General features: G+C 37.5%; 10 protein-coding genes and 1 non-coding gene across 12 annotated transcripts in view; 5 read left to right on the top strand and 6 right to left on the bottom strand.

The window, feature by feature from the left end:
* Window positions 1–6,765: 6,765 nt before the first annotated feature.
* LOC126790119 (chitinase-like protein 1) lies at window positions 6,766–8,879 on the bottom strand. Its single transcript, XM_050516260.1, has 3 exons — window positions 8,399–8,879; window positions 7,715–7,874; window positions 6,766–7,418 (listed from the first exon to the last, which is right to left on the bottom strand). Exons 1-3 carry the CDS (start codon window positions 8,802–8,804, stop codon window positions 7,010–7,012), a joined length of 975 nt encoding a protein of 324 aa, XP_050372217.1. The 5' UTR covers window positions 8,805–8,879; the 3' UTR covers window positions 6,766–7,009.
* A 5,233-nt stretch (window positions 8,880–14,112) lies between these two features.
* Window positions 14,113–14,661, bottom strand: LOC126792169 (uncharacterized). Its single transcript, XM_050518648.1, has one exon. The coding sequence runs from the start codon at window positions 14,659–14,661 to the stop codon at window positions 14,113–14,115; it is 549 nt and encodes a 182-aa protein (XP_050374605.1).
* Window positions 14,662–30,726: 16,065 nt separating this feature from the next.
* LOC126793018 (small nucleolar RNA R71) lies at window positions 30,727–30,833 on the top strand. The gene has a single exon (XR_007672004.1). It is a non-coding gene; the product is annotated as a small nucleolar RNA R71 (small nucleolar RNA).
* Window positions 30,834–49,750: 18,917 nt separating this feature from the next.
* Window positions 49,751–50,256, top strand: LOC126791643 (putative lipid-transfer protein DIR1). The gene has a single exon (XM_050518118.1). It carries the CDS (start codon window positions 49,811–49,813, stop codon window positions 50,123–50,125), a length of 315 nt encoding a protein of 104 aa, XP_050374075.1. The 5' UTR covers window positions 49,751–49,810; the 3' UTR covers window positions 50,126–50,256.
* Window positions 50,257–62,636: 12,380 nt separating this feature from the next.
* On the top strand, window positions 62,637–63,164 carry LOC126791398 (putative lipid-transfer protein DIR1). The gene has a single exon (XM_050517847.1). It carries the CDS (start codon window positions 62,673–62,675, stop codon window positions 62,985–62,987), a length of 315 nt encoding a protein of 104 aa, XP_050373804.1. The 5' UTR covers window positions 62,637–62,672; the 3' UTR covers window positions 62,988–63,164.
* A 925-nt stretch (window positions 63,165–64,089) lies between these two features.
* Window positions 64,090–73,640, bottom strand: LOC126792168 (signal peptide peptidase-like 5). The gene is made up of 15 exons (XM_050518647.1): window positions 73,593–73,640; window positions 72,700–72,981; window positions 72,431–72,589; window positions 72,129–72,240; window positions 71,016–71,132; window positions 70,116–70,273; window positions 67,936–68,112; window positions 67,362–67,396; window positions 67,089–67,245; window positions 66,278–66,331; window positions 66,115–66,207; window positions 65,901–66,043; window positions 65,345–65,415; window positions 64,521–64,604; window positions 64,090–64,408 (listed from the first exon to the last, which is right to left on the bottom strand). Exons 1-15 carry the CDS (start codon window positions 73,638–73,640, stop codon window positions 64,290–64,292), a joined length of 1,809 nt encoding a protein of 602 aa, XP_050374604.1. The 3' UTR covers window positions 64,090–64,289.
* LOC126790647 (mitochondrial import receptor subunit TOM40-1-like) lies at window positions 73,580–78,765 on the bottom strand. Its single transcript, XM_050516970.1, has 11 exons — window positions 78,582–78,765; window positions 78,303–78,384; window positions 78,104–78,203; window positions 77,923–78,018; window positions 77,774–77,824; window positions 76,702–76,767; window positions 75,934–76,035; window positions 74,846–74,914; window positions 74,639–74,722; window positions 74,162–74,257; window positions 73,580–73,871 (listed from the first exon to the last, which is right to left on the bottom strand). The coding sequence occupies exons 1-11, from the start codon at window positions 78,700–78,702 to the stop codon at window positions 73,815–73,817; spliced, it is 924 nt and encodes a 307-aa protein (XP_050372927.1). The 5' UTR covers window positions 78,703–78,765; the 3' UTR covers window positions 73,580–73,814.
* A 7,664-nt stretch (window positions 78,766–86,429) lies between these two features.
* On the top strand, window positions 86,430–94,812 carry LOC126790509 (prolyl 4-hydroxylase 1). Its single transcript, XM_050516768.1, has 12 exons — window positions 86,430–86,567; window positions 87,021–87,068; window positions 87,347–87,415; window positions 88,754–88,806; window positions 89,708–89,773; window positions 90,609–90,683; window positions 91,429–91,503; window positions 92,597–92,667; window positions 92,767–92,818; window positions 92,932–93,021; window positions 93,902–93,994; window positions 94,171–94,812. The coding sequence occupies exons 1-12, from the start codon at window positions 86,504–86,506 to the stop codon at window positions 94,276–94,278; spliced, it is 864 nt and encodes a 287-aa protein (XP_050372725.1). The 5' UTR covers window positions 86,430–86,503; the 3' UTR covers window positions 94,279–94,812.
* An 11,712-nt stretch (window positions 94,813–106,524) lies between these two features.
* On the bottom strand, window positions 106,525–108,356 carry LOC126792167 (uncharacterized). Its single transcript, XM_050518646.1, has 5 exons — window positions 108,247–108,356; window positions 107,843–107,914; window positions 107,365–107,531; window positions 107,023–107,134; window positions 106,525–106,908 (listed from the first exon to the last, which is right to left on the bottom strand). Exons 1-5 carry the CDS (start codon window positions 108,286–108,288, stop codon window positions 106,525–106,527), a joined length of 777 nt encoding a protein of 258 aa, XP_050374603.1. The 5' UTR covers window positions 108,289–108,356.
* A 4,840-nt stretch (window positions 108,357–113,196) lies between these two features.
* On the bottom strand, window positions 113,197–114,751 carry LOC126790560 (mitogen-activated protein kinase kinase kinase 17-like). The gene has a single exon (XM_050516851.1). It carries the CDS (start codon window positions 114,602–114,604, stop codon window positions 113,552–113,554), a length of 1,053 nt encoding a protein of 350 aa, XP_050372808.1. The 5' UTR covers window positions 114,605–114,751; the 3' UTR covers window positions 113,197–113,551.
* Window positions 114,752–122,035: 7,284 nt separating this feature from the next.
* LOC126792927 (uncharacterized) overlaps window positions 122,036–122,934 on the top strand; it is a 9,183-nt gene continuing 8,284 nt past the window's right edge. Inside the window, exons 1-2 of one of the 2 annotated variants that reach the window (XM_050519443.1) lie at window positions 122,036–122,757; window positions 122,842–122,934. The exon at window positions 122,842–122,934 is cut by the window's right edge and continues 32 nt beyond it. In XM_050519443.1, the coding sequence (XP_050375400.1) occupies window positions 122,306–122,757; window positions 122,842–122,934 (545 nt within the window). In that variant the 5' untranslated portion in view covers window positions 122,036–122,305. The remainder of the gene's footprint in view (window positions 122,758–122,841) is intronic. The other variant, XM_050519444.1, reaches the window with a different exon arrangement.

Below are 122,934 nucleotides of genomic sequence, written 5' to 3'. Positions count from 1 at the left end.
CAACATGATGATATTTGGCCCTTGTTTTATGGAGTATGGCGACATAAGGTGGATGTTTTGCTCTGCTAAGTCTTAAGGATGACCTTTGTGATTCCTTTACCTTGAAAATAATATCCATGCCGAGCCTAAGCCTACCCTTTTCTAAAGATCCGCATGATTCTTAAAATGAGTAGCTCTTGATCTGTGGAGTTTGTTTCATGAGTAAGCATATGGTTTGGGTTCATTTGTGCATATGATTGATCGATTTCACTATGTTTATAACTCTTGGGTGTGAAACGCTTTTAAGCATATGTCATGTTCTTGAGAGAAAAGATTTGGAGTGCATATCCTTTGTGAGATGAATTTTGAACTTGTTTTGAACATGTCGAGCTTAATTTCACCTTTGTTTCTGCCATGTCTTACTTGTTAAACGAAATCTCATGTTTATTAACCATTGAATTCATCTATCTATTTCGATTGAATGTCATTCTTGATGCTATGAGTTTGAAGATCTCTGAGACAAAATGTTGAAGGCATTAGAATGTTGTGTCGTTAGTTTTGTTGCTTTGATTTTGTTTGGTGTTTTGTTTTCCCTTTTTAGTGTTTGCTAAGGGACTAGCAAAGTCTAATTATGGAGTTGTTGATAGGAGCACAAAGTGTGACGTTCTTAATGTTTATATGCCCTATTCTTATGCTTTGTTACTTCTTATTTAGTTGGTTTAGTATCATATTTGTCATTTCTATATTTTAAGGAGAGCTATTTCCAATTTTGAATGAATTGATGATGAAATTGTGCTAAGTGTTAGAACTCCTTATTGAGCTAGGATTCCTTACTCGACTATGATTCTACTTTCCTATTTTCATTCTTTCCTATGCCTTAATCGACGATTTCTTTTCAGGAAAGACAAATCATATTTGGAAAGGAAGAAGAGTTGCCGAGATGCATTCCTAGTTGAACAAGGAAATGATGTTTGAGTTGAAGAAGGAGAAGAGGAGGCCAGCCTAGCTACTCCTAGTTGGACCAAGAGATGATGCCGTGCAGCCCTTAAGTGATCTCCCTATTGGACTTGGTTTCCTACATCAAGTTGGATATGGAGTACATGAATCAAAATCCATAACAAAGAGGATTTCAGTTTCCCAATTGGTTTCTATCTCCTTATGGGACGGCAAGATGGCTTCCTAGACTCCTATATATAAAGGCTCGGCCTCCCCATATTTTTATCATCAACCTTGCACACAAAGCACAAGCCTAGAGCTGCCGAATCCATCCCTCACCCTTCCAAGAAATCCTAAAACCGATTCCATCATTCCCCACCAATCAATAGCCTTCAAACACGCTTGTGAAAAAGGTTTCATCCATAGAAGTCACGGCTATACACTTGTGGATTGCTTGATTTATAAAGTGTAACCATGATTCACTCTTTGTTTCAATTCGGTTTTTAGGTTTTTCTTGTTCTTGGATGAGCTTGCGATTTGTGTAATGTAATCTTGTTTCAATTTTGTCTATGAAATAGCTACTTGATTCAATTTATATAAAGGATTCGAAATTATGTTTTGGTTTTATGAAGTTTCTTTTTTGGTTTCTGCCGAGTTTCATTGATCAATTTTGATTTCTAAGTGTTATGACTATGCTTGTAGCATGATATTTAGGTTGTTGGATTAAAGACTTATGCTAAGAACATGTTTATCTTTTCTATATGATTTTCGAATTGCATGGTTGTTGGTTAAGTAAGTGACATACTTGATGAATTCAATGTGCATGGCTTTGGAATTACATGATAAAGATGAACATGTTAGATTTCGATTATGGCTGCTTGGTAGTGATTGAATGTGTTAAGTGTCTATGTGTTTAGGTTACTGCTTAGGACCCTAATTGCATGATTCATCCTTAGTTGTTCAATATATGGTCTCGACATGATTCAAAAAGAAGTCATAGAGCTTGTTTCGATTCTCTTGTATGAATTGTTTTGGTGATTGCTTATGTGTTGGTTGGTTGATCACATGTATATATTAGTTTAGGTTTTATTTACTGTTTTTATAACTCAATCCGAATCTATAACAAACTTTTTATATCTTTATGAATTCGTGTTAAATGTTTGTGATTCTAAGCCATGGCTGGATCCCCGGTTTGTGAACGATACTCTCTTGCTTTATACTACTAACGATGCTTACAGGGTTAAATATTGATGTCGAGTAATTGAGCATTCATTAGGTGCTTGATAAATGAAATTGGCTAACAAGTGAGGATAATGCTATAGGCACTTGATAAACTAGAGACCATGCCAGTTGAAGCCCTAGACTCCTTTTCCATATCACATTGTTTAAGATTTTCTATACAACACAAATTTTACGGTATCATGTGGACAAAAGATGCTGGACACTCTAAATTGTACAATGAGGGAGATCAAAAAAGCTTATCCCAACTTTGGTGTGTTTTCGCTTAATTTGATGCAACACTGGTTCGTACGCTGGTTGGCGCTGCAGGATGTATAGATTGTTTACGCACTGGTATTGTTCAATGCTCATATCAGGAGCAACATATATGCGCAAGATGAGAGTAGCTCCAGCTGACACTCGATCTGTAAAACTAAAATGTAATTGTGATGCATGTCTAATAAGTGAACTTAGTATACTCAACAGTGTAAGATCAACTTGAAGACACAGGTCTGTTAATGCCGCATAGGGGACTTCGACATGGGGATCCAATATCTCCATATTTGTTTTTGTTATGTGCTGAAGGGCTTTCCGCCTTGATAGCTGTAACAGTTTAGTCCAGCCTTTGGCATGGTCTTCAGGTATGCACGGGTTGCCCAAGTATCAGTCATTTGTTGTTTGCTGATGATAGCATGCTTTATAGCCGAGCTACTACAGCCGATTGTGAGGTAGTTAAACAAATCCTAACAGTATATGAGGAAGCTTCGAGACAACATGTGGTTTTTAGCTCTAATGTGTTACCTTCGGTTAAGGAGGAGTTAACCTCTGTTCTGGGAGTCTATATGGTTGACAAGCATGAGAAATATTTGGGCATACCTACTTTGGTGGGTCGGTTCAGGATGGATGCTTTTGCTTACCTGAAAGACCGTCTCTCTAAGTAGCTTACTAGCTGGAGATCTAAGATGCTCAGTGCTACTGAGAGGGAGGTTCCGATTAAAGTGGTTGCACAAGCCATGCCGATTTATACTATGAACAATTATTTGTTACCTACTAATCTTATTCAGGAGTTACATCAATTGTGTGCCAAGTTTTGGTGGGGAGGGACAGATGAGAAGAGGGGAATGCATTGGAGAGCTTGAGATTCTTTGTGTAAACCGGAATTAGAAGGAGGAATGGGTTTTCGCCATTTGTTTGCCTTTAACCTTGTGATGCTTGCTAAGTAAGGTTAGAGGCTAATTCAACACCCGAATTCTTTGCCTGGTCAGCTGTTGAAGGCTATTTATTTCCTGAACTGTAGCTTCTGGGAAGCTCAATTGGGAGATCATCCTTCTTATGCGTGGCAGAGTATCTTAGATGGCCGTGATATTTTACGAGCTGGTATTCGGAGATTAGTTGGCGATGGGGTCTCAACTAATATATGAGATGATCTTGTTGGAAAAATGGTTAATAAACCATTTAAAATCAAATTTTAATTGATTAATTAAATTAAGTTAAACTTATAATTAATCAAAGATGAACATAGATTTGAGTTCTCCGTAATGAGGGCTACAAGATCATATGTTTGTTTGTGAAATTTGGTTTGTGGATGAATAAGAAATTGTCACTCAAAGATGGCTATTTAGAATGAGAGAAAAGTGTTTGTCCCACATTGGAAAAGAGAAGTGTTGAAAATACTTTATATAAAATCCATTGTGTATGGATTGTAAAGTGTGTACACCCCCTTATACTCTCTCGCACACGTGTAGGGGGGTGCAAATCTCAGGCTAAAAGAGAAACTCGTGTATGCCCGTGCGACATGCGGACACGAATGCAACACCGAATTGAGGGTCGGAACGCAGATTCGTTTAGCTGTTCTTTGGTGATAGAAAGAGGTATGTTGAGGGTTCTAGTTAGTAGTGCAACTTTCTAGAATTGTTTAGTCATTATATCCTGGGAGACAAGCGCCGAGCATCCTTGCACCGGTAGAGGAGGCGTAAACGTTTTAAGGACAGTGTGGTATCACACACGTCTCGACTAGTTCTTCCATTATCAAGCGTTCGGTATTTTGGTTGAATTTCTTTTTCGTATTCTTCGTTAACATGTTTGGTTTTTACTTTATAATAATTTATAATTCAGTTTATTAAATTATATGTGCAATATATCACTGTAATTATAACAGATCCTTGGGTAGAGAAGACTTGAGTAGCTGGAGAACTTCACAGGTCACTATAGTTAACCAACTATTTATTAGCCCAGGTGTGTGGAATGTTCTTTTGCTACAACAGTTATTTCCTGCTAATGTTGTTCAGAAAATTATTGCATTACCAATTAGCTCTTGGAGACATCATGATAGATGGAGTTGGAGTGAGGATAAGAAAGGTCGGTTTACAGTTAAATCGACCTATCATCTAGCCCAGAGGAGGGTGTTGGATGAGGATCCCATGCATCCAAATCCGAGTTCTGCTCTTTGAAATCATATTTAGAAGGCAAAGGTGCCCGAGAAAGTGAAGATCTGTGTATGGAAGGCTGCTTCTAACATCCTACCATCTCGGAATAGACTTAGCAATGTGGTATCGATATTGACACACAATGTCTGTTATGTGATGAGGAGGTGGAAACTATTATTCATGCACTTAGAGATTGCCCTCATGCTACAGCTATGTATCAGTTGGCACAGATTCCAACTCCTCGGACTGATACTACGGTGGCGGACTGGGTCATATTGTGCCAAGCTCAGTTTCCAGTTTGTTTTCATGCTCAAATGATCTTCATATATTCTATTTGGAGAAACATGAATGCAAAAGTGTGGGTTAAGGAGGTGAAGACCGGGGAAGAACTGGTTCCTACAACTTTAGGTTGGTGGGCTGATTTTAAAAGCCAACGAAAGAGTCCTAAGACATCAGTTGTTATCCGAGCTCCTAGTTGGCAGAAACCTCATGTTGGCTTTGTAAAATTAAATGTAGATGTTGCTTTTAATTTACAAACAGGGGCTACATGTTTGGGAGGGGTCTTTCGTGATCATACTGACGGACGTATAGGAGTATTTTCCTACTTTGTTGAGCAGTCTAGTTCGGCTAGGCATGGAGACCTATTAGCATTGATAGCAGGTGTATTGCTAACTCTACTGCGTTATATCCTCTTATTATGGAGTCGGATTGTCAGATTCTGGTCAATGCTATTCATAGTGGAGCTTTTGACAATTCAAAGCTAGGTTTTCTAATTTCAGATTTTAAAGAGTTACTGTATCCCCTCTATTGTGGTTAAGTTTGTGAAGAGAGCGGCTAATAGGGAAGCTCATGAGATGACTCAGATAGCGTACAGCTTCAGGCTTTACTGGTGCTATACCTCCGCCTGTGGAGGTCCATATTTCGAATAAATTTAATGATTCTTAATCAATGAAGTCATTCATTTTCCTCAAAAAAAAAAAAAGAAAAAAAACTTGAAGACACATTTTCTCACTTTCGCTGCTAGCTAAGCAACTTCTGGTTCTATTATCGTCTTGGCATGACAGTCCTTGCTGGTGTTCTGACTTCTATCATCCAATGTTTCTGTTGCCTAGTGAACCGCCCTCAAAGATAGATACAGTTATTTATGTGCGATGAACTTCTAATTAAAGGAGACTTGTATTTCATTGCATTCACAAATCACTTTGATCTACAATAAGCCCAGCAGCTTTAAATTCACTGTATTACGGCTACTACGGCTCTAGTCACTCATTTTTCTTTTCTTTTTTTGTGAGAAGCAACTCCTTCAAATATTTATTACTCAAAAACTCAAACTTGGCTTCAACCTAGGAAGCACGGAAGCGCCGGGAACCTCACGTTTCCCGCTTCCAAAGCGGAAGTGTGTCGGAAGCGGCGAGCTTCCGGATCGGAAGTGTAACAATTGACATCGGAAGCGCACCTGAGTATTTAAAAATGAAAGAGAAGAAAAGCGCACCTGAGTATTTAAAAATGAAAGAGAAGAAAAGTTGGAGATGGAATTTGAAGACAATATGATTATACCATTTATACCAACCAGTAACCACACTTTCTCAAATCAAATCGTAAATAACTCAATCTAGTTTAATCACCCTAACAGATTTCCTCTTGCAAACGATTCACCATCCCACTATGTCGATGGTTCAGACAAGCTATATAATGAAGCAATGAAACTTGATTTGGGTTGAAGTTGAAATTCTTGATCTGGGTTGAACTCGATCTAATGAAGCAAATGAATTCTTTCTTTTTCCTTACAAGGTATAATATAGGAACTGGCGTTGATGGTTTGATGTTGAGGAGGACGGTAGCAGATATGGGTAAAAAAGTCTCATTTGGATGAATAGAAGGGCAAAAGAGGAAGTGCAGCGAGAAAATAAAATATAATAAATTTTGATAAAAGCAAGGACGCTTGCTGAATTGAGAATGCCGTTATTTAGCTTAGGACATTTATTTATTTATTTATTTATTTATAATATATATATATATATATATATTTTTTATTTCAACCTTTTCAATACCCTTTCCGCTTCTAAAAATTTCGAAAAAAACACTTCTATGTTTCTAAACACTTCGCTTCCACGTCTCCACACTCAATTTCATGCATCTTAAGCTTCAACACACTAATCTAAGAGAACATAATCATCTGAGAAAAATAAAGACGAACTTACAAAGCTGGCAAGAATATAGTTCATATATTACATTTTACAAATTACATGATCACGCATTTCAATTGTAAAAGAATAAAAATAAAATTCCATGAAAGCAACATATAAATACCACGTCATGTGTTTTCACAATTTACACTCGATATAATCCTATGAACAGCTAGCTTGGACATCTTCATTTATTGATAATTCATCTCGGGGAGTAACAGTCCTGGCAACGGGATAATTCATCTCACGCACCACTGAAAGAGTTCAAGAAGATGCTTTGGTAATCGGATTAAATGCAAGCTGCTCGGCACAAGTTAGCACTTCATGGGGACCTGCTTGCTCACGACCGACACCCAAAAGGTCAAGGTAGTACTGGTAATGGGAAACGATGGTATTCATGGCGTCAATGTCTCCCTGGCCACAAACACTCTCCCCATATAGAAGATTCATTGTTGCGCCAAATCCAGGAAGCCGCTTGGACAATGTATCATTCTTGGTGGGCTCCCAAGTGCCAACAAATGCTTCGTGAGCTGAGGGTTGTGATTTCTTGATAGGAGTCATCCACCTCCATATTGCAGCCTGGAAGGCAAGAGTAGCATTCTGCTCAATGTATTCTGGATGGTTCAGCAGATCAACCTTCAATGCTTCCCCAGCTGCACCGTAATTGTAATTCCTACGATGTGATCACAGAAGAAGTTCATAAGCATTGGCTATTCAAAATGATACTGTACAAATTCAAATGCTACTAGAATAAGTAAACTATGGAACTAATGAAATGTAAGTTAAGAACATTTCCGTTAGACCTAGAAAACAGTCTTACTGATATATATAGCATTCAGCTTGTGAGGTTAGAACTTAAAAAGGCTAATCTAAAGGTCTAAGAGCCCTTGGTGAATCAATACATCTTTAATATGCTAATATCTCTACTTCCACGAACAAAAAATGAAAAACAAACGAAAGAGCACAAACCAGTAAATAGGCAAAGCTCCCCGACCATAGTATTCAGCTCCAGGAGAGCAAGGATATGTGTATTTGTAGAAGTCATCACAGTATGACTGCATCGGACTCATTTCCCTGTTGTAGCAAAGTCCCCAGGCCAATGGTCCTCCAGTGGCCACACCATACCCACCTACCATGATCACAATCACATATGCACATAATGAGATCCCACAAGAGCATAGAGTTGTTTACAGTCTAAAACCTTTGGCTTTCATTATATCAAAATACCATCCGCTATGCTTAACAAATCAAATTTGCAGTTATATAAACTAGTCTTCCCACTCGCAGCAGACAAAAAGTAACAAGTTTGTATAGTTGGGTCTGTGAATTTCGCTTCCAATCTAGCTTTTATGACCTAAGCAAGCACTGTCCACCTCCTTAGATTGTGACTGTCGTAGATCAGAATTATCATTTTTTTATCAACCATTTATTATTAAGATTTTACCTCATTTTTTCAAACAAAACATATGAGAAACAACAAAAAGAACACAGCAAACTCCAGCAGCTTTGTTCTTCTTCATACCACATATGCATCTTTCTACGAAATCTATGTTGCAAGTAAAACACCAACCACATTCACTTCAAACACAACAAAATCGAACAGAATAAAACCCGGGCAGGCATTATCATAAGTGAAGTGAGTCGTAGACTTACAAGAGGTCTTGCTGCCGACGTGTCCGAGAAACGCGGCGAGCTCCTTCATCTGCATGAGCTTCCCGCCGGTGGTGCAGAACCCTTGAGGCTGGAAAAGCGAGGCGGCGAGAATAAACGACTGGAAGTCCCAGAACCCAACGGCGTGAGCCACCGGGGCGTTGCGGTTGGAGAAGAGCTCCTCGAATTGGTAAGTCTGGAAGAAATCAGTGATGGTGAGATTGCAGCAGTACTGCGACCACCCTTTACACTCCCACCCTTTGTCGCACACCTTCTTTCCCTTCACCTTCTTCACCAGCGCCGGCGTCGCCGACACCTGGTCGTCGTAGGCATTGACAGATACCAGGCTGAGGAGGAGCACCGCCGCCACCGCCAGCGCCGCCGTGGAGACTGACGAAGTGGGCTTCATTGCGTGGAGGAGGAGATTCAGATCTGATGGCTTTTGGTGAGGAGGGGAATATTTGGTGGTGTTGTGCGTGTTGGGTTTTGTCTGCAAGGCAAGTGTTTGTGTTTGATGGTGTCATTTTCGGGGTTAAAGATCGAGCAGGTTTGGGGGGAATGGACGATGGATGATGGATGGGGTTGTGGGGTTGGGGGATACGTGTTCGAGGTTTAACGTGGGGAACAGGCTGGAACTATTTGGGAAGGGCTGACCCAAGGAAGCTCCACCGACAGCGGCAAATGCATTGTGAGTTTGTGACATGTCATGTTACGGTTCTTCCCATGGCATGTTGGGAAAATAATCCCAAAATTTTGAAACATCTTTTTGGTCGATTTTTACTCATAACCAAGGTTTAAAATATAGGTATTATTAAAGTGAAAACTGAATTGGTATACTCGTATTATTACGAACCCTTTTATATAGGGGAAATATTACATAGAAAGATATCAATCACTTTAATGGCAATGAATAAGAATTGTCCGTTACATAATTCATATCCGTAATTAACTACATATTAATACTGATTGCTCAATTGTCTCCGTCAGTTACTTTGACGAAGGCACACTAATAAGGAAATAATGTTTTTCCTTTAACACTCCCCCTTGTGCCAAGTCAAAGACACAGTAGTGCGTGAACTGTTGCCTCATCAAAAACCTTGTCAGATGATAAAACCCAATGGGACAAAATGAATCTTGGTCGAATGAAAAAAAAGTACAACACACTAATAACATGTGTGGGTCTAGACTCCCCCTAAAGTCTACCCCTCCCCATGACTCTTACTTTAATCAGGAGAGTTCGGAAAGCTTTCGCATTCCTATATCTTTTACATGTTTCTCAAACGTAACTTTAGGCAATGACTTGGTGAATAGATCTGTCACATTCTCCTCATATTTAACTTGGTTCACTTGAATCTTGAGGAGAGCTTATTGTTGCTGATTGTAGAACAACTTTGGAGATATATGTTTCGTATTGTCACCCTTGATATAACCTAGCTTCATTTGTTCGATGCAAGCTGCATTATTTTCATAAATGCACGTAGGCTCTTCAGTGGTAGAACTTAAACCACTAGTTCCTCGAATATGAGTAATAATGGACCTTAGCCATATGCACTCACGAACCGCCTCATATAGAGCAATAATCTCTGAGTGGTTCGAAGAGGTAGTCACAAGGGTTTGCTTGGTTGATCTCCAAAATATCGTCGTTTTTCCAATAGTGAATACATAACCAGTTTGAGAACGGCCTTTATGTGGATCAGAAAGATACCCAGCATCAGCGAAACCAACCAAAACATTATTTGGGTTTCAGAGTAGGGGATAGTAATTTTGTCATCGACCTTTTCTTTAGGAACTGCAATTCCATTCGCGGATCCTCCTGTCTTACTATAAGGAAATAATAAACCCAAGTCAATGGTTCCTTTTAGGTATCGAAATATGTTCTTGACACCACTCCAATGACGCTGCGTAGGCGCTGAGCTAAATCTAGCTAATAAGTTCACTGAGAATGCAATATCTGGTCGAGTACATTGGGCCAAGTACAATAATGTGCCTATTACACTTAGGTAGGGAGTTTCAGCTCCTAATATATCTTCGCCCTCTTCTTGTGGGCGAAATGGATCTTTCTTTACATCCAAACTTCGACCGGTCATGGGAGTGCTAACAGGGTGCACTTTGTCCATGTTAAATCGCCTGAGCATCTTTTGGACATATGCAGACTGGTGGATTAAAATTCCACAAGCTCGGTGCTCTAGTTCAAGGCCTAGACAAAACCGAGTTCTCCCAAGATCTTTCATCTCAAATTCGGATTTCAAATAGCTCGTGGTTTCTCTTATTTCATCAAGAGTTCCTATTATGTTCATGTCATCAACATATACAGCTACAATAGCAAATCCGGAACTTGTTTTCTTTATAAATACGCAGGGGCACAATTCATTATTCTTATATCATTTCCCAATCAAGTAGTCACTTAGACGGGTATACCACATCCGTCCAGATTGCTTTAGTCCGTAAAATGAGCGTTTCAACCTAATTGCAAACGCACTCCGTGATTTAGAGTCACTTGACTTGGGTAATTGAAGGCCATCAGGAACTTTCATATATATCTCTGAATCTAGATCCCCATAGAGATATGTTGTAACCACATCCATAAGCTGCATGTCCAGTCCTTCGGAAACTACCAAACTAACAAGGTAGCGAAACGTTATGACGTCCATTACGGGGGAGTATGACTCCTCATAGTCAATTCCAGGGCATTGTGAGAAACCTTGCGCCACAAGGCGAGCCTTGTACCTTAGGACTTCATTCTTCTCATTACGCTTTCTGACAAAAACCCATTTATGTCCTACAGGCTTTACACTTGGTGGGGTTAGCACTACCGCACCAAATACCTGTCTTCTTGCCAGTGAATCTAATTCTACCTGGATTGCGTCTTTCCATTTAGGCCAATCTGCTCTTTGTTGACATTCTACAACAGAGCGTGGTTCGATATCATCATGCTCTATTATTTCATGAGCAACGTTATATGCAAACGCATCATCAATGTGTATGGAAGATCTTTCCATCAACTCATGTGCACTCTCATAATTCATTAAGATTTCTTTGTTCTCTGGAATCATACCAAACATCGGAGCATCCTCCAGTAATGATTCATGGACATAACTATAATCAGAGATAATCTCATGAGAGGGATTCTCCACATCGATGATTAATGGATCTGGTTGTGCCTTAGTTGCCCTTTTTTTCCTTGGACAAGTATCAGTCGAACCAAGTGCCCTCCCCTTCTTCCTTTGAGGAGCCACGGCCTCAACCACACCTCCACTAAGTGTGGTTGCAGTGCCTCCTACTACGGCACCATGCCCCTTTTTAGGGACTTCTAACCTTGCAGGCACATTTGCAGCTGGTATATGTGATCTTGTCACTTTAGCGATATCAGAAAACGCATCAGGCATCGAATCTGCTACGTTCTGAAGATCGATTATTCTTTTCACTTCACTTTCACATTGTGGAGTGCGGGGATGAAAATGAGATTGAGTGGGGACAAACCATGACAATTCCTGTCGTTCCCTTTGAAAATCCTTTTTCTTATCTCCCCCTAACGACGGGAAGCCTGTCTCATCAAAGTTACAATCCGCAAATCTAGCGGTAAAACGATTGCCTGTCAAAGGTTCCAAATAAAAAATAATTGTTGGGGATTCATATCCAACATAAATACCTAGTCGTCTCTGAGGGCCCATTTTTGTGCGCTGTGGGGGCGCAATAGGCTCATATACAGCACAACCAAATATGCGTAAGTGTGAAATGTCAGGCTCATATCCAGTAACCAACTGGTACGCAGAAAATGGTTGGCTAGCAGTAGGTTTGAAACGAATAAGCAAGGTTGCGTGCAATATTGCATAACCCCATGGACGGATAGGTAAGTTGGTGCGCATAACAAGTGCCCTAGCCACCATCTGTAATCTTTTGATGGTGGCTTCAGCAAGACCATTTTGTGTATGCACATGGGGAACATGATGCTCTACATCGATCCCAATAGACATGCAATAATCATCAAATGCTTTTGATGTAAACTCTCCAGCGTTATCAAGCCTTATAGACTTAATAGGGTGATCAAGGTGGTGAGCCCTTAAACGAATAATATGTGCTAGGAGTTTTGCAAATTCAGCATTTCGTGTGGACAATAATGCAACATGTGACCAGCGAGTTGAAACATCTACCAGAACCATAAAATACTTAAATGGCCCGCATTCTGGATAGATAGGTCCATAAATATCACCTTGTATCATTTGTAAGAATGGAATGTTTTGTTTAGTATCTTTAGCATAGGAATGTCTCGATCCTATTTTTGCCAAAGAACAGGCTTTGCAAAATGACTGATGTGCCTTGGAAATAGTCATTGAGGCAGAGGGAGGGAACACTTCTATTACTTTAGAAGGTAATGACTGCATTGGAGCAGTGTAACGAGCACTGTGCATCATATTGGGTTGTTGTCCCCTTTTATTTTTCCCTCGAAAGAAGGGATGTCCGTATGAATTCTTTAAAATACGGACCATCATGTCCCGACCAGGATGTCCTAATCGGTCATGCCAAAGCTTGTATAAGTTAGTGTCCCAAATTTCATCATTGGTGACAGCATAGGATTCAATAATCCGAATGGTAGTAAGATATAGTCCATTGTCTTGACTCTTCATCTTCTCTAAAACGCGTGTCCGTCCACATTCAAGAGAAGTAAGACACAAATATTCACTTCCATTCTCACAATAAGTGTTCAGATGATAACCGTTGGTGCGAATATCTTTGAAGCTTAACAAGGTTCGAGGGGCTCTAGGTGCATATAGAGCATTGGTGATTTTTAACAACGTGCCATTTGGCAAGAAAAATTGGGCAGTTCCTCGCCCTTTTACTATTTGGTCGGATCCAGTCATAGTAGACAAACATGAATTATAAGGAATTAATTCAACAAATAATTGCCGATTCCTTAATATAGTGTGGGTAGTCGCACAATCGGCTAAGCACTTTATTTCTCCTCGATTCATTCCTACAATTAAATTTTGATATGATCATTAAAAATATATATCTCATATGCAGTAGAGTATTCTATTGTAGGTCAAATGATATACTTTTCATGCCAACATTTTTTTTATGGAAGTATTGCTTTACATCATTAATAGTGCTATTTCCGAACCATATATAATAATTTTAAAAACTTGAGCAATCTCAAATACTTCAGAATAAAATCTGAAAATTTATTAATAATCCAACGGTAATCAAAATAAGTCTCATACATAGAAATCTAATTTCAACAAACCATTATTGAAAAATAAACTTTAAGACCAAACCAATAGTCTAATTAAAATATGGCATTACGCCTTCACACTCAACTTGGAAATAAATGAAAAAGTTTAATCAAAATCTGGAGTATCGCTTGACTTGGCATGGTCCATCTTGCCATTAAAGTCTGAGATTGTGAGGTTGACATTAGGTTCAGGACCTTCTTCCTCTATATAGTGAGCCTCTTGTTCTCTAGACTCTCTATACCTCTTGTAATTGGCTGCTACTCTGTTGCTTGCCTGGCAGTTCTTATACCAATGAGCAGTGTCTCCACACCTATAGCAAGGTTCATTGCCAACTCTTTCCCTTTTAGCTTGGGGGTTTTTCGGTGCCTTTTGCACTTTGTGACCACTAGGTCCAGTGCCACCATGGCCACTAGGACCTGCACCACCATCTCTGCGCCATACATTGGGAAGATGTCCACGGCCCATTCCACAGCCCATACTACGGCCTCAATATCCTTTTCCACGTGGGGTATTGCCCCCACGTGTGTAAGGGTCAGCACGTCCAATCCCCTTTACTTTAGGGTTTTTTCCATCCTTCACCTTGCCATAGTTAGCTTTGGGAATTTTCTTTGTCCTCATAGGTCTGACATTATTGTTCAAAAGAACTTGATCATGATGCTCAGATACTTGCAACATGGTGATCAATTTATGGAAGGTAGTGATTCTTTTGTTGTCATACTCCAACCTATACTGGTTCGCTAGTATAAGGGCCGAAGTAGGGAAAGTGGATAGAGTTTTCTGGATCATATCATCTTTCGTGAGTTCATTGCCACAGAAATTGAGACGTGCTTTCAGGCGCAACATATCACTGTTAAAGTCATTAACCCTTTTGTAGTCAAGTAAGCGGATTTCATTCCACTGGATAGTTAATTCTGGGAGCAAAGTGTCATGAATATTCCCAAAACGTCCCTTTAGGGCATCCCATAGTTCTTTGGGTGTTTTCAACTGAAGGTACTCCCATACCAAGCTTTGATCAATATGCCGCCTCAAGAACATTAGGGCATTGGCTTTGTTTTTGCCGACGGTTCATCTTTTTTGTCGGTGGGAGGATAAATGGTGGTTGTGTAGTCCTTTCCCACAAATGTGGTTTCACCATCAGAAACCCAACGATGGTACTCAATTCCTTCTGAGTCCAAAATGGCGAATTCGGGTTGAGTTTGGTCAGCCATCTACAAAAACAAGAGTAAATGTTTATTAATTTCCAAGAGTGTGCATTGGATTTCGAGACCAAATTTCATGGTGGTCACATATTTTCTTTCGATGCTTTTTGTGAAAATGCTTTATCACATAGTTACTTTATAAAACTTTGTAAAGCGTATGATTTTCATCATCAAAATAATATATAAGTCGTGTTAAAATAATAATATTGATGTTAAGAACCTATGAAACATGCATATATTCACTTCTTAAGCACGTTATAAAGTATAACACATTGATCAAATATGCCATAATCGTAAAAAATAAAATAAAAATAATGTCTTAAATTTACCATGCATAAATTAAAACATTACAACATAGCATATCCGCGTGTAATAAACCCGACAAACAAATCATCTTGTAGACATGCATATTTACTTTAAAATAAATAACACATATGGTAAAAAAAAACAGTAACCAACTTTCACATTTACTAATTAAATTTCTAAAATAGTAAAAGGAAATTATTACGATAAATTACCAAAAAAAAAATTGTAAAAAAAAACTAACTTTGATTTACCCGAATGGTAAATATTCAGTTTTTTTTTAACGGGTCGCGGGTTGCAGGTCGGAGTTCGCTGGTCGGAGTTCGTGGGTCGTGGGGCACGGGTTGTAGGTCACGGGTCGTGGGCGGAGATCGCGGATCGCGAATCGGAGATCGCGGATCGGAGCATCGCCGATCTTGCTTCCGGCGTGTGTCCTGTCGCGTCGGAGATCGGGGGTCGGCGATCTGGGTGGCGTCGGAGATCTGGTCCGCGTCGGGAGGAGAGACGAGCGCGCGGCCGGGAGGAGAGACGAGCGGAGCAGGGGCGATGTCGCCGCCGGGAGGAGAGACGAGCGCGCGGCGGGAGCGGGGTGCGAGCACACGGCGGGAGCGGCGACAGGGAAAAAAACTAGGGTTTTTCAATCTCTTTTTCTTTTCTTTTTTTGTGTGTTTTGGCCAGAATACTCAGAGAAAAGCTATCGTGCTGATAACGTATTAAAGTGAAAACTGAATTGGTATACTCGTATTATTACGAACCCCTTTATATAGGGGAAATATTATATGGAAAGATATCAATCACTTTAATGGCAATGAATAAGAATTGTCCGTTACATAATTCGTATCCATAATTAACTACATATTAATACTGATTGCCTTGACGAAGGCACACTAATAAGGAAATAATGTTTTTCCTTTAACATGTATCAGTATTTATATCGTTTATTTTTTATTTTTGAAAAATAGAGATATCAGATATATCAGAGATATTGGAAAAAAAATATCGCTCATGTGCCGAAATTATTTATTTATTTATTATTAAATTACATACAAACATATACAATTATTAACTTTATCTAGTACTAGAAAAATGCTCTAGGTACTTGAAAAGACGCACGTTAGTCAACAAAATTATAGTACTTTACCCTAGACATACAAGCCATATAATATGAATTGTAATCGTTAACATGATATTCATATATCTCTTTCGATCTGCCCACAGTTTCTCCGAGAAAAATATAGTAAGAATCAATCTAACTTGATGAATTATATATTTCTCCAAACTGACTATAATCGTAAATAGGATAACCAGATTGATAGTTTGACTTCATGTGATCCATTTGATGTCCCACTATACTATGTGTTCTATCAATATAGAATCAAAACTTAAGGCAATTGAAGTAACATCAGATGAAATACTTTGATCATCAATGATTCTTCTTGTCTTCCTCCCGCACATATTATGTTGTTGCGCATCTTGACCACTTGCTCTAAATCCATGGTCATTATCTTGGGTAGCATGATCAAAATTACTTTCATAAGTAAACTGCTCAAATCATCCACCTACATAAGATTGTCCATATTTAAACCTTGTAACTCCACCACTATCATCACCACCACCACCACCATCATCTGAACTATCTGGAGTTTAGCACACCGCCTCACACACTAGCATTATCAGAACCATCCCCCGGGTCTCCAACTTCATCAGATAATACCTTGTTTACATCAATTCCAAAATCAGTTGCCTTTTCTACGACATGTGGAGCAGGGTTGCCATTTTTATCATAGAGGACAAGGAGAGCACCTGTCACTGATATGACTTGACTCTTAAGAGTTAAGACTTGAACCTTCACTCATCCATATATCTCTTACGAAAAATTAAAAATTCGCCGATTGAGGGATTACTTTTCTAGTTTACTTTTTTAGTCTTAACTCATAAAACGACGTCGTTTTATATATGTATATATCAGACTGGAAAAAACCCTCGCCTCACTCGAGTCAGTCTCACTCAACCTCAAACTGAAAGCGAAAGGATTCGATCAGCCTCACTCGATATCTGCTCAGCTGCTCTCTCATCTCAAGACTCGACGCCTCTCTGAGTCTCTTTGCTCGCAGCCGTTAACCACGGTTCACTAGTCCACTGCGCCACGACCGACATCACGCGGTTCTCTTCTCTACCATCTTAACTCCTAAGGTGATTTGCTTCTCCGATTTTAAACTCTAAATATTCCTGAATTATTTCCTTCTAAACTAATAGCTCTCAATTTCTTGATTTCAGTCCCATTTTAATTCAATTTCTATTTTCTAAGTTTCTCGATTTATGGATGGAATCAAATATGCAGTATTTACAGACAAAAGTATTCAGTTATTGGGGAAAAATCAATATACTTCTAATGTCGAATCAGGATCAACTAATCATTAGCCGAGTCCATGGCTTCATCTGGACTACTCACTACTCTGTAGAAGATCCACTCTTTCTCCTCTATTGGTCTGGGTAAGTAGTTTTCTTCGCAATTCATTCTTGGAGATTTTCGCATTTTTCTTGATAAGCAAAATGTGAATCCCTGTAATTATTCTATTGTATTGACTATATTATTATATTATGCATCTGCAATTAGACGTAGTTTAATCTCAGGCATTATCATATCTCTCGGATTCAAATTGTTACAGAACCTCTTTATGAGACTTATTGTAATCGCTTGTACTTAGGATCTAAATTGATATCACTACTATATAAATTTGAACTCTGTGAATGAGAAATGCAAGATATTTTTGCATTATTGTAAGATTCCAATATCACCACGGTCACCACCATATGTGGTGGTGGTTCTGAATTCTTGATCCAAGCTTCTATTTTGGGTTAACTTATTTGATAGGGAATTAAAGAGTCTTTATAATTTCAGATTCTAGGCCTTGAAGAGCAGAGGAGCGGGAGAGAAAGGTTTCAGCTTGGAGTAGTTTTGGGTGCAGACATGTGATTGAGGCCTTTGCCTCAATTGGATTTAATTATAGGGTGAGTTGAGGTCTGTCACGGTCTCAAATCCGAGACCACTATTATATGGAAATATTGTTCCCGAATTAGAAGTGTGACCTTAAAACTAGTAAAATTTCCTTAATACAACTGATAGAAATATATGTCTAAATGATACTTTTATTAAGAAACAAAATCAGAGTTGTTTTACAATACAACAGATTTAGAAATACTGAAATTTAGCGAAGATACATGAGTCTCGCATTTATTGTCTTGAATTAATAATTGAAGAAAATCCATCATTTTATTTAGTAGATTCATCCCATTCCCCAAGCATCTACCCATTACCTGAAAATAAGATTGTGTAGCATCATGAGTAAGACAGACCCAGTAAGTACATAATACATTCTTATAATAATTTGACTAATGAGAAATTTAAATATGAACAACCAAGTAAAAGGTACAAAGAACCAAGTGTATTTGGTCACACGAATTCTTACTTATGCATATAGATATATATATATATATCAGGATCAATATATTCATTCAATTGTGTGAATTTTCAAGAAAACTGATAATTAATCACAAAGTCACATGTTAGGGTTCACGTTTACCCAAAACACGGATAAGCCTCAACATACCGAGGCTAACACTAAAGTATGTATACTAAAGGTCAATTCTCTTATGAGTATAATAGTGCACTATCTATACGGACTAGGGCCCAAGGCTAACTCACAAAGCACAAAACAATTTTACCAGCAATTCACTTAAGCATGGGGTAGTACTAATCATCTGGCTTCATACCTCCAACTCAATAACATCAATAGAATATCACAACATTTAGTAATTAAGTCAATATTTAAATTAAAAATATATATATAATCTTACACCAAGATATAAATACTTAACAATAACTCAATGTATGCATGAAATAAACAAGTTAATAAACTTGAAAGTAAATGTGTAAATAAAGTAAATGTACTTTAAATTAAAAGTAATTAGATAATATTAGTTAATAGTAAAAAGATTAGTAGTCATTTCTCCCATAATAAGGAAAGTCTTTGTCCAAAGTAGCAATTTTCATTCAAATAATAGTGTGAAAGTCCGTCAACTTTCCGTATCGATAACTCAATCAATAAAATTCCAAATTAGACAAGTGAGGAGTCTATGTTCAAGGAATTTTTGTAAGGAATCCGATAGGATAATCATATAGTCCAGTTCAAAGTAATTGAGTCCAAAAAAGTTCAAACACAGTAGCAGTGCAGAAACCGATCATCAAGTTATCATCTTAGATGTCTACATATTCTACTTGTAACAAAATTTTATCATTTCTTCTGAAACTTTTCAGATTAAAAGTAGAGGTCTTATACTTTAATTTGATATAAAGTTTGTGAAAAATGGTTAAGATATGAGTGAGATATGAGTTTTTAAAGTTGTGAGTGCTACAAAAGATTTTCAGTGAGTTTATTAACTCTAACTTTGATTGACCATAATTTCTTCATTTCTAAACATTTTTGAGTGATTCAAAAGCCTAAATTGAAAAATTTTTCATGAGGAATTTAATATTATTGTTGCCTTGGACAAACTCAGATGGCATAAAATACGAAATATAGCTCTTACCAAAACATGTTATTTTCCATTTTATCCTTAGCTATGCAGTTTGATAAATCTAAAGAGATAAAATATTATAAGAATGTTAGATGTACTTACCTTGTAGTTTTAGGGGTGAAATGAAGGTTTTGATGTGGATCTAAAGTTGGATTACTTTAGTAAAGAAGAAACTTGTTTAAGAGAGAAAGAGTGAAGGCTAGAATTTTATCTTGAGATACATTGGATGGTTGAGTTTTCTATCAACTAAGAGAACTCTACACTTGCATGATTTTTGATTTTGAAGTGTGAAGAAAACTTGAGGCAACTCACAACTATAAATAGGCCAAGAAGGAACACAAAAGTTCAATTCTCACCTACCATTCTCAAAAATTAATATTGCGTGATAGCCTAGCTAGTTAGTGTGGTTGTTGGCAAAGAAAAAAAATAGTGTGATGGGGTAAAACATAAAAATAAAGCAGCTAGGTTCAAAATATATTAGCATAAGGATTATATATATATGTATATATATGTAGATATAACAAACACATTTATATGTGTTATTCTAAAAAGTAAAGAAATTTAGTATATTCCTTTCATAAGGTTTTCAATATATTTGCACTATTTAATACTAATATAATGCATACAAAATTAATACTATTAGTATTAGTTTTAAACTTGATTACAAAGTATCGAGTATACGCAAGAATGTGAGCTAACGTATTCAAATCGTGGTCTAATACTTAAAAAAAAAGAAATTATCTATCTTTGAAAGTATGTACCTTAGCATCATTGGTTTCTAAAGAGAAATATTAGAAGAAAAATTAAATTAATTCTAAGTTAATATAACCTTAGAGTATTAAATAGTAAATACTAAATTTCGGGGTATTACAAGGTCAGTCTTAATTAACTTCAGTTGTTTGAGAGTAAAATCCTGGTGTTAATTTTGGTGGGTTGTTGGTGAAGAGCTGCAATTGATGTTAAAAGAGAAGAAAAGAAATGGTTGAAGTACATTGTTATTGATTTTGCACTATGAGGTTTATAGCTATAGTGAGAATATTAATACAACTCATATACAACCTATTACTACACATAAGAAAGCTTTACAAATTGATAGTTGCTCGATTACTCGACATCAATATTTAACCATGTAAGCATCATTAGTAGTATAAAGCAAGAGGGCATCGTTCACAAACCGAGGATCCAGCCAGGGCTTAGGATCACAACACTTAACACCGAATTCATAAAGATGTAAAAGAGTTTGATATATAGGATCGGATTGAAAGATAAAAACAGAAAATAAAACATAAACTAATATATACATGTGATCAACCAACCAACACATAAGCAATATGATTGATCGATTACTCGACATCAATATTTAACCATGTAAGCATCATTAGTAGTATAAAGCAAGAGGGTATCGTTCACAAACCGGGGATCCAGCCAGGGCTTAGGATCACAAACACTTAACACAAATTCATAAAGATATAAAAGAGTTTGAGATATAAGTTTGGATTGAAAAAAAAAAAAGAAAAAAAAAACCTAAACAAATATATACATGTGATCAACCAATCAACACACAATACATCACCAAAACAATTCATACAAAACTAACGAAAACAAGTTCTAGTTCTCCTTTTTAGAATCATGCTGAGACTTCCTCATGAACAACTAAGGTTGGATCATGCAATCTAAGTTCCAAATCAGTAACCTACATGCATAGACACTTAACACATTCAAGTCTTGCCACTCGGCTTCATCGAAATTTAACATGTTCATCTTACCATACAACTCCAAAGCCATGCATATCGAATTCATTAAGTATATCACCTACTTAACCCCCAATCATGCAATTTCCAAAATCATATAGAAAAGAATAAACATGTTCATAGCATAAGTCTTTAATCCAACAACCTAAATATCATGCTACAATCGCTTACATAACATAAAGATATCGAAATCACTCAAGAACAAGGCACGGCAGAAACCAAAATTCATAAAACCAAAACATGAAATCGCAACTTTATATAAATTGAATCAAGTAGCTATTTTATAGACAAAATCGAAACAAGATTACTCTATACAAATCGCATACTCATCCAAGAACAAGAAAACCAAAACCGAATTTAAACATAGAGAGAATCATGGTTACACTTATCAATCAAGCGATTCTACAAGGTGTAGCCGTGACTTCTAAGGGGATGGAACCTCTTCACAAGCGTGCTTGAAGGCTAAGGATGATGGTGAAAGGTGGAATCGGTTTTAGGATTTCTTGGAAGGGTGAGGGATTGATTCGGCAGAGCTAGGCTTGTGCTTGTGTGCAAGATTGATGATGAATGAATGGGGAGGCCGAGCCTCTATATATAGGAGAAAATAAACCCTCTTGTCGTCCCTTGTAGGAGATAGAATCCAATTGGGAAGCTGAAATCTTCTTTGTTATGGATTTTGATTCATGTACTCTAAATCCAACTTGATGTAGGAAACCAAATCCAATAAGGAGAACACATATGGGCTGCACGGCATCTCTCCTTGTCCAACTAGGAATAGCTAGGCCGGCGTCTTCTTCTCCTTCTTCAATTCAGACATGATTTTCTTGTCTCACTAGGAATATTTCCTTGTCTCACTAGGAATGCATCACGGCATCACTACTCCTTGTCCTAGTATGATTTGTCTTTCTTGAAAAGAAATCAACGATTAAGGAATATGAAAGAATGAAAATAGGAAAGTAGAGTCCTAATCGAGTAAGGAATCCTAGCTCAATAAGGATTTCTAGCACTTAGCATAATTTCATCATCAAATCATTCAATTTTGGCATAGCTCTACTTAGAACATACATATGACAAATATGAACCTAAAACAACTAAATAAGAAGTAACAAAGTATAAGAATATGACATATATACATTAAGAACGTCACACTTTGTGCTCCTATCAGCTGCACGGCATCTCTCCATGTTCAACTAGGAATAGCTAGGCCTGCCTCTTCTTCTCTTTCTTCAACTCGGACATGATTTCCTTGTCTCACTAGTAATGCATAACGACATCTCTACTCCTTGTTCAAGTATGATTTGTCTTTCCTGAAAAGAAATCGACGATTAAGGAATAGGAAATGATGAAAATAGGAAAGTAGAGTCCTAGTCGAGTAAGGAACCCTAGCTCAATAAGGATTTTTAACACCTAGCACAATTTCATCATCAAATTCTTCAAGTTCGGCATAGCTCTACTTAGAACATATAAATGACAAATATGAAACTAAAACAACTAAATAAGAAGTAACAAAGCATAAGAATATGGCATATATACATTAAGAACGTCACACTTTGTGCTTATATCAACAACCCCACACTTAGACTTTGCTAGTCCCTTAGCAAACACTAAAAAGGAAAATCAAAACATAAAACAAAAATCAAAACAACTAAAACTAACGACACTAAACATTCTAATGCCTTCAACATTTTGTCTCAGAGATCTTCAAACTCATAGCATCAAGAATAACAATCAATCGAAATAGATAAGATGAATTCAATGGTTAATAAATATGAGATTTCGTTTAACAAGTAAGACATGGCAGAAACAAAAGTGATATTAAGCTCGACATGTTCAAAACAAGTTCAAATTCAACTCACAAAGGATATGCACTCCAAATATTTTCTCTCAAGAACATGACATATGCTTAAAAGCTTATCACACACAAGAGTTATAAACATAGTGAAATCGAAAAAATCATGAAAGATACCAATCATATGCACAAATGAACCCAAACCATATGCTTACTCATGAAACAAACTCCATCGATCAAGAACTACTCATTTTAAGAATCATGCGGATCTTTAGAAAAAAGTAGGCTTAGTGTCACGGACCTAGCCATTCGGCTACCACACTTGGTCCATGCGGCGCTCCATCCCCATGGAGCCAGCCTTATCCAACGAGGCAATACACTGGTTTCGCCCTGCCTTGGGCTCATCAGGGGATCGGCTCCAGACCCCTACCTGTGTGTAGGGCGGCCAACTCGCCTCTTTGACGTTAAGTCCTCGACTAGCAACAAGCTCTCCGAATTTAACCGGGTCGGCATGCTTGAACCCCTCGGAAGGAGCAGCCATATATCTCCCACACATTGAATCTTGGAGCAAATCTCATATATGCATGAAGTTCTTTCAACCAGCAGCCCACGATCGACACTCCCAAAATAGGGACGTGACATCCTCCCCCACCAAACTTGGTGTACGTCCTCATACACAACATCCTCACTTGCGGCCCGCGCATCCCTTGTGCGCCCGCGATGCCTAGAGCAACGAAAAGGAGTTCCCAAAGATCTTCCACCCAACAATGACTTCGCGTCGGATCTCTCTTGTCTTGGACATTGCCACGGATCTTCTCGTCCGGTCCTCCCCCCTGGAGGCGACCCTGCCTACTCGACTCCCCTGCGGAGCCCCCCGTATCTTGGGGACACGGCGACACATGTGAGCGCTTGGCGAACACAACGACAGCGATGTTGAGGTGGCTCTGATACCACTTGTCACGGACCTAGCCATTCGGCTACCACACTTGGTCCATGCGGCGCTCCATCCCCATGGAGCCAGCCTTATCCAACGAGGCAATACACTGGTTTCGCCCTGCCTTGGGCTCATCAGGGGATCGGCTCCAGACCCCTACCTGTGTGTAGGGCGGCCAACTCGCCTCTTTGACGTTAAGTCCTCGACTAGCAACAAGCTCTCTGAATTTAACCGGGTCGGCATGCTTGAACCCCTCGGAAGGAGCAGCCATATATGTCCCACACATTGAATCTTGGAGCAAATCCCATATATGCATGAAGTTCTTTCAACCAGCAGCCCACGATCGACACTCCCAAAATAGGGACGTGACATTAGGCTCGGCATGGATATCATTTTTCAGGGTAAAGGAATCACAAAGGTCATCCTCAAGACTTAGCAGAGCAAAACATCCACCTTATGTCGCCATACTCCATAAAACAAGGGCCAAATAACATCATGTTGGACCCCTTCTTCACTTTAAACATTGTGAAAACGAACAAAGACTAAAGTATAACATAATTGAGCCTTCAACAAATACATCACAACTCCAAATTCACATACAGTAGTGCCATGCCGTGACATCTCTTCATTCAATCTATTCTTTTCTTTTTCTCAAGCCGTGTATATATCTTTTTCTTGTCTTCTTGTTCCACACGGCATCATTCGTTTCATTTTTCTTTTCATACTCTTTTCACGACATACTTATATACAATAGCATAACCCCACACTTGAATCAAATCATCACTCCATATTAACTCCAAGAAACGGCTCTGCCAAGCCTCAAACACAAGGTAGAGATATCACTATACTAAGCAAGGATATAACATGTTGGTAATGAAAGAAAATGCTTAACGTAGCCTCAAAGGGGTTAACACTAAGGTGTCCCAAGCAGGGCTCAACTAGGGAATACGACTTTTTGGCTTTAGTGGTGGAAATCCTAAAAAGATCCAACAATGATTTTCAAAATCAGAGTATATTATGACATAAAGCTTCGAAAGTTTCACAAAGTAAGTTCTAGCATTCTCTAGTTCATTGCAATTCTATGGAATATGAATTGATCAAAATAAATGTAATGAGGTTATAAAGCCAAGAAACGATAGATTAAACTCTCCAAAGAAAGGCACATATATGGCTCGAATCTCACTTAGGTTACATGAATTCAAACAAGTAAGGAACATGCTCATTCTGTACCTAAGTTTCAAAATCCTCATCTACTAAATGTTCGTACAAAATCTACACATCGATTAACCATAAAATAACAATTAAGTTCATTTCATTATCGTGATCATCTATCAACCAATCATTCAAAGATCAACTCATCCTAGACAGTTAAAGGCATACCTAGGACTCAAAACAAAAACAAAAACAACTTAAAATCGAAAAACAAAACCAAAAATGACACTAAAAATCAAAAATCAAAACAACAAAATTGAACACTAAAAATCGAAAATCAAAGCAACAAAATTGAAACACATAAGCATCAAACAATAGAATACAACGATTGATGAAACACATAAGCATCAAACAATAGAATACAACAAATGATGTATACCCCACCCCACACTTAAAACTTACATTGCCCTCAATGTACAATATGATAAGCAACGAAAATTAAAAAGAGATAAGGGATAAGAAAATGCAAACACTCGTTGATGGCTCATTCATTGGCTTAAGATTAGAGTCTATAGCCTAGACTATCTACAAAATATTACTTGCTTGCCGTAGGATCAAGGAGAGACGTCTCCTCAATCACATGATTCTCTATATTCTCCAAATAAGGCTTCAAGCGATTTCCATTGACCTGAAACTCGGTGCCTTTCACCATACTCTTTATCATGATAGCACCAAAATAAGAAACGTTAGTAATAATGAAAGGACCTATCCATCTAGAACGTAATTTACCAGGAAACAACTTAAGTCGAGAATTAAACAAAAGAACTTTTTGCCCAACGACAAAGTGTTTCTTCCTAATCATCCGGTCATGGAACGTTTTAGTCTTCTCCTTGTAAACCATTGCCGAATCATAGGCCTCATTCATAATCTCTTCAAGCTCATACAATTGCAACTTCCTATGTAATCCGGCCTCATCAATGTCCATGTTAAAATTCTTCACAGCCTACTATGCACGTTGTGCAAGCTCCACAGGAAGATGGCACGCATTGCCATAGACTAATCGAAATGGTGACATGCCAAGAGGAGTCTTGTATGCCGTCCTATAGGCCCAAAGAGCATCATCCAATCGTTGAGACCAATCCTTGCGTGATGGTCCAACAGACTTTTCCAAAATTCTCTTGATCTCACGATTAGATAGCTCCACTTGTCCACTTGTTTGAGGGTGATAAGGCGTCGCAACCTTATATTTGATTCCATACTTCTTCAATAACGCATCAATGGTCCGGTTGCAAAAGTGAGATCCTTCATCACTAATGATAACTCTTGGCATACCAAACCTAGAGAAAATGTTAGAACGAAGGAAATCTACAACAACTCGAGAATCATTAGTACGGATGGCTTTTGCTTCCACCCATTTCGAAACATAGTCAACACAAACGAGTATGTACAAGAAACCATTAGAGTTAGGAAAAGGTCCCATGAAATCAATACCCCAACAATCAAATAATTCAACATGTATAATCGGTGTCATAGGCATTTGATCACTAGATCCTAAATTTCCCATGCGTTGGCATCTATCACAAGTCATGCAAAAATGATATGCATCTTTGAAAATCGTAGGCCAAAAGAAACCACATTCTAACACCTTAAGAGCAGTCCTACGTGAACCAAAATGTCCTCCACAAGATTCAGAATGGCAAAAAGTAAGTATAGAATGATGTTCAGATTCAGAGACACACCTCCTAATGATTTGATCAACACAATGTTTCCACAAGTATGGTTCATCCCAAACATAATACTTAGCTAATGTCTTGAGTCTATTCTTTTGAGCATGTAATAAAGTATCCATAAATTGTTTAGAAACAAGATAATTCACAATATCTACATACCATGGCTCACTTACCTCAACTCGAAAGAGTTGCTCATCCGGAAAGCTCTCTTGGATAGCCAAGGGCTCGACATCTCTCACCAAATGACTCAAGTGATCTGCCACAACATTGTCACTTCCCTTCTTGTCCTTGATCTCGAGATCGAACTCTTGGAGTAAGAGAATCCATCGAATCAATCTCGGTTTGGCATCCTTCTTCATCATTAAATACTTCAAAGCTGCATGGTCAGTGTAAATAATAACTTTGGATTGAAGTAAGTAAGAACGAAACTTATCTAGTGCAAAGAACACGGCAAGACTCTTTTTCAGTTATGGTGTAGTTCTGTTGAGCATCATTGAGCGTTCATGAGGCATAATAGATGGCGTAGGGCTACTTATCCTTCCTCTTCCCTAGCACGGCTCCAACTGCATAGTCGGAGGCATCACACATCAATTCAAATGGCAAAGACCAATCCGGCGGTGCCATGATTGGTGCCGAAGTTAAGAGACTCTTCAAGGTCTCAAATGCATCCTTGCAATCATCATCAAAGTGAAAGGGAACGTCCTTTTAATGCAATGAACTCATTGGTCTCGCAATCTTGGAAAAGTCCTTGATAAACCTACGATAGAAACTTGCATGTCCAAGAAATGGTCGAACATCCCTCACACTTGTGGGGAGGGGTAAGTGACGCACAATATCTATTTTAGACTAATGAACCTCAATTCCTCTAGATGAAACAATATGGCCTAAGACAATGCCTTGCGTAACCATGAAATGACATTTTCCCCAATTCAAAACCAAGTTAGTTTTTTCACAACGTTTAAGCACAAATTCAACATTCTCTAGACATGTTTCGAAATTTTCACCATAAACAGAAAAATCATCCATGAAAACTTCAATTTTAGAACCAATATACTCAGAGAAAATGTGATACATGCAATGTTTAAACGTACCTGGAACGTTGCATAAACCAAAAGGCATGCGACGATAAGCAAACGTACCAAAAGGGCATGTGAACGTAGTCTTCTCTTGATCTTCCTCCCCAACACTAATTTGATTGTATCCACTATATCCATCAAGGAAACAATAAAGAGAATGACCAGCTAACCTCTCAAGCATTTGATCAATGAATGTCAATGGCATATGGTCCTTCCTTGTCGTAGCATTGAGCTTCCTATAGTCGATACACACACGATGACCAGTCACTGTCTTTTGAGGCATCAACTCGTTATCTTTGTTCTTCACCACCGTGATTCCTGACTTCTTTGGCACAACTTGAATGGGAGAGATCCACCTACTATCCGAGATGGGGTAGATCACGCCACAATCGTGCAACTTAGTGATCTCATCCTTGACAACTTGCATCATTGGTGGGTGAAGACGTCTCTGACCTTCCTTGGTTGGTTTGGCACCATCTTCATGCAAAATTAGGTGCACACACATGGTAGGGCTGATTCCCTTGATGTCGGTGAGGGTCCATCCTATTACCGTCTTGTGTCTCTTTAACACTTCAATCAATCTCTCCTCTTGTTCTTCATTGAGTGCAGATGAAATGATCACTGGAAATGTATACTCATCTCCCAAAAATGCATACTTCAAATGGTCCGGAAGAACCTTAAGATCAAGGTTTGGAGCTTGCACCATAGAAGGAAGATTCTTGTTAGTAGTTAAGAGAATTGGACTAGGAGAGACATAGCTTACCTCATGTGCAACCTCAAGAGAGGTCACGTTCTCTAGAATGAAGGATGGCACAACATTATTAGCTTCTAACTTAGAAACGTTAGAACCATCACTTGTAAATCCGGCCCCTTGGGTAATAGTGAGTGCCAACTCGTCATGTGCCAAGGTAACTAAATAGTTATCTGCAAGGGAATCAAGAATGTCAACTGAAAAACAATCACTTAATTCCGAAAGAGGATACCTCATAGCTTCAAAGATGTTAAAGCTAATCACTTCACCATCGAACTCAAAGGTAGGGACCTCCTTGTCATCTGCTTCAGTTGGCTCCATGTCAATGATATAGAAGTCTACATGGAAAATTAAGCTCGAAACCTGCACAAGAACATCTTCAACATAGCCCAAAGGGACTTTGTTGGAACAATCAGCCAATTGAATCACAACATTATCACGTTTCAAATCACCTAGACCTAGGTCCTCATATATGTAGTAAGGCATTACATTGATTGATGCACCTAAGTCTAGCATTATCTTTTCAAATGTCATGTTTCCGATTGTACAAGGGATAGAGAAACTCCCTGGATCCTTAAGCTTTGGTGGTAGCTTCCTTTGGAGCACGACAGAAAACGTCTCACTCATTGTGACAACCTCCTTCTCTCGAGTCATCCTCTTATTGGTTCACAATTCCTTCAAAAACTTAGCATACCTAGGATTCTGTTGTATGCATTCAATAAGAGGCATGTTCACTTACACCTTCTTGAAAATGTCGAGCATGGCTTCATCAGAGTCATCCTTCTTTTGCTTTGCAAATCTACTAGGGAAGGGTACACGAGGAAGATCATTGGTTGAAACCAAACCACTAGAGTTAGGATCCTTACCTTTGTCATGCACGGCATGACCTCTTTGGCATAGAGGCACGGCCTCATTAGCCTTAGAGGAGGCAGGGTCCTTCTCTAAGTCATTGACATTGAAACTCTCGGCCTTTTGTCCTTTAGAAGGCACGGCCTTCTTGTTTTGCTGCAATGGAGCATCCAAGATCCTCCAACTTCTTGTAATCATGGCCTTCACGTTAGGATTTAGCTCAGTTTCGCTTGGCAACTTACCTCCTTCATGGATCTTGCCCATGAAGTCGATCACTTGTCTCATCTGCTTCTTAATCTCGGTTATGTCCTTAGAATGAGCTTGTTGACCTGTAACCAAAGCTTGAGTAGCAGAGTTCAAATTTTGTTTCCCTTGAGAAAGGGACTTCAAAAGTTCATCATAGTTAGGTGCAGATGCATTATTCGAACCATGAACATTAGAGTTAAAGGGAATAGAACCTTAAGGTACCTGAGGCCTCACAAACAAACCTGAAGGACGAGGTCCTCGACCTTGAGCATTGGACGGTTGAGCATTGTTGTTCCAATGAAAATTTGGATGATCTCTAAGTCCAGGATTATATGTGTTCGAGTAGGGGTAGTAGCTAGGCCTTTGTTGCCCCATGAAGTTCAACTCTTCTTCAGTCATTACACCATTTGGACAATTCTCCGTTGTGTGGTCTTTGAAAGAACAAATGCCACATGCTTGAGTGTTGATGCTCGAACCATTGAATGCCTTGACTAGAACGTCAAGCTTCCTTTCTCAAGTAGCCATCTGATTTCTTGCATCAACATCATACACCCCATGGCTCTTGCTTCCTCTCTTCTCCTTGGAACTAAATTGGCGATTGTTGTCGACCAAGTCATCAATCAAGGTGTAAGCTTTTTGACCGGTCTTGTTCATGAATGTGCAGCCACATGCCGAATCCACCATGCTCTTATTGGTGGTGTCGAGTCCTTCATAGAAGAATTGCACCAAGTCATCCAACAAAATACCATGGTGAGAGCACTTCCTTTGTAGTTCCTGAAATTCCTCCCATGCCTCATAGAGTGAATCACCATCCTTTTGAGTGAAGTTCTGAATCTCCCTCCTAAGTCTTTTCGTGAGTTGAGCAGGGAAGAATTGCTTCAAGAACCTCTTTGTCATTTCGTCCCATGTAGTGATGATTCCCGCAGGCAGAGAGTACAACCAACGCTTAGCATCATCCTTAAGGGTAAATGGAAACAAAAACAACCTCAAGCCTTCTTGAGAAAGATGATGAATTGATTGGAGCTTGCAAATGTCCAAGAACACCCTAAGGTGAACATTAGGGTCTTCCATTGAGTAACCAGAGTACTTAGGCAGCTGCCCAAGCAATTGAACTGGAATGGAGAAGTTGGCTTCATCAGGTGGAGTGAAAGCAATGCATGAAGGTGATTCGGGGGTGGTGGGGATGAACGCATTCTTGAGTGCCATTGGAGCACCAACATGAATTATATCACGGTCCGAAATTGTGTCTAATTCTGAATTGAAGATGAAGGGGAAGGAAAGGTCCTCTTCTTCTTCTGATCTAGGTGAAGAGTTTAAGATTGAATTGCTTGGAGATCCTTCAAAATCTAAGGGTCCACTCGTGAAAGAGTTGTTAAAATCTCTAAGTGCTTGAATTCGATCCTTGAGCTCTTGTGTTCTCTTAGATATTTCAGACATGCATAGTTCCTGTGACACGAAAGTTAAAGAGTTAGCATCGCAGAATACACAACGACGACATAAAATTGTGCCCTTCCTTAGTCATATACACGCACACTTATGGAAGAGGCATGGCAACTATGTTGCCAAGTTTACAAAGAGTTAGTTCTTTATGTTTTAAAAAAGTTCATACAATTCACATGTTCTTTTTGCCGTTTCAATGATTGAACGATCGATTGATTCCAAGTTGTAAACCGAGGTGGACGTGCAGCCTAAGTATGCATGTCTAGACACAAGATCAAGTCCTTATTTCAAAAGGCCGTGTAGCTCAATTAGAGATAGTGACCATGGTAGGACTCATTTGTTGAACTACAGAGAGCGAATTCCCTATCGACTCCATCACCGAGATGTATGTCTGTCAGTAGTTCTCTGAGATCCAATTTTGGTCCCATGAACCAAAGTAATAAGAGAGTGTGCCCCTTACTCAGCTAGACTTAACCTTGGGTGTTAGACAAATCTCCAAGTGTTAATAAAAGCCGCCCTCGACCTCATGCAAACTCGAGAGCTAGCATGAAGGGTTAAAGCTAATAATACAAAAGGGACTTTACATATTCCGTTCGATTTACAACTTACAATAATCATTCACTCAAGCACCAAAACAACAACCTAAAATATATTTACTATATGTACAACGAAATAAGATTAGAATATACAAATATACAATATAGACAATGAATTCGACATTAAAAGTTAGAGATCCATCTCTATAGATCCCCAGCAACGGCGCCATTTGATAGTTGCTCGATTACTCGACATCTATATTTAACACTGTAAGCATCATTAGTAGTATAAAGCAAGAGGGTATCGTTCACAAACCGGGGATCCAGCCAGAGCTTAGGATCACAACACTTAACACCGAATTCATAAAGATGTAAAAGAGTTTGATATATAAGATCGGATTGAAAGATAAAAATAAAACCTAAACTAATATATACATCTGATCAACCAACCAACACATAAGCAATCACCAAACAAATCATGTAAGAACAAAGCCATCGAAATCTATTCTCAATCATGTTCATGCCGTAGGTATCAAGGTTCAACTTAAGTTCGATCATGCATCAAGTTCCTACTTGGTTCCTAATACATGGATACATTCGAGCTCAACTACTTGTCTTGCTCCAAAATATAACATACCAATTCATCATGCAATTACGTATCATAGAGAGAAATCAACATGTTTAAGCACCTATCCAATTCCAAAATTAAGAAAATAATCGGTGAGATAACAAAGAACAATTAATCCACTACTTGTATCATAATCGTTACTAGCTTTGAATGATTAACATAAGCAACATCAACTACTCGTCTTAATCACACATGCAATATAAGAACACACCGAAAATTAATCAAGAACATGAACATGAACTCACGGCATCAAAACAGAAATCATTGAATAGAAATCGAAATCTTCATATCATTACATAATTTGAAACTCACAACTATCTCATAGACAAGATTGAATTAAACTTTAACAAAACAAAAACAGAAATCATCCAAGAACAAGAACATAGAAAACCGAAATAAAAAATGAAGATCATAGAGTTACACTTTGAAATAATCCTACGGGGTTTATTCTAAGCAAACGAAGATCCTAGGCTACTTGCTTCGAATCCAAAGGATGAAAAATGATGAATTTCGGTTTTAGGATTTCTTGGTGGATAAGGGACTGTTTCGGCAGAGCTATGGCTTGTGCTTGTGTGCAAGGTTGATGATGATTAAATGGGGAGGCCGAGCCTCTATATATAGGAGTCACAAAGCCCTCTTGCCATCTCTTAAGAGGTAAAATCCAATTGGGAAGCTGAAATCTTCTTTGTTATGGATTTTGATTCATGTACTCCAAATCCAACTTGATGTAGGAAACCAAATCCAATAGGGAGAACACATATCGGATGCACGGCATCTCTCCATGTCCAACTAGGAATAGCTAGGCCGGCCTCTTCTTCTCTTTCTTGAACTCAGACATGATTTCCTTGTCTCACTAGGAATGCATCATGCATCACTACTCCTTGTTCAAGTATGATTTGTCTTTCCTGAAAAGAAATCGACGATTAAGGAATAGGAAAGAATGAAAATAGGAAAGTAGAATCCTAGTCGAGTAAGGAATCCTAGCTCAATAAGGATTTCTAACACTTATCACAATTTCATCATCAAATTCTCCAAATTCAGCATAGCTCTACTTAGAATATATAAATGAAAAATATGAACCTAAAACAACTAAATAAAAAGTAACAAAGCATAAGAATAAGGCATATATACGTTAAGAACGTCACACTTTGTGCTCCTATCACAAGTCATACACAACCTATTACTACACATAAGGAAACTTTACAACTCATACACAACCTATTACAATCAATGACATATTTGTTTTTCAACACTCCCCCTCAAGTTGGAGAGTGGATGTCTTGCACTCCTAACTTGCGAATCATAGGAATAAAAATGTCTTTCCCCAATGGTTTAGTGATAACATCAACTAGTTGATAGGCAGAACTTACATGTCTTGTGACCACTGAACCATCTAGGATTTTGATAGAACGTTCTAAGACGTCTATAATAAACCCTGTAAAACATCATCATTCGTATAGAATAAGGAGGGATCATTCAGTACGGGAAATTGAAGGAAACTCTAAACTTTTCATGTTATTGGGGATTTGAGTTGGATTATAAAACTACTACTAAAAATAAATCCTAAATTACTATTTACATGATCGACTTCTCTTTAACAAACTTAAACGAAATTTACCATTACACCACATAATTACAAGTTCGAACTTATCATGCATTCTAATTCGACCAATTATATACTTTTTAGACACCAATAAAATTAGAGCCTTAGACGATCATCTAATCATGCAAGATTTCAATTAACATTTTAGATTGACTTAAGGCCTAATCTAAATTTGCATGCAATCAAATTCAATAACACTTAGAGAGTAGAAATCAAACAAGATTACATTTAAGCACCAAATCTTTGTTGGAGACATGTCTCATGTATGGTGTCACCCACCATGGTTTCACATGTAAATTTTCAGAATTGTTACCAATTTAATCAACACAAACCGAACCTACTTAGGGCATGATTCGATTTATGTCAATATGATTGATGAATCTACCACTCAAACACAATCTTAGGGACTGCATCCAAGCACTAAATTCATATGCACATATCTGAAAATTATCTAAAAGTATGAGAAAGATGATTAGAACACAACAATAGAAATACAAACTCAATAATTATAGGAAACTATCAATTCGGCAAAGAACCAAAAATCCAATAGATTAATCCGAAAATTTCGATTCTTAATACAAAACAATAATCCCACACAAACATCATACTACAATCTTCATAGACAAAGTATTGTAAAATATCAAAAACTAACAAAAAGTCATGGAGATGAGTTGCGAGAATCACACGTTGTAGGAACCTTAGAGGTGTGTCTTCAATGGTGATTTCGGTGGAGATGGAATTCGTATATGGGGGAGAACAGTTGCTGTTTTTGTGAAGGATGTTTGAGGTAGTATTTTGACAAAGGTTTGGCTCTTGAATGCAAATGAGAGGTGATATGGAGATGAGTTGAAGCCATGTATATATAGAGGAAACAGGGAGGGTATGATGCACGTTTGAACTTGCATATTTCTTCCTATAATCATGCTATGCTTTATTCCTTAAATCATGTCATGATTTATTCTCTAAATCATGCCATGATTTATTCCCTATATCATGTCATGTTTTATTTCCTAAATCATGACATGTTTTATTCCCTAAATCATGCCATGTTTTATTCCTTTAATAATTATCTTCTAGCTTTTAGGTTGCATATGGCTCATTTCTTTCTTCTTTTCACTTATTTAATTTTCACATTTATTTCTTCCTTTTTCTTTAAGCTTCTCCCCATTCTGTGCATCTCTCTTCCTCTAATTTGTTTGTTGCACAACTCTCTCCTTTATTCTCTTACTTCTTTCTTGGTAAATCAAATTTTATCCCTCTAGTCAACTCCTTCTTTTCAGCCGTGCTCACACTCCTTTCTTTTGGCCGCAAGGTCTCCACTTTTCTCTCCTTAATTTCCAAGTCTTTATCTCTCCATTAATTCTGAAAATAAGAAAAGAAAAGAATAAAGTCAAGATAATCCACAAAATAAATTTGTCCTAATATAGACAAATGTTGTCTTAAATAGACACACATGTGATAGATAAACTTAACTAGATTAGGAAAGTTTCTATTTCATAACAGAGAACTTGCTCTATTAAGTAAGTTAGTAGAATATGAAATTTCAATTAGGAACAATACGGAATAAGAATTTCAGTTCAAGTAGGACTTTCCCAAATTGTACGTTTCCTAGTCTAAAAAAGATTCCTAATGCAAATAGGATTCTCGACAAATCACAAATGTTACAGAAACGTCAAATAATGAAGACTCCTAATTCAACTAGGTTTCTTAATTCAATGGGGAATCCTACTTTAAATAGGACTCTTGACAATTTCTGCGTTTTTAACTCATGTAAGTACAAAAATGCATCTAATACCGCCAAGACTCTTACTACAACTCAATTACTCAATAGTACAACAATAAGGGCTAAACAAAGTACAAATGGAGGTAAAAACATGTTAAGAACGTCGCACAAAGTGCTCTTATCAGATTTTGTCTTGAATATAATGGCAGTCCATCTCAATGTGCCTTGTTCGCTCATGAAAAATGGGGTTGGCTGCAATGTGGAGTGCAGTCTTGTTGTCACAGAATAACAAAGCTGGCTCATGAAGCAACATGCCCAAATCCTTGAGTAAGCAACGTAACCAAGTCAACTCACAATATGTGTCTGTCATAGCTCGATATTCAGCGTTTGCTAAAGATAAAGACACTGTGTTTTGGCGATTAGACTTCCAAGAGACCAAGGAAGATCCAAGAAAGACAAAGTATCCGGTTGTAGATCTTCTTATGACCGGACATCTTGCCCAATTGGAATCACAATAGGCTCTCAACCTTAAATCACTGATGGAAGAAAAGAATAAACCTTGTCCTAGAGCACCCTTAATGCGTCTTCCTAGGTTGATTCATGAACCTACAAAGGACATGGACGACATAGGTAATATCAGGACGGGATACAGTGAGATAAATGAGCCGCCCAATCAACCTCATGTGTTTCTCAGGGTGTTTGAGCAGATCACTACGCTCCGACAATTTCAAGCCTTTTTTCATGGGAGTATCTGTCAGAGCGGCCCCTAATAATCATGCATCTTCAATAATCTCCAAGGCATATTTACGTTGACTGATAAAGATACCACGTTTTGAAGTTGAAACCTTGATGCCAAGAAAATACTTTAAGTCTCCAAGATCCTTGAGATGAAATTGACTATGCAAAAAGTCTTAAGTGCAATAATTGTCTCCAAGTCATTCCCAGTAATCAATATATCATCAATGCAAATTAAAAGTGCAGTAAATAAATTCCCTTTCTTCTTAGTGAACAATGAATAATCAGCTTTAGATTGAACATACCCGGCTCACTTTACTACATCAGGAAACTTCTGAAACCACTGCCTTGAAGCCTGTTTCAAACCATACAGAGACTTGTGCAATTGACATACCAGATTCTCCTCCCCTGTCGCCGAAGACCTGGCCGAGGAGACATATATTTCCTCTGATAATTCACCGTGAAGGAAAGCATTATTCACATCCAGTTGGTGTAATTTCCAGTGACGAGCAGCTGCTAAAGCTAAGAGACAACGAACAATAGTAATTTTAGCAGTAGGGGAAAAAGTCTCTTGATAATCCGCACCTTATAACTGAGTGAAACCCTTGGCAACCAATCGGGCTTTATAACGTTCAACAGAGCCGTCTGCTTTGTGTTTGATCTTATATACCCAATGACAACCAATGGAAACTTTGCCATCTGGAAGTGTGGTAAGAATCCATGTATCATTAGCCTCGAGGGCTTGCAATTCAAAAAACATGGCTTGCTACCATTCCGGATGAATAACTACCTTAGAATAGGTGTGTGGCTTAATGACATGACTGATCTGAGCCAAGAAAGCCTGATGATGGGGCACACACCGATGGTAAGAGAGATGGCTAGCCAACGAGTAACGAGATCCTTTAGTTGGACCAAGCAACAAGAAGGACGACAAATCTGAGTGAATGGAGTGAACATTGTAAGTGAGGCGGTCTGGTGGGTGTGACTAGCAGCTGGAGCAACGGAAAGGGATGGGTTCAAAAAATGTGGAGTAAATTGTTATTGATGTTGCACTATGAGTTTTATAGTTGCAGTGGTAATATTAAGACAACTCATATACAACCTATTACTACACATAAGAAAGCTTTACAAGTCATACACAATATATTACTACACATAAGGAAACTTTACAACTCATACACAACCTATTATATTCAATGACAGATTTGTTTCTCAACAGTTGAAGAACTAGAAGACAAAGGTTGAAGTTTGACGTGGTTTATATTTGGGTATAGATATTAGCTTATGCTTAGTTAATCTGAAAATTGATAAATCAAGATGGTAGCCCAGATGAATTCCCAGAAGAACAAAAGTTCAATTATGGAGTGCAACTGCAAGTGGATAATCACATTCCATTTCTGTTTAATCTTGTTGGATTAATATAAGTTACAACCTTATAATTCTTATTTGTAATTGCTATGTTCACAGGTTTTTTTCATTAGTGCCATCTTGTTCCAATAAGCATACCTTTAATTGGAACCAGTTTCATGATTAATAATGAAGTTGGTTTCATGTGCAGACCCTATCTCCACCACTCCAAAAACATGGAATCATAGTAGATTAAGGTATGTAAAACCCATTTAAGTCTTTAACATTCTTATGATATGCCTCACTGTTTGGTTTGTTAATGATGAGACAGAACCATAACACTGTCAGTGTATTTGCTAATTTGCTATGAAACAGAAACTTTGTAATTAACAAGAACTTTATAGCTTGGTTCTTGTTAACTTTGTTCAATTTATTAAGAATGGTCATTGTTGCAGGACAAGCTTAATTTCTTATAATGAAGAGGAAAGGAACAACCCCTTAATTTCTTATTGGACTATGAATTTGTTTGTTTTATAATGTATGAAACTATGAATTGTGTAATTTAATTGATATTTCACTTTGGGACTTTGAAATTATGATGTTTCAATATTGTATAGAACCTCAAATCCTACAATCAGTCTGATTCAATTCAATTCAGTTCAGTTTTTTTTAAACCGAAAAAATGAACAGAATCGGTCGGTTCAGTTTTCAGTTTTGTTTGTCCGAGAACCGTAAACCGAACCAAAATGAACCCATTTGGACCGAATTCCACCCCTATCTCCAAGAGTCCGAACCATTTTTAAGTTGAGATAAAAAAAATTAAATACAATGTTTCGGATATTTCACTAAAATATCAAAGATACATCGGATATATCGTAAATATTGGAGATATTTTATGTTATTAGAGAAATATCGCATATACGAGAAAAACATATATTTACCCCTAAGATATATCGTTTTTTTAGGGAGATATTGGATGATATATCGGAAATATCAAGGAGATTTTGAACCTCTCTTATAACTACAACTACAATTGTGTGCTCTAATTACCAATAGCACCACCTAAAAATATTAGCTCATTACCAATGTCATTGTATCCCAACTTGTTCTGGATCTTTTGTCACCTATTACAAAAACAATCCAACAACTATCATTGTGTACTGTTATGTGAGCTTGTGTGTTTGTACGCATAAAGTGCAATTGAGCACTTACCAATTAGATTATGGGTGCTCATGCATCCATGCATGAGTTCATCACCCCCCATTTCTACGGTTCTAATTCTTGGTTACAATTTTCGGTCCTCTCTCGATAGCCACAGCCCACAGCTCTTACATGGCTTAGGTTGCGATGGTGGATTGTATGGTATTCTTTTGAGGGAGTTGTTCCTCTCGGTAGTGGATTATCACATGATCTGTGTTTTTGGATTAGTTTCGCATAAGGTTAATGTTGGCAACGACAATGTTAGCTGACTTTGGGGATGTGTGTGGTAGCTTTGTTGCTTTTATGCTTTCAATTGTAGGGTCTTCGACCCATAGTTTAGCGAGTCGTTAGTCTCCTCTTACTCTTTCTAGTTTGACCGAGTTGGAGACTGGTACTCTTTATATTTGTATCTTATTGGCTATATTGAGGGTCACTACAATATTGAGGATCAATAACATACTACTAAGTTAGTACTATAAGGTGTTTTAAAAGTTTTACTACTTTATTATATTTATTTCTAGCAGATGTTGATTTCAAACTCTCTATCTTACCTTACTAAACATTGTATCATCCGTTGAATCATATTTGAATTGTAAGATGAGTGAAAATGACAATGTTGTTGAGGCGCAGCAACAAGCGTAAAAAAATTTAAGATCAAGAGGAAGTGATAGCTGGGGAAGCAAGCCATCAGGTAATCATATTGGGGAGATCTGTAATTTGAACTGTTTTGAAGTAAAAAAAAGGAACATTCCTACAAGTAGGGCTCGTTAACGGGCTGAGCCTTGGTATATTTAAATAAGTGACGGGCCGGGCCGGGCCGGATATTTTCACAAATATGAAGATCCAAGCCCGCCCACCTAGAATGGGCCTTGCGGGCTTTTGCGGACCGGGCCTTGCGGGCTTATATTAGAAAAAAAAACATAATACTATAATTTAAGGGTTTGAAACAATAAAAAAATTATTAGAAAACATTGTAACAAAAAAGTTACAAATAAATTCTAGTTTCGAAATATTGTCGATCGACACCAATAGATGTGATCGATATATATATTTAGGGACCCTGTAAAAATTTCATCCGTTTTGAACATGGTTTAACCGTCCGTAATAATAAAACCTCATTGACCGGGGCTTTGCCAAATGAGTTTCCTCGTTGCGACCACGCATGATCGGTGACAAAAATTATATGATTTCAAATATGTAAACAGATTTCCGCATTCATGTTGACGGCAAAAAAAAAAAAATTCATATCTCATTGGTCTATGTTTGACTTGCCTTGTGATCAACTTTTATGATGAGTATGAGTCCTTGTAGTTTGACGTCTTTACTGGAAGAATGATCAATTAGGGCTCTTATCTACATCCAAATTTTAATCATCAATTATGGAAGATTATGGAACGTGTATGCACGATTTGAATTTCGAATTCATTGAAGTTGGTTGCAGAGATACTTCGCGTCCAATTCAAAGGAAGACCAAGTCTAAAATCAAAGCCTCAGAAGCTTTCAACATGGGAGATAGAACCAGTTGGTTGCAATTATCAGTTCAAATTCAAATAGGAGATATATTCGACAAAGAAAGAGTGAGCTAGAGTGAAAAGAGTAGTGTAACCAAGCCACTCCAACCTATCGTCACTCCACTATATGTACAAGCCACTCCAACCTATCCCAAGTCATGCTTCTAATGACCAGCATACATAGAACAGAATCACCACAATCAAACTCTTTAATCCAATTCAATTAGCTGGACATGAACAATGACCAAGGAATTCCACTTTACATATCAATCCTGAGTACAGGTTTACTGCCAGCAACCAAAACAACAAAACTATCTTTGAATTCAATGCTACCATTCTACAAACATAGAATTAACCAATCTTACAAACTCTCTGACAACTACATAATTCCATTCCAAACAGAAATCACAGCAGCCATACAATTCAATTCACTGGAATTCAAGGCTGCAATAATTCACAGAAGCCTTCTCAACGAGCACCATGATCAAATTCGACCAAATTGGAGTCTGGTCATCAATTCAATCCAGAAAACTTCCTACTCGACTTGAAGCTTCACTAAGCTGCACCCGAAGCCTTCTCCAAGGCTAGAATTGACGGAATATATTTGCATCCTCGAAGAACGATGAAGAACAAGAAAATTCCAAAAATTGGATTTTGTCAAAACTTGATCAACTCCAACAACTAGTTATACAAACTTGAAGAAATCGGAGAGGAGATGAATTTCGATACCTCATGCAGCTCAAACAGTCGCCAGAAAAGGGGCTGCGAAGTCGTCGATGGAACCCGGAACTGTTAAGGCTTGATTCTCTCTCCACGGCTGGAGCTAGGACGAGCTGCTTCCATGGGAAGGGGCACGGCGGCGCGACGTCGCTGGTTCGCGGAGGAAGGAGCGTCGGATGCGCACGAAGGAGCAGAGTCAAGGACTGTATTTGGGGAAAAATGCTGAAGCCTTATCATGATCACTCCATATATGTATATAAAAGAAATCCAAGCGCTGTGATAAATCGACCTTAATTCTACGGTCTACATCTCACCATAAACATTTTCAGGTTTTCCAAATAATTCTTTATATCCCAAATTTTGGAAAATCAAATAAAATAACTCGGGAACCCTTAAATTCCAAAATATTTCGAAGTACTCGTCGTAACGCATACGACTCTTAATCCAGAAGATTCACTTATTTTAAAACTCTGAAAAACATTCTCTACCTATTACTTTAATAATTATCGAGATTATAAAATAATTACAAAACGATCTCACTTTTAGCTCGTTAATATTTCCAGGACTCACAAGTAGTAAGAGTGAGAAGTTTTATATCTAACAAGCTTCAAAACCAGGTATCTTCCATGGTCTTATACTCTTGCATCTTCGTCTTCACTTGTCATTACTAACTTCTCTATGAGTGCAAGTTATATTTCAAGAGTCAAAAGTGTGGCTCTGCATCTCTTTCTTCATAATCACCATAAGTATTCCATCACCGCCATCAATATGAAAATCCCCTCGAGCACCAGAAATATTTCCTCACCACTAAAAATATGAAAATCCCCTCAAACCCAAATATACCAACACTCACTAAATTTCTGCCTTTTCCCACAAATACAGAAAAGAAACCACCAAACACTTCCCACAATATCATGACCCAAAACGTTCCAGACATGATAAAGATGCAAGTGTTCAAGTTCGTGTATCGGCCAAGTTCTATGACAAATGAGGAAAAGGAAAGACAAGGGACGGTGAAGAGAAAAGTAGAGAGAGTTAGAAGGAGAGAGCAAAGAGAAAATACGTAGAAGCTATGCGGATGCAAGGTGACCAGAACCAAGACAGAGGAGCATTGAACTTTGCCTCGGTTTGTTTAAATGAAGCGGTGGAGGAGGTGTCTCTAATGCCTACGAGCTCGGAAATTTGTGTGGCTTGGCCTTAATCAAATCAAGACAGAGCTGCATGCAAGACAAGTGAAGGAACCAAAGCTTAATTGGAGTTGAAATTGGTGGCTAATTAAACAAAGTTATGAGCGGTGAAGTTTCGATCATATGGCGCCATTTCACATTTGAGGAAGACGTCAAGCTAATGGTGTACTCCATGCACAAAAGACAAATTTCTTGATTACATGATTAATGACAGTGGGTGGCCATAAAATTAACCACCATGGTCTTTATGCGCACCAACTTCTCAGAAGCACAAAACTCCGCCGAGCTCGATATGATGGGTGCCGAAATATTAAAGTGAATCGAGTCATTGGGCCTCCGACAAATAAATGGAAGCAAGCCCACTCAAATCAGTCCACCAAATTCTAAGGCCCATTGCAAAGCCCAGTACAACTCCAGTCATGTCACTAAATTCCAAGGCCCGTTGCAAAGCCCGGCAGACACTACCAAATTGGGTATCTAAATGAAATACGCTTAACACATTCAAGTTACCATATATCCGTCAAGCTCAAATGTCGGTACAAAACCGAAAACACCTATGAACTTCGATCGGTTTGATCCCGCAAAGGGTACATAGGCAATCTAGCGACCCACTAGATGCAACCACATGTCCAAACAGAATCTCTGACCACCAGTCAAATTCGCCCTCAAATCCAAACAGAATCTCAATGAACTACGGTCGGTTTGATCCCACAAAGGGTACGTAGGCAATTTAACAACCCACTAGATGCAACCACATGTCCAAATAGAATCCATGATCACTAGTCAAATTCGCCCAAACAGAATCTCTGACACCACAAGTTAAATTCGGCTCGTCCCAAATGAATCACTAAATGTAGTCACATTCTCCAAACACAAGAAAATTATATCCACTCTCAAATCACAAACAAATCCAAAATCATATACATGGGCTCTAAACCCACATCCCAAACACAAAATCCAATCTATGGTTCACTTACACCAAATTGGTCCCAAACACAAATCTCATTCCAAAATCATAGCCTTTCAACGTGTCATTCACGCATTGGAACTCTTGAACTACGAGTGGCTTGATCCCTCTCCCAGGGTATGTAAGCAACCCATTCAAATTTCCGGGTGCAGCCGCAAAAACAAACAAACACATATCCCACGTATTTGGTTTCTTCATAAATGGTATTTCCCTACAAACAAGGGATTGTAATTAAGAGACACATTTTGTCTTGAATGGGTCGAACCCGAAATAATTAAAACTCTATTCACTATATGAATATGAGTGAAATTATGTTGGGTGACATTTTGGTTCACTACGTGCACAATTTTACTCAACAATTCGCATCTTGGTAATGGGTCCCCCCTTAGGGCATATTAGTGTTGTTTTTGGTTTACCGGAAATTTTGACGATCAAACAAGGTCTGAATTGTATGAAGTTTTAAAATGGTCACTAAATATATATACCGATCACATCGGATGGTGTCGATCGATTCCGAGAAGTTTCCTTCATATAGTCCCTTCATAATGCGATAGTTTTATTATAAACCTAATATAAAGGTTATGATACATTAGTGGACATTTTGGCGATCGACAAATCCAGTTGGAAATATGGTCGATCGACACCAGTAGATGTGATCGGTATATATATTTAGGGAACCCATAAAAATTTCGTCCGTTTTGGACATGGTTTAACTATTCGTACCAACGGTCAACTAAAAAAGAGGCGTTTTAACATATTGAAACCCCATTGACCGGGGCTTTACCAAATGATTTCTTCAGTGCGACCGCGCACGATAGGTAACAAAAATTAAGTGATTTCAGATATGCAAACAGCTTTTGGTGTTCGCATATTTGTAATAGGTCCTCCCTTATGGCATATTAGTAGTGTTTTCGATTGACCGAAAATTCCGACGGTCAAACGAGGTCCAAATTGGATGAATTTTATAGGTTCACTAAATATATATACCGATCACATCGGCTGGTGTTGATCGATCCCGAGAAGCTTCCTTCATATAGTCGTTTCATAATGCGATAGTTTTATTCTAAACCTAATAAAGGTTATGATACATTAGTGGACACTTAGGCGATCGCCAACTCCAGTTTGAAATATGGTCGATCGACACCAGCAAATGTGATCGGTATATATATTTAGGAACTCCGTAAAAATTTCATCCATTTTGGACATGGTTTGACCATTCGTACCTACGGTCAACAAAAAAGGCGTTTTGACATATTGAAACCCCATTGACCGGGAATTTGCTAAATGAGTTTCCTCAGTGTGACCAATTAGATCAGCTAGTGTCGATCGATCCAAAGAATTTACCTTCATATAGTCGCTTCATAATGCGATAGTTTTATTATAAACCTAATATAAAATGTTATAATACATTAGTGTACACTTCGGCGATCGATAACTCCAGTTCGAAATATGGTCGATTGACACCAGTAGATGTGATCAGTATATATATTTAGGGAACCCATAAAAATTTCATCTGTTTTGGACATTGTTTGACCGTCTGTACCTACGGTCAACCAAAAAAAGGCGTTTTAACATATTAAAATCCTCATTGACCGGGGCTTTGCAAATGGGTTTCCTTGGTACCACTACACACAATCGGTGACAAAAATTAGGTGATTTCAAATATGAAAACGGCTTTCGGTGTTCGCATTTTGGTAATGGGTCTTCTTTATGACATATTAGTGTTGTTTTCGTTTTACTGGAAATTCCGACGGTCAAACGAGGTCCGAATTAGATGAAATTTTTACAGGGTCACTAAATATATATACAGATCATGTCGGCTGGTGTCGATCGATCCCGAAAAATTTCTTTCATATAGTTGCTTCATAATGCGATAGTTTTATTCTAAATCTAATAAAATATGTATGTATAATATTTATTTATTTGGCGGGCTTTTAGGGGCCGGGCCCACGGGCCGGTCCGGGTTTCACATCTCTAATCTAAGCCCGACCCTGTACCCATGGAAGCGGGCTTTAGTGGGTTTTCTCACGAGCCGGGCCGGTTAAAAGCCCATTAAGCTTTTCGGATCCGCGGGCTAAATAATGAGGCCTACTTACAAGACATTTGAAGAAAAGCTATGGAGGCTACTTTAGTCATTACATCACAATTGCACAATCAATTTAGAGAAAACAGGAAGAGAATCCCCTAGTGATAAAAAATATATAGAAAGCCTGCTAATGGTAATTACTGAATTAATAATGTATCTATTGGTAATTATGTAAAAATATTATAGAAGAAATATGGACTTATGGAGCTATATCTAGTCATGTTACTCATATACATGCATAATGCATTTATCATGTTCAATTTTTTTATTGTTGATAAAACTAATATGGCTTCCCTTCAGTGCAGGTAAAGTAACCACACATAGAAGATAAACGAGATAGAAAACCTCGTCTTATCCCCACATCTCTCTCTCTCTCTCTCTCTCTCTCTCTCTCTCTCTCTCTCTCTCTCTCTCTCTCTCTCTCTCTCTCTCTCTCTCTCTCTCTCTCTCTCTCTCTCTCTCTCTCTCTCTCTCTCTCTCTCTCTCTCTCATCCCTTTCAAACTTCCCGTATATAACTCATCCATATCTTTATCTTAAAAATCCTAAATTTAATCCAAGTCCAAGATGCCGAGAAATAACAATAAAATGGCAAGTTCTTCTTCGAACACAGAGGGCGGGATGCCGAAGTATGAGGGCCTGTTAAAGCGAGCTCTTCCAACACCGAGTTAACCATATATGGCTGTAAAACCGTCAATCCACTCATTAAGCTCCAAATTGTTGTCTATATTTCTTCATTTCATTCAACCAACTCTACTCCTTTCGAGCAAGGATGCTCATCAAGTCACAATTTTGAAATTAATCCACTGTAATCACAAAATTCATTGTACATATCTTTAGTCAAACCCATTGTAAACCCACATTTCTAATTAGTTAATTAATTCAAATCCAACCAACCCCAATACAAAAATTCATATATATTGGCTTCCTAAAACATAGTTCAAATGAAAATCTTCTACTAAACCAACATAATATAACTTGTTAATAAGAAAATTTTTTCCAGTTTGAGCCACCTTTTCGGTAACCCTTGAAGGTTGAGTCATCAACATGTTTGGTGATGAGTTGAGCTTGACTCTAGAGCGTTTTTATCACCTGAACAATCATTATGATTTTGAGATACATTGAAACTTAAAAATCAGAAAATCGAGAGCACATATTTACAAAGAGGCGAATCAGATCCATCGGAAATCTCAAAATTGAGCTTAAAATTCAACAACGAGCAATGTCTGACAGGTGAAGTGAAAGAATAACGTCACTTTGGTATACTAAGAAACCATAAGGCCATCTTCAACCCATGAGCTATTATCCCACAAATCATACATTGTGGCACACTTAGTCTCCAACCCATGTGATAGTGTACTAGTATGCAGCAAATAGCTCTAAAAGACTACTTGTGGCACACGTGGGTCCCGCATTGTAAAATATTTTTTATTGTTATTTTGGTGAATAATTTTATAAATATATAACAACATTATTGAGTGAATATATAATTTTCATTATTTAAAAAAAAGTATTTTTATTTTAGTGAAATAATATACTACAACACTAATAATATGCAAAACTTTAGCCAACAGGAGTTATTCCCGCTATTCTCAAATGACTATTACTTGGATACGCCATACACTAAGTAATCATGAGTACTAGTATTTTTTAACCATTTAATTATAATTTATGCAACTTAAATCAATTTTTCATGTCATTTTAATTTTTATGAAATAAGATTTCAATTTTTTTAATGTAAATTTATAATTTTCTTTTAGTGTATAAGTAAAGTTGTAATTAAATGTATAACAATTAAAAGGTACATCATTAACATATATTAAAGAGATACATTGTATTACACTTGGGTTGAAGACGGTTGATTATACAGTAAAAGAGGATTCTATCTGCACCTCTATAATCGCGAAGTACACCTCCAATATTTTTTTATGAGAAAAATTCACGATAAAGACAGTTCCTCCATTTCACCCTTGGATTCGACGATCTTCTGGTTATCTTGGTGCCTTGCTCTACGAGGTCACCAATAGAAGGATGCGGATTTGGTGGTTTTCAGTATTTGGTTCTCAAATTTTGGTCTTGCCGATCTAGGTAAGAGGCGATGTTTGGTGCAGAAGTGCGGTTGGGGACTTGAGAGCGGCGTGTCGAGGTTGTTGGATTTTATCGGAGTGTGAGGGCGACGACAAGCCAATAATGGAAATCTATTTCAAGTGGAAATCGAGTGAGGGTGCAAGGAGGCAACTTAACCGACTTAACGGATCTCGGTGCTGATGATTAGGGGTGGACTTTTAGACACCGAAAAACTGAAAACTGACCAAAACTGTACCGAAAAACCGAAACTGAATAAAACCAATCTATCGGTTTCGGTTTTAACATCAAATTGAATAGTTCGGTTTCGGTTTGCGGTTTTATCCGTGTAAAAAACTTATCAAACCGAACCGAAGCAAATCGACATATATGTATATAATTATTAATATTTAATATAGTAATAGGTGTATTTCATGTTTTTATTGACTAAGAGTTACATACGATATACATGATTATGGCCTCAAAATGTCTAACTTAATTTCTCACAATCTTTAAATCATTAAATATTACGTTTTGGTTAATACTCTATCGTAATTTTGTTGATTTTATTAGTTGTTTCTAACTTATTGCAATCTAATTTACTTATTTACTAATTTGAAGTACTAAAATTGTAGCTTACTACTTTATTTTTGTTTTAAGTCAAGTGTGAAAAGTTATTACAAATGATAGGTTTTTGTAACTGAAACTGAACCGAACCGAATTATAGGTTAACCAAAACCGTGGTTAATATGTTTTTTTCCGGTTTCGATTTTAAGAAATACAAAACCGAGACCTCGGTTTCGGTTTTCGGTTAATGCTTTTAAACCGAACCGATGGAACCGAGTCCACCCCTGCTGATGATACTGGTGTGAACAATCGGGCACCTAACGTGGCAGTAACGGCGGCTAGGGCTCTAGCAAAGTGGTTTTAAAATTTAAGCCTAAATTCAATCTTGGGTTGAGCTATGTGATTATGAGTCAAGATATGGTTTAGGCTCTGGCTCAGGCTCAGGCTCAGGCCCAGGCTGACCTTGGTGGTATTTGATAGTCCACAAACTGGGAAAACTCTGATGTGGGTATTCAATCTCTGTAGGTATGATTTGAGGAGGTTTGGACGTGCTTGTACCATAATTGCGTGCTAAGCAAGTAGATGATTTAGATCCATTAATATAGATTTGTTTAATTGTATAAGGGTTTGCTTGGAGGGATAGATAATCGTTGTAAGCTATTAAATTTATGAAATGAAATCCTCGTTAAAAAAATGATTTCACTATGGAAAAAGAAAAGAAGACGTGGCAACAAGTTACAAGATAGACATAGGGTGGGCAAACCATACCAGCCATTCAGGCGGGCGACACATTTGCTTCACGTATACATATTTCGTATTGTACAAATCGATCACTCTATTAAAATGTATTGCATCTTAATTTGTCAGCAGGATGGACAGAGGAAATATCTATTGCACCGACAAAACGAGGGACTTCTTTTAGGTGTATCCGTGCAGGATCCCATCCGTGCATGCATAAGGCTCTATGGAAATTGGATTGCATGGTTAGGTTAACGAATGAAATTGAGCTTTTATACTAGCTACCACTCAACTTAGAGCAGCAAAATCACACAATCATCTTCCCAAATTTACAATAGATTTATCAATTCTTCACGCCGACCAAGAAAATAATGCATGGCAGACACCTCAGAAAAGTTGGATTACCTTCTCCCCAAGAAAGTGAAAATCCAAAACCCTATCTTAACCAACAGAAGAAGAAAGAGAGTAGGGAGAAGAAAACAACTCAAGTAGGTTAAAAGGCTAATAGTATAGAGATTGTTATCCAAGACAAGACATCGTGTTGTAACTTAAATTGCACGATTATTATTGGACCTATCAATGTTCAAAATCTGCACTACCACAAGAGAATGGTAGCCCATGACACCACAGTGCGATAAGCATGGGGCTCATATGATTGTGTTGCTCACGGGACTCCACCCTCCAATCTGCTATATAAACTACCATCTCCAAAACTTTATCCTCCAAAGAAGTCCAAACAGCTCAATCATTCAAAGAACTCGTTCATTCATATATCGATGGAGGCTACTCGGAAGCTACTGTTGGCTGTGGCGGCGATGCTTGTGGTGGTTGCTTGCATTAACGTGGAGGTCTCCGATGCGCAGACCATCTGCAATGTGTCTTTGAATAACTTAATGTCCTGCCAGCCGGCCGTAAGAAATCCTAACCCTGCAAAGCCGACCCAGGCGTGCTGCTCGGCGCTGAAGTACGCGGACTTGGGGTGCCTCTGCTCGTACAAGAACTCGAACCTGTTGCCTTCTCTTGGAATAGACCCTAAACTCGCCATGCAGCTCCCTGCCAAGTGCAAGCTCCCTGGCCCTGCCAAATGCTAGAGATCCGAGACCCTTGGCTTCAGCTACACAGATGTAGCTAGCTAGCTTATGTTAAATAAAAGCTTTATATTTATGCATGTTTAAGATCATGGGATTAATCTTGGAATGAAATGCTTAATCTACCTCCCGAATATTTGAGCGTTACTTGTTGTAGTACTATAAGTATACCTGCTGAAGTGCTGATGATGGGTCTTAATTTGAACTTGGTTTTATTGTATTAGTGCTTTTATATTTCCAATTCTATTGGATCCATGATGCACGGGAGCTATGTTCGCTATAATGCTTGATATTTGAATGTAGGCCATGTAATGCAATAAACTTTACAAAAAACGCAGTTCGTGTCATTGATTTCAACTAGCTATATTTCTCACGTACGCTTAATTGAGGTTTGATAATTAAGCCACCAACTAGTACTGTTATTTAAGTAAACAAAAGACTAAAGGTATGAGTCGGATCGAGAATGAAATACCATAATGTTTCCTTCAATTTGTCCATGCCAGTAATGTTTGTTAAACAATTCCCTTTTGGTTATAGATATTAGCGTTTGTCTACTGTACGTTGTTGTACCTCATACAACAGCTATAGTACCTTTGCTGCATACTATTCACATGTGTATTTTTACCCTAGTACTGTTTAAGTAAAAAAAATTCTGACAAAGTATGGTAGGTCTTGATTGTTGAATTTGTTTATCTAGCATAGTATAAATATTTAACTTCATCATTTACTCGAAGGTAAACAGTTTTTTTTCCTATCATTATTGTAAAATTAATAGCCTCTATACTTAAACCTTTAGCTTTTGCAAAAATTTATTTAAAAGAACTCCAAGAAGAAAGAGAAAAAAAAGTGAAATATAGAGATCACCTTCCTAGAAAAACCATAAATTATTGGGATATTATCTATAGAAAACGTAAAATTTACGAGAGTGGAGAAAATAGTCCTCGAGGAAATTTTCGAAAAAGATCAAAGACCCCTAAACATTTTAAGCATCGGTTAAATTCGCCCTAGTTGGTATCAGAGCCTGCTTAGCTCAAAATCAGGTAGGCAAAAAGCCATACGCCACAAAGTTGGCTTCTCAGCTAACAAGAGAGAATCCAAACCAAACAATTATCAGTCTTTTTGTATTACAAAAGATTATGATAGGTGGCAAAAATGTTTTCATTCAAGACATATCCAGGAGGATCAATAGTCGATAGAGTATGCTTGTAGAGTACTGAATACACTCTACAACGAATTCTCTCATCTTCAGTGAGAGATAGGAGTTGAAGAACTTGACCCAACTCGGCCAATTTTGATAGAATTCCTAAATCACTTATCCAGTAACAAGGCTGCAGAAAAGCTGCTTGTACAAATTGAGAGATTTCATCTCAAGATAAATCAACTTGAATAAGTAAACACAAAAATCAGAAGGCTTGAAAAAAAGCTTGACTACCTCAAAGAAAAGCAATATCTGCTAGACATAGAAAATAAGTTAGTTCGAACAGAAACTCTTGCTAATAACATCCAAGAGAAAGCGTTTGAACTAAGAAAAGCTTAAGAAACTCTGAAAGAGCATTTAAAAGCCCTTATCGTCTGAATAGGATGAACCAAAGGGTTGAGGTAAAAGTCAAGGAAAGAGACAAAGAAGCAAAAAGCTTATATCTTCCTACTACAAAAGCTCTTGCTGAAAACCTGAAAACTATAATTTCTCAGCAAAACTATAATATTACTTATTTTCAAGAGATAGATATGGAGTTAGAAGAGCAATTCAGAGAGTTAAACCTTAAACTCTCCCATCATGTCGCCCATGCCGGATTAATTGTATTCTGGGCCGGAGCAATGAACCTATTTGAAGTGGCTCATTTCGTACCAGAGAAGCCTATGTATGAACAAGGATTAATTTTACTTCCCCACCTAGCTACTCTAGGTTTCGGGGGGTAGACATTTTCTAATGAAAATGTTTTTGACATTTTTATTTCGCTTATTGTAGGACAGTTAAAACTCTTGCTGAAAGCTCAATGAAAAGGCAAAATAAATGGTGTTGGTAAATAATATCACACCTATACCTCCTAGTATAAGACCTGATCCCATAAAGACTAGAAGAAAGTCATGTATTGGTTCAGGAACCCATATTGAATTAAGCGAGAGAGCTCAATCAATGGAAGGGAACCGTAAGCTCATTTTTTTAAGAACTACTCTGCTTCTTGCTAGCAGCCTTATTCGCTTAGCTAATTGACTCGGGTATTCCCATTGCTTCCGGTTACTGATAGGAGCACAAAGTGTGACATTGTTAATGTGATTATGTTATATTCTTATGCTTTGTTACATCATATTTAGTTGTTTTAGGTTCATATTTGTTATTTGTATGTTTTAGTAGAGCTATGCCGAATTTAAATGTTTTGATGACGAAATTGTGCTAAGTGTTAGAAATCCTTATTGAGATATGATTCCTTACTCGATTAGGATTCTACTTTCCTATTTTCATTCTTTCCTAGTCCTTAATTGTCGATTTCTTTTCAAGAAAGACAAATCATAGATGGACAAGGAGTAGTGGAGCCGTGATGCATTCCTAGTAGGACAAGGAGATCACATCCGAGCCATTTCCTAGTTGAAAAAGGAGAGTTGTCGTGCAGCCCTTAATTGTCTCCCAATTGGATTTGGTTTCCTACATCAAGTTGGATTTGGAGTACAAGAATCAAAGTCCATATCAAAGAAGATTTCAGCTTCCCAATCCAATTCTATCTCCTTATTGGGACGACAAGGCTATGTTATTGACTCATATATATAGAGGCACGACCTCATTGTTCAATCATCATCAACCTTGCGCAAATACTAGCCAAAGCTCTACCGACTTTCATACCTACCTTCCAAGAAATCCTAAATCTGATTCCATCATCCTCCACCATTCCCTTGCCTTCAAGTACGATTATGAAGAGGCACCATTCCCTTAGGAGTCATGGCTACACCTTGTAGAATCGATTGATTGATAAAGTGTAACCATGATTCTCTCTCTGTTAATTTCGGTTTTTGGTTTTTCTTGTTCTTAGTTGTGTATGTGATTTGTGCATTGTAAACTTGTTTCTATTTTGTCTATGAAATATCTATTTGTTTCAAATTATATAAAGTTGTGATTTTTGGTTTTTAGTTCTATGATTTTGGTTTCTGTCGTGTACCATTATTGAATGATTTTGATATCTAAGTATTATGTATGCGATTGTAGCATGATATTTAGGTTGTTGGATTAAAGACTTGTGTTATGAACATGTTTATATCTTCTATGTGATTTTTGAAATTGCATGATTGTTGGTTAAGTAGGTGACATGTTTAATGAATTAATATGCGTGGCTTTGAAGTTGCATAGTAGGATAAGCATGTTAGATTTTGATGAAGCCGATTGGCAAGACTTAAATGTGTTAAGTATCTATGTATGTAGGTTACTAATTTAGAACTTAGATTGCATGATCCAACCTTAGTTGTTCATGATGGTATCTCGACATGGTTCTTAGAGGAGGACTAGATCCTGATTTTCGTTGCTTTATATGATTTTTTTTGGTGATGTATTGTGTGTTGGTTGGTTGATCACATGTAAAGTTGTGATTTTTGGTTTTTAGTTCTATGATTTGCGTTCTATACATATGACCAGCAATCAGAAAAATAAATGCAATAGCTAAATGATGATGAGCCATATCAGTCAGCCATAAACTTTGCGTTTGTGGGTGGAATCCTCCGTTTTTAGGGTTCCATACTTTGGGCCTTTATGTTCATAATGATGTCATGCTTATAGGTTTAATTTCTGTTTAGTAACCTATCTGAAACTTATAACCTCTAAACTCTTATGAATTTGTTGTTAAATGTTTTTGATTCTATGCCATGGTGGATCTCCGGTTTGTGAACGATACCCTCTTGATTTATACTACTAATGATACTTACAGGGTTAATATTGATGTCGAGTAATTGAACCGATCAGTTACCAAAAAAGGTAGAAAAAATGAAGGCTGAAGCTGGAGCAGAGAAAATCAATAAAGAACAACTAGCTCAAAATGTAGCTAGCAAGGTGATCTTACCTTCCTACCCAAGAGAAGAAAGTAAGCTTAAGTTTAGTGAACCTAACCTTCTTACATTTAAATCCTACAATTCCATTGAGAGAAGGAACATGAAGATGTTGAGCAGAGTATTCAGCAAAAAGAGCACAATTCTTGTTCATCAATGCTCAAGAATTTGAGTACAATGAGATAGAGACAAGTGTACGTGAGACATCAGTTCTTAAATTCAGACTCAACGAGATCTATAAAAGAGGTTATTTCCTGTAAATTTCACTGGTTCAAAATTCTTGAACTAACTGTTCCAGCAACAGGTGAAGAAATAGATATCATGCTAATAACTTAGAAGGAAGTAGGTGAAGCAGTTCGAAAAGGCTATTCATATATGCACATTGGAGCAATACATGTAGGAATAAAACTCATAGCTAGAGATAGGATAGACTACTATGTCTTATGCATCCTGCAAGATGACATGATAATAGAATTCAAGAAAAGACTGTTAGGAATGGTAGAAGCTTTCTTATGCAATCAGGTCGCATCTTCAATGTTTTTCTAAACTTCACCACTCACCTCAGAGACGCAGCACACTGTCTCAGATTGAGAATTAAGACATATGGAATTTCTATGAAAAAAGGAATGATAGAGCTTGTCATAGATTACTGAATCTATTATAAGCTCATGAGCTCGAATGTAGCACCAAATACTAAACTCCTTAACAGTCCAAGAGTCACTACATCCATCCTCACCAATCCAAGAAATCATACTGAGCAGAAGCATGTTACAAAATGGCATGAGATGACATTTCCGCAAGAATGAAATCTGACTCCTCCAGTCAAGCAAATTGAGAATACTAAGGCATTAATTTATGAAGACATTGGAGGAAAGATAATCTTACAATTCCATAGACATTCATTTGCCAATTATGAAGAAGGAAGCACTTCGGGGACCAGGCCATCTGTATTTCTTGAAGAATCATTCAAGGAAGAGGATGTAAAGAGACCAATAAAGATGCTTGGAGCTAAAAGACTCAAGAGTCTATATGCACAATCGAAAACTTGTGATTCAACAGAGGGAATTAAAGAAAATCATACAACAAATCTCGCAAGAAGAAAACAGAGAAGGAAGATTCTTTCATATCAAGAGGCCAAGCTAGAGTCTAATGAATCCTCTAACATGGATACAGAAAATGTAAATACATCAAGTCCTCCTCAAGGAAGTACAGTAGTTCAGAATATCACGAACTACCTTACTAAGATCATTAGAGAAATAAAGTCAAACTTCCTAAAGGGTGTAGCTTCGACAGGAAAACCTGGAGAAAGAAGTTCTCAAAAGTTAATTCCTACTGAACCAAAATAGAGACAGTCGGTGTCTGAAAGAGGAGTAGATCTTGACCTAGACCAAGTCGGAGATAAGAGAAAACATTATTTATTGGGCGGCTAGCTTCATGTTAACCCAGCTTTAGTGTTGTCGAAATACGAGTATTCTGAAGCTCATGCATATTATGAGTCAACTCTGACTGGAATAGTCCAGAAGTGGTATCAATCTTTCAAGAGGAGCACTCAGTGGCCTGATTGGGCTACCAAATTAGCTCAAACCAAAAATCCCCTAGACTTTGCATGCCAGATATATGCACAATTTTGCGGAGATATAACAGGACACAGCGAGAAATCGAAGGAGAGATCCAAGGCAAATGTCCAAAAGCTGAGTATATACATTATGAGGTATTTTGAAAAATACACCAATGAATTCCAGAATTACTACTGCACCATTGAAGACATCGATAACGAAGATCTGGTAAGAACCTATTACATGAAGCTACCAGAATCTTGGAACGATGCAGTATCGCAACCTTTAGAAGAAAATCCTTTAACATTTTTTACAATAGGAGGGATTGCAGTAAGAGTCAGGAATCTTTTGAGAAAGCAATGCGTAGAGAACATGAAGTCCAAAAACTGCAAAGAAACAACTCAAAGGAGTTGAAAATGTGTGTCCTAAGATATTGGAGACTCCTACACAAGGGGGATGTCACACCGAAAGAAAATACAAGAAGAAGTTCTCTAGCAAGAAAGCCGGAAAGAAGAATTTCTCTTCTAAAAGGAAGTACAACTTCTTGAAAAGCTTTAAAAGAAAACCTGAAGGCGAAAAGGGAAAATCTATTCCTAGGAAAAGATTTTTCAAGAAAAAAAAAACAATCCTAGTTCTACAAGAGAAGTAAAGACATGCAGATGTTGGTTGTGCAAAGCAGAATGACATTATGCGAATGAGTGTCCAAAAAGGATAAAAGATCATCAAGAGCCCTAATCATAGAGTATGAAGAAGCAATTGAGTATGCAAAAGGATTCGAAATAGCATATACTGATGAAGAGAATGATTCAGTCTATTCTCTTGAGTAACCATCAGAAGATGACTCCGAGAAAGCCTCTTCAGAAAGTCCAGCAGAAGAAGAAAGTGATGAAGGTTATATAATCCTATCTTTGTGTTGCAGTTTCTCAATTGGAAACAAGATACTCCTGATATTATCAGCAATTTCTACCATAATCCTAGAAAATACACTGTGATTTCTGTAAATATGCTATAAAATGAGTTAATCCCAATGTACTGTGAAAGTACAGACGAAACTTATCATCGAGAATGTTTCATAGCAGAATTAAGGCGTAGAACATGAGAAATGATGTCCATATAAAGAGTTCCATGATTCAATGGAACAAAAAGAGGAGTTGAAAAAGGTCATGTTATAAGAAGACTTAAAAATGATGAAGTGGGTGACATCATTAAGTCTAAAAAAGGATTAACAGAGTCTGTTAATACTATCGGAGGAAAATCAAATCTCATCAAGAATCCTATCATTGAAAGGGTTAATCTTTTCATGGAACAACAAGTTGCACGAATCAAACAAGTTAAGCAAGTTCAAACCAGCAGATTCAACAACTATATCACCATAGGATTGAAGTTCCCAAATAAAAGAAATACCACATGCATGCGTTTGTGGATAGTGACTTAGGGTACACACTTGTAAAAGATATGCCATCCTAGACGAATATTGGGAAAAATCTCCAAGATCAGTCACTGGAGTTGTTATGGGAGAGCATGAAATAGTCATGAACACTATGGCTCGCAATGTTAACATTTCTTTAGGCGGAGGAATCTTTATATGCAAGGTCATCTGGAAATGCAAAAGCCAAGGAGCTGATGTGTTGATCAGAAATGATTTTCTTCTTCAACAAACGGTGATTCAAAATTCACAAATGATTGGCTTTGAGAAGAACAATAAGTTCTTATGGGAATCTTGCCTTACATAAAAAGTAAGTGTCACTGGGAAATGATTTACATATAAATATCAGAGATCGTCAGTGAAGAGCAGTGATTACAAGCCATTTTAAAGCCTGTTTTGCTGCTAAGAGACCATTTGAAAGATCACAGTGAGATAGTGTCGAACATGGAATCAAAAAATTATGAGTCCTGAGAAGAGTTTGATTTTCCTAAAAAATGATCTAATTCAGACTCATTAGAAGAAAGCTCAGATGGAGAAGAAGAATATATAAGAGAGCATAATTTGAAGGCATATGCGAACAAAGTAGAGCAAAAAAGGGTGTCAACCATTGTAGAAATAGAAAGGTTGCTAAAAATGGTAATCAGTGAAGATCCTTAATTATACTGGGATAGAGACCCGGTATATTGTCAGCTCAAAATGCATGATGCCAATGTCATTTGCCATGTCAAGGTCATCCCTCATTGTAGGGAATAAGACAAGAAAGAAATTGAAAGCGAGATTCAAGAGCTACTTAAAAACGGGTTAATTAGATCTTCATATAGTCCACATCATGCTCCAGCCTTCCTAGTAAGAAATCATGTTGAACAAGTAAGGGAAAATGCTAGGATGCTAATTGACTACGGAGATGTCAACAAGAAAACCGTTAAAGACAATTATCAAATACCTCAAGAGAGAGTTCTCATAAACCAACTCAAATGAGCTAATATCTTCTCCAAGTTTGATGCTAAATCATGATTTTGGCAAGGGAAAAAATACACCCAGATTCCATAACCTTAATAACTTTTGGAACATCACAAGAACATTACGAATGATTGGTTATGTTGTTTGGTCTTAAGCAGACTCTATCCATTTTCCAAAGAAAAATGGACAACATTTTCAATCCTATTCAAATTTATGCATAGTTTATATATATGACATCTTAGTCTTCTCTAGAACTATGAATGAACATCTAAAACATCTGGGGCAAGTCTGCAAGCTCATTGTCTATAAAGGAATCATTTTGGGACAAAAGAAGATACATTTAGTCAGATGAGAAATCGATTTCTTAGGCATTCATGTTAAAGATGGAGAGATTCGTCTCCAAGAACATATTGCTAAGAAAATTAGCCAATTCACATATCAGATCCCTGATGCAAAATCTTTACAAAGGTTTTTAGGGGTTGTCAACTTTGCCAAAGACGTTATCCTTCAAGTAAGTGGTCTTACTGTTTTACTCTCACAAAAAACCAGATCCAAGAAGAAATGGTGTTTTACGGAAGACGACAGTAATATTGTCAAAAAGATCAAAGAGTTAACCCAAAGTCTACCCCCCTTACAGCTGCCGGAAGAAGGAGACTTAATCAACTTGTAGATAGATGCAAATGATTATTATTGGGCAGGAGTAGTTCTGGCCATGACCCCAGATACCAATCAGGAAAAGATTTGCAAGTTTCTTTCAGGAAAGTTTAATGCGGCAGAATTAAACTATTCAACTGGGGATAAAGAGGTGTTACCTCTGATCAAGAGCATCAAAGGCGCTGAAGGATTCCTATGAAACAAATTTATAGTTAGAACTGAAAACAACAGATAAAGGGAGAGTACTGAGGTGGCAAATGTTTTTATCCCAGAATAAATATGATGTGGAAATGATTGCAGGTAACAAGAACTTATTGTCTGACGCTTTTACGAGAGAAATTGCGACATTTAGAAGAGAAGAGGGAGATGAAGATGAAAGGCAAAATCCTAGGAGAAGGAGATCAGAACCACAAAGTCTTTGGAATAGATACTAAAAAAGAATACAAGATGGTCGGACCTCTATAATGGATCAAGCTACCAATTCATTGTGTCTTACGAAGCAGCTGCATCAACTCCGTCTAAAACTCAAGACAAGATTCAAAAGTCCCAAAGAGGTACTGAATGTTCTGATGAAAAAGAAAAACTTGGTAAAGAGTATTTGTTGTGTCCCAAGGATACAACCTCAACTGATCGGTCTCAGGGTAAAAGACCGGTTAGCCAATCTCAAGCGACATACGGTAAAGGCATACCTAGTTCGTTGAAGGTTGCTGCTTTGCCAAAAAGCATAATAGCCCCTCTTAGGGGAAAAGTGGTTGAGGTCACTGGAAAGAAAATGTTCATGACTATCCTTTAAAGATATTTAAAGAACCAGTATTTAAAACAGAGAAGCTATTGACTTTCAAGTATAAGATCGTTATGGATAATGTTCTACAAGCTTTCTATGAGGAAGATGAAGAACATCTGTTGTGACGCCTCAATGCCTTGACAGAAGAATTGTATGGAGTCCATGCAAAAGAAAAAGAAAAGGAGAAGGAAAATTTGAAGGAAGACTGTGCAATGATCAAGTACTTCAAGGGTCCTGAAAGCACGCGAGTTGCTTTTTTAACCCTAAAGGAATTAGCTTGGTGGGAATTTCATTACAAAATCGGATATGGTAAAATGCTTCCTTCAACCTTACCAATAGTTTCCAGCCCATATTATGAGAGATAACTTGTGGATGTTCAAGGCGAACAACCTCAGGAGCAGAAGTTATGGCTCATTGAGAATGGATTTGTGCACAATCTTTGGATTAAGTCAAATGAAGACCTGGAGGGTTTTCCGAAAATCATAATTCAAGTAGTAAAGAACATTCGTCTAGATGGATGCATCTTGAGATTGAAATTCATTTCTACCCTCCGGAATTGTAAGTGTTGGATGGACGCAAATATTACATATCTCCATATCACTATGTGAGGATAATTCAAGGTTCGATAAAGAGTCCAAGAAATTCAGGGAAAAATGGTGATCCCAACAATAGCATTCCGTGGATGAAAGCCATGTCCATTATGTGCATACAAAATATGGTCTGGAGAGATTATGAGTCCAATCTTTTGGCTAGCGGAGAGAAAGTCATATTCACATATTATAATCATCATCCACCAGATGTCTACAATTTCTTTTCTACTATCATGAGAAATGAAATTGATGGAACCCCAGAAACCACAACATAGCTAAAAAGAGTATAAAAAGAAAAAGGATACATGATTCCTTATCATTTTTCCTATGACACAGATCTAGATGGTGAAGAAAAAGAGGACACAAAGCAAGAAAGCAACCATGAGGGCCAATATTATGAGTCCAATCTTTTGGCTAGCGAAGAGAAAGTCATCACATGTTATAATCATCCTCCACCAGATGCCTGTGATTTCTTTTCTACTATCATGAGAAATGAAATTGATAGAACCCCAGAAACCAGAACATGGCTAAAAAGAGTAGATAAAGAGAAATGATACAGGATTCCTTATCATTTTTCCTATGACACAGATCTAGATGGTGAAAAAAAAGAGGACACAGAGCAAGAAAGCGACCATGAGGGCCAAGATTATGAATCCAATCTTTTGACTAGCGGAGAGAAAGTCATAGTCACATGTTATAATCATCCCCCCCCCCCATATGTTTGCGATTTCTTTTCTACTATCATGAGAAATGAAATTGATGGAACCCCAGAAACCACAACATGGCAAAAAAGAGTAGAGAAAGAGAAATGATACATGATTCCTTAACATTTTTGACACATATTTAGATGGTGAAGAAAAAGAGGACACAGAGCAAGAAAGCGACCATGAGGGCCAAGATTCTTTGGCAGATTATGATTGTGTAGATGAAGAATATTACAATGTCACAAACATGATGGAAAAATAAGACCTGCCAATGCATCCAAACAAAAAAATATCTCTATCTACTTTTGTGAATAGTTCGCCAACGCATAATAACAACCAGCTTTAGAAAATGAGAATATTTTTGTCATCCATTTTCTAAAACGAGTTTTGTTCGATGCTTGGAGTCTGAGCTCTATATAAAGAGGATGAGCTTCTTTAGGAAGGCAGAGGTTGGACGAAAGAAAAAATCAGAAGATCGTGGCATAGTCTCAGAAAGAAAAAGTGTCATTCTACTAAGTGTTCTAAGAATAACAGTGTATAGTATTGTGAGTGCTTATTACTGTGTGAAGTATCCCTTTGTTGTATAAATCTGGTGTGGAGTGCCTTTTTCTTCAAGTAAGTTTGGATTTATATTTATCATGAGTTCAGTTGTTTACCTAAGAGGAATGCTCTAAGTTTTGTATTTGTATTTATGTTGAATAAATAAATTTTATTTGGTGCTTTAAAATCCGTCGCAAAAATATTTAGTTTTGCATGAAATTTTTTATCCTTGCATATGTACATTTAGTCAAATTTGTATATTTCATTTGTGTTTATTCTACTTTATTAGAACCCAGTTTTATTGCTTTCTAGAACAGTAGTGATTCCGCCAAAAGGAAAGAACCATTTAGACAAAGAGGTCGATCAGGTAAAAATTATTAACATGTTGAAGGCTAGTTCATAAGAAAATAAAGATAGAATCATAATAGAGCAGTAATAAATTTTTACTATCTAGATTTCACATTTTTTATCATTATTCACATTTACTAGGCATATATACTGTTCACCACTATTCACCACTGTTTACAAACACTCTTCAAATTGTGTGACATACAGCCGCATAGAGCAGAATTTTCCATAAATATGACTTCATCTATTAATATATACATCTCAGCAGTAAAAGTGATACCGAATTTTCCATAAATATGACTTCATCTATTAATATATACATCTCAGCAGTAAAAGTGATACCGAATTTTCCATAAATATGACTTCATCTATTAATGTGTGTTCCAGTATGATACACAAAAGGCCACGAAAAAGAAAGATTTGGTGGAAAGCATGGTTAGGCATACATTCCATATTGATGTTGATGGAATTGATCTATAAGTAAGACCATAGAACTTGGACAATAAACATGTAAATAGAAGCCCGAATTGTGAATCAAGGACCAAAAAACTTAAACCATGAAAATGTAATCAGTAGACCAAATTGAGAAAAGATTATAGATTCTACATTCCAAGAAAATAATAGCAGACCACCTCACAAAGTGAAGACCAAAGAGAACCCTCTTTCCAAGAAAAGAGAAATACTTGTTAATAAAAAGAAGAGGAAGAAGAAAAGAAAAAGGAAGAAGAAAACAATACAACTAGGTCCAAAAAGTGCAACTTGGAGGACTTTAATGGAGGATTATCATCATCATCTGCACTATGGTAGCCCGTGAAACTACAGAGCAAGGAGCATGGGGCTCACATACTTGTATTCCTCAATGGCGTCTGCCCTTCATTTCTTTTCCTATATAAACCACCATATCCCGACCTTTAGCCTCAAAGCAGCTCAATCATCCACAAGGACAAGTTTATTCATCAATGGAGACTTCTCGGAGGCTGGTTCTGATCTTTGCGGCGGTGCTAGTGGTGGCTGCTTGCATTTGTGTAGAGGTCTCTGAAGCGCAGACCATTTGTAATGTGTCTGTGAATAACTTGATGTCCTGCAAGCCGGCCGTAACAAAACCTAACCCTGCCAGACCGACCAAGGCCTGCTGCTCCGCGGTGTCGCATGCCAACTTGCGGTGCCTCTGCTCGTACAAGAACTCAAACCTGTTGCCTTCTTTGGGGATTGACCCTAAACTTGCCATGCAGCTCCCAGGCAAGTGCAAGCTTCCTCACCCTGCCAATTGCTAGAAGCACTTAGCTATAGCTACACTGTCAGATGTAACTACCTAGCTATCCTGCATAAGTTTAAGGGGTGTAATTTTGTATAAGTTTAAATAAAGCTATATGTATAACAGTGTATGGATGACTAAGATGGGATTAATTTTGGAGTGAAATGCTAAAAAACTTCCTGATTTAAATTCCGAATATTTGCGTTTCAATAGTTCGAATTGTTGCTGGTGGTTTTTTATTAATTTGTGTTGTAATATAGTTTGTATTCCTCCAATTGTACGTATTGGACGTCCTTGATTAAACCACTCCGCTCCTTGTATAAATCCTTGGATTTGAGTGAAAACTATGAAATGCAATAAGCTTTAGTAAACATCCATTGTCTTTAACTAGTGATATTTCTGTTGTTAAAAAAAAAAAACTAGTGATATTTCATTATTTATCACACTTACCTGCGATTTAAGCTATCCAACCGTGTTATTTGAATGAAATGACTCCAGAAGGTTAAACCATATATTTGATCACGAGGCTTGGAAAATGCAATACCATAATGTATCCTTCAGATAACCTATCAACCTTCAACACCTCGGCTACCAATCTCTCCGACACAACACTTCCTTCTAACTGGCCTCGTCGAGTTCTTGGACATGAAGATGATACGAACGATATGACAATGTTTAATTAGCTTAAAGCATGAAACAAGTTGATCAATAATTCTGAGTGAAGCTCAACAGTTTTTTTTTTTTTTTCTATGCATGAAAATCTTCTCAACTACCAACAGATGCACAATACATTTTCAAGATAAAAAAACGTTGAAGAACGATACATTCCTCTCATATGTATGCGCAACACCACCATAAGGTAACAAGTTCAGAGTTAAGGCTCATTCGACTTCCATGATTGACTTCAAACTCGTCCATATTAGCAAAATACGAACACCAATATATACCTTTTACATCACACAAGAAACATGCATGTTATGATTCCAATCATCATCTAGGATCAGTTAAAGTCTTGGTCTCTGTCTTGTGTTTCAATAATTTTATAATACTACCACACTTTTAAGTTAGGCTCATTGTTTTGTATAGGAAATGCCACAACACAATTCTTATACTAACAGATATAAGTCATATAACGCATGGCATGATCCTTGGTTATACTTACACAAGCAAGAGGTAACTGAATGGTTCAAATGGTATAGACACTATTATGAGTATTATCCTTTACACATGCCCAGAGTTAAGCAAGCTCTTCACAAATGAAATGAATGAACCTCTTTATACCATTGCTTTGTGGAGAACCTTTCCATGTACAATTGGGAACTCAAACTCTAGGTGAAGTATTGCTTTGTTGAGGAACACCAAGAGTAGCAAAAAGCTCTGTGCCATAATTCCAAAGTCGTTTCACCTCACCTCTTGACCAAGCCAAAATATATGTAATACCTGATAAAATATGGTGAATAGCTATAACAAGTCAAACATCTAAAGTAGCAGCAAAAGCGTCCAAAATGAAAACGCAGAAGAAAGAAAAAATGATTGGATATGAAGATATTACCTAGTGTACACGGAACAAGATAGAGGAGTGCAGGCTGACCATTGCCATTCATGAGGTACAAGCCCAAGTATGTGAAGCAAAGCCCTGGTACAGGAATAACCGCCCATTAATACCATCAACAAGACCAGAAGGATTGATGTTTTAAAGATTGCAGTCACGTATCCAATAATAATCACACTAATACAACACCAAAATCATAAGCAAAGTTTTTTAAATACTCCATGAGACACTTCTCAAGCCCTCAGCATAGTAGGGAAATAAGATATATCTATTGATTTGACTTTATCCAAAGCTAGCTACTTACACCTGACGTGATAAATCTGTTTGGTGTACATGTTGAATATGCAGCCATGAAATTAATTATAACTAAAGCCAGCCAGAGACCCTCTAAGCCAACCCCTTGCCCTCATAGCGTAGCCGATGAGCTTACAAGTAGGACCAATGCGATCCCTTACTCCATTTATATGAGTAGGGTAGGACTCTACAAGGCCTTTTGTTTAATTTATGGGATTGTAATTCACGCTTGTAGTTGACAAAGATAGCTTATTCAATGTACGAGTGTCATTCATGTAGGGGCCATAGTCCAAAAGAGGAAAGGACGCATAACACAGGTATACTTCATGCTTGAGCCATATATAAAGGGGGTTCAATGTTATGAAATCCAAATACTCCAAATCTCCAATAAAATTTTCTTTGAGAGAGCTTAGACAGCATGGAGGGTAAAGATAACAGGAAAAGCAAAGTATCCTACTTCATATCTATCACTCGAAGGGAAATATATCATGTTAAAATGAAAACCAATTAGAGGTTGGGGGCGCACTCACCCATTCCATAGCCAATTACCAACCATAAAAAGTATCCATTGAGCACCCCTTTCTTGTTATCCTTGTCAAATCTGAGATGAACAAACCCAGCAAAATTAGAATTAAGATAGCATATACAAACACTCAAATAAAAGAACAAATGAATAGGCCTGAGGGCAGCAGCGCCAGCCCCCCTTAAAAAAAAACAGGAACAGATGAATAATATGATATCATGCATTTCAAATAGTAAGCCCGTACACATTTCAAATAGTACATTATCTACACTTTTTTATATATAATTTATTCAGTCATCATGATCCCAGGTTAATAAATATGAACAACTACTTTTCCCGAGGTGGAAATTCAAAACTAAAAAAAGGCCAGCAAAATTGCCATTTTGTGTTTGATAACCAATGCTGGTAACGATCATTAAAATCTTATCTAAAATGGACAGAATCACGTATACCTAGGGAGCAGGGACTGTATGAATAAAAAAGAGGTACCCACATGAAGAAAAGGTAAACCAAAATATGTCTTCTTATTTCCTATTTTCCGAGAGAAATTGACCAAACAATACCTGAAAGTAAATAAAATGAGCAAACCCGGAAACATAATGTCCCCAAACCCAATCATATTCTGCCCACCCCAGGGGTCAAAAAATCTAGGGACTCTCAAAAGCATTGGTAAGGCTTCACCACCAGCATTGTCCGCTTTAGCAACCTATAAGAAAGAATTTTATATGATCTTCCACCTGACATTAATATGAGAAGAGGGTGAGATTAGGAACATACCGCAATCATGACGCTGTCTTCAAAGAAATAGGGTGACAAGAATACCCAAAAGATGTCATAGAGAAATGCACAACATAGTAGTACTGTAGCAACCTGAGACAATTTGACATTATAATATAATCGCATGTTCATTAAATAACCCCATAAAACAAAAAATGTGTACCTTGATGTTAGGTATTTGAGCGACTTGCAAGATTGTTATGATCAAGCAAATACCCTGTAAAAATGTACAGTTTAACTTGCATATGAATCACACAGTCCCCACAAAAGAAAAAGGAAGTACAGTAACACCTTGAACATAAATTAATGGTGCTTTTATAACGACCCACAAATATATCATAAAAGAACTTGAATGCCAGATTCAACAAAATTTAATCGGAAAACTACAACTGTAAAACAATGCGGTACGGAATTGACTGGCATTACAGAATGCCTAACGGGATAGTAATTTTCTAAGGGGAGTTCTTCAATTGTACTCTGGATACCTTATGGGTTACATAAAAAAATGGAAGGCCATATGTACTTTAAGCATATAATGCCCACTCAAAACTTATAAGAAAGTTGAGAAGATAAAGACTAGCATGTGTCACACAGCTATGACTCAAAAATAAAATATAAAATAAAATAAAAAACCTCTCAGAAATCAGCTCAATTTAACGTCTACTTCACAAATTACGAGGTAAAAAGGTACGAGTGTATGGCCATTACATATGTTCTTCGATGTAGAAAAATTGAAAGACTGACTCAGCAGTCTGGAAAAGTATTACTTTTCATATTTCTTTTGAATACAAACTTATATTGAAAGAAGTACGACAAAACAAGAATTACCAAGTCTATTCAGCAATCTAGACATCCAATCACACTATTTGACGGGCTGTTATTCAGCAATCAAGATTATTCAAATCTAAGCAATAGAATCTATCTGACTATATAAAAGAATTATCTGCACAAAGATACCAAAATTTTGAACTTACAAGAACATCTTGGCCAATCCACGAATATGATGCCTGCCGCGTTACACACCAGAAAATTGCAAATGCCACAGAGACGAGTAATACAACAAGTGAGAGATACGAGACCTCTTCAAAAATAGGCAGATGTATTCCTTTCCGTCCACCACTTCTCCATGCTCTGTTCAACAAGTAGTAGAGATATTGAGGTTCATTATTTAAAATAACTTGCGGCATATCACGAAGCAAGTGATAGGTTTAGTGCAACTCGAAAGAAAATACGATTGTGCATTGTACCTCAAAATCAGGCCTAAGATAACATTATGCAATCCCTGAAAATAAACGCTGCATCAATTAGCTTCACAGATAAGTTAACTGCCAGAAGATAGGGAGATAATAATGCTAATGTATGACGTAGTGATAAATACATTTGACTGTAGATTTAACAAGGCCTTGGATGTTTCTTAGTGAACTTTCATTGTTTTTTTTTGTACCTATATTATTGCTCCACAAATGACTTTCTCACACTGTAATTCTAGAAACACATGACTAACATCGCTTCTTACGTGAACATTCCAAGAAAATGGTGAGAAATAACTTTATTTATGAGAATATGAATGCGAAAGAATTGTTGATTAAAGAGTGAAAATCCCAGTATAGTAGGTTAATTGTCTTATATGTATGCATCAATCAACAATGTACACAAGTACAGTTGACTGAAGTTTAATTCAACGACACTTTTTCATTATTTGAGTATCAAATCACAGATATGAACCATAAAAGTGCTAAGAACTTTGTTCATAATCAGTTTCTTATCCACACCATTCAATATTCTATAATAAGGAGATAACTATAGTTTTTCGTTTTGTACCTGAATACCGCCAATGCAGAAAAGAACGATCAGCACCCACACAAACCAAGTAGACATAAAAAAGTATAGTAGTAACAGCATAGTGGATGCGATGATGACAAAAAACACAGCACCTCCAACATTAAGAACTAAAGTTTCATCCTCAGAATCTCCTTTTGCTGATCCCGCCCTAGAATCCTATTCCATTGAAAAAGATATCATTACTCTTCCCCCGAGCCAGAAAACATTATGCAGTGAACTCTCTTATTCAAAATAATGAATATAGCCATGAACATGAAATTCTGGCAAAATATATTGAATAATGGCCATCCAATTTATCAGAAGCTGAACATAACCTAAAAAAAGAATACTAATAAGAAAGAGGTTAACCACCATTAAGATAATCTTTCAAAGTAAAGAGAACTATCACTCAACTTTGCAGTAAATGATGCCAACCAGGAGCATATGACTCGACCCCATAACTACTTAACCTCAAACCTTTATGATCCTCAATTATTCATGTAATACACTAAGAGCCATAAGAGGTATTCAGTTTCTTTCTTTCTTTTTCTGAATTAAAAATCTTTTGTTTATATATAACAAATTAAGACTTTTTTTTAAAGAAGGAAACAATTAAAATAATGGTGAAATGGTTACCACATAATAGTACCAGCATAATTAGTAGAAGATACAAATTGGTCTTGATAAACAAAAATATGCAAATAAAAAATTACAGAGTACAAACTGTCAGGCAGCGATTCTATAAGAAATACCCTGACCAGACTCCCATAGGCAGACCAAAAACTAACTTAGACCTGAGTTCAATGACACCCATTCCCAGGTAAACGTCCTCCTTTCACTTTGGACACCATTTTTGTTATGATGAGGCATTTAGAGAGTATGTATGAATTCCAAATAGAAAGACAAATAAAATTACAAGAGGGGTAAAGGCCAAAATAGTTTTAAGATTTGCGGTTCTTACTCAACCTAGAAGATGAAAGACACCATCAAGGCTCAACTTTCTGGGGGATTACATAGGAATCAGGGGTTTCACTATCAAATCCCAACTTTTTCAGAATCTCAAAATCAACTTAAATCCAGAATTTCAGGAATTTCAGTTTGCAAAAACAACCTTTATTTATCATCTTTACATGAATATATAGGGCCAAAAAAAGGACCAAAGCAGCAAACATAAAATACCCCACCTAAAATGGTTAAAGGTTTGTGGTAAAACGGAAGGCATTGGAAGATGGAAGTGTACTTCAACTTGGAAACCAATAGGAGATTAGTTAACATATAATGCAACAAATTTTTGTTTCGACCATATTGTTCCGTGCAGGAGTTTCCAGCATTGCATCCATCACCAATCATATTTTTGCTTCAGAGTGTGATATTCACAGGCACCATGAACCATGATCTCTCAGGGTGATGGAACCAGAAGGACGATGCGTACAGGGTACCATGCAACAAAAGGAACCATTTTTGGTTGCAGTTAGAAGAAAAGATATGAAAAATTGATTATAGCAGAAAGAGATTGGTTGAAGAAGGAATTATGTCCTCTAATGACTGCCTTGCTTTTGTTTTCAGGAACTAATGATTGTACCCGTTCACATAACAGTAATTTCAAATGGGCACACATCTATAAGAATTATAGGGTCCTTCAGTCGTGCTCATTCATAATGCTACATGCAATAGCAATCTGTACTGAAAGTATCTAAACCTTGTCAAGTTGTCATTCACTGGTACTTTTGTAAATACGAGCTACATGATTTTTATATGGTTAATTTAGACAGTCTATATGAAATTATTAGATTCACGCTAAATATTTAATGTCAATTACACTACCTGTTTGCACGAAAATTAGGAAAGATGTCTGACCGTCAAATGAGATTAAGAGAAAATGCTGTTAAATGAGCGTAGTTGGTTGAACTAAAATATTTGTAGTCATGTTGTGCTTGGTTCAATTTCCTTTCTACAAATGTCATAAATCAGAAACGTAAACTCTGTAATAGTTGCTGAAAATATAATTTCAATACCTATACACTACTTGAGTACATTCACACTATTTTTGCAGAGTTTAACCAGAATATTAAGGGCAAGGTCAAGTTATGTAATTGTAAATAAAGACACATCTATCAGAAAAACAATAAGCTGAAAATCAAGTAATTTTAGGAAAAACTATGAGGCTTAGAGGTAAGAACCTTTTCTGCTAGTTCATTGTAAGGATCATCATTTTGCTCGACAACAGTAATTGTTTTCCAATATGAAGCCGCTATTACTGTCCCAACAGACATCAACCATAAAAATGCAACAGAGTAGTCCACCAGCGGACGCTTGGGAGAATAAAATAGAATCTCCACTGCATTAAGGAAGTTATCACATAGGAAAAATTGGGAAGTCAGTATTACAATAAAATAAGCAAACAGGAATCTTCACAAACAAAAGGGAAGGTGGAAGTAAAATCCTTCAAGTAAAAAAACAGCATGCAAAATGCAGATATACAACTATCCAGAGAAGCTTAATCAGTAAAACACGATAAACAAAAAACAACACACAATGATAGCAGCAAAGATTGAATAAAAAAGTTGAACCAGTGTATTATCTGCTAAGTGTACGACATTTAAAAGGAGGTATTTCTTTGGGGAAACACAGTGAATAAGTCTTTTGAGCCAGCTGCATTGCTAGGCAGTTGATACATTACCATTACTATGCTACTTGGCATCCTACAGATTGTGTATTATCAATACTCGTCAGTAGGATGATCTAACCATCTTTTAGGTACGTAACTATCCAGAAGAGCTTGCCCATAAAAATAAAATAAAAAATAGCATGTGAAATATCAAGTCCTGTCCCCATGGGGGGGGGGGGGGGGGGGGATGGGATCCTAAGAAGACAATGCCTGAAATAAACCGAATCTCAAACTCTATCCTGAAGTGGTCAACCTCACCGTCAGTAGCTCCCTCTAGGTGGTCAACCTCACAGTTCAGAATACCCTAGTTTTCTCCACATCAGGCATCATCTGCCAATTCAGTATCTATGACACTACTAACCACATGCTAGTAAAGAATTGAAAAAAAAAATTACAAATGTCAAAAGTTAACCTTTCTTTCCACCCTCAACAGATTTCTTGAGATCCTCTCCATCGGACTTTGTAACCATCGCAACATATATTGAAACATTCAAAGTGTGATTGTCAGGACAGCCCATGATGGCAAGCTCTGAAAAAATAAGAAAAGTTAAGAATATTTTACGTATATTTTTCTAAAGAAAAACACTAATGCTAGAAGTAATAATTGTAAGGTCCAATATCAAAGAGGTAAAATATCCTGCTAAATTCAATTTTCAGGTTTTTGATAAACATAATTTGATATATTACGGATTAAAGATACATTAGACACATAGATGCAAGGGAAACAATGAGTCCACAGAATCTTGGTCCGTGATTCTGATGACTGTGTGTGGCAGTACTTGCAGATTATCATGTTGCCAGCAACACACCCTCTACTACCAACACTGAATACATCTGATCTGCAACTTGTCCTCTCCATTCTTTTTCTGGACTCCAAAATTATAACCTCATGTTTGCTATTGATCAATTGCGGACTCCTCGTTGACATAATGTTATTGAATTTTTTAAATAATTACAGATATGTTTCTTCCATTTCAGGAAAAAACACTGAGCATCTTAAGAGCTCAAAAAAAATTATGTGGCGTATTAAAAGTTGAAATGAGAACAAAACAAAATCTCGATTCATACTTTCTTTTCTAAATGCAACTTGTCTTCAATTCTATGACTGCTACAACCATAGGCCAGATTTATTTAGTTCTCTCACCATGATTTTTTTTTTGGAGAAAAAGTTCTCACCATGATTTAGGCTTGGCATTAACAGAGTTTAGAGTTCGAGATCATTAACATATCTGGCTCAGCTTCACCAGTTTTCAGAAAAATCAGTCAAATTTTGAAGTAGGCATTATTGGATTCGTGATTTACTAAACACTTAGATGGCTAAAGCTGATATCAAAAGATGTTGATTTTTTAAAAGATTCTCCTCCAATCAAACCTATGCAGATGTAACTTGTCTTAGAACAGGAACTTTTTTATTGACTCAATCTGCTCAGTCAAGGTCTCAATGTACCTAATTCCAAGTTCTATGACTTAGAACAAAACCTGAGCCCCTACATAATCAAACTATAGCAAGAGTAAGCATAAAAACCTTGTTCATTATTTATCACCAACAACGCCTTAGCACCTCCGGCTTGTGCAACTTGTGCCTTGGTGGAGAAGTCACAATCACCACGCATCGACAATGCAATAGCTCCAGATAACTGCAACACAAATGTGGGACCATATCCACTCAAAACACTTCCTCAAACTCAAATATGCAATCACTTTTTACTTCTAGACCTAAAAGTCTCATCAGCTACGAACTTAGAAACCTCACCGGAAAAGAAGTTTCAGATAGGGCAAGTTAGTTATAAACAAAATCTCTCAAATCGACAGAATTAAAGTGAAAACCTTTGACAAGGATTTGTTGCAGCCATTCAAGGGGTTGGAGACAACAACTGGCAATTTCAGTGCCTCTTCGGCTTCAGCAGGAAACAAAGCCCCAAATTTTGCACCAACCCCCTCAATAGTCTTGCCTTCTTCACCGTTCAACCACCGTTCAACCTTCAACTGACAAAATTCAACAACTTCACATTAAACTCCGGCAAATGCAATCCGATCAATCATTTCAATTCCAAAGCTAACAATATGGATATTTTGAAACAGACAAATACTAGTACCATCAGCAGAGGGTTGTTGCAGGTGGGAGAGGTGGGGCCGTTATCCTCGCCGAGGACGTAGTCCTTTGAACCGGCGGCGAACGATGGCGCCGTCAGAGATAACAGAAGCAGAAGACGGAGAAGGACCGACGACGCCATTGGCGACCAGAGTAGCAAGCTCCTCTTCAGATTTTGAACGCCAATTTCAATCTTGAGGAGCCAGAGAGAGAAGAGAAGGAAAAGGAATTTGATTCTTTGAGCAAATTGATTGGGTTTTTCTGGTTTTTTTTTGGGGGGGGGGGTCTATTTCTATCTTCTACTTGTTCGTCTTGTTTGTCCTCTCTGCTCCTCAGGAGAAACGAAGGCGAAATATTTCGACTAAAAGGGAAAGACCGGTAGAGGACGAGCTGGCGCGTAACAACAATAATGTGGGAACCACGACAACTAAAATTTTCTCTATTCATTTATTTATTCCTTTTTTAATTCTTTAGGTTAGTACCACCTTCGCACTTTTACCGAGCCGCCGTTGCACTTCCACCGTGCCGTGAAACTTCAATACGCATCCATATCGTTTTGACGGAGGGTGGGTGATTGGTACTTGTTAGGGTGTGGCACCCCCGATTATTCACCGCCGATCAATGTCCACCAAATACAACACAGCGCGGTCGGCTACACCACATACCCACCGCGGCGCAAACTTGCAGCGCGGTCAACGGTTTGTATTTGGTGGACATTGGTCTGAAAGTGAATTTGCTTTGCACTACGATGTACATAAAAGGAGATTATATGAAAATAAATTTTTTTTGTCAAAACTTGGGGAATAAAAATCAATGTAATATAATGTTCCCCTACCATGTTGGATCATTTAAGTTGAATGTAGATATATGACAACATTTTGAAGAGTCGGCAATTACAGTCACTAGTGCAGCTAAAGCCTCGATTTGCATTATTTGAAATGCCATTCTACAACTGTATTGAAAAAGAAAAAAAAAACTCCCAAATAAATGACATCCGCTAAAATTGGCTCCAATGATGGAAGCCTGTGACAATAGTTTAACTCGGAAGCAAAAATTAATAGATATTATCTTGATCTTGCCGCCAAGAATGACGAAACAGCGTTGCTCCTCCAAATTTACTTACTCTCCAACAGTCAATCCAAACCCAAACTTGTAGTCTTTCTTTCTGTGATCAATCTGCACGGCATATAGTACATTTGTCAACAGAAAATTAAAAAAAGTAGGTTAATTGATTAAAAGGAAAACCCAACTGGATAGAGCCAAAGAAACCTAACAAGAAGGTGTAGAAAAAATCAATAAACTCAAATCAATAGTGGATATTTTGACATTTTCATAAATCTCAATATAGCCACTATTGATTCATGGCATCTAGGTCATGTCAGTTAACATTTCCGGAACAAAAGAAAAAAAGCAATTAGAGGAAAGCATTTGTCATCTGAAGGGAGACAAAATACACTAGAGCTCACCTCTGCGGAAAGGATAAAATTAAGACCCATATTTAGTCGCTCTTCCAAATAAGCAGCAACTACACCATTGGAATCAATCTTTCCTCGAAGACGACACTGGAATTATGAAGGCAAAAAGTCAGATGAAGTGACATTACAAAAAAAGTTCCACATGACCAATTAGTGATAGAAACCCAGACTCAAGCTCTGATATTAACATCATAACAAGCACTTTGAATCACTGCAAGAGAGTTTATTGACCAACTGATGGTGTACAGTTCTAACATATAATTATTGCAGTGATACAAGAATTACTGTATATCTATCACAGCAAAAAAGTTAAATAGGCATGATAAGGACAAATCTTGCAAAATATTCTCTTGATTTTGATTAATACTTTTGCAATAACAAATGATTACTAAACAAATACAACAATGTTTCCTTTTTTATATATCTTTATGACTAGTAGTAACTGAAGTATTCACAAGCAAAGGCTACCTGTCGAAGAATGTAATCATAACCCATACTAGCTGTCACGTCTCTTGATAAGTAGTTGTACATGAAATCTGATGCTAGAGAAACCTACAAGAAATAAAGGAATTATCACTAGGAGCCATGAAAAAGAAGCATGCATCAAACTATTAGAACAATCTTTACAGATTTAACCTAGTGATGCACATTTTGGTCCCAATCTCTGTTACTAACCTTATCATTCACCTTCTGAACATAGCTCATAGCAACAACCCCAGTACTAGCAACTTGCCCTGTGGCAACCTGCATGGGAAAAAGAAAACTAGGTTAGGGCATTAATGAAAAAACTAATGGCATTAATCACAAGAGCGCAGAACTATACAAGCACAGGAACAGGAGTCGTGTGAAAAGAAACTACAGTACCAGAAGAATAAAGCAACAAAGCGCAATCACACCACAGCCCATATTAGAAATAGAAATTGAAGCCCACAAAAGAGTAGTAAACAAAACCTATCCTGCAAACCACATCCATGGTCTGCTCTGTGCTCTTTAAAGATACATTTGTGCCTTTCCACCTTAATTTTCCAAATAGCTAGCTAAGACATCTCCATAGAACAAACAGGGGGCGGAGACCCTGCATCCACCCTCAAAATGTTGAGAATACTCTGGAACTACAAACCAACTGCCTTTAAAATCCTAGTATTGAAGATAACTCCACCTTAAATCATTCAGATTCATTTCAAAACCCAGATTCAAACAGAACATGGAGTTTGTAACCACTGTTATATCTTGCAAACACCTAGAGATTATTTGACTAAAAGCATAGCCAAATAATTCAGCAATCCTGTAACACGAATGCATAGTTATAATGTTAACTTTTTATTAATATTGGTGTAGATCAGTTTATTTTCAAGAAATCTGAGAGCACGTTCCCAATACACCCTACAGCTTGGATATTTTCCTTTTTTTGTTATTCATGGTGGTGGAAGGCATATTCCACTAACGAAGCCTTTTCAGGAAGATCAAATACCATATATCAGGAGGCTCATAATATCTTATTTAACTTTATCCCCAAAACTCTGAGATTAGTTTACAAGTTACCTACAAGGGAGGAAGTCAAAAACATAAAATAAATGAATAAATATGTCCGCATGCAGTTAAGTTATGATATACATTCTAGACATTATATCCCAATACATACCATCTCTGGTCCAACAATGCAACCAATTGATAATTATTTGTGTTGAGCAGAAAAGTTGCATTACACAAAAGTAGGAAGCAAAAATATGACCAATATTATAATTGGGCCCCAGGAGTCGTACCATCTTATCTGTGTTGTACCGAGCAGCATAGCCAATACCAGACTTCCGATGTTGACCAGCCCAAAAGACTTCACCACCCATGGACAGATTGGGGGTCACACTCTGAAAAGTGAAGAATTTAGTAATGGAAACAAGCATATAAACAGATAGATTGATGGAATATATGGATCTACTAAGAGAAGCATGCACAACATTGGCATGAAGACACCAAAACTTAATTAATTACTAAGTTTAAATTTATCAAATATAATGAACAACCAAGTTAAGATGCAGTTCATAAAATATCAAGAATATCTCCTACACATAATCATCATAACCAACAAAATCAAAAGGAATCCAACATAAGCCGAGAAGTCAACCTTACGAGGATAAAGACTTGAATTATAAACTCCACAGTGAAGTCATATTCAAATAGTTTTCTGCTGAAATTGAAGTGATAAAAGAACTGAACTTTCTAGGGGTTCTTATATTTACCAGTTGAAAGAATACTAGATCAGACAGAAATTTTATTACTTGCTCACAGAAAGCTTAAAAAATGCCAGCTGCTTCTGTTGCTAGTAAAAACAAAATTCCAAAATAATCAAAGGTGATAGCACCACCATCCCGAACTAAGCCATAGAATACTATACATACTATCTCTATCAATGTTTTCGTGTTGAGCTCTTTATACACTTCATGTTATATCATAAATATATGTAGATGCAACAACATTTACTAATGATATCTATATATAAAAGTTAAACTCGAAAGTCAAAACAAATAATTTACCTGAATATAGTTTGCACCAAACAATGCGCCATTTCCTAGTTGAAACTGTGACCTGAAATCTCTACCCTGTACAAAAATAAAAATATTTATAGTATTAATAACACAAAGTGCTTGGCTCAGGATACATATAGGAGATCAATAAAAAATGCAACTTGAAAGGTATATAGAAGATAATTTACTCAAATTATAATTTCCAAGAATAAATCATCACTTTCTTTGGGAGGGTCAAAGGAGAATCACAAATCGTTAAAAAATCTAGAGCATGAAGAAAAGAAGGGGGATGTTAGATTGGAGGACCAACTCAAGCACTTAGATTGTTCCGACATGTTTACTACTCTGTCCCCCTTCAATCTTGAGAAAGTTCAGTTCCATAATAAAATAGAGGTTACTTATAAGTTACAACATGTGGACTATCTCTATGATTTACTTATTCAATCCAGGAGAAAGTTAGACGGATGGACAGAAGTTTATCTTGGATTAAAACAATAATTTAGCCCTTACAAAATATATTTTGATAGTCCTTGGAAATGCAGCATAATAGGTAAAAGTACCAAGTATAGTCAATTTATATTCCCCTCCTAAGAAGCCCAAACAAAAAAGATAGCTATAGCTGGTATTTCACTGGATATATCTAGGTCGGGAGCCTAGTGTTTTCAGTTTTCTCCGATTCTACTTTCTTTTCTTCTTAGTCTCTTAAGACATTTCTAAACCGGAACAGTTCAACTAATCCTGGATAGCCTATCTCTTATTTCAAACACCATTCAGTAATCCCAATTTTTGTTATAGTCCAAGAGTACCAAAGACACTGTCATTTTAAGTTACACTTGCAAGGTTGACTTTTAGAAGAAAAAATGATATGCACTGTTAATGCTTCCAGCAGAAGATGCATATTCATGTATCTGAACAAGCTACAGATGGTGTGAATCGAAAAACACAGTCTTCAATTCAGCTTAATGTTGTGATAGAAACAGAAAAATACAAGAGGTATTAAAATTCAGTTTTTTTTTTCCTGAAAGAAAGTTGCATACAACGGCACATAAGAAACCAACTTTTTCAAGTCAGAGAAGTATACCTTGTAATCAAAACTGGCCATACCATGTGACATGTGTGGCTCTTCAGTAAGCTGTAGATACACACAGACACGTTACCAAATGGTATCGACATTTAAATCCCGAAACACGGAAAAAGGCAAGAAACTCCTTTAACGGCATTGCAAGTCACCTGAGAGTTGGCCTTCAAAGAAAGATTCTCAGTTAAATCACACTTTAGTCTTGCAGTAACCCTCCCATCAGTCAACACTCGTCCAACAAGCATCAGCTGCACAACCACCCAATTTTCAAACAGATTAGTCAACTCCAACCGCGCCGCCCAAACAACCAACTGAACAAATAGGACTAGTCACCTTTGGGTCCAAAAAATTTGCACCAAACTCATACTGAGCAGTGGGAATCTTTATAGTCTCGGGAGATTGCGACGGAATCTCCATCGGTCCCATGGTCACACTGATTCCAAGTTCGACAGCGAAAACAACAGAGTCAGCTCAAGCATACAAAAGCAACAGATAAAAAACTGATGCAGAAGGATTGTGTGTGATCCACAACCTGTGACTGAGTGAGAACTTCTGGTTAAGACCTTTGGTGAAATCGATACGCATCCCCTCGAAAAGCTCCGGCTTCAAAGACACTGCACATACATCATCTCACACACAGTCAAATATCAAAGCTAACCAAGCAGCCCAACTCCAAACATGAATCACAAATTGTCAAATTTCAAAGCGAACAATCCACACTTAGAAAATCGAATCCCAAGATTATTGAAACTAAAACAGCAAGCAAATAGAATCAATTGAATCAGAGAGAGAGAGAGAGAGAGGGACTAACTGTAAGCTTCGCGGCAGATCTCGTCGTAGGGAATAGGGCAAGGGAGGTTGAGGTAATCGGTTCGCTCATCCTCTTTGGGAGTGTCAGGTGCGGTGGGGAGAGGAGGAGCGAGGCCCGCCATTGTTGGCTAGTTGAGAGCTTCGACTGTGAAGAAGAGAGAGTATGAAAAGGGGGGGGCAAAACCTCTAAAACCCTAGAAGTAGTAACGAGGAAGCGAAATTTTTAATTTTTTATTGTTCAAAGAATAAATAGTATCGAGGTGACTTGCTGTTGTAGATAAAGTGATTTTTTAGGAAGGTGAATTTTGTTTTCGAGTGCTTCTATATGTGCCCGAGGACGTCCTTCCATTTATAACTTCATAAATCGATTTGGAGTATATTCTATTAATATGTAACAAGTTTACATAAAGAAAATGGTTGAAGCACAATTAAAGAACGCGCCTGAGAGGAACCACACTTTTTCAACTCCTTGTTCGATGACGAGTCTTGTCGCCGTCATCGGACGGACTTGTCAACTTCACGAGGGTTTTGAGAGGCACTCGGTCACTACTTGAGAGTAGATTGGTTGGGAAGATCATAAACAGGGGTTTGTTGTAGTTGTCGAGATTTGGTTCGTCCCTCATTGTCTTGATCGACTGCGAGATTGCTGGACATGCAGTAAAAGAGAGGTTGGATCGAGTTATGAGATCGTGGCGGCGCAATGTAGATCCAACCATATGGATTTGAAACAGGTTGGGATCTTTGGATCAGATCTAGGGAGGACTTCGTCGTGATGCAGTGTGATGTGCAACAGTGATTTGATGGCAGTGTGAGATGGAATGACAATCCCAATGCAGCGGTGAGGGTTGGAAGTTGAGTTGTTGTAGTTTGGGGTATATGCTCTATGTCCCCTCCCCCCCCCCCCCCCGGCTGTCGTTTGGCACCACTTCAAAAAAAATGATTCCGAGTTTGGTTCACACTCTGACAAAATCAATCGAACCAAGTCTCTATTCTCTCTTCTTTGATCGGCAATCTACACCTCAATTTCGTATAACCCTCACCCCACCACCAAAAAAAGTTGAAATCAAGATACAATCTCAATCAAATGAGCTAAATAGTAGAAAGAAATTGTGTACAAAATTAATAAGCCATACATGTTTTATTATAATCAACAATCGTTAATCCCTTATAACTGTGGGGTAACCGAATAGGAGTGAAACCCTTTGATTTTATTTTTAGAAAAAGGAAGCACATGGTAAAACCACATGAACTACCCTTGTTTTTGTGCTTATTAAATCTCACTGTTCTAAAACAAGGCAACTCTAGCCACCTAGGCACTCCAAGCTTGCACTCAGATACAAAAGATTTCTCGTCAAGAAAAAAAAATAAGGATGAACTATGATCAATGTAAATTTGTTTATGGTTTTAGGAAGTAAATGCAAGTGGGCCGAAAAGCTTGAGCCTAACACGGGCCCGACTCATTAAAATTGGTTCTGTCCGGCTCGAGCCCATTATTTTAGTGGGACGAGCTAAGTCGAGATAATTTAGCCCACAAGCCAAGTGTCACGAGCTGCACAAATGGATGTGCCATCGTGACACTTCCTAGGCGCTATGCCGAAGAAAGGGTGTCGAGCGACAAGCATGCAGGCTGTTGGCAAGGTAATTGGCTGTCAGTGGCATGTCCAGGTGGCAGTTTCGTAATTAAGACGAACTTCTAGGTTCGAGGTACTTAAGCTCGGAATTTGGGAAAAGTCTGAACATGGAAAATGTCCGGGACGTCGAAAAGAGTTGAATACACTTGACGGCATATTTTTATGAGCTTGTATGAATTAATTATGGAAGTTTCCCCTCCTCGGATATTTGATGTTTCCTCCTATAAAGTCTAGTTTTCTCCAATATGCTCTATAGGGGGGTACCTGGTGTCTGACTCTCCACCACCCTCGGTGCCGGCCTTATGGGGCGCTAAGCGAGTCACTCCTGGGGGACCTTGGGGAACCTAGGAGCCGGGCGGATGTCACCAAAGAGTGGTGGCATGCGTTTCCATGAGTCAGGAAGTCTCATGGACAGTATTGGCCGGTAGGCCGATATTGCGGGTCCATGCGGGTGGCGAGGTTCGTACGTGGGCGATCCTTATGCCAGCGGCATGGGCGAACTTGTGGGCTTAAGGAAGATGTGTCGGAACCCCGTGGTGCGCAATGGCCACGGAGTAAAGCGACGTGGGCATAGGTTAGGGGTTCGACCTTGTCCAAATGAAAGAGTTGCCAGCAAGCACGGAAGGGCGACACCGTGCTAGAAGGAAGGAAGCCTATAGTGGGCAGATGCATGCAAGTGGCCTATGAAAGATATGCTGGCAAGACGGATACGATATCGGATGATATGTGGGAGGTGAGCCGTGGAGGCGAGCCTCGCCCAACAAAGTTAACACCCTGGGGGCCGAGTTGCCTATATGATTATACCCCATGGGTGAAGTGTGGCAAAGGATGCCTATATGCCGAGTGAGCTTGATGAAGGATGCTCAGGAGGCAAGTGACGTGCGCATGCTTCCAAGGGACGGTCAGATAGAAGAAAGCGAGGACCATCAATGTCTCGACCTACTGTCATGCCGCTTGCTACGAGGTGCAAGGTGCACGCTTGTTAGCAAGGGGTTGGCATGGAAGCCTATCGATTTGGGCGAGTGTCATGGGAGCATCATGACATGGGGAAGCGATCGGTAAGGGGGTTGGCATTGAAGCCTATCGGTTGGGCGAGTGTCGTGGGAGTACCATGACACGAGGAAGCGATCGGTAAGCGGATGGCATGGAAGCCTATCGGTTGGGCGAGTAGGCATGGGAGTACCATGACACGAGGAATCGATCGATAAGTCACAATTTGTGAGACTCATGTGTGAGTAGCTTTCGTTGGTGGAACCTCACCAGCAAAGGAATGTAAGAGAGTATGACCAGTATGACACGGGAGGCGCACAAGTAGGAAAAGAAAGTTGGCATCAGGAATGCATGTTGAGTTAGGCTGGCCTTGGTTAGGAGTAACCTTGGCGCCGCACGGGTCATATTCCGCTGCGTAGAAAGTCGGCCCGTGACACCAAGCCAGCCCAATTTCATTTTGAGCACAGCACAGTCCGGACACGATAAATTCATGTCCAGCCCGTTAAGCATATAATTGTATACTATTTATATAAATATTTGAATAATTATCATTATTAGAACTAAATATTAAACATTTTAAATCAAAAAATCTTGATTATTTCATTATTTTAGCTACTTTATTTCACATATGTAACGTTTTAGAAATAAAATAATAGAATATGTTGTAATATTTTATTTTATTTTACTATTTTAATTGCATAATTTTTTTATTCTAATTGTGTATTATAATGTTAATGAGTCGGGCCCACCCCCCCCCCCCCCCTTCTTGGCTCGGCACAGGCCCCGAGCGCAGCCAAACATGAGATTGGGTCATGGGCTTAATATTTAAGCAAATTGGTCAGCCTAAACCCAACACGAAAAATAAATAGGTCGGACCAAGCCTAGCACGGACATTGTTTTGGTTCACTTAAAATGACCGGTCTAGCCCATTTGCTACCTCTAGTTTTAGAGGCATTACTCTCTGCATTTTTGGCATGTTGAGTCCCTTAACTTTATTACTTTGACTTACTTTCGTGTTTTAGAGTGAAAGAATTGACAAAGGAAGATGACATGAGAATATGAGAACGTGCAAGGAGAATGTTGTTGACGCATAAAATTTCATGAAAATAATATTCATTAAATAATTAAAGTAACAATGAGCCCGACAAATTGCATACGTTGCTTGAAAGTTGACAAGTCAACAACATTCCGAGAGAGACACGCGGCAACACATAAATGAATATTCAGGAATAAAATATCTAAATTTCGACTAAAATTAAGTGTTAAAACTCTTCGACAATTCGGTGTTAATTAAATCGATTGATCATCAAAATAGAAGTTTGACCATTAATCAAATTTGCGGAATTCCTTAATGGTCATAATTAAATCAATTTCAGATATGATAGGTTTAATTATAGAAATAAATATATTTAAATTAATCAAGTAATTACGATTAATTATACGATTAAATAAATAAAGTTAATTCGGTGTCATTAATTCATTCCATACGTGGAGAAGCCTTGACACTATAAATACCATCTCCAAAATCAAGAGAAGCACTTCAACGACGGAGAGGAGCACAGGACAAGGAAGACTTCAGGCGTAGACGGAGATGACGGAAAAACCAAAGAATTAATTTTGAAGCATAAAAGCCTTCCAAGCCCGCGAAGAATCAACAAGCTACCAAATAGCCTATTCTTTCACAAGTTTCAAATCTTGAAGTCGTCAAACTCCACAAGAATCAATAAGCTCTCAAGTAGTTGATTCCTTCACCAAAGCAAGCTACGAAGTCGTCAAATTCTTGAATAATCATTAAGCCCCCAAATAACCGATTTCTTCACCAACCTCAAGTCCAAAACTCGTCAAACTCTCGAAGAGCCACCAAGCTACCAAATAGCCGGTCCCTTCACCAACTTTAGACGAAGTACAAATTCCCACACACCATCGCTCGTGGCCCGAACCTGATCAACATCAAGCTTCAACGGCCCTTGATCGACCTTCGTCTCCAAGTCTACAACAAAGCAAACTTCAACAAGCTCGTGGAGGGTCAACAAGCACCAAGCAAACGTGTCGATCCATCCACTATCAAAGTTGAAGAACATTCACCATGTGACGCTGCTCGTGGTTTAAGTCCAATTGAGATAAAGTCTATATGGCCCTTGGTCAACTTTATTCTATAAGTCATCAACAAGACGAGAAGTTCAAATCAAATCCATTCAATTCAAGATCAGTTAGTTGATATGTTTTTCTTTTTCACATTTAGAGAGTACTGGTTAGTGGTTCCCGAGAAATTATAAAAGATTTCTAATTAAATTTTAGTAAAAGAGAAACCTAGAGATTTAGTTAGTTGTTCTTTCTCCATCCATGCACAACCATTTGAAGAGAAGCCAAATTAACAACATACATATCAAAACTTGCACCTTGTGGTGCTAGCACATCCACAACATTAAAAGTGATTGTTGATCGATCTCCATGGATTTGAAGCATATTTAGATAGTATGCACCTTATAAGTACATTATTAGATACTTAAAAGTTAAAAGTGACTAAAACTATTTTAACAATCATATTTATGTTATAAAATAAGTAGGTGGTTACTCAAAGATCTAAGAGAGTGCTTATACATGGGATTGTTAAAATGCCCTGCCCCAAAAATTACTAGTAATTGGACGGTAAATGGTTGTAATGTGGGATTTCACAGAGCATCGTTTAAACATCAAAAATCATTATAATAGTTATTAAAGTCGGGTTCATCAGGACCATAGATTTTAATTATTTTCAAGTTCGTGGTTGTTGATCTAACATTATATATAATTGAGGATGAGCACAAGGAGGGGGAGTTGACTCTCGGGGGGAGGGGAGAACATGGGCCACCACTTGAAGCCACAACTACCTTCTCCTGCCTCCGATTAGTGAAACCCGAGGGTATGAACCAATTTTTGTCATCCTCGTTCCATCTATAAAATGATCCATGAACCAAGGGCTTCCGAATTTGTAATTAAAAGATGAGAAGTAGTTTTAAATTCGTGCGTTGGGATAACTCGACGAGAAATTGAGGTTATGAGCTTCTTAAGTCTCTCTTTTGGGCTCCCAATTTTCCCATTATGTTGCTCTGGTTCTATGTTGAATTATGAAGAATCAAACTCTAATCTCTTTTTTGTCTTTGTCTCGATGCTTTTGGAAACCTAAACCACGGCAAGCTCTTCTTGTTTGTCATCAATGACAAGAGGATGAGGAATCCCCAAAGCAAAAGCTTGATAGGAGCAAGACACTGTTTCTTGCTCAGAGTGATAACCAGCCACCGATTTTCTTTTGGTAAATTTTCGGAGGTAGAAATCCTTAGTTTCATCTAAACCACTTTATATTTGAATTACTTTTGAGTAATTTAGATATGGGGTGTTACAATTGTACTGTAAAAGACAGCTTTGGTCAGTCCAATGAAAACAAACTTTTGTTTGGTACCACATGAGATGAATCCCTAAAACCCAAAAAAACCTTCTTATACAATGACACCAAAAATTATTGGACTATCGAAGCCAATATCTCATTATTTTTTCTTTTCACCTCTGCATTATATTCTTCTCAATTTTGGGTATCTCCCTATATCATTTTTTACAAATCTTCTTCAATATGTATCTTGGTTCAATTTCTCTCAATTCTGGGAAAAGACCCAAATGCCATACCTTTCTTTGATTTCTCTTCTCTCAATCTCGTTGGGCTCTTCTTTTTTGATTTGGGTGTCGATGATGAATCACATTGGGGCGACATTTTGGCTCAAGATCAGATTGATTTTCTGACAATAAGAACTTGTGCTTCGTTACACAAGTGGTGGGCTTTGAAAATTGGGAACCAAAGCTGTAAAACAATTACAACATTGGATGAAACTTTTAGAATTCTGGTTATATACATATTCATCGGTTTCACTTTTCCTTTATGTAGGTTTTTCAAGGGTAATGAATGAATATGGTTTTCTTCTCATGTTGAAGATAAAAATGAATGAAATATGTTTTTTTATTTGGAAAATGAAGAAATATTGATCTGAGTTTTATTTATTTATTTTTTGACTTTTCATAAATGACGTTAGCTCTATTATTGATGGTATTGTAATTGGTTTGCTAACTTTGCTCCATAGAAACTTGTAATTCTCATAGATATTGTAATTAGTATTAATGATGTTGTAATTAGTCCATTTCAATAATCGATGTACAAGATGGCAGTGCCTCTTTTAAGGTGTGAATTGAGATTATGAGATCTGATTCCTATTCTTCATTATGAGATTGTAGGTTGGTGGGGTGTGGGTGGTGTTATTATTGATTATGTGATGATATTGTACTACTAGACATGTGTAATGGCAACCATAAGAATAAGCTTGGCTTGAAGAGTGCTGGACACTAATAGAATTTAAGTATGGCTATGACAATACCACGTAACAAACGTGCCTTAAAAGTTTTAGTGTTATTTGGTGACATCTAGTGATCAAACTAAATGGTCATTGGCTCGGGTAATGCCTAGTTTGGTATTGTGGCAATTTTTCGAAAAATATGCTTTTGTTGTACTTTGACAATAATCAACTGTAAAACTAAACAGTTTTTTATTTGGTAAATATTGCTTTTATTAGTATTATCGATAAATAAATTATTTGGTTAATTCGAAGCAAACTATTGGAGAAATGGTCAACAAAAAAAACATGATTTTAAAACATATTAATAATGATTATAGATTATAGTGTTATTTGAGATTTTACTGAAAAATATTAATATTTATTAAGTTTTGAGTTAAAAAGATTCTAAAAACAACATTGAGATTGCTTTTAAAAACTGTTGTGAATGACCGACAAATTCTAAAAAAAAAAACTGATTTTTTTTTGCAGTTACAAAACACTATAAAATTTAAAAGGCGACATTGAAACTGGTTCTTCTTTTATTCCAAACTAGCATTTAGTTTGATATTGAGTTTTGAGTAAAATAAGTCTTTATATTTAACTTATAATGATGTTTTTCTGTTTGATAAGTTTTTTTTATAATGTGCTTATTTGTAAAATTTAGTTTAAACAACTATGATTTTTAAAAACAAATGAGATCTGTTTATTCAAAATGAGTTTTTCAATTTTTGAGTTTTTACCTTTTAAATTTAATTTGATAGAATGGAACACAGTATTATCGATTTTATTTATTTCATTGGAGTCAAAACACCTTGACCAGACAAAGTCGACAAATGTCGGATTTCCCTAATCACGCAACGGCTGTCTAAACACACACACACTGACACACACGCACACAGGCACTTGTGTTGGGTTTGCTCCTGAACTCCAACTGCCAGTCTGCCATGGCTGCCGCAATTAAGGTTGTGTTCGGACTTCTTACGTTTGTCACTGTCGGAATGATCATAGGTAACATCCCCCGGCCCCCTTCTCAAAGTTTCAATCTTTCTCCGTACATTTGTTATATTTGCCGATCCAAAACCAAACAAAGATCCTGTCTTCGCATTCAATTCAGAGTATTTAGTCAACCCCATCTCCTCAGGTTCACTTCTGGTCAACTCTATCAGATTAAACCATCCCAATTTCTGGGGGCTTAAATTTGTGATATTTTGGGTTCTGAAATGGTGGGTGATTTCTAATGAGCTGTTGGTTTGATGTCAACTTTGAAATGACAAATTCGGAACCAAAGAATTGTTTGTGTTTGGAAAATCTCAATATAGAGATGCTATGGATATTGCTGAAGGTGAATTATATATAAAATTGGCATTTGATGGTCATTTGGAACACGGATCCTGTTTGTTGAATGGTTTTAAATTGTTAGTACTACTTGGGTTTTAATGAATCACCATCTTGAAATTGCAGGTGCTTTGTTCCAATTGGCATTTATACGAAGATTGGAAGAGTCATATAGTATGTTTCTGTTTCTATTCCTGTTCCTGTTCCAATCACCATCTTCATCTACTGTAGCTTGTAATATATAACTGCTAGATTTTTTTATGCGCATATCTTGTTGGTAGAAGACTTTCCTTTAAGTACTGAATATCTCAGTTTCTCAGTTTAGTTGAGTACTTGTGGGCAATCTTACATCAATTACAATTTATTATTATGTTGTTGGGATCATCGAACACGTAGAGTTTTTGCATTTCTTCTACTAGATGATTATTCTCTTTAAATGTTTCCCCCTTCAGGATCTGAGTTTCCACCTGCAAGGAGAGTGGGCAGAACTCTAAATGATGGCTATCTTCAGTTCCCCCGAGGTTAGTATGGCTGCTAACAAGTTACATTAACTGTGTAATTTATATTAAACTATTTTGTCTTCCTTGTTTGGAAACTTTCATTAGAAAATCTTATGTTACTCCAGTCTGTTATTTCATCTTGCATATATGTTAAGAGTAGGTTGCAGTTGGGATAATAAATCTGAGTACAATAATTAACATATAGATGTAAGCTAAAACTTGTTAAGATCCTTAAACTTAGTTGCTAACTAGAAGCATGGCCACTACCATACCCAAAGCCTCCCAATTATGTAGCCCTACTGTCACCAACAACTTTTAAATTTCTTCTCTTGTGTCCCTAATGGATTCCTCTGAAGTTGCTTCAACCATTACTAGATCATAAATGTACAAAAGGGAGAGGATGTAAGTTGGACTATTTGATGCAGTCCTTTTATAAATCTGAGCATACTACCTTAAAGAAATTGAGGGACCTGTCTAAAACCAGACTTGTCCTAAACTGGGTTCCAAATAAGCTTCACTGCTGAAGGAGTGTCCAAGGGTGAAGGAACTAAAGTTGAATGGGGACCTTCTTACAAAACATTTTTAATCTTATACCAGCTTTTATAATTTGCTCTTTAGCTTTCAATTAGAGGATGAGTAGATGCCCTTGGAAGACTATTTTTGCTGTGACGAGTCAATGTTTCAAGTACTTTCAGCTAGCAGTCGGTACTTGGTGAAGATTTCGGGAGCAGTCAATATTTTCTGTGGCTTTCAGATTATTTAGATGTCATATCAAAGAATAAAATGGTTTATCCATACCAAACATTTTTCCAGTTGATGGGGGTTTAGGCTTTGAAGGTAACTTAATGGATAAATGAGGGAGCTATCTTCGTTTTTGGTGTTGTTAATCAGATTGGTGAGCTCTGAAGTGAATGACAAATGATAAAAGCTGGAGTCATCTGGAATTTTCTCTTGCTAGTCTGTTGATAGACTAGTAATATAACTCAGATTAATTTTCATCAGCTGCAATATATATATCTACAAAGCTAAGTTCTACCCAAGCTCCATGGGAATGGAAACACCTGTAGTTTGCTTTAAGGAGGACAAAGTCTTCAAAGCTCTGGTAGCTTTTAATTTGGAGCTTAAATTTAGTAGGGTATTTGACAGGGTTTAAACTCATTGTATCATGGTTGTATATGTAGTTGCTTACTTCTTTGCTTATTTTGATGCTCAAATCAGATATAACTATAACCCTTTATGACATGCATGGATAATAAAAGACAGTGATTTAGATATGATAGAGGACATTCTGTTATGTTCATTTGGTGCAGATTGAATTTTTTTTTTTCAAATTTCTTTCCTTCTGGTTTAAATTTTCAGGTATCCCTCATTGGACCAATGACAAGGAAGCAGAAGTGTTACGCCTTGGATATGTATGTTTTCCTTGCCCTATTTAATTTTTCTCTCTTGTTCTTTAAGATAGTTACATGCCTATATGTAATCAAAAATAAAAAACTGACGTCAGGAATCATTTAATTTAGTGGAAAATGAAAGTTTGACACTTGGAGTCTCCTGAATTGTTTGGTGTTGTATATCTTTTACATTTTCTGGCAAGGGAATGACTGTCACAATTTAACACAAAGAGTGCGTTAAGGACAGCTACTGAGACAACCTTGATCTAAGATCCATGAACATTGTTTTAACTTTGTGTGGTTGCTCTATTTTCTTCCACAATTTGTAGGTTAGTGAAGGTTGGAGCTTTTTAAGCTCTAAACTAGATGAGGTTGGATTGATGGCTGCACCATATCCCCAGCGCTCAACATAGTGCTGCAATAAGTTGATGACAATTTTCCAGTAATGCAAGTGATATATGCTATTTTACGCCTAATAGAAGTGTTAGAAGAGAAGAAAAGAAATGGCTGAAGTGTATTGTTATTGATGTTGCACTATGAGCTTTATAGCAGCAGTGGGAATATTAAGACAACTCATATACAACCTATTACTACACATAAAGAAATCTTTACAACTCATACACAACCTATTACTACACATAAGGAAACTTTACAACTCATACACAACCTATTACAATCAATGACAGATTTGTTTCTCAACAAGAAGTTGTAAAAAATGGCATCACCAAATATTGAGAGAGATATGAAGTTCATTAAATAATGAAAGGGAGGATCATAACGAATTTAGTTTAACACACTTCATTTATCCTTATATGACTTTTATATTTGGTTGAGGGAAGGAATATGTCATCGTAAATAGATTTTTGCTGTATATTACATATATTACAATTTTAATTTTCTAACTCTATTTTGTCTACTGTAGGTTAAACCTGAAGTTTTAAGCTGGTCACCTCGAATAATTCTGCTTCATAACTTCTTGAGCATGGAGGTATGCTGTTCACATATCTACTAGCATCAACACCAATCAAATCACTGTTTGAGACCCATGATTCTATTATATCATCAAACCAATATTTCCTAGTTCACATGATGAATTCTAAACTGTAATATGAATTATATTGGCTTCATGTACTGTGCAATATTTATTACCTGGCACGACTATTTATCAGCAACTAAATAACTCAAAGAGTGTCATGTTTAAATATCCCAGGCTAGAATAGTGGTCACTATAAATTGATTTTGATAAATAGAAATGCTGAATGTCAAGTTTAAATATCCCAGGCTAGAATATTGGTCACTATATTCCAAGTTTTATAAAGGAACGATGACTTCATGTAGTTGCAGTGGATTTGAGTTTGGAGCTTAGGATATTTCATAGGGATTACGAAAATAGAATTACTAAAAAGTAATTCTGCAGAACACAAATTATGGAGCATTAAAACTTGATACAATTCACTGGCTTTTTAAGTTAAGGAGAAACATGTCATTTTCACTAATTTAAGTTGGTTTGTTCTACTAGATTTTGTAAAATCATATCTTTGCTTTTTGATGTCAACTATTCAGTTCTATTTTAATTTAGTAGACAATGGGTCAACCATTAACCTTAAATTACAGAGTTGTTCTCCCCATGATATGAATTTCTGTTTTGTTGATCCTAAGCTGCCAAATGCAAGGTTTTCAATATTGTTTGGCAGAAAATGTTGAGTAAATGTTGAGCGGAAGTATCAAGATTTTTGCTTGAGCTATTATCTTTAGTTCCCTAATCTAAAAAAATGAAGCTGTATAACATAGCTTCTAAATTGAAAGTTTTATGCCCATTACAGGAATGCGACTATCTTAGAGCAGTTGCCTCTCCTCGCCTTCAAGTATCCACTGTAGTGGACATTAAAACAGGAAAGGTCTGTACCCTCTTCTCCCAAGTTGGAAATTATCATATGACTGGCGGATCTTAGTTATGCACTGGGTGTTCTGCCTGTCCTTTTCGTGCAATTTTTGTCAGACCCACAAAGTAGTAATGCTTTAATGTTGTCTTGAAGTTAGGGCTGAAATCTGCATGAAGTATTGAGTACTTTCTACTTGTTTTCCTTTTTTTTTTGGGTCTGAACATGCTTGCATTTCTTTAAAAGAAACTTGTAAGCCATTTGTATGGCTGCTTATAAATTATATCAATTGTTAGTGGTTGATTTGCATCTTGATGTTCACCAACTGTCTCGAGTATATAAGTTTAGGTGTTCATCGGGCGGTAAGGCTATGTATACCAATTGTTAGAGCTCAATTTTTTATGTGGCTGTTGTTGTCTTAGTTTTGGTAGTGCTTGTTCTCTATGGTCAGTGCATTAGTTGTACGCTTCTATGTTCATTTGTTTTCTTTATCATCTCAAGATAATAAAAACTCACATTAATTGCCAGTTGACTAGCATTACATTGCAGAAATGTTAAAGCACAATCTCTTTTATTTCATGTCGCAGTAGTTCTATCGTTCTTTTATAAATTTTTGTTCCTGTTAGCCGCATGGTCAGTTGCTCAAGTTAGCTCTTGTTGTTATCCATGGGTTTCTTTGATAGGTCATGGTAACTTGAAAGCTATTGCTTTCTTCTTTCCAGTGAAGTGCATAATCGATTATACTGTGTATCCATTTTTTCAGGGGATCAAGAGTAAGGTTCGTACCAGCTCTGGTATGTTCTTGAGTCCTCAAGAGAAGAAGTTCCCAATGATACAGGTAGTTTATTTTCAGTATAGTACTTTCCCATTCTACATTAATCGGGGCTTATTCCATATTAGATGTAATTTTTCTTTTTATAATGTTGGATTTGTAGGTTTGTTTTTAATTTACGCCAATATCTGAGAAACTAGTGGCACATACCTGTGTCTTTGCTCAAAAGGAAAAGCAACCAAAATTGCAACTTCATCTCTGATTAGATTTTTTTTAATCTTCAAAAGGGTCATTACACTTACGTTCTGAACCTTATGTGAATCTATTTTCCACTCTGGTCATCACCTACATGTACCAGTCATAATTCTTACATAGACTTCGCGGCCTGCCTCTTCATTTTATACTGCACGGGAGTGAGCTTTCAAGTGTCACTCTTGGGTATTGAGACTATTAATTTGGTTAGCCCTCCTTCAATCAAAATCTCAAGAACATGATTTTTTTTCGTGGCATTCTGGGATTAATTCTTGATTTTCAATCCTTAAACAATTTATTTGGAGCTTACATTAATGTGTCTGGCTGTTCAGATTTTTTGGCAATGTTATGATAGTGGCTGCATAGATATCATGTTGAAAGTAGAAACAGTGTAGAGGTAGTTTAAGAGATTGTGAATGTGTGACAAAACAATGTCACAGATTGAACGAAGGATACCTGGGTACTTGAATTAAAAAGGCCTTTCTGTCCCATATTCTTTTCTTTTACTACTGTGGAGATTATTTATCTTTTAGTGGTATTCAACAAGTAGAAATAAGTGGTATACATCATGCAGTATTTGTTATAGTGATACTGATGGAGTAGTCAGAGTACTTAAAGAGTTGAGACAAAATATTGGATGTGGTTTCTTTGGCCGAGTGATCATTAAATATGCTACTGTCAGAAATTCATTTGTACTTGAGAAAGCCTGCATATCTGTTAACTATTTGTTTCCTATTTTATATGTGTATGTGAAGTGGATAGGGAAGGAGGTAGGAGTAGAGGAATATGCTGACATTTACTTGTATTTCCAACATTTATTTACTAAAATTAATATAGAGTTTATTTGCGGTTGAAGAGCAAAACAAAACTCCATCTAACTGTGCTCCTCTTTCTCTTACTCAATCAGGCAATTGAAAAACGTATTGCTGTCTATTCTCAAGTACCAATAGAAAATGGGGAACTGATTCAAGTTTTGAGGTACGTGATTTATTTGAGTGTGAAGTCAATTTTGTCAACATGCAGAGCTATATATCTAGTATCAAAGGGGATTCAAAGCTAACATCTGCAGCAGCACAGGTATGAAAAGGATCAGTATTATAAACCTCATCATGACTATTTCTCTGACACTGTAAGTTTCTATACCCCCAGCTTAAACTTGCCGTTTCAATTGAAGTAAACCTTGATTCCTTTATCGTGAAGTGTGATATTAACTTATTGAGATTCTTCTTTCTTTGCTGACAGTTTAACCTGAAACGTGGTGGTCAGCGAGTGGCAACCATTCTGATGTATCTGAGTGACAATGTTGAGGGTGGAGAAACTTATTTCCCTATGGTACTTTCTTTTCCTAATTGGAAGCTTCACTGCATGTTGCTGTTGTTGTTCAAACCCACCTAATAATTTAATGTTCCCTTGACTGAATAATGCTGATATGGTTGAGAAGAAAATTAGTGGGCTGGGCAACATGTTGGAAGAAATAACTAGGTTGTTGTGAGGATTGGATCTTGCCATCCATACACATTCATTTAATCTTTTCAGACAAAAGGGAAACAATATTTTTTTCTTAATTTTTCCCTCATGTCCTAGGTATTTGAATGATTTTACTAAGTTGGGCATTTCCCACAAAGGAAATTCAAGTCCCCACCACTAGGAAATGCTAGAGACCATTTATTCTGAAAGCAGAGATATTTTTTGTCTTTCTATCTTGTATGAAGAGGCTGTGTATTTTGCTGTACAAATAGGGAGGGGGGACATTGGCCCCAAGGTCCCACAGACTTGGACTGTTTGGTCAATTCAGCACAATTTTGTATATATTTGGCTTGGTGAAATGAGAGACCCCTTCTAATGTATGGGAGTAAAAACATTATTGAGCTGAGGGCGAGAGATATGTTAGACTGTTAGTATAGCTCCTTACAAGAAACACTTAACAAATTCAAGGACTTCATATTATAGAAGTTTCAAATGAGTGAGTTTCTTGGTACTTCCAAACTTTTCATTCAAAAAATGACCAATATATTCTGAATTTTCAAGTACAATATTTTAAATCATGATGATACTTGGTGCTCGTCCATGGCAACTGTTTTCCTCAGGTAGAACATATAGGATAATATATTATTCTCGGTCCTATTTCTCTTTCCATCTCACTTGTGCATGCATCATGTGTTAAAAAGTTGCACAACAAGTCTGTTTGAAATTTGAACGTGTGGGATTTCAGGCTGGCTCTGGTGAATGTAGCTGTGGCGGAAAAGTTGTTAAGGGTATGTCTGTAAAGCCAACTAAGGGAGATGCTGTACTTTTCTGGAGCATGGTTAGTTTCCCTTTCAAATGATTGCATTTTCCGCACAAAAAAAAAACACAAATGATTATTTGCCTTACATGGTGAATTGGTGATGACTTATTTCATTTTTGATACTTTTTGGCTTTTTGCTTTGAGTGGAGTAGAGGTTGTTGGTCTGACCCAGACATGTGAACTTGAATTTTCAGGGTCTGGATGGCCAATCCGATCCAAATAGCATACATGGAGGGTGCGAGGTGCTAGCTGGGGAAAAGTGGTCAGCCACAAAATGGATGAGGCAAAGAGCTGTCTCCTGATTTTTCTAGCCTTGATCCTCTTATATTATATGAGTTCTGGGGCTTTTACTTAGTTCTTGAGATAGATAGATATGTACAGTCAGATCTCTCTAAGCTATGATGGACGTCAAGTTTGGGATTCCAAATATTATGGCATCAAGGGCAGCGTTTATACCACCCAAATATTATGGCATCAAGAGTAGCGTTATACCACCACCCAGTTTAGGTAGTAGCGGAATTAAACTCTGATAGAAAGTGGAGAGTGCATATGATCACGGAGTAGTATTGAGATAAGGTGCATCTTGTAAAGAAATTCAGTTGCTACGACGGGATACGCAACTTTGAGATGCTTTCTTGATGCATATCTAGCTTCTTATGAACTTTTTCTTGATATCATTAATGGAAAACTTGTCTGTCAAATTTCCTTCCAAAGTGTCTTACCTTGTACAAGTGTTTATAGCATTGTCGCTCTCAGCTGCCGTTTTCTGGAATGCGGTAAGATGAAGCTACTTTGCTCAGTGTGACCTCTGCATCTATTGCCATATTTTAGTATAATACGTTGAAGTTATTTTGAAGTTATGATCAGTTTTGTGGTCGTTGGTAAACCGGTCATTTCGTTTATGTTTGATATTAGGGAGTATTGGATCCAAAGGAAGGGACAAGGTGTAGCTGACATAGTACAGTACCTATCACGAGGAAAGTTAATATCATGAAAGAACATTGAACATTGTTGAGGCTCAAGAAGAAAAGATACAAGATTGATTATGTTCAGTGGAATATGTCTACAGCACGTTCTTCTTGTTCTCCAAGGGCATCATTCAGATGAGGCTTTTATACCAGTTATTACAAAGAGTTGTATACTCTTCAACCTGAATGGAAACAAACAGAATGAACATAGCTTCATTCTTCCTAATTGTGCCTGCAAACTGAAATCGGTCAGATAATTTACAGATGCCGCAACTACAAACCTAATGGGTGTGATTAATGAGCCACAGTGATGCGGCAGTTACAAACTAAATCCGTTTTTCACAGAATTGACAGACCTCAAAACTAATGAATGAGTAATAAGGTAGATCACAATTAATTTCTGGCCATGAAATATCTCAATTTTATGACGTAGGCAACACAACTTGAAGAATTACAAACCACTTTTATTAATTCCACACTCAAACAGATTGACAAACAGTTGTTCTCAAAATCAAACATGTCTAAGTAAATCTTAACTGAGACAATAATTAACTAGTCTAAGAAACTATTTTGAACTGAGACAATAATTAACTAGTCCAAGAAAATCTTACAGAAACCTATTTCCAACTCAAAAGTCCATGCATCAAATGGTGGAGGTGCCATTGGAATTGAAGCACTATCAGGCCAACGAGTCTACAACTGTGTTACAACATCACAGCTAGTTAGCATAGCAAGTTCGCACATCCTCACTACATATATCTATAGCTACAAGGAAGTAGGAACTTTATTGAAAAGCATATAAGAACATTTGAAACACATTACATACACCACTCACCTCAAAAGTAAGAATCGTTACCCAGACCGTAAACTGAGACACCTAAACGAGACTTTTAGAAACCACCATCAGATCTAGCCCAAACCTCTAGGATAGAAAGAGTACGCTAATACAAATCTGTAACCACTCGCGGATTGCGAATCAGAGTTACGGATCAAAAATTATGATCCGTGAAAATTTCTTTGGAAAACTAACAAAATAATATAAAACGAGAGAGAGAAAGAGACGTGAGAGAGAACACGACTGAAGAAGGGGGGTTGAAGCCTATTTATAGGGGTTTGGGTTGCTATGTGTCAGTCAGCCATTGGTGGCTTGATGCCACGTGTCAACACCACAACAACCCTTATCGAATTATGCCACCAAGTGACATGTGTTCTCTAACTAAGTGTTGATGCTGACGTCATCAGCCACATGGAGTTAGCTGATCTCCACTCCAAGGAAACGTGTCAGTCTCTAAGCTAATCAGAATGCGACACGTCATTATATCATCAAGTTTCAAGACTATCTTCCGAAAATCATTAAAAATAGCTCGAAACTCTAAAAAAATACATCGAACTCGTGGAGACCTGTACTTTATATTTCTCCAAAGAAAAATAAAATTTGACCTACTTCAAAAATCGGATGTTACACCTATCCCTTTAAAGACCCAAAAAATGGATCCCTTAGTGGAAGGGCCATGTATATATATAGACACACGTACACACATACATAGAGTGTATATTCTCATTTTAACTTTCGTCTACATATAGAATTCGGGAAGGTTTTTGACTGTCATACAGTATATATTCTCATTGACCGTCATATTCTTCACTCATATATCACGCTTTGAAATTCCTGATTCGTGGAACCCATGCATCCAAATTAGAGCAGAAATTACCTCCAATATAATACCCTAGAGAACTCATACAAATGCTTATGGAGATGCCTTTGCCCTCAATGCGAATTTATAATCGAATAGGCGAACTCATTAGAAAATATTTATTTTTGTTTGAGAATCAAGTTAACTATGTGTTACCTCTTGTTTTGGATGTCATCGTTGTAACCTAGAGATGTTTGAGTGTGTAAGTAGTGGGTTGTACTTTACCACACTATGTGAAATTGAATCCAATGCAGTTAGCAAGTTTTTTTATGATTCTGACGCTTACAAGCTATGGCATAATCATCTAGGTCATCCCGAACTTCACACGGTCATCCATTTTTCAAAGTCAACAAGCATGTGGGAATCCCACACGCCATAGATGATGGTGGCATGTCCGTGGCACTTGTGTCCGGCCATGGCTCGGCCTCATGGCTTGCCAAGGCTTTCACATGGTCCTCTAAGGCCGTGATGGAGCCCAAGGAGTTATGCGATGCTTTTTCCGCGATCTCTAATGCCTATAAATCTTTTTGTAAAGCTTGTGCATTCACAAAGATGCAGGCAAAGCTTTCCTTTGCAGTTGATAATACAGAGAACATTTCATTCTTACAAAGGATCCAAGGTGATATATGTGGACCAATACATCGAGAGTGCGGACCATTTAAATACTTTATGGTTCTGGTAGATGCATCGACACACTGGTCACATGTCGATCTATTGTCCACACGCAATGCTGCATTTCTGAAGCTCCTTGCTCAAATAATTAAACTCAGAGCTCACCACTCTGATCATCCGATTAAGTCTATTAGATTGGATAATGCAGGAGAATTCACTTCGAAGACATTGATGATTATTGCATGTCAATTGGGATACATGTTGAACATCCCATACCCCACGTTCATTCTCAGAATGGATTGGCAGAAGCGACGATTAAGCGGTTACAACTTATAGCTTGAGATTTAGTTATGCATAGTAACTTGCCCATAACTTATTAGGGGTATGCAATATTGCATGCAACTTATTCGTTTCAGACCCACCTCCAAACAACATGTTAGTGCGTATCAGTTGGTAACTAGATACGAGCTTGACATTTCACATTAACACACATTTGGTTGCGCAGTTTATATGCCTATTACTCCTCCACTGTGTAAGAAAATGGGTCCACAAAGACGAATAACAATTTATGTTGGATATAACTCTCCAACGATTATCTGCTACATAGACCCTCAGACATGAGATCTATTTACTGCTAAATTTTCATATTGTCACTTCGATGAGACATACTTCCTGCAGTTAGGGGAGATAATAACACATCAGTTCAAGATAAGCGTCGATAATTGACATGGAATACCCCCACTATGTCTCATCGGGATTCCCGCACATCTCATCATGAGGTTGAAGTGAAACGTATTTTGCAGTTGCATAAGGTGGCAGATTTGATGCCTGACACCTTTACGGATATTGTAAAAGTGATGAGATTGAGTATACCTGCTGCAAATTGTCCTGCGAGGTTGGAAGTCCCAATTTCCGAGCAAGATGCCGCTGCACCTAGTAGAGGTACATCAACGGTTTTGGATCCTCCCAAGAAGAGGGGGAGACCAAAAGGTTTCACTGACTCAAAGCTGAGAAAAAGGGCTAAAGTCAAGGTGCAAATTGATCCACTCATTATATACTTGGACAAGCCGAGTTTTGAGATTATCTATGATTATAGCTATGTCCATGAATAAACACTTGATGATCTGAGGGATACTTCAGACTCATTGTTGATATCAGAGAGAAAAGAAATCTCATTGAGCGAGTTAAATGCTCAAGAAGTCATGGATATGAATTCCATGCGCATAAATGATGTTGTGTTTGCTTATTCCGTTGCTCAGGAGATCATCAACGATGATGACATGGAACCGCGCTCAGTTGAAGAATGTCAACGAAGAGCAGATTGGCCGAAATGGAAGGAAGTAATCTTGGCGAAACTAGACTCTTTGAATATAAGGCAAGTTTTCGGTCTGATCATTGAAGTACCGCCGAATGTTAAGTCTGTTGGATATAAGTAGGTCTTTGTCCGTAAGCTAAATGACAAAGGCGAAGTCCTGCTGTATAAAGTGCGATTCGTTGCTTAAGGATTCTCTCAACGCCCTGGTGTTGACTATGAGGAGACGTACTCTCTGATTATAGATATCATTACCTTCCGATATGTGATAAGTCGATCTAGTAGTTTCTGAAAAGCTAGACATGCAACTGTTAGATGTGGTGACCGCGTATCCTTTATGGGGATCTAGATACATAGATATACATGAAGGTTCCTGATGGACTTTAAGTACTTAAGTCAAGTAAGCCAAGCAATGCCTGTGCCATTAGGTTACAATACTCGCTTTATGGATTTAAACAGTCTGATAGAATGTGGTACACATTGGAGCGAATACTTGATTAGGAAGGGATACAAGAATGATGAACTGTGCCCTTACGTGTTTATCAAACACAATAGTTATGGTTTTGATATAGTAGTTGAAAGGTTGGTAAGAGGATGAGCTACTTGAAAGCATAATTTGAGATAAAAGACATAGGAAAGACTCAATTTTGCTTAGGTTTGGAAATTAAGCATAGAGTTGGTGGAATCCTTGTACACCATTCTGCATATGTCCAAAAGATGCTCATGCGCTTATGTATAGACAAAGTAATGAACCCTTCTAGTATTCCCATGGTCGTAAGAAATCTGGATACCAAGAAAGATCCATTCCGTCCGAAAGATGATGATGAAGAGATACTTGGTCCTGAATACCCATATTTAAGTGCTAAAGGAGCTTTGCTTTATCTAGCTCAATGTACTGATATAGACATTGCATTCTCAGTGAACTTACTGGCAAGGTTTAGTTTTGCACCAACTATGCGTCATTTGACCGGTATCAAGAACATCTTTAGGGTGGAGACGATGGGGTCGGTCCATGGATTAATTTTCCTTTTGCCTCATTTCGCTCAAAGAGTTGAAGGGAGATAGTGCATCTAGCTGTTCGCAAGGGCCAACTTGATCCTCTTCCCCAGGAATCCCATATGAGGGAACCCTAGGAGGGCCGCCGACTCCATCTACCGTCCATGTACGATCCATACTAGACTTGGCCAATTGCCTATCCTACCTCCTCTACGTTCTTGACAGCCCATCTTTGTCTCAATAGAGTCTTTTAGTGGCATGTTTCGATCCTCTTCCCCATTACTTCGTTGTGCTGTTTTTGTCCTTCATCCAAGAATTTTATTTTACTTAGCAAGATTTTTACCGAGGCAACAATATTACACTATGACACATTAGGATCGCGATACAAGGGGGAGTGTTGAAGGAGAATCAACTTCTATATATTTTTGGTGTATCTCGTCCTAATTAGTATATCCTAGCTAGATGAGGAATAATATCTTATCCTAGATTTATCGGGATCTTTGATGTAATGCCTATATATAAGACTCTATATCTATCAATAAAATTACTGTTATTTTTTCGAATTCATTCTATTGTTTCATCTAGGAGTTATTTAATCTAAATTTTTTTTTATATAGTTGACGTGATGTGTTTTATTTGTAAAATGCATGTACGTGATAGATTTGCAAAAATAAAATAAAATAAAAAATAAAAAACTCTTGTTTCCTTACCTCCACAATTTATTGTTGGTGATTTTATTTCCTTGTTCTGTTCAAAGGTAACCTGGTAATTAAACTCGTTTGCCCATCCTGTAGTGCAGTCCTTCCTTTGAAGGTATGTTTTTTTGTTACACCTTTGAAGATATGTTGGTCCATGGGCTAGCCTTGGATCTATTATAATTTCCACAAAGCTCCTCGGCACGGAACTCCAGAAATCGGCTTGGTTTAGTTCCCCAAGAATTTTGGAATTGGTTCCTTCCGTGCTTAATTATCTTATGTATAGCTGGGAGTTGGTACCGAAAAAATGGTACTGAAACCGTTCATCCCGTACTGAATTCTGATGGGACGGGATGAATCGGTAAAAATTTCTGGAAAGCATATAACCGGAACAAGTCGGCTTCATTAGATCCAATACCGAATATACCGGCCTGTACCGAAACTATAAAAGCCCATATTTTTTGGGGGGTTTTAGGGTTCACAAAAGCCCATATACCCGAACCCATTCCATTGAAAACTCATCGCCTCCATTCACTTCATGACTTTATTCTTTCACTTCGCGTCTTCGCCTTTCACTCTCAATATCAAGTCTCAATCGCAGCCTCTCGAAATCTTGATGGAAAAACTGAAGGTAAGTCTGAACTCAATCTCAAATTCTTAACTGAAACTCTGAAAGTATAAATCATATATGCAGCTTGGGTTTTGGGTTTTACTTTCTTTGGGTTCTTGTTTGACTACGTGTTCGTTTCAAATCGAATGAGCTTGAGTTTTGTGTTTACTTTCTTTGTGCAGAAGTATGAATTTTTGTGTGTAAAGCTCTCAATTTGTACATAAGTATATGCGTTGTAATAATTTCTCTCAGTTTGTATTTTTTAGGTTTGTGAAAATGTGAAGTGTGTCAATTGTATATTTTATGTGAATTATATTCATGATTGATCCTAGTTAGTGTTATGAATGATGCATATGTAGGTGTGAAATTTCTCAGTTTTGTATTGAAAAAATACCGAACCGTATCGAAACCGAACGATATCGGTTCAGTTCAGTATTGAGACTGAAAATGGCAATACCGAACCGATACCGATACTAATACCGAAATATAAAATCGGTTAAGTTCGTCACAACTCACAAGTCGCTCTCCTTTTGTTTTTTTTTTTTACAAAACAAAAGCTTTAAATAGTAAATTAATACCACTCATGTGATCAGGTCAAGCTTTTCAATTCATAAACTAGAGTGGCAAAGGGAAGGGCACCCATATGGTATAATGTTCTAGTTTCTTATACTTGTTATAAGGCAAAATTATAAACCTCTTTCCCGTTTTCAGACTATATATTGTACGTAGGACTGTAGGAGAAGGTTGGTGAGTTGGTTTGATTAATACTCTTCATCAATTGCAATGTTGTCTGAGCATTATCAAAACCAAATTCCGATCGAGATATATAATCTGTTGCAGCTATTTAAAAAGTTAGAGGTTTTACGACGACAATTGCTGGTTAAGAGATTAGTTAGTCTTGCTAGCATCATATCATATAGAGGCATGGTATGAGGCAATTACTGATCTTAGATGGTAAGGTTTCCTTAAACTGTACTTATGCCGTATTCATTTTTTTCAATCCATTTAGCTACTTGGCACTGGAGAGTGGAGATGATATATTTTGGATGGATGTTTTACCAGTTTACCTTAAACTTATAGGGGTATATATAGATACACAGTTAATTCATTATTGGTAACATACAGGTTGCTAGAACTTTCAATTTTCAATGACACTGCTGTAATATCACCGAAGATATGCTGATGTGCATATTCTTGGTATCCCCTTGGGAACAAGCATTTTTGAAGCAACACAAGCTCAGAATGGTGATACAATGTTGGCTTATCTATCAGTCGGTGATTTTTCGATCAATGTACCATTATAAACTTTTAGGAGTTAAACGTCATTGCATTACATAGAATGGATCCGTACATTCGGAAATAGGATTGAACAGCCATCCGAATCACTAGATATAGTGTACATTTTTATCGTGTCTGTAGATTAAAGCAAATTTTCAGGACATATGGTGTTTGTTGAACTGTGATAGAAGCACAAAGTGTGACGTTCTTAATGTGTTTATACCATATTCTTACTCTTTGTTATTTCTTAGTTAGTGTGTTTTAGTTTTTTTTGGTTAGAATAATTGTTTTGGAAGAGTTTAACTCAAATATGAGTGTTAGAAATCATTGTTGAGATAGGTTTCATTACTCGACTTGGACTCTACTTTACTATTTTTTTGTTCTTTCCTATTTCTAACTTTCTTATTTTTTTTCAGGAAAGACAAATCTTAGTTGGACAATGAGAGAGAGGACGGAAAGACCAATTCCTAGCTGAACAAGGAGAAAGCTCTATGAGTCTAGTTTCCGTAAAATTTGGAATCGAATCAATATCTTATTCCTAGAGGAAGTTATGACGGAATTATTACTCAGAGGTCTAGTGGGCTCGGCATGATTATTTCAGCCATTGATTTGCTTTTGATCCAAGGGTTGTGAGGGAAAGTTTGGGCCTTGTTCTCCTATATATAGAGGCAAGAATCAACATCAGAATGATCATCAATCCTACGTAAAATTCTAGCCAAAGCCCTGCACAAATACATCCTCATTGTTCCAAGAACCCTAACATCGAATTTCCAGCCTTTCACCATCTCATACTCCGAAGCACGAAGCCTAGGACATTCATTTTCTTAGTAGTCTTGGACCTGCCCTTGTGAACGCCCCGAAATATTTCTAAAGTGTAACCATGACTTACTATTTACGAATTCATGTTGTGTTCTTGTGTTCAAATGATGTTGTTGTTTGTTTTGGTTTTATTTATCTCGACTTTGTCTATAAAGTTGCTGTGAATTTCAAGTTTATATAATGACAATGATGCTCAAGTTTTGATTCAGTGATCTTTGGTTTTCTGCTATGTATACTTGTGAATGATTTCGAGAGTGCTTAGTTATTGTGTTTGCCCGAAGTATATCATGATATCTAGGTTGTTCGATTTATGACTTGTGTTATGAACATGTTTATCTTCTCTATGTGGCTCAGAAATGCATGGGAGGATATGTATGGCTTTTGAGTTGCATGGTAGGGTTAAACGTGTTAGATGTTAAGTTAGGCCTGAAGTCGTGCTTGATTGTGTATAACGTGTATATGTATTTAGGATAATCCCGTAGTCTTCTAATTGCATGATCTAACCTTAGTCATTTATGAGTGTACTTGGCATGAATCTTAGGGAGATTGAAACTTGATTATTGTTGGCTTTATATTACTTGTTTAGTGATTGCTTGTGTGTGACTTTGGTTGATCACTTGTATATATTAGTTGAGGTTTTATATTTTTGTTCTTGATCCATATCTATAAACTCTTTTATCTCTTTGTGAATTCGTTTTTGTTTGATTTGTGATTTAGTCCTTGGTTGGATTCCCGGTTTGTAACAATACTCTCTTGTTTTATACTACTAACAATGCTTATAGGGTTAATATTGATGTTGAGTAATCGAGCTGATCAAACTGGTTGGATATTTAACATTGTCCAGATACTAAACAATATAGCTGCAGACATTTTATCTTCTTATATTTTAGTATGTCCCAAGTTTCATCAAATTAAGGCCTGGTAATTTGTAATTTACCATCTTTCAAAAAAAAAAAACAATTTGTGATTTCCCAAGAGTCCTCAACTGGAGTACTAGCTTATGTATTGTATGCAATGTTCTTACAGCGGTTGCCTAGGCGCTAGGAGGTCAGTCGCCGCTAGGATTTTTTCCTCGGTGGTCATCCTCAGCGTTTTACGAATTAGACGGCTGCCTAGACAGTCCTAAGCGGCCAAAAATCAGTTGACTAAAAAAACATAAAAAAACCTTAAGATTTAGTATTGCATTTGTTTTAAAATTTATCTTTTGTTCTAATATTTTTGTATGGATTTTGCACTTAAGTTATTGTGAATTTAGACTATTTTTAAAATTACTTTTGAGCACCATTATATATTTTTAATTATAAAAACAGTTTAAATACTTGTATAAAAATATATTTAATAATTTAAAACCGCCTATGCGCCTAGCCGTTTAGGCGCTAGGAGGTGTTTGTCCGTCTGCATATTGACTAACGCTTTTTCAAACCTTGATTGTATGGAACATGTCCGTTATCATAAGAGGGCTTGCACAAGAAAACCTCCCAGACCAGCTTTGAGAAGGCTCAAGACTGTTAGCATAGAAAAAACATATTTCCTCATATTTAAATCATTGTATTGTCCTGCGAGAGTCGGAAACTATGTATATATATTTGAAAAGGCAACAGATCGCTTAAGTGAATTATATCTTTTGAATTCAGTACGGAGAATTATGTGGAGTTTGCGGTACTTCAGTTATGATCTTGGTTTACCAGTGGATTTTTCGTGTCTTTTGATGAATATATATATATATATATATATATGTATATGCCGTTTCAGGTGCGGACGTCTGCATCGTGCGGATTCACCGATTCTGGCGACGGCAGGCCACAACGGCGCGGCGGACCAACACAGTGTACTACCCACCTCCCGGCGATCCCGTCTGTGTGGCCGGAGCTCCATCAGCGACCCACGACGGTCGGAATCTGCAAAACTCAAATTTTTGGGCAGATTCCGGCGATTTCGCGATTCCGGCCGCCGTGGTTCGCCGATGGAGCTCCGACCGGCACAGACGGGATTTCCGGGAGATGGGGAGTGCGGCTGTGCTGGTCCACCCCACCGTTACGGCCTATCGTCACTGAAATCGGCGAATCCGTACCTTACGTAAGGTACGGACGTTGCTAATTCTCATATATATATGATTCAGATTCTTGTTATTTCCTGCAATCCTAACTTGGTATAATCATTCCACTGAAATATATATGATTGTTAAAAACTCAAATAACAGAAGCCTGCAGCCTCGCACCACCAGTGTACTATATGCTAGAGTGCTATAGACAAGCATCCTTATCCTTTTACAGTCCTGTGGCCTTTGACTGTGATGACGTTTAATTAAATTCATAGTTCTCTAGCTAGTAGACTCCTAAGTACTATTCATGTCACTCTGTTGCATCAACCTTTTAGTTATTTCCCATTTCGTTTTCGCATACATGGTATGTATGAGGATTCCTTAATGTCAGAATGATCTCGAAAAGAATAACAATTTCACCCTTGATGTCCCTCCATGCGGTTATGAATGTTTTGATCATCTGTTGCTTCACTTAATCACTTGTCATGTTTACATAATTATAGAAGTTGCATTACTATCACTAGATATGGGACTTACTTCAACCAACTTAGTTTTGTCAACCCAAGAAGACTAGAGGGTGAGCACTGAGCAGAGATAGATGTAGTTGACAATTAAAATACAGAAGTTGGGCAAAGAGAGAGATGTTTTGACCATTTCTGGAAAGTGTTTACTATGAACTTTTAGGTTACTTGTCCAAAATAATGGACGATATGCATGGATTTACTCTATTTTATAGGTAATAGCATCATAATGGTTTGTTTGAAACTTTCCTTTTACCAACTAGAGCTCCAGTAATGTCAATGTTCATCACTTGCAGTTCAGTTGAAATGCTTGGTTTCTTGTTGCGATCTTTCTCTTGGCTTGAAATTGATGGTGTATAACTGAACCATTGTGCATATCACTTGCAGGTTCAAGATACTCGAGTTGGACTTCATCTAAAAAATTGTAGCACCTTGCAACGGTGATCAGTGCTGATTTGCTGATATTATTAATGGCGACATAATTGCACCTGCAGATATTCGTTGTTTAAGATAGCCTGCTAGCTGCTTACCGAAAGCATAATTCTTGTACTACTCAATAGATTGTAACCGAGCTCTTTTCGCGTTTTCTTTTACTTGAGGCTGACATTCGATTTCAACTAGAACTTGAATTTCATCTGTATAATCTCTAACAATGATTGTTTTGAGTCCGTATGTGTGTGATTTTTCTATGAGGAGAAGAGAGGGCAAATTTAGTAAAGGAGGAAGGAGGAGGCTTATTCTAATGTCAGTTATAATCTCAGTCACAACATTAGTCACACAAGCAGTCACAACAGCAACTGTAAACTCTAGAACTGCTCCTATGCCATTGTTTGTATCTCTGGGTAGGATTGTGTAATGGTCCAGTTTTTCTAAGAATTCTTAAGAGGGCGATAAATTCAGAAACCATCAATTTTGTGCGGTAGCATTTGTAGTTGAATCCCTGAGAAAATTTAACTAACCTGATGCAGCTTACTGCTATTTATTTCAGACAGTCTTGCTCATTTATGTTGAAAAGAGTACTTTCTCAAGCCTATGTGGTCGCAAGCTACTATCAAGCATTGGTATCGGAAAAGCACTACTGACTACTCTGCAGAAGTCCTGATTCAAAGCCGTCTTAAGTGGATATTCACCAACAACTTTCATAAGCCCAAATAACCTTGAGTAATTAGTAGCAATTAATTCCCGTGCACCATTCTTTCTTGCCTTTTGCGGACCATTATCATCTTTTTGCTGCTTTTCAGCCTTCTTCTGAGCTCGGACAATGGCTCGTCTTGTGCGAGGTCGCATTTCCCTTACTTTCCTAGGCGGCATCACATACGGTTCAAGGGGCCGATCACCAAAGGGGTGCTCACTTCCAGGAAATATCCTCAGCTTTTGATCTCTATCCTACGATATGAAGCAGCATTCCAAAAATATTTCGATGAAAAATTTTCTATGTTAGAACATAATAGTTTCAAAGATACATGATAGACACAAAGATGGTACAGCAGTGAAACTCACATCACGTAGTTTGTTCTTTGGGAGCATGCGTAGCACAGCTTTGCGGATTACTTCCGTAGGATCTTTGACCATCTGATCTTTCAAAGTCCTCTCCTTCAGATGTCCAACATACCTACACGCCATATATATGCTTCAACTTCAAGACCAAAGTTCCTTTATTCATTGGTATAACTCTATTTGAACACTAGTTTGTCAATTTCAGAGTTCTTAAAGGTTTACAACTAAATATAAAAACCTTCAAAATTGAAACTAGTACTGACAAGTGACACCACAACTAAATGACTTACATCCATTAAACCGCTACAATAACATCACTATGTAATTTTAGTAATAAGTACTTGCCCAGTATGCCAATGATAAACTTTATCAGTCAGTTTTCTCCCTGTGACGCAAATATCCTTTGCATTCAGCACGATGCAAATATCTCCATCATCTCGATTTGGAGCATATGTTGGTTTATCCTTGCCTTGAATCACGGTAGATATTTGAGATGCTAGCCTTCCAAGAACCTAAAACTGGGAGTTCATCAAATTTATGATTCACTTTAAGAAGTGATATGCAGACGATTAAACATTGTGACTATACCCAGGTTCAGATACAATTTAAATGTATTGTTAAGCCAGTTGCTTCAGCATCCTCTTTGTAGGGATCTTATTTCATAAAAATATACTGCATCACCATGAATTTCTCTTTTGCAAAGGTATCAGATATTAGAGCATCAATATGTCATGTAAATGTAGAAATCAAGAATGCAGAAAGGTCTTCTATTTTATAATAGCTAGATACTACCAGAAATGCTATAATAGTGACAAACAAGTACCTGGCTTTTCGCATCGAATACTCTCCATCTAAGACCATCAAGTTTAACACGTCTGAGGCCGGCAACAGCTTTCTGTGAAACAAAATAAAAATTGAAATAGGAGACTACCCAAGTTGTCCATTCACACACCACAAAGCTTAGACTTCATTAACTTTGCAACTCAGTGTGATGTGAAGTCTCAGGCTATAAATCAAAAGGGGAAATCCAACAAGAAGCAAACCACATCTCTTGGTATATCTCACAAACAGCCAGCACACTTTCATTGATGTACCAATTTTATAGTTTGTATTTCTTTGAAATCTATAGTGGATGATTCTGTGGGCATGGGTTCGGACTAGACAAATAAATCAACCATTTAAACTATGACAGTAATATTAGTCAAGATATTAGCCAGACAACACCACCTTTATGTTACCGTTAAAAGACCTAGCTGCCTGGCTTGCCATTTCTGTCTTCTTCTCCCAACTATGCCTTCACGGACTTTTAACTTCCACACAAGCAAATAATGCGGCTGTGAAGACCAAATCAAAGGTTTAGCGAAGAAACATTACAACCAAGAAGATCTAGCAAAGTAATAGATAAATAAATGCAAAACAAAAAAAGTACTAATATTATACAAGTATTAACAAAATATCAACATGCTAAAGTTTGTCATACCAGAGAAAGAGTCGACTGTTATTTTATGAAATTAAACCAGATTCTGTATCAGCCTCAAATTATAACTTTATATATAACACAGATACTTGAGTAGCTTGCATGTACTCACAAATGTAATGCAACTTTCTGGATATAACACAGAAAATTCAGCTTCAAATACAATAAAGCAATAGGTAATTCTGAACTAAGTAATACAACCACGACAATAGATTAACTTCTGTGACATTAGACTGCCGTCATAGGGCAACTAAGGAGATTTTACTATACTCAATAACATAAAGATTCATTCCATAGAAATAGATAATACGCATAAATTATGTTTATACAAAGAGTACATAGATTACAAATCTACCAAGTCTCTTCATCGGTTCTGTACTCTGGCCAAAAGGACCAACGCTTTTAACTTCAGTGTATCGTGCACCATAAAACTTAACTCAGCTTTACAGTTCTTCCCAATATACCAGTCCCACTAAATACTACGTCTGCAACTGAACCCCAGAATACTCGAATTTAAAGTTGTTCTCCTTGCTTCTGTTTCGGAAATTTGAACCACCCCTCTCACTATAATTTTAATTCACGATTTCTTCTCATGAACTGCCAGTTTACACTCCTCAATATTAGGAAGCCATAATACTAAAAGATAGTGTGTTACACTGTTACCTTAGAACATCGATCAAGACAAGATATTTCTAACATGTTTCTCAAGTTGTATCCTTATACGAGTGGAATCAAACTTACGCATTAACTCTCAGAAATCAAACTTAGATTACTTGAACACTCAAAATGTCGGTCCCAACTATACAGATACGAGTGGAAATTACTCTAAAAGGTCATTACAACACTTAAATTAGCGAACAAACGACGATTCCTTTTTTTTTTTAAGTAACACCATAAGAAAAACACTCTCAAGTTGAATTTGTTATTGAAGCAAGGTTGAGGGAGACGCATAGATGAATCGTTGGAAACAAAAATAAACATGCGCGCTGTCGATCAAAAAATGAAAACACAGTACGTAATTGCCCACAGAATCACCAATCAAGCAAAAGCAATAACAGATATGAATTCCGGTCGAAGGCTAACAATTGATAGAAACAAAAATGATCGAGTGAACACCTGCAGTGCGATCGGCTCCCTCAACCTTGGCGTTTCCAGGCAATTCCAATCGTAAAATGAATGGCCTTTGGTTTTTACCTCGAGCCTTAAACCCTTGTTTTTTCTTCGAGGGGCGAGGCTTAAACCCTTGGGTTGTGACTGTTTTTTAGTTTTTTTTGTCTCCTCTTAAAATTGAGATGTAACCCCATTGCCCCCTTTTAATATATATATATATATATATATATATATGATTTACCACTAACAGGAAAATGTTTTATTTACAGCTAAAGATTTGGGTTCGTAGCTTCATGTGCGAGTTAGTTTTACCAAAAAGAAAAGAAATCGAGGTCATAGTTGCATTTACAAAGAGGTAACAACCCTGATCTTGGTCTGTCCTCAACCTAGACTTGGCTCCATGTGTAATATGGTCTCAATAGGACCCGATCAAACGTTGATGTAACATCATCTAATTAAACCATGAAATCAATATTAATCTTAGTTTGCTTGTTGTAGACCTTCGATAAAATGATAGAAGCATCGATTTACTGCAGATGCAGATCAAAGGAAAAAATCAGTTACTCATCTATCTAAGTTGATCCTCCAACTTTTTAATTGAGGAAAAAGAAAATGATCACAATAATTTAAGGTTTCTTGCGGACTTGGGGAGCAGCTACAAAGAAAACATTTTACTATGTGAATAAGATCCAAAAAAAATTATGAAAGTTATCCACCCTTCTTATTTAATTGAAGAGGTCTGCAGCTGAATTCATGCGCTTTCTGTCAAGCTCAAAACTAAGTTATAGGAATAATGGTCGACATAGGAAGCTATAGCAAAGACACCATCTTATTGATCCTCAATTTCCAGTAACTTGCATCAAAATGATGTGTACATGAATGTACAAAAGTCACTTGCATTTGTTAAATGAAAACATTAAAGACCAAAACATAAGACAATGGTATACCAGCAAAGCAAAACAAATATAATTCAATTCCAATGATAAACAAAAACATCAGCATCGGATAAAAGGGATAAACAGTAACATTGAAGAACAAAGTGGATGTATTACATTATTGTAATTCATAGGATGGACTTTTTTCGAATATTTTTTTTTTCAATTAATGGAAGTCAAAATCCCAGAAGAAACTGAACAAATCATCAACCTTTTCACTTTTGTATAGAAATGCATTTGAAACTATATCTATTTATCAGACTTCAAAGGGTGTAGAGCATCCACATCATAATTCCTTACTTTGACAAGGACTTGAGAATCTGATTCTGATCAGCTGTCGATATTGAGCATCAAGAGACTTGAACTCAGATTGCAGCACAGTACCCCGTCCTGAGTTAGCATAAAACTCACCCCATACTGTCCCTAATAACTCCAGCAGCAGTAACCATACCAGCATGATTTCTAACAACATCCACATTAAGTTCAATCCAGGTTAACGGAGATTTCTCCCAAGTAAACTCACAGTAATCATTTGCACAAATTAAAGGTCAAGCTTTTAGCATTAGCAGTAGTCCCCACTCTTTGGCTGGCATTGATTATGATCTTGCACGGATCAAAAGGAACTTGGAATTCACTGTCGAAACTCGCCTTATTCATCTATTTCCATATGTAACAGCAGCTAAGAAGAAAAAGAGTCTCCAATTAATATCCCCAAAGGAAAGCAAATTACAATGGGATGTTTGCTGCACACCAGTCCTTTCCAACCTCATTGCATAGCTCTAGAGATTGTCTAAACACTTGACATTATTCCAAACTCTCAAAGCATTTGACCAGTCACTACAATGTATTAAACATGGCAAAGGGAGCAAAGAGGGCTCTACCAGTTAGTCTTCTTTTCATCTTCACCATGTATGTAGATCTTTACCATGTCAAAGAAGCCAGCAGAAACACTAGTTTGGATGGAATATTGCGCTTTTCTGCTTTTGGTACAGAAGATGGCCAGAACTGAAAACCGAACTATAACTTACCTACACAATTTCCATAGCACGTAGAACCAAACATCATATCCCAAACATGAACACCCAAACTAGCATCATGCCTAACCAGACAAGGCAACAAGCATTTAGCCACCACTGTTGGCTCGATATATAAACTGGGAAAACTACAAGAACAACACCAGAAATTGAAGTCTTGCAGTTCTTAAACAAACTGTAATAAGCATGTATGTCACGAAGGATGGTTCAGTGAGTCAATCATATGTAAAACCCACTCATCAAAAGCATGATTACGGCTTCTCCAGACTGAACTCAAACCTCATTAAAGCACAGAAGAAATCCCCACAAAATCCGGCCCTGAAATTCGTACTTACATTTGGGTTGAGCTCAAAAGTATGAATAGGAGGGCGAGATTCTAAACCAACAAAAATTTTGTTGGACCATTTATTATGCATACTCAATAATACTGCACAGAAGCCTATTTGGAAGAATAAACACAGAATCATACAGAATTTCACATTGCCACTGCCAAATACAACAGCAATAATTGAAAAACCAAGCAGTAGATGCAGAAATGCAAACTTTAGCTATCAATTATCAGCAAGTAAAAATTCAAAATAAGGAATTGGAGATAGAAAAATTATAAGCAAACCTGCTTCAAATTTGAAGAATCAAATTTGTCAGAAGATAGAATTTAGAACTTAAGCTATCAATATTGCAGCAAGTAAAATTCAAAATATGGAATTAGAGATAGAAAAATTATAAGTAGAACTACTCCAAATTTGAAGAATCAGATTTGGTCAGAAGGTGCAGGGTGCAATTTTCATCCAGCACTAATACAATCACTAAGGAAATTAAAATAATACTCAGCCCACAAGATCTCCATTGGGGGGAATTGGCCATGATCCCCTTGTGCTAACTATGTGTTATTGTGAATATCATTTAGATGCAGGCTTCCCTAGGGGTTTCCCTTGTCGTGTTCTTCTCTTGTTCCTAACCAAAAAACGTTGTTCTCTACGCAATAACACTACCAGGCAACTTTTTGTTTTTTGTTTAGTTTTTTATATAATATTTTGCATCACTAACATGCCTTACATGCCATGGAGAATCTTAACTATAACCATTGAGGAGAATGGATTCCCAAAGGACAAACCTGGTCGGTGGAGTAGGTGGTCTGACTGGTCTCTACCTGAAAATTTGATCCAATTCAGCTGCAAAATTCAACATTTTAGGAGTTTACCAACTGCAATAAGCAGCATGATATGTAATATAGACAAAAATATCAAAAGGTGTAGCAGAAGACTTGCGGGACTGATGAACCAATCCTATAGACCATGCTAATTCCCAGTTCAGCTGGTGGTAAATTCAGTGAGTCTGTATCTGAGATAGAAACATAAGGTAAAGCTTGCAGCATATAGAGGTGATTACATGAGGATCACAACTAAAGAGCCTAAACAGCTAGGAGTATGACAGTTAAAGAGGACTAAACATAACCTTAGCATATGAGTGGGGTCTAAATAGCATAGTGGTGAAATAAATTTCAACTCCTAGCTTGCTCTTTAGTTCTTTATGTCACAGTATCAAAAAGATCAAATAGTCTAGAAATGCATCTGAAAACAGGCCAAAAAAGATAGAACCACCTACTCCAGCTATGCTACCAGGGAATTTTTTTTTTTTTTTTTTGCTTTTTGATTTTTTAGATAATAATAATATTTTTCATCCTAAGACGCTAACACAGAGAATCTTCAATATAACCAGTTGAGGAAAGTGAATTCCCAATGGACAGAACCTAGTCAGATGGAGTAGGTGGTTTCGACTTGAAAAATTGGTCTAATGCAGCTGCATTCCCAAAAACTCAATATTCAGGAGTTTATTGAGGTCACTTAGAGTCCCAGCCTGATATGTAATACAGACCAAAAGAGTCGAGCCAAAAGATCCTGACACTGTGACAATAAGATGATTAGGAGTCCCTGATACGCTTTTCACCCCACAAATTCCCAAAAAACTCTTTAATATTACGCAGCGCCCATCACAGCAAAATTTGTTTGCTCTCTGCACCATGTGTCTGCGACCACAGGTCGTGCAGGTCTTAACATGAGTGCCAAAGGGAAAATGCTATCACCGAGCAAACCAGAACCCTCTCTGCTCTTTTGTGACTCTTGGGAGCTAGAGTCCCCTAATGGTATAAAACTAGGCAGCATATGTTCACAATGCTGAGACTGCGACAATGTGGGCACACTGACTACTTGTTCAACACTAGGCATAGTCTTAAGAAATGGGTGAGTCAAGAGTTCCTCGGCCGTGGGTCTCTTAGAGGCATCTATATCCAGACACTTTGCCAAAAAATCCTTGGCATCGTCGGACAAGTGGGAAGGAATAATCGGATTGGAAGCCCAAGTGTCTAGGTCCCCACTTGTCTTGCAAGTCCACAAGTTTCCAGTCAACATCTCAAGAACCACACACCCTACAGCCCAAATGTCGGACGGCTTCCCCTGAATGTTTCTAAGAAGTGTCTCAGGAGGCAAATACCTAGCGGTCCCTTGGCAAGAATGCAGGTACTGTGCACCCTTGGTCAATCCAAAGTCTGCTATTTTCGCCACGAAATTGACAGGAGAAGTCACGTCAATGACAAGAAGAATGTTGTCGGGCTTGATATCGCAATGCACAAAACCTTTGTCATGAATGCAGTGGAGACCACTAAGCAGGGACTTGGTGAACAACTTGATCTCAGAATCGGACAGGCGTCCGGACTCGATCCTATCTCTAATGGTGCCACCGGCGGCAAACTCCAACAGCAAAGTCAAAGAGATGGAATTGTGAGGAGGCTTGCAAGTCCACTCATGGCCATAAGAATTGATGACAAAAGGGCAGTCATCGAAGAGAGAGAGGAGCTTGGCCTCATCCAACAAAGCATCAACCTTCGAAGGATCCGAGGCCTCGGCAACCTTAACAGCCATGATAGGCGGAGACCCATTGTCATACTTGAGCGGGTAGCCCCTATACACACTGCCGAACCCACCCTTCCCAATCAAATCCCCGAATATCCACTCTCCCACCGAAACCCCCATCACTCAATCGAGACAGAATTAATCTGATCAAAAACAACCCAGAATTTCAATAAAAATCCAATCCAACTTACCAGAAACCGGAGAACAGAAGAAATCTGAGAAACTGAAGTCGACCAACACAAGAGATTGAGATCGAGATCAGAGAGATGAGAGAGATCAGAGATCGTAAAGTATTAAGTATATGTGTAGATGCAAGAGTCCCAAAACGCGTCATATATATAGGCTACGCCTAAACGCGTATTTTCTCAAAACGCGTATTTACTGTATTTCTAACGGTCTTATTTTCAATTTATCCGAAAAAAAAACATTCAAGATATATTTGTAGTGGGATGAACTCTATTTACTTCCTTCTTCTTCTTTTTTCTTCTTTTTTAAAACAACACTAGCATCCCCTTCCTAAAAAAAAAAACTATAGGCTACGCCTAAACGCATATTTTTTTTAAATGCGTATTTCCATGTATTTTTAATGGTTTTATCTTATATTCAAAAACTTATCCGAAATTTAAAAACGACACCTTAAATTAAAAACATTTGTGGAATTAATAATTTCTTTTTCTTTCCATTTACTTTCTTCTTCTTTTTTCTAACAATTATAAAAAAAATCAAGCCAAATTTCAAAATTATAAAAAAGTCAAATTATTAAAAGTCTTAAAAACATTTGCTTCAAAAAAAATCTTAAAGTATTGCCCTCTAATTTGATAGAATTTACGCGAATGCAACTGTGGTGGAAATTAGAAATATAACCGGGTCATTGAACCCGCGTAGACAATATTGCATGCGTTTGCGGCTCCGTAAATCTAGTTATTTTATTCATTCTCAGTATACTCATATCAATCACCTTTGAATTTTAACATAATTTCACATTTTTATGCATTTCTCTCGGCATGTTACACTACTTGTTACTATCTTGTGATATGAATAAATGTGAAAAAAAAATGAAGAAGAAGAAGAAGAAAAGAATGATTAGAAATTATAAACTTTTGTTTATTGTAATGTGATTTTGGACTTCTCAAATCAACTAATATTATCCAAATATCGACACAGATGTTGTCGTACATAACATCACTAGTCACACTACTAGTCACACAAAAAGTTTGTGTGCTACACTATTAGTCACACAAAAAGTTTGTCTGCTACACTATTAGTCACACCACCAGTCATACAAACATTTTTCTGTGACGGGTAATGTGACAGGTTGTGTGACATGTAAATTATCAATCACACTACTAGTCACATAAAACATTCGTCAGCTCCACTATAAGTCACACAAACATTGTTATGTAAACAATCATTCACACTACCAATCACATAAAACATTCGTCAGCTACACTATCAGTAACACCACCAGTCACACAAATATTGTTCTCAGACGGGTAATGTGACGGGTTGTGTGACATGTAAACTACACTTGTAGCTATGACGAGAAATGTATGGTTAGTCTAATAGCTAAACTGATAGTCACACTACCAATCACTATTAATCACAATATCAGTTACACTAACTTTGTTTTGTGATGGGCAGTGTGACAGAGAATGTAACCAGTAGATCTGAAATAGGGTATCAAATCAGAAACACAAGATATACGACGTTGAATAATCACCAATTTCCAAAACAATTGCCTAACTCCAATGTGGGCACCTAGAATATTATTCAAGGCACTCACGAGTAAACACGCCACAACAACTTGGCTTCCAATGCCCACGCGGTCACACTGGCAACACAAGGGAGTAACTCAGAATCTTGATTCCCCTTCTACTCAGTGTCACCCTGACAGGCTCCAAGACAACTAGCACCACCACTAAAAGCATCGATGATGAGCCAGCGTTGCCGGAGGTGCCTGACAAGCCCAAACAACTATATTTTTGTCGGTGTTGCTTCTCCCAGATAGCCAAGTTACAATGAATGACACTTAGTTTTCTCAGTTAGTTATTATATTAAATATAATGTAGTACCCATAAAATTGCGTCTAGGATTTTTTATACAATTTTTTTTGTGCTTTTATAAAAAATTCATTATTGACAAACTAAATTAGGAAAAAATCAAGTAAAGTTTAAAAATTAAAAAACAGTCATTTTGTCAAAACTCTTAAAGCGTTGCCCATAAAAATAAAAAATATTACAGCGTGCCACTGACTCTAAAATGGGAAAATTCACACAATTTTTTTTCTAAAACAAACACAACATCTCTCTTCTCGTCTTCAAATCCAATATCTCTCGCCCACAAATTACTCGAGGTTGGGATCCACCATTGTCTCCGCTTTCCTTTGTGAGCCCGTCGACGGCTCTTTCTGGTGAAGACGTCAAGTACACCATAGAGATCGTGAAATAAAGCTTGGCGGAGATCAATGAGAGCCACAACCGCGATGTCACCATAGAGCCGGCATCAGAATCGAGTCCTGCAATGAAACCCATATCGAATCTACCACCGAGCTGAACCAGTGAGTGGTTCTATGATTATTGAAAATTCGAATTGCCATTATCCATTTTAATTTTTTGACAACTCAGTAGACTGTTCAATAATCAAAACAGTTAGACTTTGGTGATAATAACAGTAAAAATGAGTTGATTGGAGAAACCTATGCTCTTTGAAAGTTTGTACAATGTTTCGGAAATTCTGCAAAATACAATGTTGTGTATTGTTCCAAAATAAGTTTGGGGTTTATAGACATTATCATGATTCACTATTGATTCATATTTATATGTGGTAACTCCATTACAATGCTAGAATTGATATCGATTTGGGTTCACATTACGCACACTAAGTGTTCGATGAAATGCCTCAATACCTAACCAAGTTGAACTAGCGGGTTGTTCTATGATTATTGAAAATTCGGTCTTCCTTTTTTCATTTTTAGTTGTTGACACCTCAATATAGACTCCAATGAGAGAAACAAATACACTTTGGTGATAATGACAATAATTTGATTATCTTAAATATTGATTAGTAATTTCATAGTCTAATAAAAACAAAAGACTATTTTATAATGTACCAAAATAAGTTTGCGTTTTATAGATGTTGTTGGGATGCACTTTTGATCAATTTATATGTACGGTAACTCCATTAGAATTATGGAAATTGTAAAGATTCGTGTTTACATTACGCACAATAGAAGTTCAATGAAATGCCTCAATACCCAACCAAGCTGAAAAAGTGGGCTATTTTATGATTACTGAAAATTCGATCTTCCTTGTTTCTTTTTCAGTTTTGACACCTCAATATAAACTTTTCAATGATTGAAACTGTTAGACTTTGGTGATAATGACAATACTTCGACTATCTTAAATATTGAATAGTAATTTCTTGACCTACTAAAAACAAAAGACTATTGTAAAATGTACTGTGAGCTAGGGCTGTCAATTTTGACACGACCCGTTAACACGACTCGAAAATCCGCACGAAATAAAGCGGGTTGAACCCGCACGATTAAAAAGTGGGTCAACGGCGGGTCAACCCGCCATGACCCATTTAATAAATGGGTCAACGACGGGTTAACCCGCTAACAAGAAATGAACCCGCATGACACGTTTAATAAAAGAGTCGAACTAAATTCTATATAAAATACGCGTATACAAGCTATTTAAAATGGTAATATTATATGTATATAAATGTTTAGTAAGTTTTTCTCATTTTGAACTAGAATTTTGGGTAATACAATGAATTTTTTTATTTGATTATTGTTTTAGTTACTTATCTTATCTAAAACGAAAAATATATTTATTAAATGGGTTAAACGGGTTGGAAACGAGTAACCCGTTTAATAAATAGGTTGGGTTTGGGTTTAAATTTTTGACACGATTATTAAATGGGTTGGGTTTGGGTTTACATTTTATAACACGCGAGACACCTTGACCCGACACGAACCCAACCCGACACGACCCATTGACAGCCCTACTGTGAGCCCCTGAAAAATTTCTTTATCTTTCCGGCATAATTGTCAAGCTAACCGACATTTTTCTAAAATGTCAAAATTTTAGTTTATCATTTTTGAGATAGACTACGCGTTATGACGAGTGCGGAAGTATTCGCGGAATGTTTTTCTGACACTCAGTTTAGGTTTTACAAATTTCTAAATTATTGCGGTGTTTAAAATTGTTTTCTGAAATTAGTTTTCAGTTTGGGTTTTTTAACCCTTGGGCCTAGAAGCCCGAGACTTAAGTCCGGACCCGAGCCCGTTCCTCTCTCCCTCTTTTCTTCTTTTTTCTTCTTCTCCTTCCTTTCTTCTTTCTTCTCTTCTTCTTCCTTCTGCTTCTCTTCCCTCTCCCCGAAAAGAATCATAGACCGACGGCTCCGGCCGCGCCGACGCCTTCCGGCCACCTCTGGCTAGCGCACCACCTCCATTTTCTTCCTCTCCTCGAGCTCTTCAAGACCCAGTGCTTGCATGTCGGATTCGAGCCACCTTCCGACGAGTTTGAAATCGAGCAGTGACGCCGATGCGCTTCTCGGCGAGGGTACGAGTTCCAGCCACATTCTCCTTCTCTTCTTGTAATCTCTGAGCCTCCCATTCTCTTATGGTCCCTTTTCCCTTTCGATCCGCAACTCCCAAGCACTAATCCCGAATTTGTTCCCTTGTTTTGCTCCGCCGTGAGCCCCCGTCGCAGACAACCTTGATTCTCGGTCCTAGATACCTCTGGTTAGCTTGAGTTGGATGTGGCGGCGTCGAAGCAGCTTGGATGAGACCCCAGTCGAGCCGCAACAGCTCGGGATCGACACAGAGGAGTGCAGCTCTGACCGGATCTCTTTCCGGTGCTTCGTAGAGGTATCAAACGAGCTCCAATCTCCTTGATTTTGGTGTTGTTGTGATCGTATTGTTGTTTTGATTCGTTTGGTATGGTTGCATGTTAAATTAGGAGTGTTAGAAACTTGATTTTTGGCCGGAATTGCATATCGGAGACCGAAGGGTAAAAACCCTGGTTTACTATTTCAAACTTACACTTTTACCGTTTCACTGTCCTTGTGAAATTACCTTCCTACCCCTGTTTACTTTCAATAATGACGGTCTTACCCCTAGCAGTAAATAAGTTGAAAAGTTACTGTTTCATCTAAATAGTAACTAATTTAATTTTACTTAAATCTCATTTCAAGCTTTTTACTTTTAGATTTCTCGATTTAAATCAGATTGAAGAAAATTAGTAACATTTCGCTAAAACGTAATTTTAGCTTTACGGATAAACCCTAAACTCGATTTCCGCCCGGATTGGAAATCGAGAAACTCTTAAGCGTGAGAGATTTAAATGTCGGAATAATAAATTTAAAATTTCTAATTATCGATCTTTTGCGTCTTAAATCTAAGATACGAATATCTATAAAATAAATTCACACTCACCTTTAGAAAAGTCAACCGATCATCCCGAGACCTCGACTCGAGTAGTCAAACTAGTCAAATCGACGATCAATTACTAAATCGACTAAAAACGTCGTGACCCTTACTTATCCATTTTCGTTATTTGCTTAGCTATGAGACTTGCTTGCGAGACATGATTCTATGCGGAGCAGGAGGAGTGTGACTTGGAGCGCGGATTTCGATAATGCTATATCAGGTAGGGTGAGCCACCCGCTAGGGTGAGCCGGTACCTTCCGGGTTAGTAGTTATATATATATATATATATATATATATATATAATGTATATGCTATACGTCTTTGTTGCATGCTTGCATTCATTTGCATTTTACTTTGGGCATATTGTCTCGAGACTTACCCTTTTATTTTATGCATGATTATAAGTCGGTGATTCCGTGTACTAATATATGTCACCGCATGTTTTATTATTATATGGTGAGTCCCGCAACCTGATGTCCGGGCACCATCATGGTGATTATGTTGTCCTAATGTCCGGCACTGTGTGACTTATTACTACGGTGATAACTGTGTCCTAATGTCTGGTACCGTAGTACATTATTGCCTCTCAGCCCGAAGGCGAACCGTAGAGCCAATCGAGTTGGATATACCCCATCGACACATTTGATATTTCGAGCCGAGTCGCATATTTTACATTTGCATGGGGGTTACAAAGGAAACTTCGAGCTCATATTGGTCATGGGTTGTATTTTACTTGACTTGTCATAAACCTTACGAGACTTGTTATAGTCTCGGTTAGATTTTCATTACGTGTTTTTATGTTAACAGTCTATATAACACTGTTATATATATATATATATATATATATATATATATATATATGTTTTTCAAACCTAACTACGGTTGGGTCGTCTCACCCGCATCGGGTTAGCGAGGACGAGTGCTCAACCCTACTTTTTCAAGTACCTGGCAGCCAGTTCGCAAGGACTTGGATTAGATGCTAGTAGCGTTGCATTGCTCGTGGTTCACTTTCGATATCGAGGAGCCAGCTTCCGGTGTGACTTCTTATTTACCCGATCTTCGTTTCTACTTTAACAATTGCACGACGCGTACTCTGTTACTTTTCATTTTAGTCGTGTGGTTGTTTCCTTTGGCCCGTATTATTATGATGACGCACTTTTCTCATGTCATACTTAAACTTTCATTTTATTTGCTACCTTCCGCTTATTCATATTTATTCAGTAAATTGAGCTTCCTTTGTTTTTAACTCAAACTTACTATTATTTACTTATTCAAATAGCCATGTAGTCGTAAGTTGGCGCTATCGATGCGTAGGATCCTGTATCGATTGGTACTAACTTAGGACTACATCGATTACTGCTGCATTTCGGGACCGGAAATGGTCCCGGGGTGTGACATGTACCAAAATAAGTTTGCGCTTTATAGACGTTGTTGGGATGCTGTATAGATTTGTGGCCACTTTACACACATTAAGTGTTCGATTAAATGCCTCAATACACAACCAAACTAAACTAGTGGGTTGTTTTATGATTATTGAAAATTCGGTCTTTCTTGTTTTATTTTCAGTTTTTGACACCTCCAATGTAGACTCCAATGAGAGAAACAATTACAATTTGGTGATAATGATAGTAATTAGACTATCCTAAATATTGATTAGTAAGTTTATTGCCCAGTATAAACAAAAGACTGTTTTATAATGTACCAAAATAAGTTTGCACTTTATAGATGTTGTTGGAATGCAATTTTGATCAGTTTATATGTAGGGTAACTCCATTAGAAGTCTAGAACCGGTATAAATTCGTGTTTACTTTACGCACAATAAAAGCACGATGAAATGCCTCAATACCCAACTAAGCTGAAACCGTGGACTGTTCTATCACTTTAGATACAAATCTATTCCTTATCAAACAACAAATTCATTGGCGACGAGGAATTCTGAAGGGAATGATTTTACGAAACTATCCCTTATTATATACTAGGAGACTAATATAACATGGAGGATATATAGGTAAATCAAACAAACAAACTAAATATTATCTGAGATATATAGACCCTTGGATCGGATGTTTCCTATCTAGAAACTGAAAGATTACATTCAGATTCAACTATATATACCTAAAGTCCTAAACTCCCACACGGCCGTAATTCAATTCATTCCTTGGAAAACAGTTTGGAATTCTCACAAACTTCCCCCATTATATTTAGAGACCCGCCTCTGATTTGATCCGCCATTGATCGATACGCTGAAGATAGCGACCCGGGTCGCTGAAGTACCGCGATCGGAAACGGAGTTCGCAGCGTTTCCGGCAACACTGAGACAAATCAGGAGCAAACTGATCCTGAATCCTGGCTTGTTGCAGACTCAAGTTACGGAGTAAGAGGTGATGATGTATGCAAGGAGAATTAATTGCAGAAATCAGAAATGGATGCGTCAGCTGTCCAATTCAATAGAGCAAAGTCACGTTAGTCATGCTAGCTTCATTAGAAATCGTCTCCTAGATTCATCCTCATTGCCAAGTGTTGCTTCTGCTAATAGTTTCAATGGTCTCCTAGTCGCGTCGGGTAGTCAGTTACGCTTCTTCAGCTCAGAAGGCGATACAAATGAGGGTAAACAGTTACCTGGTGCTAACTTTGATAAAGAAAAGAATCGACACGCCATACTTGGGGAGCAAGATCAAAAGGATTGGCTTAATAGTCGCAAGCTTACCTTTGAGAGTAAGAAGAAAGAACTACCTTTCTTGACAAGACGAGAGAAGTTCAAGAATGACTTTCTACGGAGAGTTGTTCCGTGGGAGAATATAACTGTTTCATGGGAGACATTTCCTTACTACATCGAGTAATTTTTTTTAGTTTTTCATTAATGGTTCTTCTCTTTCTGATTACTTGGCACAAGATTTATAAATATTCGTTCCTCCTATAGTGAACCAACCAAAAATCTTTTGATGGAATGCGCCGCTGCTCATTTGAAACACAACAAGTGTACTTCTACTTATGGCGCTCGGTTGACATCTTC

This window comes from Argentina anserina, chromosome 4 (genome assembly GCF_933775445.1).
Source record: "Argentina anserina chromosome 4, drPotAnse1.1, whole genome shotgun sequence".
Classification (NCBI taxonomy): Eukaryota; Viridiplantae; Streptophyta; class Magnoliopsida; order Rosales; family Rosaceae; genus Argentina; species Argentina anserina.
Note: the sequence above shows the minus strand (reverse complement) of the source record. Positions and strands in the feature narration are given on the sequence as shown.

Bases quoted from the DNA above. Each gene is read 5' to 3' on its own strand.
- LOC126790119 (XM_050516260.1), bottom strand. From the start codon at position 8,804: ATGAAGCCCACTTCGTCAGTCTCCACGGCGGCGCTGGCGGTGGCGGCG. The intron at 7,875-8,398 runs GTAAGTCTACGA...TGATCATGGTAG, and splicing joins CGTCGGCAGCAAGACCTCTT to GTGGGTATGGTGTGGCCACT. The intron at 7,419-7,714 runs GTTTGTGCTCTT...ATCACATCGTAG, and splicing joins GGAGCTTTGCCTATTTACTG to GAATTACAATTACGGTGCAG.
- LOC126792169 (XM_050518648.1), bottom strand. From the start codon at position 14,661: ATGTTCTTGAGGCGGCATATTGATCAAAGCTTGGTATGGGAGTACCTT.
- LOC126792168 (XM_050518647.1), bottom strand. From the start codon at position 73,640: ATGGCATTTCAAATAATGCAAATCGAGGCTTTAGCTGCACTAGTGACT. The intron at 67,397-67,935 runs GTACAAAACGAA...GTTTATTTTCAG, and splicing joins TCTGCATTGGCGGTATTCAG to GGATTGCATAATGTTATCTT. The intron at 66,208-66,277 runs GTACACATTTTT...AAATTGTCTCAG, and splicing joins CTCAAATACCTAACATCAAG to GTTGCTACAGTACTACTATG.
- LOC126791643 (XM_050518118.1), top strand. From the start codon at position 49,811: ATGGAGGCTACTCGGAAGCTACTGTTGGCTGTGGCGGCGATGCTTGTG.
- LOC126790509 (XM_050516768.1), top strand. From the start codon at position 86,504: ATGGCTGCCGCAATTAAGGTTGTGTTCGGACTTCTTACGTTTGTCACT. The intron at 90,684-91,428 runs GTCTGTACCCTC...CCATTTTTTCAG, and splicing joins TGGACATTAAAACAGGAAAG to GGGATCAAGAGTAAGGTTCG. The intron at 93,995-94,170 runs GTTAGTTTCCCT...TTGAATTTTCAG, and splicing joins CTGTACTTTTCTGGAGCATG to GGTCTGGATGGCCAATCCGA.
- LOC126790647 (XM_050516970.1), bottom strand. From the start codon at position 78,702: ATGGCGGGCCTCGCTCCTCCTCTCCCCACCGCACCTGACACTCCCAAA. The intron at 78,385-78,581 runs GTTAGTCCCTCT...ATGTATGTGCAG, and splicing joins GATCTGCCGCGAAGCTTACA to TGTCTTTGAAGCCGGAGCTT. The intron at 78,019-78,103 runs GTGACTAGTCCT...GTGGTTGTGCAG, and splicing joins CAAATTTTTTGGACCCAAAG to CTGATGCTTGTTGGACGAGT.
- LOC126790560 (XM_050516851.1), bottom strand. From the start codon at position 114,604: ATGGGGGTTTCGGTGGGAGAGTGGATATTCGGGGATTTGATTGGGAAG.
- LOC126791398 (XM_050517847.1), top strand. From the start codon at position 62,673: ATGGAGACTTCTCGGAGGCTGGTTCTGATCTTTGCGGCGGTGCTAGTG.
- LOC126792167 (XM_050518646.1), bottom strand. From the start codon at position 108,288: ATGGCAAGCCAGGCAGCTAGGTCTTTTAACGGTAACATAAAG. The intron at 107,532-107,842 runs GTACTTGTTTGT...TCCCAGTTTTAG, and splicing joins TATTCGATGCGAAAAGCCAG to GTTCTTGGAAGGCTAGCATC. The intron at 106,909-107,022 runs GTGAGTTTCACT...TTCATATCGTAG, and splicing joins CAAAGAACAAACTACGTGAT to GATAGAGATCAAAAGCTGAG.